The sequence below is a fragment of the Arvicola amphibius genome, chromosome 9 (genome assembly GCF_903992535.2).
Source record: "Arvicola amphibius chromosome 9, mArvAmp1.2, whole genome shotgun sequence".
Lineage (NCBI taxonomy): Eukaryota > Metazoa > Chordata > Mammalia > Rodentia > Cricetidae > Arvicola > Arvicola amphibius.
Window position 1 is genome coordinate 81,712,435 of NC_052055.2, and position 144,179 is coordinate 81,856,613.

General features: G+C 39.1%; 2 protein-coding genes across 5 annotated transcripts; both read right to left on the reverse strand.

Annotated features, from left to right (window-relative positions):
* Positions 1–8,006: 8,006 nt before the first annotated feature.
* Sdhaf4 (succinate dehydrogenase complex assembly factor 4) lies at positions 8,007–16,243 on the reverse strand. Its single transcript, XM_038344244.2, has 3 exons — positions 16,122–16,243; positions 14,057–14,206; positions 8,007–8,403 (listed from the first exon to the last, which is right to left on the reverse strand). Exons 1-3 carry the CDS (start codon positions 16,174–16,176, stop codon positions 8,294–8,296), a joined length of 315 nt encoding a protein of 104 aa, XP_038200172.1. The 5' UTR covers positions 16,177–16,243; the 3' UTR covers positions 8,007–8,293.
* A 6,757-nt stretch (positions 16,244–23,000) lies between these two features.
* Positions 23,001–107,501, reverse strand: Fam135a (family with sequence similarity 135 member A). 4 transcript variants are annotated; one of them, XM_038341564.1, is made up of 23 exons: positions 107,253–107,501; positions 105,764–105,852; positions 92,175–92,266; positions 90,915–91,030; positions 79,294–79,373; positions 64,770–64,909; positions 64,608–64,678; positions 63,161–63,334; positions 61,928–62,054; positions 61,089–61,242; positions 57,716–57,793; positions 54,668–54,717; positions 51,923–52,078; positions 46,329–46,402; positions 44,553–44,707; positions 41,971–43,747; positions 40,539–40,699; positions 38,422–38,513; positions 37,834–37,931; positions 35,548–35,699; positions 32,207–32,317; positions 26,987–27,100; positions 23,001–24,398 (listed from the first exon to the last, which is right to left on the reverse strand). In XM_038341564.1, the coding sequence occupies exons 4-23, from the start codon at positions 90,989–90,991 to the stop codon at positions 24,193–24,195; spliced, it is 4,047 nt and encodes a 1,348-aa protein (XP_038197492.1). In that variant the 5' UTR covers positions 90,992–91,030; positions 92,175–92,266; positions 105,764–105,852; positions 107,253–107,501; the 3' UTR covers positions 23,001–24,192. The 4 variants fall into 4 exon arrangements, with proteins under 4 accessions (XP_038197492.1, XP_038197490.1, XP_038197491.1 ...); XM_038341562.1 differs by having other exon boundaries at positions 41,971–44,335; XM_038341563.1 differs by lacking the exon at positions 105,764–105,852 and having other exon boundaries at positions 41,971–44,335.
* Between the last annotated feature and the right edge of the window lie 36,678 nt (positions 107,502–144,179).

The window sequence follows — 144,179 nt, forward strand, 5'->3', positions numbered from 1 at the left end:
GTTAGTTTCAGGCATACCAATATGTCACCTCCCTGACCCCTGAAGAGCTTTTGCCTTCCCTCATACAGGACATTAGCCTGGCCTGGCTCAGTCTTATCATCTTCATCTATCTCCCACATCTATTTCTTTGTTGGTTCATTTGATGCGGAGCCCTGTGATGTCATCCAACTCAGAGGCTCAAGAAATCCCGGGCCCTCCATCTCCTAAGCAGCCGGGACTGCAGGTGTACAGCTTGTGATTTGTTTGACCGTTAGTCACTTGCTACCTGTGACTCTAGGTAGCCGCTGCTCTTTCGTCTTCTTAGAAGATCCCAAGGCCGATGGGATGGTTTCGTAGATAATTGACATTGCAAGAAAGCCAGCCGGCCTGACTGGAGGAAGGACAGAAGACAGCCCTGAAGGTTGTCCTCTGGCCTCCACACATCTCACGGTACACATGCCTTTCCGAGCCCCTTTTCCAGAAATAAAGTAATAAAAATTCCAGAAAAGACTCTGAATCTTTTCATATTTTTGAAACACATCTATTGGACAAAAAAACCCATTTCATTAATAAATTTGCAAGAAGAATTAAGACAACACATACGTAGGGCAATTTAAAAATTTTAAATTACCAATAGTTCTAGATCAAAGTAAGGAGCAATATACATACCGCCAAAACGTTCTTTGAGTGATGGGATTATTTGGTATAACTGGCAGGTCCAGAGGATCAGCTCTAAGATACCAAGCTCAGGTCAGATTGTGGGGAGATGAAGGAAGTTCAGCCCAGTAGACTTATCATGGTGTACAAAACCATAATGTCAAGCAAATAGGCATTAGTTCATTGGCATGGAGGCTATATAGGGAAAGGATCCACTCTAAAGCAATAGGCAGTGGGACTCCATTTATTTAAAAACATGATGGCATGCGTCTGTCTATATTTCAGAGGGGATTTTGAACACACACACATACATCACACACACACACACACACACACACACACACAGAGTCAGATTACAAGGAAAATGCGGTGGGTGCTGGGTAGAGCACAAGCACTTAAAGCTAAACCAGACATTTATCTAGAGACTTGAGGTCAAGGCACCAGTGACAGCAACCTAAATTCTCTATTAGTTTTCATTGTTGCATAAGAAATTAGTAGCATGGAGTAATAAGAAATTATTATTTCCATTTTCCTTGAGTCAGGAGACTTGATACTAGTCAACTGAGCTGCTTCTCCTGGCCTCGCCAGGCTGAAAACTAAGTATTGGATGGGCCATGACCCCATCTGAGGCTTGAAGGCCTTCACAACCTTATACAGGGATGACAGGGATGGAAATACATCCCCAACCTGCCGCCTGCAGCATCCCGAGGTGTTCCTGTCATCTCTTAGGGTCCTGGACTCAGGTGAAGCCAGATTACAAAACCAACCAGTAATGAAGGAGAGTTGAAGTTTATTAAAGCTTTTTTTTTCTAGCACCAGGCTTGAAAGAAAGAGAGGCATGGGTGTGGTTTTCTCAGAGAACAGCCACAATTATGGTTGCCGTTACTGAGGTTTTGGTGGCTTCTGAAGTTACATCTTGAAGGGGTTCGAAGGAGCTCCAATAAGATCACAGGAGATTCCTATGCACTGGATAGAACTGCAGCCCCTAGGACACAGGGGATGCAAGGAAGTTGAGATGTTTTTGCTATCAACAGTTAGTCTTGTTTGCGAGATTCCCAGAAAATATCTGTGAAAGCGAAAAGGTCATAATGGGGAGGGACAGAAAGACAGGAGCCTGCATGGAAACATGGGAGGGAGAGCATTAGAAGAAAGGCCTGATGACTCCTGCCTGACCTGCTGCGGGAGCCAGGAATTCAAGGCACCGCTGATGAAATCGGTGTTGCCCCATGCAGACATATGGTCAAGGATAGTAGGTAAACTGCGCCCTCTTAAGGCCCAAATGGTGTACAACCTTGAGTCTCTAGCATCCCCTCTTCCTCATAGATCCACCTCACAATGTCTTTCCAGATAAGGATTCTTCAACTTTGTTGTCTTTGGTTTGTTTGTGTGTTGAGATCGGGTCTCACTATGTAGCCCTGACAGATGTTGAACTCAACTCTGTAGACCAGGCTGGCCTCGAACTCAGAGATCGACCTGCACCATCTCCCAAGTGCTGGCCTCGAACTCAGAGATCGACCTGCACCATCTCCCAAGTGCAGGATTCTTTAACTTTTAAGTTTGTTATAGCATGCATTTTGTAAAGCTATGCAAAAGGGGAGAGATTCCTCAGAAACCCGTAGTTTTCTTTTCGTGCCATTCTTTTCCTGCTCTTGGAAAATTCCACTCCTACTTACAAAATTATCATTCGAACTTTTCCTTTCTGTCACCGCCATGCCATCCTGACTGAGGACGACCCGGAAACTCCGGGGCCACGTGAGCCATGGCCATGGCCACATGGGTAAACATCGCAAGCTTCCAGGAGTTCCTTTATTGTACAGGATTGTTTTGGATATCCTGGGTAGTTTGCTTTTCCATATGAAGTTGAGTATTGTTCTTTTAGGGTCTGTGAAGAATTTTGCTGGAATTTTGATGGATATTGTGTTGAATCTGTAGATTGCTTTTGGTAAGATTGCCATTTTTACTATGTTAATTCTACATACCAAGAGCATGGGAGATCTTACCACTTTCTGGTGTCTTCTACAATTTTCTTCAAAGATTTAAAGTTCTTGTGATACAAGTCTTCCACTTGTTTGGTTAGTGTTACTCCAAGATATTTTATGTTATTTGTTGCTATCGTGAAGGGTGATTTTTCTCTGATTTTTTTTCTCAGCCCATTTATCATCTGTGTAAAGGAGGGCTACTGATTTTTTTTTTAGTTAATCTTGTATCCTACTACATTACTGAAGGTGTTTATGAGTTGTAAAAGTTCCTTAGTAGAGTTTTTGGGGTCTCTTATGTAAACTATCATATCATCAGCAAATAGTGAGAGTTTAACATCTTCTTTTGCGATTTGTATTCCCTTGATCTCCTTTTGTTCTTATTGCTCTAGCTAGGGCCTCAAGAACTATACTGAATAGCAATGGAGAGAGTGGACAACAACCTTGTCTTGTTCCTGATTTCAATGGGATCACTTTGAGTTTCTCTCCATTTAGTCTGATGTTAGCTGTTGGCTTGCTGTATATTGCCTTTATTATATTTAGGTATGTTCTTGTATCCCTGCTCTTTCCAAGACCTTAATCATGAAGGTATGTTGTATATTGTCAAAAGCTTTTTCAGCATCTAATGAGGTGATCATTTTTTTTTTAACAGTTTGTTTATACGGTGGATTACATTGACAGATTTTCCTATGTTGAATTACCCCTGCATTTCTGGGATTAAGCTGACTTGATCATGGTGAATGATTTTTCTGATGTGTTTTTGGATCTAGTTTGCCAGTACTTTATTGACTATTTTTGCTTCAATGTTCATGAGAGAGATTGGTCTGTAATTCTCTTTCTTAGAAATGTCTTTGTGTGGTTTAAGTATCAGGGTAATTGTAGCTTCCTGTAGAGGTCGCTGCCTGAGGCCTGGGCCGGAGAGGAAAAAGGATGAATGCCCATTCTGCTAGCTAGTTTTATGTCAACTTGACACGAGCTAGAGTCATCTGAAAGGAGGGAAGGAGCCTCAGTTAAGAAAATGCCTCCATAATAACTATAGGCAAGCCTGTAGGGCATTTTCTTATTTAGTGATTGATGGGGAAGGTCCAGCTCATTGTGGGTGAGGCCATCCCTGGACTCGTGCTCCTGGGTTCTACAAGAGAGCAGGTTGAGCAAGCCATGGGAAGCAAGCCAGTGAGCAATACTCCTCCTCTATGGCCTCTGCACCAGCTCCTGCCTCCAGGTCCTGCATTGTTTGAGTTCCTGTGTGGAAGCATGGGCTGAATAAACCCTTTCCTCCTCAAGTTTCTTTGGTCATGGTGTTTTGTCAGAGTAGCAAGATACCCATGCTCAGCCAGCTTTCTTTTTATGCAGTCAGGAACCAGCCCAGGTGATGGAGCGGCCCCTCTTTCAGAGTGAGTCTTCTACCTCAGTTGACCTGATCTAAGCCACCCCTAACAGGTGTGTCTAAGAGCATGTTTCCTAGGTGATCAGATCCCTGGATACTCATTCACTGGCTGGAAAGCAGGATTATAATGGTGGACCCCATGGAGTGGCGGAGGGGGTCTGTGTCAACTCTGCTTCCTGTCTGATATTGAGAGCTGTTATTTTCAGGGCTGCCACATCATTTTCAGCAAACCCAATAGTCTTTAAGTTTTCTCATTAATGTTTGGTGGATGTGAATACAAGTATCCATACCATCAATATTACCTTATAGCTGACATAGGCCACATTAGTTAAAACAAAAGCTTTTATAGCCATTTATTTTGTGGGTGCATATGGAGGTCAGAGGACAACTTGAGGGCTGGTTCTTTCCCTTCTCCATGGGGTCCAGGGTATTTGAACTAAGGTCATTAGACTTGGCAGCAAATGCCTTTACCAGCTGAGTCATTTCATTGGCCTGAAATACATTATTATTAGCAAAGGTCTTATTATTTTAAGATTTTATTCACCATATGTTTATGTATAGATACGTGTGTGTGTGTGTGTGTGTGTGTGTACTCATTACACAGACAAAGCCAGCTTCAAACTCTCAGAGACCCACCTCCCTCTGTCTCCCAAATCCTGGGATAAAAGGAAAAAACCTTACTTACTGTATATCTTATACTTGCTTTGGAAGCATATAAACTCTTTTCTTGTTCAGATATTGTGACAAATAGTATAGAGCGACATAATTTTGATTTTTTTATGGTCTTTTGCTAACACTTCAAAAATAATTTAGCATATTTTTCAGAAGGTTAATTTAGTAAATGATAACTAAATTTAGGAGGTTGACTAAAATACAGAGTATTTTCAAAATATTTTTACTTAGAAGAAACTACAAGAAAAAGAACAAATATTGTTGGTGGCTCACAACCACTTGTAACTCCAATTCCTGGGGATCTGACACCCTATTCTGATCTCCAAGGGCACCGCATGCACTTGGTGCACAAACAAATGCAGACAACTGTATGCACATAAAATAAAATAGCTTTTTTTTAAAAAAAAAAACTAATGTTAACTTATAGGTGACAACTGATACAAGGGCAAAGCAAATATAGCTTAACTAGCATACAAGTTAGTTGCTTGACCTAGTTTAAAGTGTTTAGCCACTGGCAGGAGAGTTGGCTCAGCACTGAAGAGCACTTGTTGATCTTGCAGAGGACCAGGGTTCAATTCCCAGGCCCTACCTGGCAGCTCACAAGCATCTGTAACTCCAGTTTCAGGGAATCCAATGTCCTGACCTCCTCAAGCAGCAAGCAAGCATATGGTGCACATATATACATCACACATGCAGCCAAAGCACTCATACACATCAACACATTTGTCCCCTCCGATGGTTTCTGCATATTTCTGTCATAGCGCACTTAGAGCTCACATCCCTAAATGGTTAGCCCTCGGCACGCTGCTGTCTCTCAGCTCTGCGAACACGTTCTTCTGGAGCAACTCGCGCAGCCAGGAGGGCCCAAGGCCCAAACTCTGCAGCAGAGGACAATGAGCAGAAGATGCTTCTGGCAAGCCCAGAGGACCTGACCCAGCTCTAGCCACGGGGTAGAGGCTGCTACCGACGTCAGCCGAGTAGACTCTTCCATCCTCTGCTTCTCTACACCCTAATGTTGTCTCACTGACTAATACGCATCTCATTCCACCCACCCATATTATCACTATTTTTAACTAATGAGTCTTTCACGTATTCACATAAAAAGTATTTTAACTCAAATGTTTCAAAGTTTGCTTTTCTTAATCATTCCCACAGGAAGCCCAGTGATTTGGAAAAACACATCCATGGTTAAAAATCGTGAACACAACAAACGACATGTGTCAGGATCTACAGAAAATGACACGCATGCTGAAATTGCCCTCGGACATCTACGAGGGTGCTTCTGGAAGAAATCATCTCTTCTTGCTGTTTTTTTTTTTGTTGTTGTTGTTCAAGTTTTTGTTTTCCCTCTTTAAGGTTGTTTAAAGAAACAGCTGCCCAGGCTGTTTTCAAACTCAGTCTTAGGGCTGGCAAGATGGTCTAGTGGCTAACAGCACTTGCTGCCAACTAAGCTTGATGACCCAAGAGCAATCCCAGGAATCTACATAGTGGAGAGAGGACCTGTTCCTGTACTAATTCCTTATAATCTCTTTCGTGCACACGGGCACACACATGAGCACATACTAACACACCCCTCCCCAATGGTTCTGTTTCTCTCGGGAATCCTGAGGCATAGTGTTGTGTGACATTTTGTTTGCTTCTGTCAAATAAGCTTGTCTGGAGATGAGAGGGTGGAGCTAGTCATTAGTCAACCACAGACGCCAGGCAGTGGTGGCACACACCTTCAATCCCCAAATCTGGGAGGAGGAAGTGGAAAGATCAGGAGTTCAAAGTCACCCTGGGCTCAGTGAGATTGAATCAGTCTGGGCGGTGGAGGCCCACACATTTAATCCCCGCACTAGGACACCGAGAGAGGAATAGAAGGCAGGAGGAGGCAGGAGCTCATGGCATTCAGTCCGAGGATTCGTAGAGGTGGGATCGCCCTTTTGGTCTGAGGTAGAGGTAAGACCTAGTGGCTGGCTGTTCTGCTTCTCTTATCCATCAGCTTCCACCCTGATATCTGACTCCTGGTTTTTACTATTAAGACCAATTAGAATTCACACTTCACACAGGAATTCATTAATTTAATCTACCCAGCTGTCCTGTCAGCCACTATTATCCCCAGTTTACACAAAGGGCTACAGAGTACAAGGACATTTAACCACAGATTCAGTTATAGTGACATCAAGAAGTGGGGCCAGGACTGAGTTGAAGTCATTTGCCTCCAAATTAAATATTCTGCATCATCACTATGGCCTTCATTGTTATTTCTTAACCCCCATTTTAACTGTTACCATTGGGCCAGTGAGGTGGCTTACTGGGTCAAAGGCCCACTGCACAAGCTTGATGACCTGACTTCTTGATTCCTGGACCCAGCTGGAGGGAGAAAATCCACTCCTCACATCTGCCCACTCTCTCTCTCTCTCTCTCTCTTTCTCTCTCTCTCTCTCTCTCTCACACACACACACACACACATACATACACACACATACACACACACAGAGATACACATACACACACACAAAAAAAACTTTTAAAGCTGCTATTCTAGTGTCCTTTGTTTCTGTTGCTTTAATAAAACACTGGCTACAAGCAACTCGGAGAGGAAAGAATTTGTTTCATCCTACTGTTTAAGAGTCCACCATGAAGGGAAAGCAGGGTAAGTACATCAGGAACTGAGCAGAGGAGAGCATGGCTTGTCCTCTATGGCTAGCTCAACTTGATTTTTCCTACAGTCCAGGCCCACCTTCCCAATGGCATTACTGCCCACGGTAACTGGGCCCGCCCACGTCAGTCATTAATCAAGAAAATGCTTCACAGACTTGCCCACAGGGTCAGTCTGATAGAAACATTTTCTCAACTGAGGTTCCTGCTTCCAAAATGACTCTGATTTATGTAAAGTTGACGAAAACTGACCTGCACACCTAGTCATAGCAACAGTCATGTAAAGGTTAGTTTCTTGGGGTGGGGAGATGGCTTTGTGGTTAGGAAAGGGTACCACTTTTCAGAGGACCTAAGTTTGGTTCCCAGTATCCAGGCCAGGTCAGCAGGCTCACAACAGCCTGAGACCAAAGCTCCAGACAACCTGACACCCTCTTCTGGCTTCTGTGGCAACTGCACTCACGTGCACACATACACAGACATACAGGTTTAAACATAGAGGTTTAGAGCACCGCAGGGTGCAAGCTCTTGCAGAGGACCTTGGGTTCAGTTTCCAGCACACACATGAGAGCTCAACCACCCCTAACTCCAGTTCCAGGGGGTCTGGTGCCCTCTTCTGGCCTTCATGAGCACCAAGCCCATAGTTACATGCAGGAAAAACACTCACATGTATAAAATAATCAATCTAAAGAAAATATTTTAAAATTATTTATTTCCATGTGCATTTTATAGGCAGCTGATTAAGTCACTAACGATCATGGCAAAGGCATGTAGCTCTCATGGCACTCCCACCCCGACAGGCTTCAGCTGACATGGGTGAACGGAAAAGGGTCTCCAACTTCCTAATCTACAGCAGCGTTTGTTCCGCAAGGCCGTCAGTCTTTTACGACACAGGACGAAAATGACATGACTTCAATGATAGTTCAAAGGAAAACAATGTGAAGTCATTAGAAAAAGGTTCTGCAGTTCAAGAATGTGCCACTTAGAAGTCGATACAGCGTCCTTTCCGTTCCCAGTCTCCGTATCGCGTAGGCTCTGGGCCCCTGGGTCCACCTTTTTCTTTGGTGACTGGGTTCACATCATCTGGAAACTCTAAGGAAGACAGGAGAGATGGACACGGCAGTCAGCAGAGATGGAAGAAAACAATGTGGGCAGCTTTGCGGACAGGACTGCACAAGCTGGTTGGGAGTGCCTGGCTTATCTGCAGTCTTTACAGGGGTCATATATATGGTTCTTCCCTTCTACCTCCGGAACCTGAGATATACATTTTTCATATCCAATCAACTTCACCACTAACACTCATGACTTCTAACTCTTGGAGCACTTTCAGGTCTAGAAACTACTAGAATACAGTTTCAAATGTGGTGCTGGACCCAACAGGAGGGAAGCAGTGAGGACAGGGTTTCTTCACTGAACTTGGAAGGCTTAGAAACAAGTTCAATGGCTCCATTTCCTTTCCAGTAAGACATGCGTGGTGTGTGCCTATCGGAGGTGGTGGTCATACTTACCTCACAGCACTGACTGAACAAGGTGATGTATGTAAAGCTTCTAGCACAGAGACAGGTATGTATAGGTGACTGGTTTTATTTGTGAGCGCTACTGCTCCGTAACAGAGGCTTTGGCTTCACAGATGGGTTTTATGAGCGTTAAGTGAAATCATCGACTTAACACTGTGTGTTCATGGTTGAGAACAGTGCTCAGTAGCAGAATGCTTGCTTTAGCACGAGTCAAGTTCAGTCTCCAGTAACAAACATATGCACGCATGCACGCGCGCACACACCCACACACACACAAATGTGCTACATTTTTTCCTGATAAGAGTCCTTGCTGTCAGTCAAGTCAAATTCTGACGATTTTAATTTTTAATTAATCGGTCAATTTGATGTTAGCTATCACTAATACTGCCTGGGTTGGTGTTAAATGCTGAGAGTCAGATGACCCTTCTGTTATAACCTGATATTGGGCTTTCAATTCTCAGCATTCTATACACCTTAACTCACTCAGTCCACATAATAACTCGGAGTCAGGAAACAACACTGCCCCCACGTTACAGGTATACAGAGTCATTGAGTGTCACACAGCGGGAGAACAGCAGGATGGAGCCTGAACTGAAACCCACAGGCTGCTCTGCCTTGTGTAGAGAAAGAACAGATGAGGAACCAGCTGTCAGAAAGAACCTCCGATCTTGAATGGTGTATTTTTGGAAAACTCAAAAGATCATTGCCCCAAATTTTGCAGCCCCTCTGCAGACTAATCAAAGAAGGTACATAATTCACCTTGAAACTTTCCAAATATTTCTTCAATCTTTATCTTTTCTGTATTGTGCCTAACTCTCCCCTATCCTGGTCATCATTCTGTTTTCTGGAGAAATTCTGGGCTACGGCCCCCCAAGCCTATAATGGAAGCTCCTCTGCTCCCCATTCCTGGGATTCTCTGGGTGTGATAGCAGGGGGTGCTGAGACAAAACACTCAGACTGTGTGGCTTATGCACTAGAAGTCTCAGTGGGGTGGAGGAGCTTGGCTGGGTTGGAATGAGGCCCTCTTCCTGAACTACAGACTACTGTCCCTTCTTTCTGAACTGTCACTTGGAAAAGAGGGAGGCAGTAAGGGTTCCAGTTTCTTTCTCATAAGGGTACTAGTCCCACCATGAGGTCCTCACCCATATGATCCCAACCTAATTATCTCCAAATACCCTCACATTTGGGGTCAGGGCTTGGACAGTACTGGCAAAAAAGAATATGCTGAGTTCATTTGAATGGTGTGATTGTAGTCCCAGCTATTCAGGAAATGAGTCCAGTAGTTCCGGGTTGGTCTAGAACACAAGACCCTCACCACACACACACACACACACACACACACACACACACACACACAGACACACACACACACACACACACAGACACTCTTACTACACGCACACATACACACACAGTGAGACCCTTAACACATACACACATGCATGCACATACAGGCACATGAATACACCATACACACATGTATGTGCATACACATACACACACAATTGTATGCACACATTGAGATGCCCCTTCTCAATGCTGCTGATCACATCAATGAATATCAGATTATAGTGTCATCTCCCACCACCCGTCCTCCATCATATCAACATCCACACCAAGGACCATCACACACGGAGACCAAAAAAGTCCCTAAACCTCCTTATAAGGAGGCTCATCTCACTTGGACTCCCACTGGACTTCCTTATCCCCTGAATGCTTCTTTTATTCTCACTCTTGAGCTCTCTCCTCTTTGACTACAACCTCCTGTTTTCCCTTCTCTCCTCTGTACTTGTCTGACTTTTGCGTCTGTTATACCCTGGAAGTTCCCTGATTCCTCCACCTCCTATTACCCCTGCCTTTACACACTCAGCGGCTCACTCTTAGCACTCCCGTGATCTGCTGTGCCATCTGTGTTCTGCCTCTTACATTTCCAGCCGCACGTGCACAGGCGCTAAAGCATCTTCCTAAAACAGACCTCTTCCACAGTAGACGGAGCGAAGGATGCCAGCCTACAGAGTCTGCCATTTACATAAAACCCTATAAAAAGCAAAACTACAGGGATTGAGAATGCATCAATGGTTGTAGGAAGAGGTGGGGATAGAGTTGATTTAAAAATAAGCAAAAGATAACTCTGTAAGGAATAAGAACATACACTTAATGTTGTTTATATGACTGCAAACATTTATGAAAACTCACAGATATATATATCTTTAAATCACACTTTAATAGAGCTGGCCAGACAATCTCCCGCCAAATACATTTTAAAAATTTAACCATATGTGATGGCACATGCCTTTTACCCCAGCTCTTGGGAGGCAGAGTAAGGAGTGAGTTGGAGGCCACCCTGGTCTACAAAGGGAATTTCAGGCCACCTAGCTAGGGCTGCAGAGTGAGATCTCTTCCCAAAAAATAAAACAAAAACCAAACCAAGACAAACACCTTGCCACAACATCTTTCCTTATTCCCTTCCTGAGATAGGACCTCATGTTGCCCAGGCTGCCTGCCTTCAATTTCTAACCCTCCTTCCATCCGTCTCCCTAGTGCTGGGATTACAGGCACGCACCACTATGTCAGACTTATGGGCTTAGCATGAGGCCAGGGTTCCACGCCTGCTAAACTGGCACTCTTCCAATGAGCTACCCCCTTTCCCTCACTGACCACACCCGGATTTAAACTTGTTTTGATGACACTGATTGCTGGTGTGCATGTGCATATGTGTGCTGTGTATGAGCTGTGATAGTGAGTGTGGAGGTGAGAGGACTGGTTATTCAGGAACCAGTCTTCTTCTACAGCCGAGTTCGGGACTGAACTCTAACTGGTAAGGTTTGGAAGCCATGCTGAAGCCCAGATGCCAGCACTTTACTTTTAGCACTTTCGCCTCCAGAGCTGTACTGCAAGCCAAAACGAACCTCTTTCCTGCTTGGGATTTGCCCATATTCCTGTAAGTAGCCTCACGTGACAGTTAATCTCAGCTGTCTTGTGGATAAGACAAAGTGACCCAGGAGATCTATCTGGGTGTTTCTATGAGGGAGCTTCCAGATCGACAGAGATCCACCCTGAACATTCACCCCATACCATGCCTGAGATCCTGGAAACCAGAATGCGAGCTGAGCACCAGCATTTGCCTCTGCCACCTGCCAACAGACACAATGTGGCTGTCATCTCATGTTCCTGCCACCATACCTGCCTGTCACGATAGGGCTGCGCCCCTCTCAAGCCGTGAGCCCCCACAGGCCGTCCTCTCCTTTAGCTGCTTCTGACAGGGACTGTATCAGTGCAATAAGAAAAAGCAGCCCACACATCCCTTTCCCATGCTCCTGCCGGGAATCCCAATAAACTTGCTGACTCACTGATTTGACAGAACCATTCCTTTGGCCTATTTGGAGCCCTCTCTGGGATAAATTGACCTTTTAAATGTCTCCCCATGAAAAGTCACCCGACACAATCAAAATAAGAACAGGCCTGGAGAACCAGAATTTGGTTCCTGGAGTTAGTGCAGGAGACTTCCAGATGTTCTAACTACAACTCCTGGGAATGCAGTAGCTCTGACTACATGCACAGACCCACACACAAAGAGACATACACATTCAGATATGCGTAATTAAAGTCATACCATTAAAGAAGGAAGAAAAACAATGATAGATTATGTTTAGTCTATTACACTCTGAAAGACAGGAAAAGTATTGGCTCAGGAGCCCAAGACCAAATTCTCAACACAAAGGAGATTTATTTGCCCCAGAGGGACAAAGGCCAGGGAATAAGAGACAAAGACAGGAGATAGAGGACCAAGGAAAGGGCAAAGGGAACCAGGGAAAGGGGACAGGGGTATCTGTCCTGGAGGGATAAAGGTCTGCCTCTGGACAGAGAGGAGACAGACATGACACATAGGAAAATAGTCGTTTATAAAGGCACAAGGAAAACCCTGCGTTAGGATGAGATGTTTAATTTTAACTGGCATGTTAATTAGGTGAGTCAAAGGGGTTTTGATCGCTAGAGCTCATACTTTGATATCTGGATCCTGGTAGTCAGCCTCAGGAGGAGGAAGTGGCCTTGGGGGTTTGCTTCAGGAATGCAATCCAATGATTTTGTTTTAGCAAGACAGGGGGAATGGGGGTGAAGGGGAAGGCCTGCCAGAGCCACATGTTGGAGTGGGCTAGTGTCCCTTCAGATGCTACTTTGTGCCCAGTGGACAGATAGAGGACAGGGACCATGAAGGAAGGTTATTAGAGCTAAGAGAATGAGCAATGTCTTCTCTCTAGTATGGAGTCCTGTGTTCCATTGTTTTCTAAGCCTGGCATCTTCACTGCACCTTGACGCCTTGGCTTTATTTGTACATCAATGATGAGCCACGGCAGTGGATTTTCTTAACAGCAGAACGTTATCAACAAATGCAGGTTTGTTTTTTGGATCACAGAAAATACTAACTTATATGTTTTACCTTTTGAATAGTGAAGGTTTAGTAAAAACAAATTAATAAGATAAAACAATCAAACCAGTAACTAAATAAGTACTAAAACGTAGAAACCCTTTCTTTGAGAACATCTGTGTTGCTCAGGCTAGCCTCACATTCCTGATTCTCTGGTGTCAGTTTACAGAGTGCTGGTATTCCAGACACGTGCCAAGATTTCTAGCTTTAGAAACACCTTTTTGGTGAGGGTTGCACGTGTGTATATGCTTATGTGTATGCATGTGTGATGTATGTGTGGCCTTGTGTGTGTGCATCCATGTACTTCCATGTACTTCTGTGTATGTGCATCCATGTACTTTGTATGTGTGCATGCAGAGGTCAGAGACTGACTTCAGGTGTCTCCCTTGATTGCTCTCCACCTTATATATTGAAGTAAGGTCTCTCATTTGAGCTCAGAGACTATCAATTCAGATAGTCTAGGGAGCTGACTCGCCCCAGAGACTCCTTGTGTCTTCTCGGTGCTGGAAATACACTGGCTATGTATTTACTCTATGGCTGTCAGCCCAAGAGTGCTGGAATCTAAGCTCTGGCTGACCCTCACGCATGTCCAGCAAGTATTTACGTACTAGGCATCTCACCACCCTGAAACCTTTCAAGAAGTAAGCACCACACCCACAGACAGTCCGTACGGGATTTTAACTCACTGACATAGCCTTTGGAAGTGTTACCAGCAAGCAAGAGCACACCTCAGTTCCTGCACTGTTCTATGAGCTATCATCTCTCTGCTGTGCTCAGCACAGACAGCGGTGACTCCACTCACTGTTCAGCGGCTCCCTCTCCGGGTGCGAGTCCTCCAGAGCATCGAAACGACCCAATGGCAACTTTGACTTCTTCAGAGGCTGCTTCACAAGTTCAGATTTTCCCTCTTGATAACTCACTTTCCTCAAAGAGTGACTCAGGAGGGAGGATCCTAACGGAGGAAAAAAAAATATTTTACTTAAAAAAAAAAACAAAACTAATTTTACCTTCTTGTGTTTTGACCATTTATCAAAAAGGACAAATGGCATACAGTGAAAATTCTTTCCTCCACACCTCAATTCTACACAGCTATTTCCCTTCCGTAGAGATAGATAAGCAGTGTTACAAGCTTGCAAGAGCAAGAAAGTAAGGAGACGGGTAAGTATATGGAATAGCTTAGTCACCTCATACTCCTCTGGTTTGGAATATGCACAAACATGGACACTGTCTTCTAATAGTGCACGTGGCAGCCTAACTTCCTTACCATACATACTGTGCACACACACTTCTCTCCAAGAGATGCACCTAGCAACATAAGCCCCACCTCCCCAGCACCGGGATGCACGCACAACCCTCTCTGATGCATGGGATATTTCTCCTTCATCAACAAGTAAGGTAAACTGAGCCCTAAAGGTGTTTCTTTTTTTTTAAAAAAAGGAAAATCTTCTATTTACCGTCTTATGTCTATTTTGGCAAGCGTATGATTGAAGCCAGAAGCATACTAAGAAGGAATATATACAGAAGATGATTATACTACCTAGTATACCAATCAAAATGAGAACCACCCCAGCTCCTTAGTAACCACACCCTCTTCCCTGTACACCCACTAACGAGGCCATAGCTGGCCCTTCTTCATTGTGACCTGAGGCTCTCTTGCAGTAGAAGAATTAAAAGTGTCATTTGCGACTTTGCAATCTGTGGCTTTAATTTCAATTCCTTGGATAAGGAAGCAGTTGGCTTGCCCCAACCCTGACAGGAGAATCAATAGACAGCATCCTCCCTTTAGGAGTTTACCATGCTGGGGCATGGAAAACACTCCAGAGGGTGTAGTACCCTATGCTAGTGTTTCTGGTATTGTCCAAGCGGCCGTAAGAATGGACAATGTATCGTACACAGGTAAAAGATACCAGCTCACATTTCTGTATGGAGTGATCTTGAAGTACGAGTAGCTGAAAAAAAAAATGGATACAAAATGCATCTAAACATTTCAATGGGAAAACGGGTTCATTAATGTTCCCTTTGCTTTATACTTTACATATGTACATGTCATGTGTATATATATATATAATTTCTGGTATCAAACATGACATAATTATTTAAAAACACTGGAATGCTGAATAAACACTAAAGAATTAAAGTTATCACCTAAGGGTTTGGAGCTAGCCTTTATTATCTATAATATTCAAGATTTTAACAACATTTTAACAACCAACAGGTATCAAGTATTTGAAGGAAAAAACTGGAAAGTTTATTAATAAAAAAAAATTCAGGCTACTTGTTAAGAGAGCAGTGTTTCTGTCTTCAGTTTCTGTAATTTCTCAGGAATGTCATCAATTAAACTTACATTCTGCATCTTTGGGATGCTAATGAGGAAAATACTGAGAAATAATGCAACAGTTTTGAAAACGTTAGTTTCTACAGAAAGCACGCAGGTATCTCTTCTAACAGGTCTTGGATTCATGTGCTTTTCGTTATATGTACTCATCTATCTGACTTGTTTACGGAACATTTGTACCGGGCTGACCTTGAACTCAGGGATACTCCTGCTTCTGCGTTCTTAATGCTGGACTAAAGGTATGCACCACCTGCCGGATACAAATTATTCTTGATGGAGGCAAACAATAAATAAATGACACTCATCCCCTAAGTGACTTTCTTTTCCATACTATCCCAACTGCATCCCAGTGCAAGACGCTCCTCGCAAACCACCCGCAAAGTCTGGGTCCCTCCGCCAAGCACACCGGAAAGGCTTAAACCCTGAGGTCACACTACATCGCGGCCGGGTCTCCGCGCCGGCGCATTTGCATGTCAGAAACCGGCTTTTCCGAGGGTCCCCGAGTCTCGGGACCCCGGGCGGATCGCCTTACTTGTTACTCTCCAGACGGAGGCCACCAGAGACCTCGTAAGGCCTGTCGAGACCATACTGCCTTCTCCCGCAGCGCCTGCGCACTGACAGCCAGGTGGGCGAGGCCACCGCGGAGCGCGACCGGGGATCCGCGCGGTCTGCGCATGCGTCAGCGACAGCAGAATTGGGCGGAGCTTCGCCTTGTCCGCCCGACTGACCGGGCCGGTTCAGGCCTCCAAGTACGGCCTCCAGTAATCCTGCATAGCCACGCCCCCAACCTCTATCGGACTCTGTCCCTGATAGTTGCTCCTATCCATTCCAATAGATTCAAAAGACAATAGCAAAAGCCTGCACGGAAGTTACAGGTTCTAGAGTTCACACCACCCTACTGTGTAGTGTGCTTGCCTATCTAGAGGAGGGAAGTTCAAAGTACAAGGAGACAGAAACAGGAATCAACTTAATCTGATTACGGTTTTAGATGTGCATTAATAACACACACACACACACACACACACACACACATACTCACTAGATACAAGTAATTTTTAAAAGTTTCATTACATACCACATGGATGTGTCAAAGTATTGCTCCATAAATCTGTGGTTAAAATACATAAAGATTTAATTATATTGAACCTTCCCATATTTTGAAAATAAAATTTCAGTAAGTTCAGCATATTCAGTCATGTGAATTGATTATTGAGACTGTTCTGTGTCAGAGATCTTTTAAAAATATTTAAAAATTTTGAGGGGCTGGAGAGATGGCTTCTGTTTCAGAGGACCTGCATTTAGTCCCAGCACCCACATGGAGACTCACAAGTTTGTAACTCCAGTTCCAGAGTGTCTGACACCCTCTTCTGGACTTTGTTGACAGTAGGCATGCACATGACATACATACATACGTACATACATACATGCATACTTACATACATACATGCCAGCAAAACACTCATAAAAAACCTTAAAATTTTTGATGTAAAAACCTATATATAAATGACAAATAATGAAAAGCCCCCTCCCTACACATTACTAGAAAACAAAACAAATCCATAGCTGGTTAGATGAACTACTGCACTAAATCCCTGACTTGGAGTCAAAAGAGTTGACCATCAAGAAGACCCACCATAGCAACTTTTCTTACCACAGCTGTGTTTGCTCTCTGGATCCACTAATGCACCCGCAAAGGTGTTAAGAACAAAGGCTTATGTGTACATTTAACTGTCTTGCCCCTCCCAGGACTAATTGGCTAGCACCACTACTTAGCAATGCCAATGACTGACTTGACCTGTACTATAGTATTAAGCAGTCCAAAAGATTAAGGGAATCAATCCAACTGTCATGAAGAAGGTAGCAATTTGCTTGTAAATAATTGTTTGGACTGTTTTCCCTGAATTGTCTTTCCTTTCATACATATCACTTCATTTGTGAAAACTTTGTATGTGGACTTTAAACAGTGTCCCATACGACATTGCTTATCAAAAGAACTTTCTACCTGTGAATGTAAATTCAATATCTGAAGGATCCACCAATCCTATCAAGTATTCTATCTTCCAGACTTTGGTCTTGTAGGATGATGGACAGTTCTACAGGTTTGGTTTTGGAGCCAGGTGATGAAATACTTTGGTATGCTGTCCCTAAAACATATCATATACAGTCAACAGTCTTGAGTTGAGTCTTGTGTTGACCGGAGTCCAGAGAGTAGAAGAGGGAGACCCCATTTACTTCTATATGATGCCTATGTTTGGCTTCCCACTTGAGAAGACATTCTACCATAAACTGTCACTGCCTATTATTTCCTAGTGTACCAGTGTTGCGGAGTGTTGTCCACTAAGAGAGCAGGTGATTACCTCAAGCACGAGACAGTTACTCTACAAAGCTGGGGCTGTTAGCTTTCCCTAGTTAGACTACCCTGAGATCCTAGCCACTCTCCCCTATGCCTCTTCCAGAAGCCTGTAATTCTGCCCCAGCTACACAAGGTCTTGGAAAAGGTTAAGAGAATACAAAAGCAGAATGAGAACTAGACAGAAGTCCATTAATGTAGTTATGGGAACATTGTCATCCATGCTGGTGTGGGGCTTTTCGGGTATGTAGCTGTTTGGGGGTTACCCATGCTCCTGGTTCACCAGTCTTGACAGGAGAGACATCATTCCTTTGGTCTCTCATTGGTGTGTGTGTGTGTGTGTGTGTGTGTGTGTATGTGTGTGTGTGTGAGATGCCTGACCAGAATTTGTATTTTTAATAGTTTCTTATCAAGGAAGATGGCAAAAACACTGTACTATATTTCCTTTTCCACTGGCTCATACATGTTTACTTATGTCATTTTCTGTCTTTTCACCATAGTATTTGTGGTGTTTAAATGAGAATGTGAGAATGCCCCTAGAGGCTCCTATATGCAAATGTCTAGTGACAAGTTGGTTGATTGTTTTGGGATTAGGAGATTGTTGGAGGTTGTCACTGGGAGTGGTTTCAAACTCTGAGGTTTCAAAAGCCCAAGCCAGGCTCAGTGCCACTCTCTGCCTGTGGATCAGGCTGTAAAGAGAAATAACAAAATGTATAGACAGTTTGAGGAGCAAAAGGGTACTGGGGAATGTCCTGTTGGAGCCAAGCCCTGTGCTCAAGTTTAAAGGACTGAGTCAAAATGGAATGAAGGGAACACCTGTCTCAGGGCAAGACTCCGCCCAGCTAAGTCTCCAACTGGTGAATAGTGTAAGCAAAGTTTAAGGAACAAAGAAAATGAACAATGTAAAGTTTATGCAAATATAATTCAAGGAGGGGCCAGGTAACAGCACCAGAAAACAGATTTTGGCATCTAGGGCCACATGGTTCTGGCATTAGTGTTCAGAAAGATACAGAAAAGGGATACGGAATCTCCTTCCAGTTAACAAGGCCATGCTTGTGGCAGGGGAGTCCCTGCATGGAGGCCTGGAGAGACCAGTCATTTCATGAAGCTGTGAAGGTGAAGCCTGGATTGTCTTGGAGACCCGAAGATGTTAGGAGATGCCAGAGCCGTGGGATACCTGCCAGGGAAAACTGTAACATCAATTGGAGATAGTAGATATTGCAGTCAGCAAAGATAAGGGAGGAAGAGTCATCTAAGTCTTTTTCCATAGGACACAAAGATACAGGATCTGGAGTTTGTTATGATGATGCTTCCTTTTGTCTGTCCCCTTGCTTCCCTTGAAGGATATCAATGCATATTCTGTGCCACTGTGTGCTGGAGTATGTGATTTACTTTTGATTTTACATGGGGTTACAGTTGAGTCTCAAGAGACATGGACTTTGGAAAGAGTATTGAGATTCAAAGACCATGGGAACTTTTGAAGCTGGACTACAAACTATTGATGGCAAGAGGCCGGGATGTGGTGGTGTGGATATGAATGACTCCCATAGGCTCATATATCTGAACGTTAGTCCCCAGCTGGTAGACTGTTTTGGAGAGGATTAAGAGGTGTCTTGTTGGACAGGTGTGTCAATGGGATGAGCTATGAGGCTGCCCATGCTAGATTCAGTGCAACCCTGAGGCCTGTGGGTCAGGATGTAAAGATCCCAACTACTCCTGTTTCCTGCCATCATGATCATGGACGAACTCTCTAAATCTGTAAAGCAAATCCCCAGATAAATGCTTTCTTTCCTAAGTGTTCATAGTGCCATAGTATCTCTTCAAAGCAAGAGAACAGCAACCAAGACTATTATATATAAAGTGATGGTTAGGGTCCTAATTTTATGAGATCCGATTTGTTGTTTTAGACTGATCATCAAACAAAGAAAGCCCATAGTGGAAGACAGAGATCCTGGGAGGAAGCACTTTAAATGTAAAATGGAGAACAGTGGATGTGAAAACAAAAAAGGGACCACAAACCGGACATTATTTTTAGTGATATTGGGGTCGAACCCAGGGCTTCACCCAAGTTTTTGAGATAGGATTTCAAGTACTTCAGGAAGGCCTGCCTGTCCTATCTCAGTCTCCCTTGCCACTAGGATTATAAGCATGTACAGTGTTTGGCTAATGTTTTTTAATTGGTGCTATTATGAAACTTTTTATATGGTTGGTGAATCCTTGATATTAATGGCCCCTTTTCAACTTTCTTAAATTATAAAAACAATTCAATGTTATTTCAATGTGACCAACATGAAATTATTAAAGTTTTGTTACTAAGCCTAGCAGAATCATTAGCACCTAAACCTGTGTACAAGTCTACATGCATTTCTTTAGAACAGTGGTTCTCAACCTATAGGTTGTGACCCCCACAGGCTACATATCAGATAATTTACATTCTGATTCATAACAGTAGCAAACTACAGTTATGAGGTAACAAAATAATTTTCTGATTGTGGGTCCCACAACATGAAGAACTGTATCAAACAGTCACAGCATTAAGAAGGTTGAGAACCACTGCTCTAGAATTAAAAATAATCTAACAGGATTTAGCATTAATATAAGGAAAAGGGAAACTAGTATATAATATGCAGAATTCTTATCAAGGTAATTTCAAATAAGCAAGTCTTGGAATTCTATCTATATGCACTGAATTATTTATTGGTTAGCTGTCAAATACATTATTTGTGCTTGAACTTTTCAGTTTGAGTCCAGACTGGGCTGAGCCCTGATGGACCACTCTTTTTTTGGGGGCTGCTTCTTGGGCAAGCTCCCTGTCTACTGGGCACTGTGGTTCTCTTCTCATGGCACCTAATCTTGCAGGTCAACATGGGATAGTCGCAGGCAATGGCAGAGATGGTGGGGAGCGTTACAAATAGTCAAGATCTTTTAAGACTAGGCCCATAGGGAGAGATGGCTCAGCAATTAAGGGCACTACTGCCTGCTCTCCTAGAGAACCCACGTTTGATTCTCAGTCCCCCCAAAAGTGATTCACAACCATCTGTAACTCCAATTCCTGGGACTCAGACACCCTCTTCTGGCTTGTGCAGGCACCCAAGTAGTATGCATGCAGGCAAAACACCAAGACACATAAATAATTTAAAAAAAAAAACAGAAAACTAGGCCAATAATTGGTACACTGTCATACTCAAGAGAATGTTGTTTAAAAAGTCAAGGTCTCATATATCCCAGGCTGGCTTCCACCTACTACTAGGGATGATCATCACCTTCTGATCCTGCTCCAGCTTCTAAAGGCTGAGATCAAACTGGCATGTGCCACCACGCCCATGTTAGGCAAGCACACTACCCACTGAGCTACACCCCCAGTACCCTACTCACATTTCCTATTCAGACCTCGTTGTTCTGGGACAAGGTAGCCCCAAGACTTAGGAAACTGATTCTGGCTCTCCCTGAGAGCAGTTGGCAAGGCTCATTGGCAAGGTCACATTTACAAGGGAAAGATAATTTGGGTTTTAGCCTGGTCATGGCGGTGCACGCCTTTAATCCCAGCACTTGGGAGCCTGAGGCAGGTGGATCTCTATGAGTTTGAAGTCAGCCGGGTCACAAAGTGAGTTTTAGAACAGTCAGAATGTTACACAGAGAAACCCTGCCTCAAAACCTACCCCCGCACCACCAAAATAAAATTCTGTTTTGTGCTCAATCAGTATCATTCTGTCTTTTCTCAGAGATGAGGTTTAAATAACTGTTTTAAATCAAAGAATTTGTCCAATGTACTCCAGCTAGAGAGATGTCAGTTTATGCTAGGGCTCTGGACCAAGTTATGTTTTGAAACTTAAACATCTTTACCGGACCACACTACTCAGGAAGTCCCTTTAAGTCTTCAAGGAGCTAAAGTGATAATTTGCAAAAAAAAAGCAGGATTATTGTTAGAACTGCCCTTTCCTACTTTGAAAACTCAGAGGGTCAGGTACATCTGCTGTCCTTCATGACCCTAGCGTTGGCACAAAACCTGGCTGTGGTCACCTGGTACTCCCACCAGACTGAATCTAGAGGGTGGAGTTGAAAGCCAGTCCTAACAGGCCCCCGGCAACAAGTATACACATCTTCCTTCACTCATCTCAGCGTGAGAGTTCAGATGGGAGTATGGACCTCACTTCCCTTTGGCCTGTCATCCAATCCTGTTCTCTAGTCTTTTCTTCAATTCTTTGAGGGACCTGCTACTCTTTCAATAAATTCTTTTATTCTGTGTTAAGTTACTCATAACCATTCACTCTTTGCAACCAAGAACTATTCTGGTACACACTGATAAGATTAATTCTGCGAGCCAACTGTACCGTGTCAGGTAATCATGGTCCTGCTCTTTCGGAATGTCACCTTATGGAAGTAAATGATACATGATGATTTTCCTGATAAATCAGAAATTAAACATTAGAATTTAAACTACAATCACCGAAATAATTACACTTAAAATAGTTTTGAAATGACCAAAATCCAGTGAACTATGATCCTGAGAGCAAGTTTCCTTTAAATATGATTAATATGATTATGAATGAGGCCTTTGTCAAGGCAGAAGGTATTTAAACTTAAGAAGATCCATACTTCAAACTGAAAACCAACCTATACAAACATGAACAATATATAGCAAAAATATGTGGCTGATAACGGATATATTTATATTTCCAGTTATAATAACTTTGGTATATTTAATGCTTAGTTCAACTCATAAAAAACTTGAAGAACTTTTAAAAAGTAAATAGTTATCAAATATGATCAATGAAATTCTTTTCAGTACTTGATGTATATGAAAGATTAGTATATCTACTTATGAATGAAAGCATAGGCAGCCATTTATCTTAATGATGACACATTCAGAGAAGGCATCGGGGTGCTGCGCAATATCAGGGTATGCTATATAAACCGAGCTGGTATTAGCCTATGACACACGGAGGATGGATGGATATGCCATTGTATAACTCATCCACTGTCCAAAGAGTATCCACTCTGCACAGGCCACTGCTGCACCTCCAAGGATTCTAAGAGTAAGCAACACGTCACAAATGTTACTACTATTCCTCCAGAAAGGCATTTTCTCATTTATTAACATCAGAGGCAATTGACATACTAAAAATAAACATGCACCAATTATACATAATACAGACTTAACAAAAACCGTTGCCCACTACAAGTGGTGAATGTAAACAGACCTTCCATCCACCTGTAGCACATTATTATTTTCACAAGTAAAACAGGAGGGGGTAGTGAATTGAATGCTGTTCAGCACCGTTTGTAAAGTCAAAAGACTCAACATCTCCATATATCAAAAACATCTGCATCGGTATCACCAAACATGTAAAGTTTATCATCTCTCAATTTTAACTCTATTTACATGACTCTTAGCTTGATACATTTTAACAGTATTTAAAAATTATCTAAATTCATAAAAGTATTTCATAAATTTCAACATTTAATTATTACACAGAAGGAACTCTATGAAAAGGGTTAAAGGACTGCTGTGAGAAATTCAAGCAACATTACTAAATTTAACAAAATTCCAGCCAAATCAAGGCAGAGGGCATTCAAAAATCTTTATGCTCCTAATGAACAAGAAAAGTCCAGGAATAAAAGTCAGTATGAGAAATAATGTTGAAATGACCAGTAAAAATATATTTTAATAAGCATGACACGTTTAATAGCAACAATAATGACTTTATAGAAAACCTTTAAAACATTGGCATGTATGAACCACCTGGTTTGAGCAAATGTAAAGTTAGTATTTTAGGATTAAAGAGGTTGATTTCAAAAATACATTTTAGCAGCCATTTTATTTCCAGTTAAAACAGAATAAAGTGTTAAAAGTAAAATTTATTGTCCACTAAAAGCCCCAAATTAGAAAATTTAAAATCCTATACTATCCTAACAGCCTTTACCGTGATGTGATGTAGTCTGAATAATGATCGTGGAAGCCAATAATAAATGATCAGACATACATATGGGCTCAAAGTTTCACTGAAATACTTAGGTAGCAAAACATATGAAAAATAGAAAAGTAAAAAGATAAAATTAAAAAAATATTGCACAGCCACATTACCTAGAAAGTAAAGTTGATGTTTAAAAGGCTCTACACATGGATGATATAAATTATCTTCCATAAAAAAGGTATAAATATGTCTTAGAACTTAACATCTACACACTATAATACATTATTTAAATCGTTGCTGAATGAGGTAATTGGTAAGTCTCTAATAATGCTTCTGTCCTACTGGAAATATTTGAGGGCAGCAACCAGGAAAAACTTCTCTAAAAATATTTCCGAATCGAGAACAGCTATGTGTGCAGCTCTCCCGATGAGCGAATCAGCCGTGTTGGGCAAGGCATTAATGACATTGTATCGAACCAAATTACAGCCTTTGCTTTGCAGAACTGGGCGAAGTAAGTTGTGGATCATTTCTGAATAGATTTGTCCTATAAAGCAGACAAAAAGGAAAATTATTTGCATAACTGAAAGTCTGTCAACTTCCCTCTAATTTATAAAATTTACATTATTTTTACATAAAGCAGAAAAGTATCATTATTTTCTTTTCTTCAGCTATTATTTTGAGATTATTTTATAGGAAATATTAGTAATCATAATACCTTACCTGGCCAATTCAAATTTATTATAAACTATATTTGTCCATTTTTAACTCAGAACAATGCATATAAAGCAGTTTTCTTTAACTTTAGTCACTAATAATTTGCTAAGCAAAAAAAAATAAGCTGATGACAAAATATTTTGATATGGTAAAATAAAATACTTTATATACTGTAGCAAGTACTTTAAAAATAATTGTATGGCAGATAACATTTCTACAATATTTTGACAAAGAACAGCAACTTCCTCTTGTCAGAACAATTTCAGTGGGCTTGAAGAGTGTGTTTTTGTAGTCGAAGTGGATATTTAGCATTTTTTTAATGCTCTACACCATACTTTTAAGTTTAAAGTGAGTCCTCCACTTTTCTTGCCCTCTATCTTATATTTTAATGCGAAGTTTGACCCCTCATATGAGAAGAAAGCATGCTGTTTTCTTTTTGAACCTGTCTTATTTTATTTAACATGGGGATCTCAGATTTATCCATTTCATACGGATGCCATTCATTTTTATAGCTGAATATGCGCCACATTTTCTTAATCTTGTTTTAAGAAAGGGAACTATGAGAGGTGAGAGGAGGTCAGACAGGAAGGGGAGAGAATGAGAATAACGGAATATGTGCTTCATAGAAAGAGAAGAGGGGAGGAAGGGGACCAGAAAGAGGGGTAGAGGCAGGGTGGGCGAGGGCATATGGGCATAGATAAGAAATAAAGGTACAAAAATGTCAAAATAAAACACACTTCTTTATATGCAAAACAGACAAAACCCTGAATCAGCTTTAATTCAAAGCTGGACTCCTATTCTCCCTTCCTTCTTTTGTTAATTCTTAGAATGGATTTAGCAGGTCATGTTAAGTAAAAAAGACAAAGACGAGATATATCATATTTGTACATATATAAGTATACAAACTAGTATAAGGTACAAAATATTGCTTATAATACTTCTATACTCCTTATAAGTAGCTAAAGTTCTCAGGGAAGCAGGTAATTTAAGCACAGTAGATTTCATGTTTCAGAAATAGGATGTAGTACTGAGGAATGACAGGAAGGAAACAACATATAGAAGAATAAAGACATAGAAACAGGCATTTAAAAGAAGACTAATAACACATAAGTTAACCAAAGAAAAAGCACAAAGCAAAGAAACTACAATCAAATCTTTTCATAACCTTCCTTCCTCTTAAGTTTTACTGGGAGTCAAACTGGTTTTTTGAGTCCCTGCTGGTTTTCAAAGTATGTTTAAAAAAGAAGACTTTTGGCACAGAATCTCATAGTTAAAAGACTTTTATTTCATTTTGGCTATCCATCTGAATAGTTTTGTATTTTTCCCTTATGTAGGCTCAACTTATTCTGATGGCACAGTAAGGGCGACACAGAGTACCATGTTAGGCTCTGCCAATATACATGCAAATTAAAAGCCCCTACTTTAAGGAGCTGGCTGCAGTCACAGTGTACAACAAGAAAAGGCTCAAGTGTCTAAAAAAGGAGCTAAAACAATGCTGGGAGGTAGAAGATCCAGATACTTACTTTAAGCCTGTATTTGTCAGCAGTGACTTTGCATAAACCATGAAGTATCTTTGAGCTTTAGTAACTAAATGAGCAAACAAGACTGAGGTTGCCTAGCAGCTTCAACTACCTTTGATGCCACAAGCAGCAAAGGAACCAAGAGTACTCAGTGGTATTATACAGGGTCATCCTTGCTGCCATTGTCACCTAAGTGGTGACAGAAAAACATTAAGCACAAGCACTACCATAACAACCAAGCCCAACAACAGAGGGGGATCCAAAGTTCACGTTACTTTCTAGATAGCAGAGTGCAGAAACTTTAATTACACAAAAGACAGCAGAAGAGGAAAATATGCAAAACACAGGAGAAGACTAGCCTTAGATAAGAGGAGGAGAAGAAAGGGAAAGACATGAATTGGTGATAAATTTTGGCTCTGGGCTCTGATTGTTCTTCATGGACGGGCTCTGTGGGAGCCTTCTCAGCTTGGTCGATCACCTTCCTGGACCTGGGGGGAGGTGGGAGGACCTTGGTCTTAGCATAGAGTGGGGAACCCTGATGGCTCCTTGGCCTTGAGAGGGAGGGAGGGGAGGTATGGGTGGAGGGGAGGGGAGGGAAGGGGGAGAAGGAGGGGAGAGAAGGGGGAGAAGGAGGGGAGGGAGGGGGGAGGAGGAGGGAAGGAGATGGAAATTTTTAAATATAAAAAAAAAATAAAAAAAATAAAAAAAAATAAAAAAAAATGAAAAAAAAAACAGAAAAAAAAAAAGAAAGTATGAATAAATGAATTGGTGTCTAATCCAGCAAAATGTAAATTAAAGGACTAGTTGCAGCCATGAAAGGCCCTTGAAAAAAAAAAAAAAATTTTGGAAAAACTTCATTCATACACAACACTCACTGAAGTATCTGTTTACTCATTACCTGACTGCTTGTCTTTTAAAGCTGTTTTACACATTTCAATGCGGGCAGAATGGTAAGGAACATAGCGATCCTGTAGAGATCCTACCAGCACAACGTTCTTGAAATAATGAAGTCCTAAAGGTAGAAAATAAAGAATTAGAATGCAAAACTTAACCAGATGTAAATTTACTAGTATCATAATAAATAAAAATTAAATTTCCTCAGCAGTAGTATATTTATGACTTTTAGATACATCATGATTCTATCCTTCAAATTTCTAGCTGCTCTCAGAAAAGTCACTTCAGTGTATGCAATTGCTATGTTCAAGGAGAACCAATGCTCGTCTGCACTTAATGACAGCACAACGACTCTGGCATGGTGGCATGGGGAGACTGAGAAATTAGATGTGGGCATCCGGGGCTCTAAAGTCTATGATGGCCTTGCCTTCCAGAAGGCAATATTTATGGATAATCTGAAGAAACAAAATCATATTCTTCCATAAAAAAACCAGATCACTATTTAAAATCATTTAAACATTTTTCTTAAGTTTTTCCTTTTAACACCTGTCTATCACCACTCATATAGTCTGCTTATTTGACTTGGGGAAGAGAACACATGCTTTGATTCTCTCTCTCTCTCTCTCTCTCTCTCTCTCTCTCTCTCTCTCTCTCTCTCTCCCTCCCTCTCTCCCTCCCTCCCTCCCTTCCTCCCTCCTTCCCACTCCCTCCCTCCCTTTCTTTCGATTTTTTTGAGACAGGACAGCCTTGGCTGTCCCTGAATTCAAAGAGATCTCTGCCTCCCAAGTGCTAGGATTAAAGATGTGCGCCACTACTGCCAGCTGCTTTGATCTTCTTAGGGACAATAATAATGGATACTGTGATCCAGTCACAATTTGTCACCCTCCCACACACTTTTTCTTTATAAAGAAGGCGAGTTCAGGTTAAGTCCATGGGTTACTTTTGTGACTGAACTCAAAAAGTATTCAACTTCTTAACATCATCATATTCAAACTTGCTATTTGGCTTATTAATAAATAAAAATTTATGTGATTATCAAATAAAATGATGGTAATATATCACAACTGGAGTATGCAGACATGGTGTTTTGTTCTATACTATTTCACAGTAAAATTTTGAGATTTTATGCTAAGTCAGAGTCTTAGGATAAGCTAATTGTGAAGATGACTTTTGACTAAATGCAAGACTTTGGAGACATCTCTTTTTCTCTTGGAACTCAAGGAGCATGACTCTGAAAAGGTTGGGCCTATATAAAGACCAGCAACACTCATTGTAGATAATCATGTTTACAAAAAGTAAGGCCATTCTTCCCCTTTCCTCATGAAATGTTATCACATGTTTTGAGTGACAGGTTGAAAAAAACCAGAATACTCAAGCTGTAATGTAAACAACCAACTATCTATAAGGGAATTAATCAACTGCACACATACATACACATATATTTCATAAATGAAGTTCCCTTCTTCATTGCCATATTTGATGAATCAAATTTGTTCCACTTTTGGCATCATCAGATAGGAAAATACCCCGATGCCCAGGTCTGCAGACCGGCTACAGTCACTCCCTGGATAACCTGTCTCCGTAAGCAGATGGGCATGCGGAGGGTGATGAACACTCATGTCCAGATCGCAGCCTTTTCTATGAATAATTTGCTCTTTTCTCACTTAAAAAAAGGGGGGGGGGATTTACTTGTACTTGCTGTGTGTAACTATTTCACTACATGCATTTATGCTATAACACATCCATGCCTGGCATTTCCAGGGGTCAGAAGAGAGTATCAGATTCCCTGGAGCCAGAGTTACAAATGTTTGAAGTTATCATTCTGGTGCTGGGAACTGAACCGGAGCAGCAAGTACCCTTAACCAGAGAGGCACCTCTCTCTCCAGTCCTATCATGTTCATTTCCTACTCTGTAAGGGCAAGATATTTCATCAGTTTTAGATTTTTTGCTTTTATTTTTTGTTTATTTTCTGAGACAAGGTTTTGCTATATAGCCCTGGCTGTCCTAGAACTACCTCTGTAGACTAGGCCAGCCTTGAACTCACAGAGATCCACCTGTTTCCTGCTTCTGTCTCTGAAGTGTTGGGATTAAAGACATGTGCTACCACTGTCCAGCTCAGTTTTAGATCTAACTACTATGGACAACTCTAGGGCATAAGTTTCTGGAGATTCCAGTACAACGTAAAATTTTTCTTATCAAAATTAAATTAGATTTGACTCTCACAATAAAAAATGGCTTCGCAAATTGATTTTTTTGGGGGGGCACATTTTTCATAAATTGAATGAGTGCTAGACCTGTAACTCCAACAGACTAGGTGGAGACATATTTTTATTAATACATAGATAAGGCAACATATAGAAAACATATACTTCTAGAAAAAAATTAGGTGTTAGTCTACAACTATACAGGAGCATATTGACTTCCAATTCTTTTTAAAAAGAGGTAAACGAAAATATGAAAATTATTATCTTAAATTTATCACTCATGTGTACAAGCAGTTCTAGAGACCATACATTCTGAATATAAAATAACATTACTGAAAAGTTACCCCAAGCTACAAAGACACTGTCATGTAACAATTCACTTTGTTAACTTATCTAAAAGCTTTTCCACCAAGGACTACAAACAGTGTATAAGTACGAGGATGCTTTTATGTTGTAATCCACAGGGAAACAATTCTTGGAGCTGTGTATTACATAGCTCTGGCAGGCTCATTCAACAATGTTCATTTCTGTACTTTGCCTCAATGGCTATTATATTATGAAGGAAAAGAAGAAGTCAAAGTATCTTTATCTGCAGATGATACTATTTTCTATAAAAAAAAAAAGCCTCTAAAAACACCATCAGAAAACTTCTACAGGTGACAAACACTTTCAGCAAAGTTTGAGTATAAAATTAGCACACACATATACAAATCAATATACAAATGACAGACTGATAAAGAAATTGGGGAAACAATACCTTCCACAATAGCATAAAAAACAAATTCTTGGGATTACTAACTAAACAAAACTAAGAATTATATAATAAAAACTTTAAGACACTGAGGAAGAATCTAAAGAAAACACCAGAAGAAGGAATATCTCCCATGTTCATGGATCAAAAGGATTAACATAGTAAAGATGGCCAGCCATCCTACCTAAAGCAATCTACAGATCCAATGTAATCCCCATTAAAGTTCCAACACAATTATTCAGAGAAATTGAGAAGATTTTCAACTTCATACAAAAATACAAAACCAGGATAGCTAAAACAATTTTAAAAATAATAAAAGAATTGTTGGAGGTACCACAATCGCTGATTTTAAGGTATACTATAGAGCTATAGTAACAACAACAACAATAAAAATAAACATAGGATTAGCATAGAAAGACACACTGATCAATGGAATTGAACTAAAGACCTAGACAGAAGTTCACACACCTATGGAACCTTGATTTATGAGAAAGTAGTCAGAAAAACACAGTAGAGAGGCCAGTATCTTTCTCAAATGGTGGGGGCCAAACTGGATGGCTGTACCTAAAAGAATGCAAATAGATCCCTATTTAACACCCTCCACAAAACTCAACTCTGAAAGGACCGCAGCATGAGAGCAGATATCCTGAATCTAACAGAAATTGTAGAATAGGCTTGAACTCATTGGCACAGGAGAGGACATTTTGAACAGAACACTGACAGCACAGCCACTAAGACCAACAATTAATAAATGGGATCTCATGAAACTGAAAAGCTGCTGTATGGCAAAGAACACCATCATTTGGACAAAGGAACAGACTATGGAAGAGGAAAAGATTTTTACTAATACATGTCTGTAAGAGGGCTATTATCTAAAATGTATAAAGAACTAAAAAACAAACATCATGAAGAAAAGTAACCCAATTAAAAATGGGGTCCAGAACTAAATATAGAGTTCTCAAAAGAAGAACACAAATGCTGAGAAAGAAAGAAATGTTCAACATCCTTAGTCATAAGAGAAATGTAAGTCAAAACTACTTTTGAGATTTCATCTTTCCCAGTTAGAATGGCCATAATCAATAAAACAAATGTCAGCACGTTTGTGGGGATGTGGAGAAAGCAGGGCATGCATTCATTCCTGGTGAGAGTGCAAAGTTACGCAGCCACTGTGGAAATCAGTGCAGCAGTTCCTCAGGAAGCTGGGAATAGAGCTACATCAAGATCTAGCTATACTACTCCTGGGTATATATCCAAAGGATACTTCATCCTGCTACAGAGACACTTGCTTAACCATGTTCACTGATACTCTATTTATAACAGTCGGAAAAATTTAAACAGTCTAGATATCCATCAACTAATGAATGGATAAATAATATAAGGTGGTACATTTACATGATAGGAGTATTATTTAGTTCTTAAGAAAAATTAGCAGGTAAATGGATGGAGCTATGAAAAAAAAAATCTCAAGTGAAGTAACCCAGTCCCCCAAAGACAAATATTGTATGTTTTTTTCTTATATGTGAATGTTCACTTTTAAGCTTTCAATGTATGCTGTAATCCATATAAACCCAGAGGTCAGGTACTTAGTAAAGAGGATCTTCCAAGAAAATAGAATATACTGTCATGGAGAGACAAAGTAAAAACTAGAATGGAAGATTAAACAGGAAGGGGGTTAGAAGAGAAGGGCAAAGAATGGAATACTGAGAGGAATAATACACACTAAAAGACCATTAAATAACCATCTGGAAACCTACTACTGAAGAAGCTTTGTAAAATATACACACATATAAAAGGGATTCAAACAATACCCCACTAGGTATCTTTTTCTACCGAGTAAAACCTGCAGTGCCAGGAAGAGGTTAAATACTGTTGGGTCACTGACCAAAGGAGACCCATGGAACCCCTACACATCACAGACTATTTCCAAGGGTATTGGATGCGCTCCATAACCTGATGGTAAGGCCTATTGTTGAAAACAACACTTACATATGTCATCAAACACAGAGAGGTTGAGCTGGTGCCTACCTAGAGCCTTCACTTCCACTGACTAGTGTTCATGGTACTAGAAGGTACTCTGCACACTGCCAGAGAGAACAGTGATTATCAATATCTCCTGATAAGAAATTAAAAACTAATCTAATAGCTTAGCATTAGATTCTGCTATTTCTTTCCAAAATTATAGGTGAATGATTTATTTTCATCACTAGAAAGACCTGATAATCTGCTAGCTTATAAGCGCCTGCCTTCTAAACTGTTCCTAAATACTTACCTGCTTTATTACTAAGCTTATATAAAAATGTTTGGCGAGGGTCTGAATGATCTCGGCATGTCAGTTGTAAAAGAGAGCCTGATTTCTTCCATTTCTGCATAAACCAGAGACCTAGAAAGTTGAATATGATATGTGAAAATATGAAAGAGAATAATATATGCTAAAGTCATTAATGCTCATATCTACTCATTTAAAGACATCACATCATACATTAACATTTTGTTGGCTAACAAAAGTTTATTTGCAAAGTATTTCTACTCTCTGATATTTACAAGCACTTCTTAACATATTTGCAAGTACACATTAACCACAGCTTAATGGTAGCTCATTCTGCTAGTAACAAAATACAGAATAATATACAAAGAACAAACTTGGGGACATTATATCATTTGATAAGGAAGCAAAGGGTGGAAAGCCTCAACCACAGCAGATCCAATGCCTACGAACTGAGTTTTTAGTCTATCAGTCGTTACAGGGAAGGTATGGTAGGCTAATTAAAACAGCACTTGGAATGAACAACTTGTCAACATTTTCTAATAACAATTCAATTTTATTTAAATCCTGTATTTAATTGTATTTTATGTTACAAATAAGACATAGTTATACATTTTGAAAGATTTATCTTTATTTAATGTGTATGAGTATTTGCCAGCATGAATGTATGTGTATCACATGTGTGCTTGGTACATAAGCCAGAAGAAGGCATCAGATCCCTGACACTGGGAGTGACAGAGTTGTGAACTGCCATGTTGGTGTTGGGAACAGAACTTAGGTCCTCCATAGGAGAGCAACCCTTTCTCTTTAACTACCAAGACATTCCTCCTGTCCCAGTACCCCATATTTAAAGGAATCTTCATCACAATACAAATTAAACAAAATCTTAATCACTTCAAGTTTGAGTTATTCACTTCTAAATTTTTTGTTTCCTGTTTTATACAAGGAACAGTGAAAAAAATGAAGGAAAAAAATTTCTGATTAAATTTGATTGACTAAGGAAGCTGGGACAAAGTAGAGAGAAGAAAGAAATCCAACAAACCACATCCTGTTCATGTGGAGCTGTCCCTAGTGTTATTTAAGAATTTCGTTACTTCCCTTTCTCCTTCTTCTCCAGGATAGTATCTTACTAGGAAGGCCAGGTAGGCTATCTTCAAACTCATGATCTTCCTGCTTCAGCTTCTTAAGTGCTGGGATTACAGGCACAAACTACCTTGCTTGGCTTCATAGTTATGCATTTATTTCAAAAATATTTTATTTTTGTGTTTTGTGTATGTCAGGGTGTATACATGTGTCTAAAAACATATGCATATTTATACATATAAGTGCCCATGGAGTCCAGGAAAGTGCATTAGAGCCCCAGGAGTTGAAGTTGGATGTGGCTGTGAGTTGCTGGATGCAGGTGCTAGGAACTGACCTTTGGTTTCTCTGCAAGAGCAAGCTACATAGTATTAAATGTTGAGTCACCTGCAGCCTTCCTCATAATTTTTTGTAAAACTATAAATAAAGAATTGGCTGTTCTTTGAAATTACTGGTTTGAAGTGGGATACAAAAGAAACTGGAATGATTTATTAATTCCATTTATTAATGGAAGACACAGATTAGATTTTGCAGTGGGAATCTGATTAAACTATCACATTAAAAAACAACAATAAAACAAAACAAAACTAAGGGACGAATACCAACCAGTAGGCAAACATCTCAATAAAATGTTTATATGGGTTGGGCACTGTGGCACATAACCTTTAATCCTACTGCTAAGAATGCAGAGGTAGTCAAGGCCAGCTCAGTCTACATAGCAAGTTCTAGACTAGACGCAGCTACACAATGGCGTCTTGTTTCAAAGAAAACAAAAAATTTCTTTATCATTTATTTTAACATCTTTAGAAAATTTGGATTAATTTCTTACAAATAGTTTCCTCTTAAACATTATCAAACCAAAACCAATCAGTTAACAGTCTACAGAAAGTTATTTAATAACTATAATATATTAAACATATTTATTTATCTTTTCAACTAATAGAATGAATAGAACAATTAATGTATACGATAAAGAGGTAATGAAAACAGAGTTTAATGGAGGAAACTTCTGGAGGCTGACAAGCACCGCCTTGACTAATTTCTGAAATAAATTTTTTATTTGAGGTTTGAAGACTATTTTATTAGAATTTGAGAGAAAAATAACAGGGTAGGTAAGCTATAAATCTCAGCAGCTTCTTGAAACAAAAGGGAGAAAGCTGTGTCTTTTGGGTGAGGATCTGTGACAGTTTTGACTGACAACTTGACACACCATATAACTGCCAGGGAAAGGAGTATAAACAAGGGACTGTCTAGAATAGGTTGACCTGGGGTATTATTTATTTAATTCTTTATTACATTTGTGTGTCTGTGCATGCCATGCTGTGTATGGGGGGGAATCAAAATACAGTTTGAGGGAGCAGGCTTTCTCCTCCCACTATGTAGCCTTATCTCTGGTCTGCTCTTCTCTTGATTGGGTCAAACTAGGTGGAAAGACCATCCTGAATGTGGGCAGTGTCATTTGAGGAGCCAGGCCTTGGACTGAGTGAAAGGGAGGGAGCAGAGCACAGGCATGCTGCATGAACTGGCCATGGACATCACTGCCCAGCTGATCCCACCAGTGATGGACTACAGCCTGGAACTATGAGCCAATTACACCCTCCTTCCTTAAGCTCCTTCTGTCAGGGTATCTGATTGCAGCAATAGGAAATGGGACTAAAACAGGCCCAAGAGAGCAGGCATACTCAGCAATGGAGGTCTGCATGCAGCTTGTACACAGGGTGGGTGGACAGTGGCAAGACAAGAGTATCAGTGCAAGCATACTTGGGGTTCTGACTGCAATCCAAAGATCCAGAATGGGGAAGAGGTAGCATTATGCTTTTAAATTTTTTTTTTAAAAAATGCACTTAATTTCATGAGTATGAACGCTTGCCTGCATGCAGATATATGGACCATATGCAGGCCTGTTGGAGCCTCGGGACCTGGGTGAGAAACCACGTGGTGCTGAGAACCAACCCTGGGTCCTCTGCAAGAGCAAAGAGCGCCCTTAACTTGCTGAGCCATTTCTCCACTCCCCAAGTTAAGCTTGAATAAGAACTCAGAAAAATGGCCAGGCTAGCACACAGGGAAGAGCTGTGAGCAAACATTGAAATTTTTTATTAACTTATTTAATATACACAACAAAGTAGACTAGGTTTATCTTCTATTTTATGAGACTTCAAGTGTGGGAAAATTGGCTCTAAAAATAAACAGCAAAAAATTCTAAAACTATATTTAAAATATCTGCCCATGTCATATGTTTTTTTTTATAGAGAACAAAAAGCTTTTACCTGTATTAACGAGAGCACTGCTGTTGTAGAGTGTGCCAAGGTGAGGCCCAGAAAGAGAGAGAAAAGTATGAAGTTTGCTGAGGTAATATTTAAACCTTGGCCTTGTAAGTACTGAACGGATTATTAAGTTGCCCAATGAATGTCCAATAAAGCTGTAAGAAAGAAACAGAAACAATAATTTCTCTCTTATTTGTTTTAAAAGAAACAAACCAGTAACAACAACAAAACGCAAAAGAAACCTTCCAAACCTGACACACCAGAGATTATTTTGAAATACTAAAAATTTGGAATATTCTGTTTTTAAATAATAGTTTAATAATTAAAACACTAGCTTACAAAGAAAAAATAAGAATGTGGATCTCAATCATTATAATTTAAATAGTAATTAGTATCGGTTTAGAAATAAATATATTTAAAACTATTTGTAGGAGATGAATAAATGATATATGGCTCAGCAGTTAGGAGTACTTGCTGCTCTTACAGAGGATCCTGGTTCAGACCCCACCAACTTCATGGCTGCTCACAACTGTCTGTAACTCCAGTTCTTAGGAATCTGACGACCTTTTCCAGCTTCCATGGTTATAGGCATATACATGACTCACACACATTCATGGAGAAAAAATATTTGTCTACACGATACAAAGTCAAACAATGACTAGGTCATAATTTTGCCTCTTGAAATACACATCCAAATTACTTCCTTGTTAAACCCCAGATATAACAATGAAATTATACATATAAAAGACAAGAGAACACTTGTGAAATTATCTATTTGCTCCTCTTATACCATTGACAGTTTAAAAGGGAAGGAGCACAGCTGCTAAAGTGCTTGCCTAGGAAGCATGAGGCCCTGAGTTCAATTATCAAAGCCTATGGTAAAAAGAAAAAGAAAAAAAGAAGTTGGGGCCCACAGGGTAATTAACTTGTAAAGGCAACCTTGGTTTAATCTTGGAGCCTACATGATGGAAGGGGAGAACAGACTCAGGCTGTCTTCCAACCACATGTATGCTGTGCTATAGCACACACACATACACACACAAAACAAACATTATTTAAAAAAAAGGATGGGGGAGTGCTTATTTGCAATCTCAGTGCTGGACAGGTAAAGACAGGTGAATTTCTAGGTGCTTGCTAGCTAACCAGCCACTCTGGTCTACTTGGTAAGGACAAGAGAGCCCGTCTCAAAAACAAGGCAGACAGTGCCTGAGGACTGATAACTGCACCTGTCCTATGGTTTCCTTATGTGTGAATACACATGCATGTGTACCTATATGTACATATACACCCCCAAAACACTTAAGAAAAACTAATTTAAAAATGTTAACTAACACGTATTATTTATATGTATCTGTGGGTTGAAATGTGGCAGTCCAAAACATACATACACACACACACACACACACACACACACACACACACACACAAAATGTATCATCATCAAATCAAGGTAACTAGCATTTGCATCTCTTCAAATATCATTTCAATCTGTTGGAAACTTGTGACTCTTGTAGCTACTGTATATGAAACTAGACTATTTAAGAAAGGCACAGGTATAGTATCTGCTACCACTAATCTATTTCCTGTTTCTAAAGCTTATTCAGAACACTTTCTATAATAAGACAATACAATATGTCCTTAGTGGTGAATGCATGTATACATGCTTGTATGCATGTACATACAGGTACATATATATGTGTGCATACATATATAAAGACCAGAGATTGACATCAACTATCTTCTTTTATTGTTCTCTACTTTATTTCTTGAGACAGGATCTCTCAGTGAACCCAGAACTCACAAACTGGCTAGGCTGACTGTCAAGCAAGTTCCAGAGTTCACTTACTTGTCTCTGGTTCCCCAGTACCAGGTTGACAGAGGTACAACACCACACCTGGCTTTTACCTGGTGTTGGGAATTTCAACTTAGAACCTCATTCTTATATAGCAAGCACTTTACCTTGAGCCAATCTGCCTGGCTCTAATATATTCCGCCTTCCTTTCCTTTAGTGTTATAGTTCCCCATATTTTATTAAAATAAATTCTTTTGTGTGGATATATATGTATGCATGTGTGCCATGGTGTCCATGGGGATGTCAGTTCTCTCTTGGAACCATGTGGGTCCTACAGCTTGAATACATGCTGTCCCACTTGGTTGCAGGCACTGCTACCAGCTGAGTTGTCTCTCCAGCCCCAGTTCCTATACTTCAGATTAGGTGAACAATACTACAGACTGTTTAGCTCTGTAAGTCACAGAAATAGAAGAATAGACTGTGTAATAACATGTTACCTTATTTTTGAGACTGTTAAACTATATATCTGAATATACTGTATGATCTCATCCAAAAGGCGATCAGTCATGCAGTCAAAATCAGCAAAAGTATCATTCTAAATAAAAGGAAAACATATTATATACTAAAACATGTACCATAACATGAAAAACAGAATATAATTATATTATATTTTATTTAGGTCTTATCAATATAGTTAAATTCATTTTTGGGAAGTTAGTGACTGTAGCATTCACTATATTAGAAAGAGCAGAGTTTCTAGGGAAAGGCACCTCAGTATCCAATAACAGAACTTGCTTCATTTAGTTATGCCTTAGGCCAGCAGTATTAAATTATTAAAGTTGGGCCTCTAAGAATGGCTTAATTAATAAAATTTTTGTATAGAAATGTGAACTCTGAATGTTTCATACACAAAAGAGAACTCGTAAGTCAAAGGTATATCCTTTGTATGTCCTCAACATAAAAGTTGGTGGCAAACTTCACAAAAGTCAGAAAAGTATTTTCAAGACTACAGGCATTTTACAGCAAGCAAAATGTAGGATCCGGCACAAGAATATTTGCTGCCACTAAAAATACTGACTATTTACCTGGTTTCTCTCAGACATAAGAAAATCAACTCGTCCCCCAGGCAGTCCAAGTTCAATGTATGTTTTTACTAGTCGGAGATCGGCACTGTTTCCTGAAAAATGAAAAATGGTGTTTAAAGGGTGAGGTAAGGAAAAGGTGCCATGCACACTATCATGCATTTGTACAGTGTTTGGAAACAGGAAGTTCATGTCTTAATCCACTTGCTGATAAACAATTTATTGTGTAAAAGAGTTCCCAGACGATGTCTTTTCAAGTTTATTGAAGTTTATTTTATTTATCAATTTTATTTCTTAAGGCGTTTTGTTTCATTTATCTACCTAAGGGCACACCACTTTAGGGACGACGTGGATAAAGCATCTGTAAATGACTGACCTAATTTCTGTCGCTGCCCTAGCTGACCATGGAACAAATCTTGATGTAGTTTAGATTTAGTCTGTTGAATTTTCTCTGGTGGCTAGGATAATTTAACAACTGTTAACTAAAAATACATTGTAGACATATAAGTCAGATATAAAACAACAAATAGGTATAAAATATAGACCATCTTTAAAAAAACTAGTGGATTGTTCTGATTTCTTTGGTTTATCAGCAATATAGACACTATTATCAAATGTTCAATTTTATTTTACTCTTTTAATATTTATCATTTAGATATTTCCTAATTAAAATATTTTAATTTTTATTCCAAATTTTAAGGTTAATACCTCTTACTTTCATTATTAAGTATAAGTTTTATATGGCTTAAAATATAATTGATTAATCACATTTATGGGTTACAGAGTAGTTCTACTTAATAACTCATAATCATTGGTGCATACTCATTCACTAGAAATGGCTATTGCATCTCATCAATTATTCTTACTAATTTACTTGCGTAGTACATTTTAAAGAAATTTCTTTACATTTATTTTTGTATTCTGGAAATTTAAATTTTGTTATAATAATTCAATATATTGATGCTGCTAGCTAGAGTTTTATTTATTATGTCAAGTAGTCTGTTTAGGGGAGTGTTGGTATGTTGTTGCCACCGGATTTAGTACCACAGTTGAGGTAACCAAAGAATGGGCTGCATGGCATCTCTTTCCTATTGTTCTGAACCAATTGATGTGATGCACAGACAATCTGTATTTGAAGGAAATCTTCCAGGAATTCAACTGTGAAGAAGGCTTCTTTAGGAGATAATTTTTCCCATCTCAGTATTTGAGGATAGAATGAAAAAGTTGGTATTGAAGGTAGTTTATTTCTTGAAAGGTCTTTTTTTAAAAAAAAGTAATATACTGTGGGACAATGGTTTTACCCTGTAAAGATTTGTTTCTTATATTTATTTAATAAAATGCTGATTGGCCAGTAGCCAGGCAGGAAGTATAGGCGGGGCAATGAGAACAGGAGAATTCTGGGACGAGGAAAGGCCAGTCTGCAGTCATCACCCAGATGCAGAGGACGCAGGATGTGACTGCCTTGCAGAAAAAGGTACCAAGCCACGTGGCTAACACAGACAAGAATTATGGGCTAATATAAGTTATAAGAGTTAATAAGATGTCTGAGCTAATAAGTCTGATTATTTGTAATTAATGTAGACCTCTGTATGATTCTTTGGGACTTATGGCTGCAGGATCAGGCGGGACAGAAACCTCTGTTATGCTGATCTAGAAACTGTTGGTTTTTTTCTACGCTTATCAACCCAAAAAGACAAAGCTCCTAAGTAGCCAGGGCCGCTGTCACTGTCACAAAACTACAGAATGAAGTTAGTGAGGTCTTAGATTAGTAAGGGTAACATTTTTTTCCAGTCTGAAATGTTAAGAAGGCAAAAAGAGGATAGAAAACTATTAAAGGAGCAGTGCTGAGGTTATAGTTGATAAAGTCATCCAGACTACTGAAAAACTAAAACATTACATGAGTGTCAGATCCATGGCAAATTTCCTTAAAACCAACAACAAAAAAGAAAATCTAGTATTATATTTAGTAAAGATAAGCATATTTTTGTTTCATAATGTAATAATATACATTAATCTTAGCAACTCACCATTTTTCAAGTTCAAAAGCTTACAGGTAACTAAATGTCCTATTAGGAAAAGTTATTGAGTTGCCATAGGGTACATCAATGGCTGACACGTACCATCTAAACCATGGACACAGACTATGAGATGCACGCCGTCCTCAGAACCATCCTCTTCTTCCACACTAAAGTAAGGCGCTGAGGGTGCCAGCAGAGGAACGTCACTGTACATGAACCCGGGCAGCTTAAGTTGCTTCAATTCTTCTTTTGCCTGAAGGAAGCTGAAGTGAAATATTACAGAAAATATTCACTACTAAAGATCAATCACTCTGTTTTAAGAAACACAAAGAGAACATAATGAATTTAGAGAAGTGCAGAAAAAGTAAGTTCAGCAATATTTGTAAAAATTATGAAACCACATGGGATCATCTAAACGACTTTATCAAAGGGCAACCTTTTGCTACTCTTAATACATACTCTAACTAGAAAAAATGAACACTTTAAGCCTGAAGTCACTTTAAAATAGTCTGTTAACCTTGGACTGGCTATGAAAATGTCAGAAGTGGTTTACGCTTTATGTGTAACTTAATACTGCATGCACACAGTAGCTAAAAGTACTGGAAAATGGCAATCTGCTATCATGTAATCACATTTTTTTTTTCTTCTTTGCTCTCTTATAATTTAAAAGACGCCATCCTGGAAAGCACAACAGTGAGTATGGTACTCAAGCAGGGTGGATTACTTCCTAAAAATACCAATAAGGAGCAGCACCAAGAGAGGCACAAGGCTGTAACGGGCAGCATATAGTATCTGGCATAACAAACTGAGCTTGAAGACTAAACATCAGCACTGCTATTTAGCATGACCCCCATCTGGCTGAGGAAAGTGGGTGAAGACACATAGACTTTGCTTTCTCATGCCTCAGAAAAAGGGAGAAGAACCCAAAAGGTGGCAGCAACTTTAGTTTGTTCTTGAGACAGGGTCTGAAGACCCTGTTACCACATTCTAGCTTTAAGTTTTATACATCTCAAGTTTATACACGAACCAGAGTGATCTGTGAGCTTTAAAAACCTACTGTATACAATGTTCCGACTTCTCAAATCACAGATCATGATTTGGTCTAGGCTGAAGTAGATTTTAGGAAACAGTGCAGACTGGAAACAACTGACTTAAAGCAAGGCAACTAGGGTTGGGTAGGTTTAAGAGTTTCTACAAATATGTCATTCATTTACTCAATATCACCCTATTTATCACATGTACTCATAAAGCCCAACTCTTTCCCGAGGTCATGGGGAGAAACGATCAACTAACAAATACAGATTTGTTAGATTTAGTGATTGCGCACTTCTGACAGAAAGCTGCTGAAAGTATCTAACCTACACAACAGGCGATATGGAAGCGGTCTGCCCATACTGTACCCATTTCATCATCTTAACAATTAACAAAAAGGAGCATGTTTTGTTAGAAGGAACAAAATGATTCTATCTTTTGGCACTATATCTGATTGTTCTAGATACACACTTAGCACACAATATTGAGTTTCATTACTTACGCATGTATTTGAGGTTTTGGTGAATTTTCATACCAGGAAGTTGAAGAAGTGAAGTTGCAAGAAATGCTGCTTGGCTGCTTTGTAATGGCATCGAATTTACTTCTAGGAGGATATTTACCACCACAAGGAGACTCTCGTGGAGCAGATGGGAAAGACAAACAACCGGAAGTACAAACAGCAGGAACAGGTACAGCAGCCCTCAGATAGTCACTGCTCACTCTCTCGCACTGCGTGTGTCTCTCTTCTCCTAGCGCATCTCCACTTGCATAGTGAACACTTCCTGTTCCTTCTGCAGCTGAGAAATCTGCTTCTTCATGATACCCATTTTGAATCATTTGTTGATCCTGCTCCTCTTCCTCCTCTTCTTCTTTGCCTTGTTCCTGCTGAAGATCACTAATTCCTTTTTCACAGGTTTCCTTCTGAGAGCTAACTGAGCTGTGGTAGCTAACAGCACATGTGTCAGAAATATCAGGATTGCTCTGAGATCCAAAATAATTTTCCACAAGCCCTTGTTTTACCACATCAGTACTACTGGAAATAGAGTCATCTGGACTCAGATGAGGGTCATTTTCAATAACAGGGGTTTCTGTGTGTATTTCCTTGTGATTTAACGGCTCACTACATTTTTTTCCCACAGCCCTATCTTCACTAAGCTCCGCGTTAGTAGAAACGGAGCCTGAAACAACACAAGGAGTACCTAAGCAAATCAGCTTTGAGCTTAGTGTTGTTGCTGTTTCTGCAGAGTTGTTATCAGATGTATCATGGCTCGGGGAGCCTTTAAGCACAGTATCCAAATTAGGTTTGGAGTCACAACTACTTTTCACATCACTGGCAGTATCTCCACCTGAGAAAACAAGTTGTAAAGGGTCTTTACTACTTGGATTTAAGGAAGGCATTGCTAAAGTTTCACTGTCCAAATGCTCTGAAAATACAACACATTGCTGCTGCAAAAGAATACTTGACTTTTTAGAATCATCACACTTTGGCAGATCCATAGTTTCTAGATTTAATACAGTTTTACTATCACTTAGATGACACTCAGGTACAGCAGATTTCTTACAGTTATCATCAGGTGACAATTCATCATCAGAAGGTAGGGAGTTTATCGATGTCAAAGATGACTGTATTTCACTTAAAGCACTTGTGCTCTCAGTGCAGTGACTTCCTAGTGAAAATTTTACATTGTGATCAGGCTTCATCAAAAGCTGAGGAAATAATCTTTCATTATTATAAGGACCTGGCCCTTGGAGAGTTTCAAAGGGTATTTCTGGATTTGGATGTGTTGCAAAAGAACTTGGTTCACTTTCCACACCTGAGTCTGAAAATCTAGAGGAAGCGTATGTGGCATTAGTGTCTGGTAACTTAATTGTGTCACCACTTACTACAACATGATATTCTTTTGTAGAAGGAGCAGGTAGATGACTTCTCAATTTGGTTAATGATTCTTCAGCAGAGTGAGACTTCATTTCCTGTAAAGCATCCTTTCCAAGGGTTATTTCTATAGACTTGGATTTACCATTAGATTCTGAGGACTCACAACTGTGTAGTAAATTATCCACAAATAGTTCATCTTCTCGAAACTCTGCCCAAGCTCCTATTTTAACAGTTATTTTCTCTCCACTGAAAGGCTCTTTACTGCTGGGCTTGACTTCAAGTGTTCTAACTCCTGAAGATGGAGTTGTTCGATAGTCATGGCAATCACCTGATGAACTTCTAAATGCCAGATTGTGCTCCACATGTGAGATATCACTATCGTCTTGGGAGATACCAAGATTACCTGAAATGGACAAATTTGCACAAAGATTTAGGCTGCCAGAGTTCAGAAGATCGAACTGGTCTGGTTGCATACTTTCAGTATCTGGAGACTTGTGTTCAGTTCTGTCTGTATTAGCTGGCAAAGAGCTAGCTTCCTTTTGACTTGTCTGTCTGATGTAGGTATTTGGGTCAAAATTATATCCACATATTGTGGGATCCAGACCTTCTTCCTGACTATGTGAAGGATTGCCTTCAAAGCATTTAGTGAGATCACTTGATGTTGTATTTTTCAAACATTTGTAGCTTACTAAAACCACAGAATCTTTAGAGTTCTGTTTTATTAACTTTTTTGTGTTTTCTGGTTTCATTGTTTTCATGAGCTTAGTGACCTTAACCTTGGATTTATTTGCTTCTTCATTCTTTCCTTTTAGAGATTTTGTTAGCTGCTTTTCACCTTCTGTATAGCAAATACTGGAGGCAACAGCAGGTCTGACCTTCACCTCTGGGCTACAAAGTCCTGCTACAGAGCTCTCTTCAGTCTCATGTTTATCCACTCTACTGGACTCTGTTATCTGAAGACTCTGAATTCCCATCCAGGGCGCATCTAAGTCTTTCATCCAAAGAAAAAAAGATTCAAGTTTACAACAAGTGTGAGAGTTCAAGGGATCGAGACTACTTTTTCTAACTACAACTTTCTAATTTCCTCAAAAGTAAATGAAACTAGAGGGGGAACTGATTTAATATTAGGGAATGGTTTTATGTATATCTGGAAGAATATGCTGAAATCGACATACATAGCTTATGTATTTTAGTTAGATTATACTTACCTTCAATAACTGAATCTAAATACCTATCTTCAAAGATTATAGGTAATGAATTGAGATCTCCATCTAATTCACTACATTCAATAGGTAGGGGTGGAAGAGAACTGCAGAAGGAAGTATTTTTGATAGCGGTGCACATCTGTAGATGACTCTGAGCACTGAAAAATATTCTTAAGTCAGATTGTAGTGAAAAAATAATTACACCCACCTCCACTTTAAAATCTACCCTGTTCTCTTCCCCCACCACTCTTAACCCCTTTCCTCAAGATACAGTGTCCTTGGGAAAAGTTTCTTGGTCAGAGATTAAAAATTGGCAAAATGAAAATTATGCTTTACTAATAATAAATTATTGTCATAAAATTACAGTTTGCTGACAAGCTAATTCCTATTCTATTGTATGAACGTAGTATCAAAAGTTCAATGCTAATTACTTACTAATTACTTAATGAGAACACGGGAAAAGTGTGTTTCACAAGGCTGCTTTACCAATACATATTGATAAATACATTGAACATCTATTTAAAACAAGATACACAAAGCCTAATATAAAATAGTGATCAGGTATATTTTCTAGGGCTTGGACATAAGGCTCGGTGGTTAAAAGCATTTAGTGCTCCGGTAAAAGACCCACTTTGATTCCCAGCACCCACATGGGGGCTTGCAACCATGTAACTGTAACTAATGTACTATAGTTCCAGGAGGTCTGACTCCTTTCTCTGATCTACAATAGGACCAGGCCCACACATGGTGAGCATACATACATTCGGAAAAAAACATTCTCACACACACACACACACACACACACACACACACACACACACACACACACACAAAACCAAAAAAAAAACCCCAAAATTGAAAAAAATTTTCTAATAAAAATTTCAAAAGAATCAAAATAGAGTAGTTAACTGCATTTACTTATATCACCCAGTGTGAACAGCTAACACCTGCCCCATTTTTATGCTTCAACTCTACCTCTTATGTCCATAACTACTGTTTATAAGTGTTTTTAGTAGGTAAAATATCTATGAACTGAAATATATCCTACATGATTTGACAAAAAAATACACAACAGAATAAATACTTCCATCTACTCACACTTTTTTCTAATTTCCCAGCCCTGTCAACCCCAGGAGAACCACTGTTTGGACTTTCTTCACCCGAGTTTTGCTTCTTCAAAATTTCATATATAAAAACGGATACAGTATTCACTTGTCTGTTTTATTTTCCTCAGGGAAATGACTTCAAGCAACTCTTTAAAGCCCGAAAACAAAACCTAACCACATTCAGTAGGAATGATGGAAGGCAAACAAAGTTTCGGAGGTTTTGTTTTGTTTTTAGAGTTGTTCTGGAACTTGTTCTGTAGACCAGGCTGGCCTCAAACAGGGAGATCCATCTGCCTATGGCTCTCGGGTGCTAGGATTAAAGGCATGCGCTACTACTGCCCAGCTACTTGGACATTTGAACTGTGTATCATTTATGTGATGGAAGGCAGTGCGAATCACACATGATATGAAAACAATGAATGTGAGCTATTCTGACCTGAGGAAGCAAAGACGGAAGACAACGGCATGTGAAGAGCAGAGCTACACAGTGCTATCTACATCAGTGCAAGGCCATTATACCTTTCTTGAACAGAAAGGGACTTTCAAAAAAATTCCTAAATTAAACCTTTTCTTCTGCCTTAAATACTATAAAGTCTGTCATCAATAATTCTGTGATAAGACATCTTAAGTATAAGAAAAAACAATTATCTGCATTTGGATTTGTGCTACTTACTGAAGCTCTTGGTATGCAATGGCAGCTTCTCTTGGATGTTCAAAACAAAAGAATGCCTCCGAAAATCTGCGAACCTAAATAATTTCAAAAAGGAACATTGATAATCAGGTATGTTCCATTAGTCAATTTGGTACAGACTAGCAAGCAGGGATGCTGATTCCACTAGGCATTCAAAAACCACTCCCATGAGAATTACACTTCTTTTCTTCAGTGTTCCTAAATCACTGTATTTCTATATGGTATGGAATAAAGAAAAAACAGAACTGAGAAACTTAGACTTACATTCTGATATCATTTTTCCTCCTTAAATTAAGGTAGGGATAGTACTTATACCATTTGCTTTGTCTACAGCATCCAGAATAGTGCCCAACACATGGGAAATGATGGAGGGAAATCCCGGGTGGCCAACTTCATGTACATTATTTGTCAGACATTCAAGTATATAACCATGAACTGAGTGATGTATTAGCATTGTGACTTTGGGCATTTGACTCAGAGTTTCAGGTGATGCACTTTCAAACTGCACTCAATTCTTGTGCAACGGCACAAGGGGTATGATTTGTGTATAGTTCTCCTAAGGCAGAATGCAGTGACCATTAGAACAGCAGTTACAAAAGCGTGTGTTTATATCTATCCATACTAGAAACTTCTGTTGCATGTATACTATGTTGTTCACATATGTTGTGGTGTCTAACGCAGACATGGAGAGAGACAGTGGGGAGGCACTGATGAGAGTGTGTACTGCGGTCTTTACTTTCAAATGTGCTCTAATCATCTACTTAGCTCCTGTTTCTCTCAGCACTAAAGAAAGGATGAAGGAAAATATCTGCCTGTTTGTCTAGAGTTTGTTTTCCCTGGTGACTATAAAGTGTAAGCATTTATTTTATTATATTGAGAACACAAAGAAAGAGGTTTTATTATAACATCTCCATACTGTATTTTCACAATATCCAGCCTTTTCCTTCCCCTCTCTCCCTTCTTTGCCTTCTCCTCAGAAACTCCTCTTTTATTTCTTACAACCTTCCTTCTCTTTAGCTCCCACTAGATTTCCAGAGTCGGCGAGTGGCTCCCCTTCTCTCCTTCACCATCCTGATTCCTATAGTAAGTAGTATTTCTTGCTAGTATCTTACTTAGGAGGCTCTGTGCTAAGGCCCTGATTTAAACCTTAAAAGGGCTATGGAGGAGATATCTTCATTTAGTCAGTGAGGAGGCTATAGCAAGAGGAACCAAGGAGACACAGGCAGTAAGTAAGTGATAAACCCATTTCAAGTACAGATTTGGGAAAAACTAAATCTTACACTCTAGTTCTTATCTTTTTGTCTTTCTACATCAAGATTCTGCAGTTAGAAATCTTTCCATGCCTCTATGTACTCATATGAGGTTCCTTTTTTCATTCTCTTACAATTACACACAGGGATGCTATGCCATGAATGAGTCTATTCACTGTACTGTGTCACCATAACTAATGTATGAGTGCCACCTGATGGCAACACATAATATTAAAATGTGTTAGGTTTCCAAATTTAAATTTAGGGGATACAAGAAATATATATTACTACTTTGTTATAGCTGCTTACAAAAGTGAGTTTGTAAAAGTTTGTAATATACTCTAATTTAAAATTCATTTACTTGGCACTATCACAACTATTGAAATTTTAGCAATAGAAAAAAGATGAACTTTCAATGGTTAGATAATATTAATGCTTTAAAGAGGTAAATATTCTTTCCTGGGCTTACTTGAATATGTGGTTTAAACTGTTAAGAGAATTTGTTCTAGTATTTTTATATGTGTTCATGTACAGCAGAGTCTGATGCTGAGCACAGGCTTTCGATCTGATAGATTATGGTTATATTACCCTGAAAAATGTAGCACTTTACAAATGTTTATTTGAATATATTTTCTTTGCTCTTTGTGTTAAAGAAGGATACAATAAAGCTTTATTATACAAAAACTGATTCACATTTAATATCAGATACAATTGTAGCTCATTTCTTGATATGATATGCATCTCTTCTAAAAGCAAATTAACAAAGAGAAAAACTTTTTCGGACATGTGACAGACATTTTATTTTATTATTTTACTTTATTAAGGTTTAGTAAGCCCTCCTGTTCTCCCTGGACACACACGTGAGGTCGCGCTACATCCCGCGCTCACCATTTTTCTAGTTCTCTGGAGGTGTATGAGTTATGGCATCACACATTTAGAGTACAATTTCATGAATTCTGATGTGAAAGCATCACCATGCTAACAACATGAACACACCCATCAAAAAGAACATGAAAATTTGCAGAGACAATTGCACATAACAGTCAGGAGACTGTAAGAAGCAGAGCTGGCTTGCTTTGTTTATAATTTGGAGTCAGGGTGTTACTCAGTAGCCTTGGTACTCACTATGTGGTTCACTTTGATGGCAAACTCACAGCCAGCCTGTCTCTGTCATCCCAGTGCTGGGATTATAAGCATAAACTACCAGGCCCAGTTATAACTACTTGATATAAAAAAACCTACTGCAGGCATGGTGACACATGCCTTTAATCCCAGCACTTGAAAGGCAGAGGCAGGCAGATCTCTTTGAGTTTCAGGACAGTGAGTGCTACACAGTAAGACACTGTTGCAAAAAACAAAATAAAATAAATAAAAAGGTAAAGTACACCATAAAAAACAACACCTCTTCAAAAATCCCCGTAAGTAAGGAATAAAAAAGAAATAAAATACAACTTGGGACCTTTCAATATCAAATCTAATTAATATTCTAAGAATTTTAGTAGAATAGGATGCCCACATATTCAGGTTGACTATATTATCTAAACTTTGCAATAATGAACTATTTGGAAAGAAAGTTCTCAAAAGAAATATATGCAGTCAATAAACACTTGAAACAAGTGTCCCACACCCTTCGTCACTAGGAGAGTGAAATGTCAACTGCTTTTCTAGTTCATCACATTCCAGTGAGAATGGCTATGGAGAAAACAATGCCAACAGATGCACTGACTGCTCTGAGGCACCCAAGCCCTCACCGAAGTCCTAATTTCCAAAGAGCACCGAGGAAAAGGCAGTTCAGCAGTGTGAGCACACCACGAGAACTGGTTATATTTCTACTAAAATTCATCCCTGTTCAAAATCATGGTGGTAAAAAATGTTAATGAAAATTGTCTGAAAGATACACATTGCATTTATTGAGCTATTCATTTTAAATTACTATACAAAGCTAAAGAAAATCATTAGTAACATGGATACTGTAATTATGCTATTTTATCCACTTCAGAATCTCATATTAGGCCTTTTAGAGAAGCAACTAATCTTTATTAAAGGATTTCTAAGGAAGAACCCTAAAATATTAGTTTTCAATATGATAACCCTACCTACTGAAATATAATAATAAAACAGAAAACACATCAAAGAGAGAAGTAAAAACATGAAAAAATAGTTCATTAAAATGCTAATAAAATGAGTGACTTTCTTTAAGACCATTCCCTAAAAAGATAAGGGCATAAAAATATAGTAATAAAGGTGGAAAACACTACGGATCTGTCAGATATTTTTTAAAAATTAAGTATTCGGTTATGTGATAATAATAAATTTAAAAGTGCAGGCAAAATAGAAAAACTCCTTAGAAAAATGTCATCTACCAAATTGTTGGAAAAAGAAATGATCTACAACATCCCTACTTACATTGTGCCATTCTACTCTACTACTAGGAAGGATAGAGCAAACTGAGGGTGTTCTATCAGCCACTGGACAAGGAGACGTAAGATTATTAGATGAAGTTACAGGGCCATGAAAAGAGAATGCGATGTGTGAATCTAATCTGATCCTGCAAATGTGGACTGGGGTGGGGTTGTCAAATAGCACACAACAACTGTTAAACTTTAAATACAGGCCACACTGTGGTTTGACTGTAGCTCATGTGTTTGAACACATGGTCACTAGACGGCTGACACTGTTGGATGATCATGGACCTTTTAGGATCTGAAGTTTTGCTGGAGGAACTATGTCACTCAGGGCAAGTCTTGAGGGTTTATAGTCTGCCCTCACTATCTTGGCTTTTAGACGGCTGATGCCACAAGACTGACAGGCTGCACGTTCCTGACGCCATGCCTTCCAAGCCACGCGGGCTGTGGCCTCTCTGGAACCTTAAGCCAAAGTGGCCTCTATCAGGGTATCTGATCACACCAAGAAAAGATTTAATTAAGACAGGCCAGACGGGGGCTGGAGAGATGGCTCAGAGGTTAAGAGCATTGCCTGCTCTTCCAAAGGTCCTGAGTTCAATTCCCAGCAACCACATGGTGGCTCACAACCATCTGTAATGAGGTCTGGTGCCCTCTTCTGGCCAGCAGGAATACACACTGACAGAATATTGTATACATAATAAATAAATAAATATTTAAAAAAAAAAAAAAAAAAGACAGGCCAGACTACACATCATTATTATATCAGTATAAAAATTTCTAAGGTTGACTACTATAATGGATAAGTGTTCCTGATCTTGAGAAATACATACTGAAGTATTAAGGATAAATGGTCCTCTTCAGAGAAACTATTCTTGGTTTGCAATAGTTACAAACTCAGGAAGAATCTAGATGTCTATCAACAAAATAAATTGTGTATAAACTCAAATGGTACATAACATATGAGAAAATCAACAAGTGGCAGAAATTTTAAAAAGTAGCATATAAAAGGACATACACAGTACATGATCTAACTTACACAGAATTCAGTAACTAGTACATGCTATATAATGAAATAGTTTAACTTTCTGTATAAGAGCCACTATAGGTCTATATTCAACTTGCAAAATTCCTAATATATATTCTCATGAGAGAGAGGTTATGGAATAAAATGAAAAACCAAAACAAAGATAAAAGAAGGAGAGACTATCAGAGATGCCTAGTTGGTTAATTATTTCTAATTCCTGCTTTTGGGTTCTAGGCACTATCTCCTATCATATATATTCATGTTTTATTTACCTTCAGGTAGTTTTCTATTAGCAGAGGTTGGCACTGAGATATAACGTTTGCTGAACTGTCTTACTTTACTATTAGCTTTAGAATCAAACAACGACATGAGGATGCCTCTTTTCTACATTTATCTACATAATTAAGAATATTTTTACTTGTAAGAAATTTTGGGAGGACCCTGATCTTAGCATAGAGTGGGGAACCCTGATGGCTCCTTGGCCTTGAGAGGGAGGGAGGGGAGGTTTGGGTGGAGGGGAGGGGAGGGAAGGGGGAGAAGGAGGGGAGGGAAGGGGGAGGAGGAGGGAAGGAGATGGAAATTTTTTAAATATAAAAAAAAAATAAACCATGGGGGGGAAAAAAAAAAAGAAAAAGGCAATACCATCATTAAAAAAGATAGGAACACATTCTAATGCTGCAATCTTCATCTGTATCAAGATATTCGTTGTATTTCCACACTGGCGGATTGTAGATGGTGGATTTCGCCCTACTTAAGATACTGTTGTACACGCAGGGAAACATGGTGTTAATAAACCTGTGCGAATGTATACATCGTGCAGTTCCAAGCTAAAAAAAAAAAAAAAAAGAAATTCCTAAAGATATATAATATTCAATAAAAGGGCATTTTTTAACTTACCCTCAAGGTATGGTGTTCCTGTGCTAATAGTACTCTTAATTCTTCATGCAGTGTTATGACTTCCAGAAACTGTCCCCATAAAGCCATGAGAAGTGAGCAAAGTTGTGCAAGGTTCATGTTGATCAGTTCTGCCAGTTCATCAGGGTTTTCTACTTTCTAGAACAACAAGGACAACAACTTTACTGCTCCCTGGAATGCTGGCATCAGACCTCATGACAGCACTACGAAGAACATCAGCCATGAAGGCCTGTGTGAACATGCGCGCTGAGGGAGAGACACCAGCTGCTGAATAATGCTTTTATATTTAACTGACGGGTATGGAGGCAATTTCAGCAAGCTAGCTAGGATATCATACACATGAAGTAAAACAATAAAATCTTAAAGAGAAAACTAAGAATGTTCGCCATGGAAATGGAGGCTGATGAGTTGGAACAGATGGGGAGTGGAGGAGGTTCACCAGCAGCTAACTCTGACATGAACTCTGGCATGAATCACAAACAGCGGCTTAAAACACAAGCTGACCTGCTGTAGTAAAAGAGTATCATTTTAAAAAAACTGCTATGCAGGAGAGCCAGTAAGAGTACAGAAATGAAGGGCAACAGTAGGGCAGGGTAGAGGGAGTGGTGAATGAGAACCAAGTATGATACTTGTAAAAGACTGGCACTAGGAAACCTTTGCGCACTAACCAAAAATGTTAACAGATAAAAAAGTATTGTACAAAACTAGACAAGTGTTTTAAAAACCTCTCCAGTTATTCATTAAATAAAAATCACAGAAGAAAGTGTATATATTTGCAGTTAATTGTTCTTTATGTGCAAAAACAATACATTTTTCAAAGGATATGTTAGCTTTATATTGAGGTTAGATGCCTTTGCCCATCAAATCTGTGGTTCTACCATGATTGGCCAATTTGCCTTTGCAGTTTAAAAAAAAAGATAAACAATTGAATTTTCTTGGACAAAATATTTAGAATAAAAAATAGAATTAACATAGTTAAAATGACAATCTTACCAAAAGCAATCTACAGATTCAATGCAATGCCCATCAAAATCCCAGCAAAATTCTTCAAAGACCTCGAAAGAATGGTACTCAACTTCGTATGGAAAAGCAAAAAACCCAGGATAGCCAAAACAATCCTGTACAATAAAAGAACTTCTGGAGGCATCACAATCCCTGACTTCAAACTCTACTACAGCACTACAGTATTACTGAAGGTTGCCTGGCACTGGCATAAGAACAGACAGGAGGACCAATGAAACCAAATAGAAGACACGGATATCAATCCACACATCTTCAAATACTTGATATTTGATAAAGAAGCAAAAAAAAATATCAAATGGAAAAAAGAAAGCATATTTAACAAGTGGTGCTGGCATAACTGGATATCAACATGTAGAAGAATGAAAACAGATCCATATCTATCACCATGCACAAAACTCAAGTCCAAATGGATCAAAGACCTCAATATAAAGCCAGCCACACTGAACCTTATAGAAGAGAAAGTGGAAAGTACACTTGAACTCATTGGCACAGGAGACCACTTTCTAAATATAACCCCAGACACTGAGAGAAACAGTTAATAAATGGAACCTCCTGAAACTGAAAAGCTTCTGTAAAGCAAAGGACACGGTCAACAAGACAAAATGACAGCCTACAGAATGGGAAAAGATCTTCACTAACCCCACATCAGACAGAGGTCTGATCTCCAAAATATACAAAGAACTCAAGAAATTAGTTATCAAAAGATCACATTTGGAGTACAGAGAATTCTCAATAGAGGAATCTAAAATGGCTGAAAGATATATAAGGAAATGTTCAACATCCTTAGTCATCAGAGAAATGCAAATCAAAACAACTCTGAGATTCCATCTTACACCTGTAAGAATGGCCAAGATCAAAAACACTGATGACAACTTATGCTGGAGAGGTTGTGGGGAAAACGGAACACTTCTGCATTGCTGGTGGGAATGCAAGCTGGTACAGCCCCTTTGGATGTCAGAGTGGCGATTTCTCAGAAAATTAGGAAACAACTTTCCTCAAGACCCAGTAATACCACTTTTGGGTATATATCCAAAGGATGCTCAATTGTGCCACAAGGGCATGTGCTCAACTATGTTCATAGCAGCATTGTTTGTCATAGCCAGAACCTGGAAACAACCTAAATGTCCCTTGAGAGAAGAATGGATAAGGAAAATGTGGTACATTTACACAATGGAGTACTACACAGCAGAAAAAAATAACGACAGTTGAATTTTGCAGGAAATGGATGGAGCTAGAAAACATTATTTTGAATGAGGTAACCCAGACACAGAAAGACAATAATCACATGTACTCACTCATAGGCAGTTTTGTTTTTTTTTTTTTTTTTGGTTTTCAAGACAGGGTTTCTCTGCAGCTTCATAGGCAGTTTTTAAACATAAAGAAAGAAAGCCAGCCTACAGATCACAATCCCAGAGAACTTAGACAACAATGAGGACACTAAGAGAGACTTACACCGATCTAATCTACATAGGAAGTAGAAAGTAGAAAAAGACAAGAGCTCCTGAGTAACTTGGGAGCATGGGGACCTTGGAGAGGGTTGAAGGGGGAAGGGAAAGGCAGGGAGGGGGACAGAGAAAAATGTAGAGCTCAATAAATATTAATAAAAAAGAAAAGTCAATAAAAGTTCAGATTTATCCATCAAAAAAAGAAAAAAGAAGATAGAAATCACTCAAATAATAAGAATTAGAAAGAAATTTCAAGTACCTTAACTTCTTCACACAGTTCAGTAAGACGAGCTTCTACATCCATTTCCTCTGAAAGGGGGTAAAAACTAATTAGAGGAAAGATTTCAGTGTTAGATCTGAAACTACCTTTAATATTATATGAAGGACAAAATCTTTTGCAATAAAAAGTTAATCCCCGATTTAAGATATTATGTATTGTTAAAAGTATTTTTTGTTATATAATTCTGATTTACTTAGGTATGCTCTAAGCATCTAGTAAGAAATTTATAATTAAAATGGCAAGATCAAAAGAAAAACACTGAAACAAGTAACATAAAGATTAGTTATTTTTAAAGGAAGAGAATTACATCAAGGTCTCAAATATAAATTTTAAACTAGGAAAATAAGTATAACTAAATGAGCTCATTGAAAAAGTCATCCTCACACAAATGCAAAGATGCATCCTATGACATGTTGCAACTGATTTCACAAAAAATTCAGTCAGAAACATCAGTATCTTCTAATGTTAAGTTAAAAACAAAAACCCAACAGAAAATGCTGCATAAATTCCATATAGTAAATCTAATTTCATTGTTCATCATCTTTTCCTATCATGTAAGAAAATCATTAAAATTTCAGAAAACAAACTTTAAAATTCTGATACATTTTTCTAATGTACAGTTAGTGACTACTTCACGAAAACATTCTTTGTATAAGACAAAGGTCAGAGCCACATTATTCTGCGAGACAGATTCTCCCACTGAACCAGAACTCACTGTTTTAGCTAGTCTGGCTAGCCAGCAAACTCCAGAAATTCTTCAGTCTCTGCACCCCACTGCTGGGGCTGCAGTTACAAGCAGTTGCACCTGGATTTGACTTCAGTGCTGGGGATCCTAATTCAGGTCCTCACGCTTGTGCAACAGGCACTTACCCTCTGGCTGATGGCCTCAGCCAAAAAATCTTCAAGAAGGAGTAAAAGCTAAATTTAACTGCTGAACTAATGGAGAATGATTTCAAAACCACTTACAGATTTTTGTCTCACTTTAAATAATTATATTTTTCTTTTCAAATAATACTTTATTATTATATAACAATGAATAAAAATGTAAAATTAGTGCCACTATTTTATTCAAGTTATCTTGAGGACACTTTCCCACCTACGGTTCAAGGCTACAGTCTAGACTATATCCTTCTATGACGCACATGAGTTTTCACAGTGTGACTCTCCTCTACGTTTTCTGACACTTGCATTGTTTTCTCGGCACTGTTCTGGGGAAATCTACTCGCTAGGGAAGCACTTTCAATAAATGCTGTGTCGTTCTTTTATGTAGGTACCCCAAAATTTTCCCTATTCTAGTCTTTGTCAAAATATTGGTCACTATTTTTTTTTCTGTTTTGCTAACTGAGAGAAATAATGCAATAAACTTACTTGTAGTACATGTCTCTTTAAGAACATTATTTTTGAAAGCAGTAATCAGAGCTTAGGTTACAAGATGAAGAGGTATACTCAGGTAAGCATTACGTTATTTACAACTAACTTTTGCAGATTTTATGGTTTTGTTGTTGTTGTTGTTTTGAGAAAGGGTTTCTCTGTGTAGCTCTAGCTGTCCTGGAACCTGCTTTGTAGATCATGCTAGCCTCAAACTCAGAGTATCTGCCTGCTTGCCTCTGCCTCCTCAGAGCTGGGTGGCATATGCCACCACCATACGGCTTATGTTTTAAACCAAGCCTTTTCTCTAACAAATCAAAATCTACTCCCCTCTTAAGACAAGTCTTAATTATATTAAGCAGTATTTTATGAATGCAGAATGCTTACAAGCTAAGCAGACAGGCTGGCAGTACACTAAAACTAGAAGCAGATTTTAATTACTATAATGAATACTAAAGCATGCCACAAATGGTCACAATTTCATACTATGAATTTTGTTAATTTTACAATCACTTCATATGAGAATGAAACACTATGCATAACATTTCAACCTTAATTTTTTCTAGTGATAAATGAATTTTAAGAATAGTTTTGGTAAAAATTAAGCAGCTCAAATCTTTCTCAGCCAGTATTCATCTGAAATATTATGAAATACTAACTTCTTTGTTTCAGTTTGTTCGTTCACCTGACAACTGAGAACACAATTTTATTTCATTTGAAAATTTCAACAGCTACCAACAATTTAAAAAAAGTAACCATTATTCAAGGCCAAGTAAAAACTTCCAGAAAGTTAACAAACTAGTTACTACTGCTATGCAAGAACAAAAGTCTAAAATATAATATGGAGGCTGGTTGTGGGGGCTCATGCCTTTAACCCCAGCACTTGGGAAGTAGAGGCAGTCGGATCTCTGTGATTCGACCAAAAACTATATATAAATAACATGAAAGTGCACAAAGTCAGATAAATGGACCTCTTCATTTAATATACGTAACATTTAGATAATAGATATTTAGTATTATTTTTAAAAGTCTAGAATGATGAAAACATATGCAAATTAACTAAAACCATGAAACCAATCTGGGGTGTCCCTCCCTCTTCTTTATCCTTCCAACGCATAAAACCAGCTTCAGCTTTTTAAGCACATTTCATTAAGGATTAGTTCTTTTTTTTTATTTTATTTATTTATTATGTATACAACATTCCTTCCATGTATGCTTGCATGCCAGAAGAGGGCACCAGATCTCATTAAAGATGGCTGTGAGCCACCATGTGGTTGCTGGGAATTGAACTCAGGACCTCTGGAAGAACAGTCAGTGCTCTTAACCTCTGAGCCATCTCTCCAGCCCCAAGGATTAGTTCTATCCAAAGTTGCAATTACTTAAAGAACACTAACAGTAATTATTGTTCAATCAGCAGTTTTGCTGACATAGATGGTTTTTTAAAAAGTGGTCATTATAAAAACTAGAATATGTGAATGGTCAGAGAGATCTTCACGCTATCACTTTTACTTCTAAATAAAAACTTCAACATTACAAATCAATTAAATTAACCCAATTTATGTGCAAACCAAACTGATTATATATATGAACCCTTAAATAAAAAAGCTGGGAATATACTACATTGTTTACAAAGTTTAATTAACCTATTTATAAACATACCTACATGCGTGTCGTTCTGGGCTCTTGGCTGTGCTCTTCTGAGGAGTCGCTCATAGAGGACCTGCATGCTGGCCTTGGCTAGTTATAAGGGTTGCACACAGCACTAGTTACTACACTCCTTTTACAACAAAACTTACTTGAATTTTCCAACTTTTTAGTTAAGTGTTGATAGGGCAATTGGTTAATTAGCTTATTAGAATTACAAATGATGTACATTCAAGTGTAAATTATTTTCTTTTTAGTATTTGAATTATGCTGCTCAATATTTCTTATTCCATTATTATTTTGATGTTTTAGTTTCATAAATTGAGAATTTTAGTGTTGGCAAGAGTCTCAGAAACCAGCTAGCTCAGTTTCCCGCTTTCCCAAGTGCAGGTGTAAGGCTCAGACTCCAGAACTGACTCTTGTTTTATGAGCTTCCTTACAGTGGAGCTCTTTGAATCCAACCAATGTTTAATGATATGTCCTCAAAACACAATGTACATCATTTATCCAGAAAAAAAGAAGATGGCAAAAGAACAGAAAGGAACTGAAAGTATTATTTTAAAAGAGGGAAGAGTTTAGTTTTTTCATAGCATAGTGCTTAAGAATTTTAACTTTATGCTTATTTGAAACGTTAGGAAAATACTAAATGATAGAAAAAAAATACATAGTATCTAATCAGGAGCTACTTTATGTTCCCTTATTAAAACTAGTGATCACAATAATGCCTAACAAGTAGTACATTAAATAACATGGAAATATATGAGTGTCCACAATTCAATTTTACTAGAACAAAAATATTATTGATAATCTCAGAATGTGAAACATTTTAAACAATTAATAGTATTTTTAGATATTCATCTACAATAAAAAGAAAATATACATAGTAAGGTTTAAGGACACATAGTATTACTAATATTTATTTAAGATGAGTCCAGATTTTAAAAACGTCCCTAGGAAACTATCATAAGCTGCTCTGATGGGCTATACTTTTCAAGTATCGCAATTAAAAAAAACAAAAACAAAAAACATACAGTGCTATTTTACCAATTAATTCATTCAATAAATATATTCTCAGTAAGTATATATAGTATACTAATAATTTTTTCTTTCTTTTTAAAATTTTTCTTTTTCTTTTTTTTTTTTTGGTTTTTCGAGACAGGGTTTCCCTGTAGTTTCTAGAGCCTGTCCTGGAGCTAGCTCTTGTAGACCAGGCTGGCCTCAAACTCAGAGATCCGCCTGCCTCTGCCTCCCGAGTGCTGGGATTAAAGGCATGCGCCACCACCGCCCGGCCTCTTTTTAAAATTTTTCAAGACAGCCCTGGCTATCCTGGAATTTGCTCTGCTGACCAGACTGGCCTCAAACTCATAGAGATTCATCTTCCTCTGCCTTCCAAGTGCTGGGATTAAGGATGTGCACCATCATAGCTCAGCAATATATTAATAATCTTATTCTCTAAGTTTTTTATTTCTAAATTTGAAGTGTGGGCTTACTTTAGAATTTGTTTTCTAATATTTTAAAGTAAGTAATTGGGAATAATGTTCATACTCATTTAATAACTAACTCCTAAATTTAAATAAGGGCTTTTTTTAAATGTGCAATTTTATAAACTATACCTATAAGCCCAAAGTTATACAACATAAGAAATTTGAGATTATAACACAATGAATTATTAAGCTGAAGTTAATAAATAAAAATAGTGCTAGCACTGTCTAATCTATTTGACAAGAAATTTTTTTTTTTTTGTTATGTCAGACATTTTGCCAACAAACATGATTCCTGGTTTTTGAGAAACTTTTTCCTCTCTTAAAATGTGACTCGTGTACTTTCACCTGTAAAGATTGTATGTTAAATCTACATGAATACTGTATACTGTCAGACATCCTCACACTGATCCTTTAAGGGCCCAGGCCATCTATCAAAACCAAAGACACTGAGCACTGCTGTGTGGATTTCTCCTGTTCACCCTAGCAACAAGTTGGTTTGTTGTCACTGTTGCTGGGAGGAGAGGGAGAGAACAGGAGTCAGGGGGGTTACTTACAATGGAGCTCTGTCCTTTCATCTGTACCTAGCACTGTGTCGAAGTCTAAGAAATCACCGTTGCTGATGCAACTGTCCACCTCTGGCTTTCGAGAGATCTGACCCTTAGTTTCTGACCTGTCATACACACACTTATGTCCTTCCATCTCCTTACCTGGAGAATCCACATGGTGGATGCTGGGAAGTGAACCTGGATTCTTAGGAGAAAAAGCCAGTGCTCTTAATCACTGAGCTGTCTCTCCAGCCCACCTTGCAATGTTTTATAACCTCAAACACACAACTTAAAAAAACAAAACAAAATCCGTCACCTAGTCTCAAATCCAAAACTATTTAAGATAATAGCTATCATTTTAGAGAATGTATTGGTATTGTTAAATACTTAAACCCTTGAGGTACAAAGAATTATAACAAGAATAGTGACTAAATAAAATTTCAAAAATTCCTAATTTATTGAAATAATGATAAAAACATCTCAACTCTGCCAAGATAATTAGAGATTTTTTTTAATGAGCTAATATTTGAAAACTGAGGTTTATAAAGCCAGGCAGTGCTGGAGCACACCTTTAATCCCAGCATTTGGAAGGCAGAGGCAGGGGATCTCTGTGGACTCACGGTCAGCCTGGTCTACAGAGAGAGTTCAGGACAACGAGGGCTACACAGAGAAGCCCTGGCTTGAAAAAGTAATAAAAACAAACAAGTGATAAATACCGCCCATGAAACATCTGAGAAAAACTGACACTTGATTTAAGTAGTTTTAAAATGTTAAAATACTCAACAATGTTGTTTCTTAGAAAGAGAGCCCTGGAATAACTTACAGCCTCATGGAGATGCACAAAAACAGTCTAAGTGCTATACCTGCTTAGGCTCTTGAAGTGTGGACTCCACTTGCCTTCCCAAGACTCTGCTTTCTAGCATACTCTTAAATTAAACTTTAAGAGAAACAGAATACTGACATGACATGTTATTTTAAAAATCTACTTAAAGATTCACTTCAGCCGGGCGGTGGTGGCGCACGCCTTTAATCCCAGCACTCGGGAGGCAGAGGCAGGCGGATCTCTGTGAGTTCGAGACCAGCCTGGTCTACAAGGGCTAGCTCCAGGACAGGCTCTAAAACTGCAGAGAAACCCTGTCTCGAAAAAACTAAAAAGATTCACTTCAATCTTAGCACAAAAAAGTTATTTCTCCACATTCTAAGAAAGTGTTCAACTTCACAAAGTGATTATCAAGGGGAGAAAAGACAGACTTGAGAGAGAAAAGTGAAGCACACAGGTCAGGAAAGCTATGCAAAGCTGCTCCCTAGCGAGAGTAGTGGAGAGAGTGACTAGGAGAGGTCTGGCCACTTTTAACATACCCAGTTCTAGTTTCTGACAAGAGGGAATCTCTTCTGTTACCGTAATGAAGTAGCTGTGCAATCCCTTGAAGGCTAGCAGCAAAGTGGCACAAAGTGTATAATGAAAGTGATAGGCATGATGTAGGAAGGGTTCTGCAATGAGGAAGCTACAACCCTGGAAAGAACACATTTGGAAGACAAAATGTTAGTAAACAAAAATCTAATGTATCACATTTGATACCTTGAAAAAAATCCAACCAACCAACCCATTGCCAGGAAGTTATTCTAAAACATGTAAGAAATTCATCAGCATTTTGATGCTCATTTAAGTGATTTAAATATAAAGCGTAACCATAGCAATTTCAGTCATGGATTTGTATAGCACACTGATGAAACTGTGACTTTTTGTTATGATGAGGTTCCTATGACAACTGTTTTGGAGACACTACTTTCACAGTCATTACATGTATCTCTTCTTTCCTAAGAATGGCCACGATCATGCTACTCTGAGCCTACTCTTAAGTCTGCTATTCTTCTTAAAAGGCTTCTCTGGATATTCTTAGCAGTTTTGCTAAAGGAACAATTGGTGACAATAACAGGTTTACAATGGTCAGTCACTGTCAATGGCTGTCAAAGATCTCTTCACTAAACCTGGTAACGTTTTAAAGTAAGAGGCTGATGTTCATAACACATAATTAAACTAACCTATTGGTTCTGACTCTGCTTATCTTTAAGTTGTTGAACTCAAATAATTCATCAAAGAAACTATATTCACTTACAGATAAAATACTAAAAACATTTCTTTTAAAATAGGGGAAAAATAAAATATGAAACAGGTTATACACATATTCAATGCTTACATCTGGCGACAACTGTTTTGTATAGTTAACACCAAAGACTACACTTTCCAGAGTAGGAATCGCTGAGTCTTTGTTTTGTGCTGGTGCATTTCTATTCAACCAAGTAGTTTTCACAGGGCGAGGAAAGCTGGAGGAACAGGAGGCACACTATTACTGTCTGAACAATTATTTTCATGTAGGATATTCACAGAAGAAAAATCGCAAAAATGAAAAGTTTCTGCAGCATTCTAAGTTCTATAGTATTCTTAAATTATCTTTTAATAATTAAAATCTATGAAAAAGTACAATGAATATTAAGGACTCTAAGGCTAGATCTTGAGGTTATTTCTCTCTCTTTTTGAGAAACTAGGAACTGAAGCAAGGACCTTACAAATGCCAGGCAAGTGTTTAGTACGCCAGGCCCCACCAAATTCTGAGGGCAATTCTATAACTCACCTTCTTAGTTGATAAGTCAGATTATGTGTATGTATTTGTCACACATACACACACATGCACTCACTGCTTAAGTGTCACCCATAACAGCTATTACAATCAGATTTGTGTTAGAAATTGTAGACAGTTCAGAAATCAAATCTATAGGGGTATTTTTAGATTTGAGAGTTCTACCTACTGCCTATATCACCAAAAATTTTTATTTAATGAACTACAGAGCATGATTACATTATGAAACATAATTTTTCTCCCCATGGAAGTGGTTAGAAAAAATATTAATAAATGTGTTTCCTAAAATATTACATATTGTCTGAAGATGTATTTTCATTTTTTTAATTATGTGGAGCAGGTATGTGCACATGCATGCAGCTACTCCCAGAGGTGACAGATTCCCCCTGGAGCTGGAGTTACAGGTTATATGACAGTTAATAAGTAGAAATAGAGGATCTAGGAAAGAGATAAAGAACACTAAGAGTACATTCACATTCTCTTACACAGAACAAGTTAACAGTACAGCACACCACAAACCAAAATAAATTAAAAATTAAACCAGGTAGAGACTAAACAATGTTGCATGATTATTTCTGTATTGTTTCTCTTATTTTGTCAATTAACTAAATTATAAAAATCACTCCATTTATTCCATACTTATGTAATAATGTTATTGATACTAATGGTCCCATGCTCTTGAGTTATGTTATATTTACTGACATAAAATGAAAATGTATCAATAGTTATATACTTAAAATTCTTTATCACTTCAGTTTGTCATTTGTTGGAGCATGTTTTCAATAAATTTACCTTATTAGTGGCTGGTGTAGTGCAACCAAGGATGCATGTACTGTAACGGACACAACGGAGAGGTGGAAATAATCAAACATGACATTCACATGATGATGCAGTCCTCTAGACAGGCTATAGTGCAGCTTCAATGTTCGACTACTTATTAGTTGTAAGGCGTTCAGATCATCTGCCCTACAAAAAAAGCAGTACATTTTCAAGGAACTAGGGAGTATTTAGTAAAGGCTAATATTTTATAAATCATTTAAACCTTTTTTTAAAGGCTTAATTATTTCAGTTTACAATGGGAGTGATTTACAAGCACCAGACTGATGAGGCAGCCATATAAAAACAGCCAGATTCTATTCACAGCTTTTAACAGCGCATGACTGAGCTATGTTTTCACTAACATACCTATAAAAACAAGTTCTTTTTGATAGCTCAATAATTAATATCCATCTTAAATTTTACTTCAGGGAGAATTCTATTTCTTACAAGGTCAAACCTTACTATAATAAATCCCACAAAGTATGTCAAATTATTTTTACTGCATGAAATTTTAAGTGTTGCTTAGAGACCGTGAACATTTATTAAATGTGTAGTGAGATCTGATCTCATAAACAAACCACTTTCTAGTCAGTAAAAGTACTTTTATTATAGTCTGTCACATTTACACATGCAAAAACACTGAAAAAAAGTCATAAAAATTATATTCAGATCACCATTAAAAAATCCATGCATAGCATATAACTACCTATAGCTACTGAATTACCTACTAACTGAAGCTTCTTCTACTCAAGAAATTTTTATGACTTGGTTTTAAAAAGTATAAAAAGGAGCAGCAGTAACTATATAAAAGTATTATCATGCCATGATAATAAAGAGGACACTTAGACTTAATTTGACTGCTTTATATTATATAGTCAAGAAGTATTTGTTATACTTGCTTAAAATGAAGGAAAAGCTCTCAGAAATATCATCCTTGTTTTAAATGAATAAAAGCACATGTATGATTGTATGTCTAGGTGTGTGGGGAAGTTCAGGGTAACTGGTATCTCAGGAACTTTGAGGTTTAGAATTGAGGAATTAGAAGCACCCATCACGAGTGTCACCAGTCTTGATCATTTTGAGTATCAATGCAGACCCACCTAGAGAAGCTACAACTCATGCCAAGAAAATTTCATCCAAGACCAATAGAAGAGAAGTCAGTTACGGGCCTATTACTATAGCAACTGTAAATTTTTAGAGTCTAGGAAAGAAGTTTATAATTTTTCATCTTGTTTGATTTCACTATCTGGTGCATAGGCATGGAAGTGTGGTCCCAACCTTCTCAATAGACTTTATCAGAAAAAATACAACCACTTTAAAATAGGCAACAATGAAGAAGAGATTCCAAAAATGAAACGGTATCAAATAAAGCCACAAGTATCTAAAGATGTTTAGTTCTCTGAACAGCCAGCCTACTTACGAATAATCTCCATCTGTAAAATGTAGATCCAAGGATAACAGAAAATTTATTTCTTCGAGGGTTTCTTCAATCTAAAGAGAAATTTATAAGATGCCTAATATTTATAAATGTCACAAATATCGATTGAAGTCTTACAGTAAGTAGAAATGAAGAGATATTTACCTTTCTTTCATCCAACAACATTTTAACTTTGAAGATCATGACATCATTTAAAACAACTTCTTCATTTTTATATAGGATCTGAAATGTTTTACTGCAAACCATAGCATCATGAACTGAAGCTGGAAAGGCTAATGTCATACCTAAAAGAGATGAGATATACAACTGAGAGGTAAAAGACAAACAGTCCAAGTAATTAAATCCCATGTCAAAGTACTATACTTTGCTTTAACCCATTGTCATTACCCATTTTATACAGAAGTGTTAAAACATTTCTGAAAACTTAAGTAATTTCTGATTTAAAAAACTGAGTAAAAAGTACACCATAATCATTATGAAACTTCCTGTTTAGACTTTTTGACTTTTCTCTACTTGAAAGGCAAGTGAGGAAATCATAGTTTACTGATCACTGTTAAACACAGAAAGGGGGCAACTTAGATTTCCACAGCTGACGTAAAAAGAAACAAGGCTGGCTTTTTTGTCTTTGTCATTGGGGCAGAAGCCTCCAAATCTCTGCGATCTCAGATTTCTTTGCTAAGAGAGGTGACCCAGGTTGGGGCTGCCACACAACAATGAAGACAAACCATGGGATTAGAGAACTAGCTTTCAGTCACATGAAGTAAGGTTACTATATAGGCAGAGAAAAGTACTGGAGATTTGAAATTATGTTGGGGGATAATTCAATCAATTCTGTATACCTAATACACATCAATAAAAACTCTTGATATAGAACTTTGTGCTTCCCTGACTTGTAATACTGCAAATTCTTATCTACACAAATTGGGCATGTGAGCGGTGGTAATGTATCTTAACTTTATGGAAAGAAAACAGTGGAGGCTTACATATAGGACTTTATATATTCAGTCCTACATATTTCTCAAAAAATTTAAAGTTATTTATTGATTGATTTGCTTATTTATTTAACCTGTCTGTATGTTTACCCTTGTGTGTGCATGTGCCACAGTGTATGTGTGGCTGTCAGAGGACAACTTAAGGGAGCTGTTTCTCTCTTCCCATGATGTGGGTTCCAGGGATTAAACAAGTTACTAAATTTGATGGCAAGATCCTTTAACCGCTGAGGCATCTTGCTGGCATAAATTTCTTTTTTTGATTACTAAAAATGCACTTTCTTGAATTAAGTGGATTCTTCTAGCAAATTATAAAAATTAGCAAACAGGCCGGGCGGTGGTGGCGCACGCCTTTAATCCCAGCACTCGGGAGGCAGAGGCAGGCGGATCTCTGTGAGTTCGAGACCAGCCTGGTCTACAAGAGCTAGTTCCAGGACAGGCTCCAAAGCTACAGAGAAACCCTGTCTCGAAAAACAAAAAAAAACAAAAAAAACAAAAACAAAAAAAAAATTAGCAAACAGTTGAAGCTCCAAATTTGAACTCAGTTGGTTAAAAGTAAAGGCTGCTGCTGGCCATTCAACTTATGACTGGTTTCCGAAGGAGGGCTGTCTTTTTAACCTATGAAACCCCGTTTACCTCCAGAAATATTAATACATGAGAGAAACAGTGCAGAGTCCAGATGACTCACAAAAGATTTCCATATGGGCAATATGATAGAAAGAGTCGACGGCAGCTTTGCACTCTACTTTGGTCAAAGGAGGGTAGGAGCATTCTGAAATGACATAGTCTGTAGCAAGGTGAGAGGGACTGAGATGTTCACATTAGGAGAATAACTTGACATAAAGGGAAACCCAGCAGGACAAAGAATGCATTCAGGGACAAGAAAGCAGAGTAACAGTTTGGGACATGTGAAGGGGTGATCACAAGAGAAAATAAGCAATGAAGATTCCTGCAAGAGAACTTATATGCACACCCTGACAAGTTCTTCACATTCATAGGTTGACAAAGCAGTAATACTACATAAGAAATGATCATAGGCTGGCAAGATGGTTCAATGGGTCAAAGCTCGTGCCATACAAGTCTGACAACTTGAGTTCCATCCATGGAGCCCAAGGTGGAAGGAGAGAATCAACTCCTGCAAGTTGTCCCTCTGGCCAACACACATGGGCTGTTTTTTTTAAAGTGGGTTTTAAAATGTATTTACAATTTTCTGTAAGTTTGAGATATTTCAGAATATACATTTAAAGAAAAACAACAGCTCAAAAATTCCATTCTGAATGTTTTAGAGAAGAACCGAGATGGAGAAGAAATTTTCAATACAATCTAGATTCTATGAAAAGCCCTCAGATAATGTTAATTATAATTTTTTTGTCACAAGAGCAAAGGCCTATTGCTCTTCCTGTGTATTCTGATTTTCCAGTGGGCTACTTCCTCTCTTATATGTTCCTCTGTACGTGTGTATTTGTTGTGAACGTGTGTGGGGGGGAAGAATTGGGAGTGTGTATGAAGACTAAAGCTTGCTCTTAGGTGTCTTTCTCCCTCACTTCACACCTTAGTTTTTGGAGACAAGGTCTCTCACTGAACTTAGGGCTCACAAATTCAGTTACACTGGCTTACCAGTGAGCTCCAGGAATTCTCTGCTCTTTCTCCCTTGTGCTAGGATTACAGGCTGCCATGCCCACCCTTATATATGAATGCTGGGATCCAAATGTTAGCCTTCATGCTCGCATGGTATGTACTTTACAAACTGAACCATCTCTCCAGCCCCTTCCTACACTTTGCACCAGGAATGGGGCATCCTTCTTCCTTACTGATGCTGTCAGCTACTGTCTCCCGTTAAAAACATCATGTCATTAGACCATAGACCACTGTAAGCCAGTGACCACCCCACTCACTCTTGCATCACAAGAATTTAATTTCTTAAAGATTTTGCTTCTTAATTCAGAATTATTCCCTCCAAAACTACCTTATATATTATTCCTCATGAATAGTCAGACAGGTAAACCCTGCACTTCCAACTTTCTAGGTGCTTTTCCTCTTTGTGTGTTCCTGCCCACAGCCTTCCTTAGCTCCTCTTTCCTATGGTCATTTCCTAGAATTTTACATTACTTTTGACTGCAATTCTTCTGCAATATATATCTGAATCAACTTCCTGTTACAACTACACCTAGCTTCCCAGCTTACTTCCTCAGATAACAAGGTCTAACAATCCTTCGGGACATTTAGGAGTTATTCTATGACTCCTAGGCTTCTTCTGGTATCAGCAATTACCTCCAAATGTCCACTTTCTTTCTTATCACATTTTAAATTGTTTCATTATTATTACAGCTTTTTACATACCCTATTAAGAGATCCAGGAACAGTAACATGTGCCAAGAACCCCAGAGACTCTCAAAGCTGAAGAAAAAGGACTGACAATTCTAGTGTAGCTTTGAGACAGTCTCAAACCACAAAACCAACCATCAAACATCCTATTTTAATACATACACATACATACATATGAATAATGTGTATGCGTGGCTATATTATTCTTGCTTTAATATACTGGTTTGAATATCTCAATTTTGTTAAATCCAGCTCTTTGCTTAATCCATACTAATACCCGCAAGCCGTATGTGCCTGGGGAACAGTACACAACTATTGGGCTTGCTATGCTTTACATTCATGACCACTTATCTCAAGTCATGTTGACTTCTGACCCTGCTTGTTGCTCACATTTCTAGGTGACTACCTCACAGTTTATTTTTTTCTCCCAACCCTAGCCTTTAGTTTCTAATAATTTTCGTTCTTATTTCATGACGTAATAACAACAATAATAACATATCAGAGAATTTCTATACACTCCACTACCATATCTACCTGCAGATGATCCTAGACAAACTTACTTTTTCCTCTACTTCCTTTTTTAGCAAACAGCTCAAGTTCTTGGCATTTAGTATATTTATTTAATTCATATCTTCCCCTTATTTTCTATTCAGTCTATTTTGTTATAGCCAGAATTTTAGATGGCCCACTGATTCTTACATCCTGGTGTCCATATCCTTGTATAAATCCTTACTACAAAGTTACCAGGATTAATGTTTGTGAATACAGCAAAAGTAATGGTATAATTTGTGTAAAGCAGAAGTAATGGACTTTACTTCATGAGAATCTGAACCAGAGGCATGGAGCTAACTCCTAATAAAAAGAAACTGTGAGAATGGGGTGTTTAAAACTAAGCTGGGTAGTAAATTTTTACACAGCAAAAATTAATTCACATTCTAGCTAGTCTCTGACCCATGCAACTGTGCATCAAGACTAATGAATTTTGCACTATTAAATTCAATGAAAAAATTCTCAAATCCCACTTACTTGTCAGCATCTGTCATAGTAACAATTTGTCTCAGTTTTGAGCATTTTTAATTTGCCTTTCTGGACAACACACTCTCGTGTTCTCCTGAGAAATTATTCCACTCATAAGGTGGCTAACTAGCTAATCTGCTATAGCTTTACAGATTATAGAAGACACAAGTGAAAAGATTTTATAATTCCCCGCAGACAGCAGCTGTACATCACTTATCTTACTTTCTCAAGTTCCATGGAAGTGATGGGGAGACTAGCCAAATGAATATCACATATGCCATGAGTTTTTGGTTGCTTCGATCTTTATCAGCAGATATATGTAAATCTGTCTAACCTCTGCATCAGCAGGAGGCATTCTCATCAGACTAGATAGTACAAAAGTTTATCCCATGCTTCAAACTAAGACTTAATAGCTTCTAAAGTTGTCAGTGAGTATTTGTTTAAGTCTGTAATAGGTCTTGTAACTATTTCTGCTCACAAGATGGACAGAAACACAAGGAAGTACATAAAAAAGAATTTTTAACAATGCAGAAGGTCAAATATTAAGATTCTTCACAATTCTTGACATCAGGACTCTGAATAAACCAATAAACTAGATCTCCAGGAAATTGGGAAGCCAGCTCATGGGCAAAGTGCTTGCTATGCAAGCATGAGGACTTGATTTGGATTCTCTACCATGCACATAAAAACCAGGCATGGTGGTAGTCACCTACAAGACAGCTCTGGTGGGGGACAGAGATAGGACAAGACCCAGAAGTTGCTGGTTAGTGAGCTTCTGGTTCAATGAGAGATGATACTTCAAAAAAAGAAAATGGTGGGGGAGAGAATGAGGAAGACCCAATGTCAATCCCTCTCCCACAGCAAGCACATAACAGCTACAAATACTATCAAGAATTCCTTAACAATCTAAAATGAATAGCAAAGAGGGATGTCCCAAGTTCTTACCCTGTCTAATTACTCTATTCCCCCTCCTTCATTCAGCCATGATTAGAGAACTGAGACCTAGCAGAAATCTAGGAAGCTTTTAAGCACGTGAACTAGAAACCAAACACTCTATTTGCATTGTTCTTATAAAAAAAAAATGGGAGCTGGGCGGCGGTGGCGCACGCCTTTAATCCCAGCACTCGGGAGGCAGAGGCAGGCGGATCTCTGTGAGTTCGAGGCCAGCCTGGTCTACAAGTGCTAGGTCCAGGACAGGCTCTAAAAAAAAGCTGCAGAGAAACCCTGTCTTGAAAAACCAAAAAAAAAAGAAAAAAGAAAAAAAAGAATCACAGTCCTGCCGGGCGGTGGTGGCGCACGCCTTTAATCCCAGCACTCGGGAGGCAGAGGCAGGCGGATCTCTGTGAGTTCGAGGCCAGCCTGGTCTACAAGAGCTAGTTCCAGGACAGGCTCTAAAAAAGCTGCAGAGAAACCCTGTCTCGAAAAACCAAAAAGAATCACAGTCCTTTAGTTTTGGATTGAGCACTGCTATCTTAAACATAATAAACATTTCATGAGTATATTTGAATAAATTACCATCTAACTTCTTAATTTAGTGGCCTATTTTCTTGCTCAAGTGACTATTTGCATTGTGCTGATCAGTTATTTACTAAAACACCCAAGATTCTACTTTTAGACACTTTTCAGATGTGGAAGCTTAATACTTAAAATAATCTACACTTTAGTACTATCACTAACTAGTATCACTAACTAGCTATATTTTCACTACTTCAGCTAAACAAGTAGCTTTGATATCTTTCTATGCTTTGTGAACAAGTGAGCTTTTCTTTTTCTGTAAATTCAACCTCACCTTACTAGTAAAAGACAGTAGGATAAGCAAGCACCATAGACTGTCTTCTGAGTTCACGACACAGTTTGGACACAAATATTCAGGCAAGTAATTTCAATCTTTCCTTGAAAGAATGAAGCTGTTCAAATGGGAGCAAGCAAAACAGAAGCTTGAAATGCCAAATGAATTATGAATAGTCCAAAAAATCTGATAAATTTTCTACTCATGGATGTTGAGATTAGTCAGTTACCGGTTACAGTAAATAATTAGCCATGATATGAATTGACTCTAGTTACTTATTTCCTTACATTATTTTTAAAGTGCTGCTCTTATAGTGTTTGATATAGGGTTATTATAATAGAATTTTATTTCTGAGGTTAAAAAAAGTGAGTTTTTCCAGGGGGCATAAACTGGTCTCTGCATTCTAATAATACCTACATTTGATGTAGGAGGGTCATCTGTCTATGTGTTACTTTTATTGGTTAATAAAGAAACTGCCTTGACCCTTTGATAGGACAGAAAATTAGGTAGGCGGAGTAAACAGAACAGAATACTGGGAAGAAGGGAAGTGAGTCAGTTGCCATGATTCTCCGACTTGAGACAGACACAGGTTAGGCTCTTTCCTGGTAAGCCACCACCTCGTGGTGCTACACAGATTATTAGAAATGGGTTAATCAAGATATGAGAGTTAGCCAATAGAGGCTAGAAGTATTTAAAAGAATACAGTTTCCGTGTAATTATTTTGGGTAAAGCTAGCCGGTGGCCAGGAGCCAGGCCGCAAGAAGTGGCCTGCAGCTCTTTCCACAGAATGATGCCTAACAATTTGCATCTTGTTATTTGCGGGGCTAACCTAGCCATGCGGGAACCGGGTGGAACAAAAAGCAGGCCTGCTCCCACTCCTTCTACAATTGGCGACGTGATGGATTAAATCCACTTAAAAACCTGAGAGGGCTTAGAAAAGAGAGAGAGAGAGAGTTTAACACAGCTTTTTGCTGTTTGCTAGAGTGTGCTGCAGAGAAATTTTCCTGTCTCAGACTCAGCAGGAAAAGCTGCACCATTTTCAAACGCAGCTTTCTGGGCTGCACCGCCAGTGCAAACTCCGGCCTTAAAGCATTTCAATGGCTTTTATGAGACTGGATGTTTGTGTGCCAGCTCGGGATAAGGAAGAAAGTACTCTGAGACTATGCCAATGGCTCGGCACTCCCTGCCTGGGCAGACTATGGGATCAGGCTTAGGAGAGCAGGAGAGCAGGGCGGATTTCTGCCGCCATACAGAGAGAGGTTTCCAGGCTGTGCAGTGCTTGGCGTGGCAGATTTGGATGTAACTCAGATTAAAAGCTCATTCTCAGAGTTAAACTGCTACGGCTTGCTTGATGGCAATGTGGACTTGCTGTGTGCCTGGAACTGCACAGCTCAGGGGCACCAAATGGCTCTGAGGCAGGAGCGGCTCTGCCATACTGAACTGTGCTGAACTCAGGCAGGATCTAACATAATTATCATAATAACAGCGCAGTTAAGGTTTAGACTGGGCAGGAAATAGGCGGTACCGTATTACCTCTACATAGCACAACTTAAGTTTTTAAGAAGTGCTTAACATTTTAAGAAATGTTTCTGGATAGTAAAAAATTACAGATTCACAATAGGACAGATTCAGACATAAAAGACCTTTAAATGGGTCACAATGTTGGATGAGTGTACGTAGGCTTGGGAGAGCGAAGAAAAAGAATATAGAGAATAAAGTTAATGCCTTAAAAAAGGGTAAAGTCTTTAAAGAGAGAGTACAGATAGTTATAGATTAAAAGAAGTAAAGAAAAATAAAAATGGAAAATTCATAGAGTCTGGATTCTGTGTATTATTGTGTTTTCTTTGAATTTTTTGACTGTAAAGAAGCTAAGTACAGAGAGACATTTCATTATATGGGCTACCAAGCTAGACCAGAATGGATATCATAAGGGTATGACTTCAGAATTTGGATCTAAGAACATGATGCTTTGGAAAAGAGGGTCTTCTTTGGTTTTCACAAAGGATGAGACCCTGTGGATTGCTTCTATCCCAATATGGTATGATAGACCACACCCTCCTGAAAGGTTGCTGTGAACACCCTCAAAATTTACTTCACTCAACTGCCGACTGAGATGAACCTGGCACACAGGTTACACCATGAAAGATCTGATTAACAGTGCCCCCACTCAGTACGAAGCAGTTTGGAGAGAAATAACTGCACCCATATTCCCAAATATTGTTAATAAATGTTCTTTTACATTTAAAGAGGGATATGATATAGATATGAATAATTTGCATTGGTATGGATTTTAAGGTCAATTTTATATGTATATATATTTCTGATCTTGATTAAGGTATTGTGATTGTGTAGTTCATTTAAAAATGTAATGTATAATTAGGAAATATGGGTTGTTAATGGATAATTATCGATAATAGTCAATCTTGTAGTCATGTTAGTTAGATTTCCTAGATATTTAGAGATATATTTCAGTTAGATAGGCATTGTTCATATCTTTCAAAGACTACAGAATATGGCATTTTAAATGGCTTAATAATTTAGGGCTTTTCATGACAATGAGACACATCTGCTCCTGACAGCATCAATCTACTTCAAGAGGAAGATGGGCATCAAAGAGGCTCCTGATGGAGTTGGTTAGCTATTTGGGCAAGAAATTGCTCTTGCCTGGACTGATGCAAAAACTGGACACAAAGAACCCGCAGAGGACTGCTGAACTTGCCTAAAGGTGAAATGGTCTTTCGGGGTTCCTGACTCATGAAAGAGTCTATGAGACATTCTGCAGGACACAGAAAAAAGTGACTGAACTGTCTTGGAATTTCCTGCTTCATGGAAATGTCTGCTGGATATTATGGGCCTGTAGGCTGAAAATGGATGCCCCAATGGTACAAAAGAACTTTGGGTGACTGTCCAGGTGGCGAGATGTCTCTGCCATTTCTAGAGTTTGGAAGTTGCTTATTTCTTGTTTGCTTAGGTAATATTATATCCTTCTGGAGTCTCTGATGGAGTTGAAGAATAGATAAATAGTTATAGCTATTTTATATTATTTTCCATTGTTATGATAAAAGATAAAGTAGATATAAATATTATAACTGTAATTCTTGCTTGATAACTGTTTTGTTATATGTAATTTTACTATGTTAAAGTTAAAGCCTTTCTTTTTTGTTTAAACAGAAAAAAGGGGAAATGATGTAGGAGGGACATCTGTCTATGTGTTACTTTCATTGGTTAATAAAAAAACTGCCTTGGCCCTTTGACAGGACAGAAAATTAGGTAGGCGGAGTAAACAGAACAGAATACTGGGAAGAAGGGAAGTGAATCAGTCGCCATGATTCTCCGACTCAATACAGACACAGGTTAGGATCTTTCCTGATAAGCTACCACCTCGTGGTGCTACACTGATTATTAGAAATGGGTTAATCAAGATATGAGAGTTAGCCAATAAGAGGCTAGAACTAATGGGCCAAGCAGTATTTAAAAGAATACAGTTTCCGTGTAATTATTTTGGGTAAAGCTAGCCGGTGGCTGGGAGGCAGGCCACGGGAAGCGGCCTGCAGCTCCTTCTACATACATTGTTAACTATTTGCGAGTGGCATGTCTAAATCAATAGTTAAACCATATCCACATCTGCCTGTCTACCTATCTACCCACTTGACTAAATCAATACTCAAATAACTAGACCTCCCTAAATTTTCTTCTAGAAACTTAAGCTTCTTTTCCATGCTTGATACTCATCTCAGTTTAATAACTCTCAATCCTCTTATGCTATAACAAAAACCACAAATGCTGCCGACAGGTTTTCAACCTATAAATTCAACCACAAGAACATTTACCTATGATCATATGAACCAGGAAGAAGGTAGCAGAAAAAGCTGAAAAACAGGTAGAAATGTATTTTTGAACTAAGTGATCTTTTAGCTATTTGCCTGTATTTGGACAAAAACGTCTATCAGAGGGGCTGGAGAAATTGCTCAGCACTTGAAAGCTCACTTTCTTATTGCCATGAAATGTAGCTTCTGCTCCCATTTTCAGGACTTAAATTGCTCTCACAGGTTCAGAGGGGTTGAATGGTACACCAGTTATGTCATACCAACTACTGGATCACAAAACCCCTAACAAGATTTATAATTTTGATTTACTGTCAATTAAGATGATGCCATGGCTATTTTTGACTAGGGACAGAAAAGGGTACTCTTGGCAGGAATACATATAACAGAATATAATACAAACAGCAGTCAGCGAGTCACTTAAGGTCTACTAGAGTAGAAAAAGTAATGGTGATCCTATTGCTAAATCTTTTTTGGCAGTTTATTTCTCATGCTCTTCCTAGATCCTAACTTACCTGCCAACAAGTAGAAGTAGAAAAATGTTCTATAAAGTTTAGGTCAAGATGACATATAGAAAAAGAAGTTATGAGCCGGGTGGTGGTGGCGCATGCCTTTAATCCTAGCACTCCGGAAGCAGAGGTAGGCAAATGGCTGTGAGTTTGAGGCCAGCCTGGTCTACAAGAGCTAGTTCCAGGACAGGCTCCAAAACAAAGAGAAACCCTGTCTCAAAAAACAAAAACACAAAAACAAAACAAGAAAAAAAGAAAAGGAAATTATAGCAATCATAATGCAATTTTCACATCAACCATATACAATACTTTGACATTTAATTCTATCATCCAGATCAATCTAAATACATAAGATTTTGCGTCAAATACTAGATGTCTATTTTTCATTAACTCTATTGTGTATTAATTTTGGCATTCATAATCTTCCTTAGAATCACTCTATTATACAAACCAGGATTAGAATTTCTACTCCTTCCAGGGATTTGTTTAGAACCTAAGAAAAATTAGGTAGAAGTAATCCTTTTAATTACTAAAAAATGTTTTAATTGTAACAAATTTTAATCTCTTAAATATGAAATTTATTTCTCCTCCAAACAAACTACACCTAACATGAAAAAGAGCAATTTCTGCTCAATACAGTAGCACTATATAATAAACATACTTGATTTGTTCTTTCTAGCACATTCCATTCTGGCCTTTCACACAGTAATCTGCTAGGAAACTACAACTTATCTAGTTTTGTATATATTTGTTAGGCCAAAATTATCTCAGGGCCTGTACCTTGAGGCCTGTAGGACAGAGAAAAGCCTAGCTCGAGTTTGGATAGTCTCAAAGCTACCAAGTGGGGATGAGAGGGCAAAATCTAGAAATCTAGGTAGACGCCCCTCCAGCCAGAGGGAGGGCTTGGCTGTCTCTCATTGGCTGGAAGTACCCACACATCTCATGGGTCACTTAACCTATATAAGCTGACACTCACAGTAATAAACTGAGTTCCTGCTTTGATTTGACTCCCTATCGCATCTGATTGTACTGTTTCATGGGGCTGCAGAAATGGCAGATGCTGCACTCAACCTTTCCTTGGGGAATAAGGCTAAGGAGGCCTGGCATATATTCTACTATTTCCTCATCTCTTTCAGGAATTGTTGTCTTTTCCTTACCCTCAATTAGAAATTTCTAGATTAACTACACTTAATCTTGATCTTACACTCAAACATACTATATATAAAAATGCTACTATTTACATCTGTATATTAATATATAGTACATTACTATTTACATCTATTAACATTACATTTAGATTTTTACATTATATTAGTTTTTGAAACAATAAGCACTACAATTATATGATTTCTATCCCATACTCTACCCTCAATTCATTCTGTGTGCCCCAACTCTCTCTCAATTTCATAATCTCTTCAATTATTATTCCACATCTTCCCCACACAAATAGAAATATAAAATTTTGCCTTAGATTTCTCCAAATTTCATTATAATAAAGTAACTGACTCTATGTGACAAATTCAATCCTTAAAAGCAATTTGCTTTAGATGACCTTTTTGAATTTACATAAACTATACTGCTATCTGGAAAGTATTTCACAAACTCAAGTCTGAGGGTTTTGCAATGCAACCTCAAGAGATAACACAGAGCAAGACATGCTACCTGTTAGGCTTAAGGAAGTCAAAGATGAGCACCAGTCTGTTTGGAAATTGCTGCTGCTTTACTATCTGTTTCTTGATGTTTGGTTGTGAACCTTAATGGCTGAACAGTCTCTCCAGCCACCTGTTTCTTAAAGAAGATTTTATTATGATAATGAGCATATATATAATACATTCTAGGCCAAGAAGAAAACACTTTGTTTTTCTTAAACAAAGCTTGTTTTTCTTAAAAAGAGCTATTTTTCTTTTGTGATCATAACAGGCTCCCTGACTATTTTGATAGTGCTCTGAAAGATAAACTCTTATTAAGCACAATTTCAGCCCTAGGAATTGGAACCCAAACTGGCGGGAGAAGCACTAGCGCTCCCAGCTCCAGCTGCCCTCATCAGTCAGCTCTGTGGCTCCATCACCCTGAGGTGTGGCCGAACATGGACAAGTACAAGCTCTTTGAGAAGTTGGAGCTGGTCAAGGGCCAGAAGCAGAAGATGAAGGACCGGGTAAGGGCCTACATACATGACCTATGCTCTGGACCCCATGGACAAGCTGCTGGTGCTGGACCCTGCCCCAGAGGATTGACAGCAATGATGCCTTCAACCATGACTTATTCTGATCAGATCCCACGCCCTCAGACCTAGAGGGCCGAGCTCTCTACCCACCTGATGTCTACATTTGAACACCTGACACCTCCACGACAAAAAGGGCAGCCGGATCACCCAGCAGTCTGAAACCAAAGCCGAAATCCAGCCACTACCAACCAGACAGAATTTGAGCGTGTCTTCTGAGGCAGGTGCTAGGGCTCTTAGGTTGGTGGTGGATTGCTTCCTTTGCTACCTGACTTGCATGGGACCATGTAACATGATGAGACATTTGAGATTTTTCTCCTCCAGTATTTGTTCCCTACCCTGGGCACTGGGAACAGCTGCTTGAGTGGACTGAAGGGGAGCATTAGCTGTGAGACCTGGAGGGTGCCAGAGCCAACCTGCCTGCATCTCTTTCTGGAGGGTCTCGGCTGGGACAGGAAGTGAGGTAGGAGAGGCTTACCCACTGTGACTTTCTAAGAACTCCTTGCACGAAGGGAGTAGGGCACAGGCCCCTCACCATTCTTAGCCCTGTCTGGTGATGAAAACTTTGAGGGACAGAGACACCTCAGAAACGGGCTAGTTTTAGTACAGTCCTCAGGAGCATCAGGCTGTGAAGATGGCTCAGCACTTCTCTTCCTGACCTAAGTTCAGTTCCCAAGCAACCTGACTCCAGGAAGGCCCAGGCCTGGCCAGCTCAGTCAGTAGAACACGAGACTCTTAATCTCAGGGTAGTGGGTTTGAACCCCATGTTGGGCACCAAATTAAGCATGATTAATAAAAACTCAGAAACAGATTTTGGGGTTCAGCCTGAAAACCAGAAAAGCAAAATAGCCAGCCACTGGCTCTTAACCTGACCTCAGTCCGAAAATGATGATCTTGCCTCCAGGAAATCTCAGAATGAGACTGAGAGCTGTCTCCTCCCATCTTAGATTCTTCTCTAGTGCTGGGATTAAGAGCATGTACCACTACACACCTGGTTTCTAGTGTGGCTACTGGAATTAAAGGTGTGTGTTACTACTGCCTGGCCTGTAAGGCTGGCCAGTGTGGCTGTTTTACTTCTCAAATTTTCAGGCAAGCTTTATTTATTATAATGCAAATCAAATGCCACTATACACAATAATATAATTCATTAAATTTAATACAAACTAGCATGTTAATATCTTCAGTATGATAAAAAGATAACTAACAATTCTAATTTCCAGTAAATTTCTCTAAATATCAAAAGGACTGTATTGTGCTCAGCATAACTTGAGGCTTGGCATATTGTTTTTATAATGCTTTGAAAACTACAATATCAGGTTTCCATGGCAATTCTTTTTTTACTAACCATTTCACTTCCTAACATTTCACTTCCTAACATCATGGAATAAAAACACATAACGCACTGAGTATTTCTTATCCAGAATGCTTGGAATTGAAAGTTTAAGGTTTTTAACTCTTTCAGGTTGTGGAAAATATCTGGATATAAATAACGTGCCATGAATGAGACTCAAGTCTAAAGGCAAAAAGTTCATATGTAGCTTATATGTGAAGGATGGAGATAATTTAATATAGCATTTTTAGTGTATCTCTATAGCTGGGTATGGTGATATACAGTTAAAATACCAGTATTCGAGAAGCTGAATCACTAGAATGCAGAATTCAAAAGCATATTGTAAAATTCTATTATATATAATAGTTCAGAAATTTTAAATCAAGTATGTATGTACTTTCATTGTATATCCTTTTAAACCACAACTTACACAACTAATACCACACATATCTAGGTTTATTCTCTTGGGATTTTAATAAACATTTTCTTATGTGTTCATTTGTAAGAAACCAAATTAAGCTTGTTTTACTAATTTATTAAGAGGGAAAGCAGAACAATCATCATGCTAACAGATGAAAAAAGTAAAAGTATTTACAAAATACTATCATTGACTAATATGTTACTTCAAGTTCTTATTTTTAAATTTGAAATATTTTTTACTTACCTGTTGCATGTAACAAGCTGGCTTCTACTCTGTGGGGAATTCTCAGTGGGATTTTCATCAATGCACGAATTTGATAAAAACTAAAAGCAAAATAAATAAGAATATTATTTAAAACAAATGTTCCTATCTCCACAGTTTGGATGTATTAAAAAATCTACCAGCTTCTACAGTTCAACAAGTTCCCTATAACATTTTGCTATTTAATTACAAAATATTAGCATAGATTAAAACCAAGAGAAACTTAGCATATATAAAGATGAACAATAACCAGATATCAATCTATATACCTAAGAACACCTGATTTTCGACAAAAAGGCAAAAAATATAAAATGGAAAAGAGAAAGCATATTCAACAAATGGTGCTGGCACCACTTGATATCAACATGTAAAAGAATGAAAATAGATCCATATCTACAGCCATGCACAAAACTCAAGTCCAAATGGATCAAAGACCTCAACATAAAGCCAGTCACACTGAACCTCACAGAGGAGAAAGTGGGACATACACTTGAACTCATTGGCAGAGGAGATCACTTCCTAAATATAACTCTAGTAGCACAGAAATTGAGAGAAACAATTAATAAATGGGGCCTCCTGAAACTGAAAAGGTTCTGTAAAGCAAAGGACACATCAAGAAGACAAAACGACAGCCTATAGAATGGGAAAAGATCTTCACCAACCCCACATCAGAAAGAGGGCTGATCTCCAAAACAAACAAAGAACTCAAGAAATTGGTCATCAAAAGAACAAATAATCCAATAGTAATAATAAAAAATGGAGTACAGACCTAAATAGAGAACTCTCAACAGAAGAATCTAAAATGACTGAAAGACACTAAGGAAATGCTCAATATACTTAGCCAACAGAGAAATGCAAATCAAAACAACTCTGAGATTCCATCTTACACCTATAAGAATGGCCAAGATCAAAAACACTATTGACAACTTATGATGGAGAGGATGTGGGGTAAAGCGAACACTCCTCCATTGCTGGTGGGAATGCAAACTGGTATAGGCCCTTTGGATATAAGTATGGGGATTTCTCAGAGAATTAGGAAGCAACCTTCTTCAAGTCCCAGCAACACCACTTTTGGGTATATGCCCAAAGGATGCTCAATTGTACCACAAGGGCATGTGTTCAATTATGTCCATAGCAGCATTGTTTGTCATAGTCAGAACCTGAAAACAACAGAAATGCCCCTCTACCAAAGAATGGAAAAAAAAGTGGCACATTTACGCAATGGAGTATTACACAGCAGAAAAAAATAATGACATCTTGAAATTTGGGGGGAAATGAATGGATCTAGAAAACATCATATTGAGTAAGGAAACCCAGACCCAGAAAGACAAATATCATATGTACTCACTCATAAGTGGCTTTTAGACATAAAGCAAAGTAAAACCAGCCTACAATACATAATCCAGAGAACCTAGACAACAAAGAGGACCCTAACAGAGATATATATGGCTCTAAACTACATGGGACATAGAAAAAGACAAGATCTCCTGAAGAAATGGGGAGCATGGGGACCATGGGAGAGGGTAGAAGGGGAGGGGAAAGGAAGGGAAGGGAGTGGAGAAAAATATATAGTTCTGTTGTAAAACACTGCTCGTTCTTTTCCCAGCTTCCCAGCCTCCTGAAATAATCACACAGAAACTGTATTAATTAAATCATTGCTTTATCTTCTTATTGGCTAGCTCTTACATCTTAATTTAACCCATTTCTATTAATCTGTGCATTGTCACATGGCTGTGGCAAGGTGGGCAAGGTTCCAGCTGGCATCTGTCTCTGGTGGGGCTACATGGCTTCTTCTGATTCTGCCTTCTTTCTCCCAGCATTCACTTTAGTATCCCTGCCTAGCTCTACTCTACCCTATCACAGGTCAAGGCAGATTCTTTATTCATTAACTAATAAAAGCAACACATATTCAGAAGGACTTCCCACACCATCTCTCCTTTTCTGTCTAAATAAAAAGGAAGGTTTTAACTTTCACATAGTAAAAGTATACATAACAAAACAGGTATCAAGCAAGAATTACAGTTATTTATATCTACTTTATCTTTTATCATAACTAAGGAAAACTATAACTATCTCTTCTTCAACTCCATCAAAGACTCCAGAAGGATATTATAATATTACCTAAGTTAAAAAAAAGTACATTGCAATATTATTGTGTTTTCTTTGAATTTTTTGACTGTGAAGGAGCTAAGTACAGAGAGACATTTTATTGTATAGGCTGTTAAGCTAAGCCAGAAAATGTATTTTAAAGATATTTTGATTTCAGAATTTGGCTCTAAGAATACGTTACTTTGGAAAAGAGGTTCTTCTGTTTCCACAGAGGATGAGAACCTGTGCAATCCTTCCAGACTAATGTGATTTGATGGTGATGGAGGACTCTCATTGGTTAATAAAGAAACTGCCTTGGCTTTTTGATAGGGCAGGATTTAGGTGGGTGGAGCAGACAGAACAGGATGCTGGGAGTGAGGCAGATGCCTCGAGCAATTGCCATGCCTCTCCTCTCTGAGTCAGATGTGATGAAGCTCCGGCCCAAGATAGACATCTGCTAGAATCTTCCCGGTAAGCCACCACCTCGTGGTGCTACATAGATTATTAGATATGGGTTAAAGCAAGATATGTGAGAATTAGCTAATAAGAGGCTGAAACTAATGAGCCAGGAAGTGTTTAAATGAATACAGTTTGTGTGTTGTTATTTCCGGGGCTAAGCTAGCTCTGCTGGAGCCGGACAGGATGAAAAGCAGGCCTGCCCACAGCTCACTACATGATGGACCAAGACCACCTGAAAGGTCTCTTTGAAAGCCCCCCCCCCCCCCCAAAATACTTCACCCATCAAAAAGCAGGAAGCAGTTTGGAGAGAATTACACCCAAATTCCCTAAGTGATTGTTTATAAATGTTTGTTTACATTTAAAGGGGAATATGCTATAAAGATTTGCATCAGTATGGATCTTGGTTTACTGATCCAAATTTAAGGTTAATTTTTTATACTGTGTATATGCATTTCTGCTCTTGATTAAGGCATTGTGTTTGTCTAGTTTATTTAAATATGTAATGTATAATTAAGAAATATAGGTTAATAGATAGCTATCTATAATAGTCAAACTTGTAGTCATGTTAATTAGGTTTTCTAGATGTGCAGATGTATTTCAGATGGATAGGTATTCTTCAGATCTTTCAAAGACTACAGAATATGGCATTTAAAATGTTTTAAGAAATTAGCACTTTTCATGACAAGGAGATATATCTACTTCCAGAGGAAGATGGGCATTGAACAGTCTCCTTATGGTGTTGTTTAGCCATTTGGGTAAGAATCTGTTCTTGCCTGAACTGCTTGATGCTATGGACATACAGAACCCACAGAGAAAGGAGTGCTGAACTTGCCTAAAGGTGAGACAATCCTTCTGGATTTCTGCTTCATGAAAGAGTCTGCAAGACTTTCTGCAGGACACAGAAGAAAGTGACTGTCAAATTGCCAACATAGGCGGAACTGTCTTTGAAATTTCCTGCTTCATGGAAAAGTCTGCTGGATAATATCTATGGGCCTGTAAACTGAAAATGGATGCTCCAACAATACAGAAGAACTTTGAGTGACTGTCCAGGCAGCGAGATGTCTCTGTGAATTCTAGAGTTTTGGAAGTTGTTTACAATGTACTTCCTGTTTACTTAGGTAATGTTATATCCTTCTGGAGTCCTTAATGGAGTTGAAGAAGAGATAGTTATAGTTTTCCTTAGTTATGATAAAAGACAAAGTAGATATAAATAACTGTAATTCTTGCTTGATACCTGTTTTGTTATATGTAATTTTACTATGTTAAATTTAAAAGCTTCCTTTTTATTTAGACAGAAAAGGGGAGATGATGTGGGAAGTCTTTCTGAATATGTGTTGCCTTTATTGGTTAATGAATAAAGAATCTGTTTTGGCCAGTGGCTTAGCAGAAATATAACTAGATAGGAAAACTAAACTGAATCATGGGAAAAAGAAGGTGGAGTCAGAAAGCTGCCATAGAACCACCAGAGAAGAATGATGCAAGCTGCCAGCCAGAACCTTGCCAGTAGACCAAGAGACTCATGGTAAAATATAAAATAATACAAATGGATTAATTTAAGAGATAAGAATGAGCTAGAAATATGCATAAGCTATTGGCCAAACAGTATTGCAAATAATATAGTTTCTGAGGGATTATTTCAGGGCTGAGTAGCCAGGAACAAACAAGAGGGAGAAGTAAATATATATATATACATGGTAGCTTCTACTTTACAGCAGTGAATGTGATAGTAACCTACAGGGTTAGAAATGCACCTAATAAAACTGGGTTGGCAAGAGGGCCAGCAGCAAAAGGAACTTGCTCCTACTCCTAATCTGATTGATAACTTAAGTTCAATGCTTACAACCTTCATGGCAGAAGAGAACTGACTCCCAAAGGCTGTCTTTTGACTTTCACATGCAAGTAAGTGTAGTAAAATGTTCTTAATTGTGGCTTTGAGAAAGACATTAGATTAATTTTAAATAGATTTTCAAAATGTCTTGACACAGGTCTGAAATTCTAGTATACAAGAATCAGGAAGCTGGGGCAGAAAAACTGTAACTCTGAAGCCAGTCTTCACTTTGAAAGGCCGTTTTCTCAGAAAAATAACAACAAAACTCCTCTTATTATAAACTAGAAGGTGCAATGCATACTACTGGGGGAGAAAAGAAATTACTAGTCTGACCAGCTTGAGCCCTGTAAGTTATAATGATGATGACTTGCACAATATCAGCTAACTAGAATCCCAGCATAAACGGGGAGGCACACATGAAGTCCCACCTACAGCTAAACAGTTATTGATGACTAATGCTTGTTGGGAGAGGGAGAGTATCAATTTTCACTGGGATGAAACCTGATAGGTTGTTTGTTTTCTAATGAGACAGAAGCGAACTTCAAATCACACAGCTAAGTTTTCTAGGAGCTTTTCAATCTCCCATGTGAAGAATATGGTTAAATATTAAGTGAAATATTGTAATTTTTAAACATAAGTGTGTAACACAAAAGCTTATTAAGACTAAACAAATATTAGGCGATATTTCAATTAAACTTCTGGAGCAGTACTATTTATTAAGTGTCCAACTATAATCGTATATTTAACAATTTACACAAAGGTAGGCATTCAATATATGCTCGCTGGGAAAAACTCATAAAGTCTAAATAAAATTCATAATTATTCATCACAGAATCACAAATATCAAAAGGAACAAGGATTGGTAAGGCTATGGAACAAAGCGAACCTCTCTGTAAATGGTTGGTGGGCATAAAAATTATCACAGCCATCAAGGAGAACAATACAGTAGTTACCCAGAAAAGCTACAAATAGTATAATCATATGATCAGCAATTGAAATTCCTATGTGCACTCACAACAATTAAGTAGGCAAGCTGTTTATCCATGGACGATATAAGAAAATGGAGTGCACACCATAAAATAGCTCTTAAAGGAAACTGTCATTTGCAGTAACACGAATGAATCTGAAAGGTATTTTGCTTTGTTAAATAATCCAGGCACAACAACTTCTACGTCAACTTAGTTATCTGTGAAATCTAACAAAGCTGAACCTGTGAAAGCGGCATGTGGGATGCTAGTAGAGGACAGAGGTGGGAAGGGTGAGTGGTGGGGTGGGAGGCCTGGAGGGTGAAGTGTGTTCATCAAAGGATACAACATTTCTGTTACAAAGGAAATTAAGACTCTGTGAGATTGTATAGTATGGTGATCACATTCAATAATACTGTACTACATACTTCAAAATTTCAAAAGAACTTTAACTATTTTTACCACATACTAATAGATATGCAGGTGAGGCAATAGCCAAGCTCACTAACTTGAATAGCTTCAAAATTTTCTATATCAAAACATAACATTATATCCTATAATACACCATGACTATATTTTTTTCTAAATATGAAAACGTACCAAGTTAGAATACATTAGGGAAAACCTATTGGATAGTTAATAAAAGATAGGACACTAAACATTCTGCATCAAAGACCAATGAACACAAGGGTTCAGTAATACGCATTCCCTTAATGGTGAGCCATGCACCCTGTTGTGACTACTCTTCCCTGTGCTTAGGAAAAGCAACTATGGATGCAGTGAACCAACAGATAGGTCTGGATCTGGCCCATGACTAGTTTTCCACTCTGTTTATGTATTCCCATAATTAGCACCATCACACACTGTCATAGTATTTTGCCTAGTATTATATAAAATGTTAGCTTAATTAGCAAATATGGACATAATTTTGTTTCATACTTAGATTTTTTTGGTAATAACTATAACTATCACCAGTAAAGCAGAGATTAATGTGAGAGAAAAAACACCAAAAAAAAAAAAAGAATGAAAAGAAAAGAAAATACTGTTAGAAAAGCCAATTCCGACTGTATCCTATGATCACTGGTTCAGAACACAGTGATTAGATACTATAAAAGAGAAAAATGAGACATTACACAAAACAAAACCCTGAATATAACTAAATAAAAGAAACAAAACCTTATGCTTTTTCTGTACAGGCTGCACTTCAGAGTAACCAAAAAGTTAATGAAGCCATGTTTCTCTTTCTAGAATCCCGGGTAATAATGACAAAAGGAGTAAGAATTAGAATGCACTGTTTGGAAACGCCTAGTAAAATAATCACTCTGGGCAAAGACATTCAAAGGACACTATCTATTAGAGTACAGAAACGTTCGTAAGAGTCGGCCAGTTGATAGCACTGGAACGAATCTTGTTACAAAAAGAAACAGCCAGACACTGTATGTTCTGTAATGTATCCAAAAAGGGCACAGCACCACTTGAGCATTGTTCTTAAAAACTGTACTGGAATTTTAGCATTTTAATTAAGTCAATGATTATAGCCTTTAAAAAAATCTAAGAGATAATCAAATGCAACCTGTAAATGTAAATTTTAATAGAATAAGAATGCATTTCTATAATACACTTTTCTTGGAACTCTTATAACTGTATGAGGTCAAAAGTGTTTAAAACAAGGTAGTAGGTGGTAATGATGGCTCAGTAGATGTAGGCTGCTTGCTACCAGTCTGGTGGTTTGAGATTGGTATCTGGAAACCACAGGAGAAAACAAAGAACTGATTCCTGCAGGCTGTCCTCTGATCTCCACACATGTGCTGTGCCACATGAGTGCCCACATGCAGTTAGACACACACACACACACACACACACACACACACACACACACACACACACGTATATATAGCATTAAATTTTTTTTATTTCATTTACTCATCTATTTGTATGTGTGTATATAGGTATGTACATGCTACAGTGTGCCTCTGGAAAATTCTGTTAAGAGGTCTCTCTGAATGGTTTCTTTCTCTCTTTGGATCCTTGCCTACTCCATGACAAGATGTAGGATGAAAAACTAAAAGAAAGCTGTGTCTGCCAAGCTGAGGTCACTCTGCATCAGCTAGTACTCACTCAACCTGTCGCTGACTGGATTGATGAGTGAACCCAGCAAAGAGCCAAACCAGCTTAGCAAAACTATTGGGCCACAGCTTTAGGAGTAGAAACACATGTCTGATGCAATGCTACTCTAAGTTCTGTGCTTGTTATTAGCTGTTTATAGCTGCAGTACCACAGTAATAAATAAAAAATATAGAAACCAATAACTAGGATTGTTACTTAACGAAAATTTAAAGCACAATGACTTCATGAACAATCTAAATTATAAGAGGCAGAACAATAAAGAAGAAACTACAGAAAATGAGAAAATGGTAACTCATAGCGTGAAATGATAAAATATGCTATCTATAATAACTTAAAATGAAATGCCTTCAGAAACTTTTGGACATGAAAAAGCAATTGTGAACAGCTGCTACTAGCTGAGCTCTATAGGACGGAACAGGAGAGGAAAGGCTGAAGAAAGAATCAGTCACGCTACATCAGGCTTTCAGAACGACAGAGGGACGAGGACTTGGGAGTTGGAAAATAAAAAATGTCTTTGCTTCTGGTCTCTTAAAATAAGATGAATCAAAGATTATATCAAGAATGTTGATAAACGTTTTTCTTCAAAATTAACCAAAAGGATTAAGGTAGTCTGTAAAGTAGGCATCCTTTGATTGACAAAATGCTTTTTAGGAAGTTTATAGGCATGAGCTCACAGAACTTTGATTCCCAAGTGGTGGTAGTGATTATATCTAGATCACAAACATGTTTCAAAAACAATTACAGGTATGGACTTTTAAAGTATGGATTAGTCAGCCCAATGCCATATCAGGCATACAGAATGCCCATAAAATATGAGTCCAAAAAGCCAGCAGCTAAGTTCTGTAACTTTCTAAACCAACAGACTGCAATGGAATAAACACTATGCAAATTCAAGGGGCTTGTAGCTTTTATATTTATATATATATATATATATATATATACACACACATACATATATATGTATATATATGTTTTGACTTCTGCTGTGAGAACTAAATCAGGCTAACCTACTGATGAATGAGAACAGGGTGGAGCAGAGAAAAGCATAGCAGGTTATTTTCATCTTTTTAGTAAGATGGTAAAAACAAGCTAAATCCTCTCAAAAACAAACTCTTTAAAGCTAGGACATCTCTTCCTGTACTTATGTAGTTATTGATCACCTGCCACCATGAGAACTGCCTAGCCCAAGACATGGGCTAAATTCTACAGAAAGATACTTAGTCATGAACCACTTCCCACTACTCCGCCACCCTGCTCCACCCCTCCCTTTTCCCTTGCCCAAGTTGTCATTAGGAAGCAGGTTGAACTTAGCAAGCAGGCTGAGCTTGAAGCACATCTCCAAAAAAAGATACAAAAGACTTCCTGCCCTACATCTGCCAAAAGAAGGGACATAAGGACAAATAACTCTATGTCTCTGAAAAGGTGGGGATCTTAAACCTACATTCCATAAAACCTAACAGCTTCTCAAAAAAAAAAAAAAACAAAAAAAAAAAAAAAAAAACGAGGGACCTTTAAGAACATTAAACCACTATCCCCTAGGGCCTCAATAAAAAATGGACTCCTAACAGACAATGAAGGAACCAGAAATCTGCAGCCCAGTGGCCTTCTCCTTAGGAAAAGGATCTGTTAGTCAAATTGTCTTACAATTGATCTACATATCTTCTGAACTCTGTCTCATGTCTTTCTATGAATCGTTAGACTGCCATAGGAACAGTGGAATTAGTTTTTTTTTCTCTTCTTGTTTGGCTAGACTAGAAATAGATCCAGTTACTTTTACCAGGCTTTGCTACCTTGTTTCTTCTGGAATATGGGGAACTGAGTCAGCAGGCTGTGGACGCGAGCACTGGACAGCACAGCATGCTGTACAGCCTTCTGAGTTACAGCTGAGAGCTACTGCAGATGCCTCGCTGTGCTAATCCCTTTTTGTCTTTGAAAAGTGTTTCCATACCTGAAACATTCATATAATCCAGGCTAGCCTAACACTAATTTTTCTTTTGGCCTCTTTCCCAAGTGCTAGAACTTATACACACGAACCACCATAGATAGTACACTGCAACCATGAATTCTGCTATGTGTGGTGGTTTGAATGAGGATGGCCTCCATAGGTCTGTATGCTTGAAATCTTAGTCCCCAGTTGGTGGAACTGTTTAGAAAGGGTTAGGAGATGAGGGCTTGGTGGAAGAGGTATATCACTGGAGAGGGCGCTGAGGTTTCAAAAGACTGGGACCAGTTCCCAGAATGTGTGTTCTCACTCTCTTTGCCTCCAACCTGAGGATCAAGATATTAAACGCTCGGCTGTTCCTGCTGCCATGCCCCTACTCCATCACCACAGACTCTACACGGCCCATATTAAATGGTTTCTTTTATAAGTAGCCTTAGCAATGGTGTCTTATCACAGCAATAGAAAAAATAACTAAGATGCCACATTAACAAAGTACTTGTAGCAGTAGTGATAATATTTCTTCTCTCACTTGGAAATGACTCACCCTAAGTCCATAGTATCAACTCATCTCCAGACACTATAGCTTTGTCTTTCCTGATGACCTTCTCTTCTAGAACTCTAGAAAACATCCAATTTCCTAAATACCCTTAAAGAAATGACATATTTCTTGGTGGTACATACCCATAATAATCCTAGCACTTGGAAGACATAGGAACAAGAATTGTCATGAGTTTAAGGCAGCCAGGGCTACTTAGCAAGATATAATAATAATAATAATAATGATGATGATGATGATGATGATGATGATGTTCATACTTCCAAGACTTAGCTTAAGTTGCTTTCCTATTAAAAGAATCTTTCACTTTATCCTCTGCCTATTTAAGTCTTACCTGAATTTTAGTCCTATCTCTCTGAGGTAAGACAGACAGATGAAAAAAGGGACACCAAGGGAAGAAGAAGTCCCTAACCTTATGCTCTAGTTTGCTGCTGAAAAGTTAAGAAACTTCAGTATAAAGCCAAAATTGCCTACAGATAATGACTGTTTTTCTAAAGACCATTCAAACAAGGATCTGCTAAACACAAATGGGCAGGAGACATGGCTCAGTGGTTAAGAGTGGATAGTGCTCTTGCAGAGGACCCAAGTTCAGTTCCCAGCTCTCCTGTCAGGTGACCCACAACCAACTGTATCTTGAGCTCCAGGGGATCCGATGCCCTCTTCTGGCCTCTGTAGGCCATGAATATGCATATACACACTTCTAGGATTATTTAGGCTTAGGGTCTTTGTAACCTTGATGTTCACTATATTAGTACTTCTTTCTCGCTACTAAACCTAAACAACCTCAGAAACCACCTTAAATTTTCATTTAAAAAAAAAAATTCTTTAAGGTAACAAAAAGTAAACCAGCCCATATAGTCTTCTTTAATTTTTAACTTAAATTTTAAGATGTGCTTAATCTTTAAAACTTATTGTCAATTACATACTTTGCACATACCACGGAGATAGAGAATCATATAGACAAGATCGCACTGACACTGAAATGAGACTTTTCTAGAGAAGCTCACATCCATGTCTTGGGTATGAACTGCGATTTTCCTAAACAATTCTTTCTTTGTTCCTCTTAAATGCTGACTCTTGAGAGCACATTATCCTTTGTCTTGGTAAGCTAACTGCTTTACCCTGGCTCACTGTGAAATACTTTTCCTTAGAGCATCAAAGATACAGCTTTCTCTGAATGGAGATCACTAAATGGGGAAGGAAATGCCTCAGGCTGTACAACAGTGTTGGGCTATGTTTTCCTATTGCAGCTAATATCACTGTAATGACTTTACTAATAAACAAATCAGAAAAATATCCTGCTTGATTTCTACACTTCCTTATACCTTCCGAAGCTTCATTATGCATGCTTTGCATATCTACTTAGCTGTTTCTTTGTAATAAGCTTTCCTCCATATATGATTTTAAACAGTAAAAATGAGACAGGACATTTTCATTAAAGCACCCCCTCAATGATCAATATAAATTCACAAATACATATTAAACATATTCAGCATTATCACTAAATCCATGAGCATAATCCCCAAATATCTACTTAAATGAAATTATTTAGACTATAATAACCCGAATACAGCTCATTTTTAAAAAATATATACTTAAATAAAATCTGTAATTAAATTCTTACTATAAAATGCATACCCTCTTTGGAATAAATCCACGTTGTAGAACTTGTTTAGCTCCACGGAGAATTCTACCATTGCTTGAACTTCAGTCATGTTTAATTTATACCCAGAGGACAAATCTGGCAACAGCACCTTTGTTAAAAAGGGGAGGGGTCATGAGAAACACAACAGAAATGCCAATTTATAAGCCTAACTAAGCTTAATCCAACTAAATAGTACCAGAGTCCAAAGACTGCCAAAGAGCAGTACTATTTTTACCATGTAAGACTTGTTGATTATGAAGCTTTTTCAACATTTGTTTCCCTGATGGCATGCATGTGATAATCTATGAATGGATTTTTTTGTTAAGAAAATATTGCTTAAAGAACAAAGTACTTTTGAATTTAAAGAAATTTCCCCTTCATTATAAAAGCCTAAAAGCATTCATTTTTCACGTGTTAAAACAAAAGGTACACAAGTGAGTGAAAATGAGAACATTCACATATCCACTGAGATATATACCCGTGAGTGCATTACTCCAACTTTTATAAAACTGGTGTCAGCAGCATGCATATTTTCTAATCTGCTCATTTCACATAATTTTCTGATGAACATTTAAGCCAATAAGTGCATAAGTAACATTACTTTAATGTGACTATGATACCGTGAGCGTGTCAACAGTCTAAACAGCCATCTCGTGCTGGTGCTCCAGTGGCTTCCATTTTCACTATCAGAAAATGACAGACACCCTTACCAAGAGCACAGGCCTTCAAAAGCAGTTTAGAGAAAAGTAGTGCTGGAAGATAACTCTCCACTGATTCCTGGTGTCTCTGCACCTGGTCCCAGCAGAGACACTACAGTCTTTCCTCTAGGCTCTGTATTCTGGGACATTTGCATACAGTTCTAAACATCAGAGACAGGGTCTCACTTTAGAAAACAGCCGATCTGCAGACTATTCTACACAGTAAAGTCTTCCAAAACAGAAAACAGGTAGGCCCACTGTCCACTATCAACGTTTCCAGACCGTCTAGCTCAGGGTTCCTCTTTCATAATTTATCCCTGTGTAGCTGTCACCTGGCACACTAGCTCAAACGCTCTGAGTACAAACCATTTTTCTCTCTGACTGGTGAGTCTAGTGTCTTCTCTCAACCTTATGGCACCATGGCAAGCAACACATTAGCATGCAAGCATAGTAAAATCTCCAACTTTCACAGCTCTTGAAAACGTACTTCCTTGAAATTCTGCAAATATTCTAACTTATAATGAATTACAAACAAAAGAAATGCCATATGCTTACCTCTGCTGATCAAATCTTCATTTTACATTATTAAATAACCAATCTTGTATTTCCAGTTACTGATTCTTGTTGTTAAAAATATATTGTTCCCCCTAGGAGGAAGAAGCAATAAAATCTCAAATAAAATTAGAGACACAAAATCTATTTTAAAGATACCTATGTATCTTTATGTATTACTTAACATTCACAATTTACACACAGGATCTGCATCATCCTCAAGGCTTGGGAATACATTATAACTTCATCACTATTATGTGCTTCTATTAAGGATTCACATACATAGACTGCACAGTGCAATATGGGTACTTTCTTAGTTCAGTGGTTCAGAAACACTTCTCAATGAACATCTGAAACACTGGAAGCTTATCAATAATTTTTAAGATGTAGAATTTCTCATTTATAATAATAAAGTAGTGATTTTTGAAATTTCACGCATATGCATGCATGTATCTCATACTGACACATATGCATAAACCATAGTATTTAAAATAATGACAAAAGGTTGCCAGACTATGCTGTAGTTTTCCTTACATTTCAAATATTTAGATGAAAAAAAGTCTGCCTTTAACATAATTGTGTTCCAAAAACATTAAAATGATCATGTTCATTCTTCACTTTTTCTTTTGTCATGAGGGTGTAGAATGTGCCAAGTACTAAGGCTGCTACTTTGGTAATCTCATCAACAATAATAAAGATTAATATACATCAAATCAATGTATCTTTAGATAAGAGGCTCCCCATGTCACAGAAATAAGTATAGGTCAGTTCTGGATCCCGATGGGCTCAGTAATCACAAGAAAAGGTGTAAGCGCATACAGTATAGTAGAAAGGTAACGATAAGGTTTTGAGATTTCAGGCCCCAGATGTTGCCTCCCTCAGATTTTCATCCGCTTAAAGGTACACAGCATCCATCTCACATAAACCAGTAGTAGCCCATTACATGGGCAAGAGATAAACTTAGATCTCTTCTAAGCTTCTTTCATTTTGGGATCTCTGCTACAATAATTGGGCTTTTCTTATACATAGAATTTAATATGAGAAGCAGGGTACAGCTATAATAGAACCCTAAAATATATGAATCAATAATTACCAGAGGTAGGGTACAGTTGCAACAAAATCCTAAGATACCTGGTTTTAGCTCAGTAATTACAGGCAACAAGGAAACATACTACTAAAATCCTGATGAGCTCCCTTATATACAGCAAAATCAACTTGTAAAAATATCTACAATTACCTCCAAGACCAGGTGTCCATCTATGTCCAGAGCCCCAGAAAAGTAGCTGAACCACACTTGTTGTGTATGGGTGGTTCTTTGCTGTTTACTTTGGTTGATTTGTGAGTCAAGGTGGAAGGAAATAAAGAGGCAGAAACTGGGGCCTTGCAGCCAAATATTCCAATATCCTAAAACAGGATGAGTACCTTTCTCAAAGGAATTCTAAAAACTATTGACATAACAAGTTAAAATTGGGTTAAAGGTGTTGCCGACAAGTGTCTGTTATTACTAATAGTTTAAAGACAATGGACACTAAAATGAGAGACAAAGATAAAGATAAAGATACAAATAAGGCTATTAAAATAAAGTAGGTATACAAAGAGAGAAAGGGCAAGCATATGAACCACATCCACAAAAGAAGTTTAGTGAGTTGCTTTCACAGAAAATAGAAGAGGAAAAATTATGAAAGTCCTTTTATGGTATTGGAGGTCCTTCTGTCTGTGTTGCTTTCACTGGTTAATAAAGAAACTGCTTTGGGCCTGTTGATAGGGCAGAACTTAGGAAGGCGGGGAAAATTAAATGGCATGCTGGGAGAGAGGAGGCAGAGTCAGAGAGAGACATCATGGATCCACCAGAGATAGACGCTGGAAATTTTACCTGGTGAGCCACTGCCACGTTGCAATACACAGATTAATAGAAATGGGTTACATTAAGATGTAAGGATTAGCCAATAAGAAACTAGAGCTAATGGGTCAAGCAGTGTTTTAAGTAATACAGTTTCTGTGTGGTTATTTTGGGGATAAGCCAGCCGGGTAGCCAGGACGAACAAGTGGGCCCTCTCCTTGCAACACTTTTATTTTATTTTTTATTTTTTTACAGAACAGTATTTGTCAAAGAAATAACGTGCAAAAGCCTGTGACTAGACATAGAATTTGCAATAGCAGGAAGCTATGAAAGGAAGGCTATGACAATTGAGCATGAGCTTTAATGTAGCTGTATGGAGGTTAACACAAGGAAGAATCCAGACAGCAGCAATCAGAGGGCTCCTAATGCAGTGAACGCAGGTGTTCTTCTACTGCAGGGCAGAGTATCTTCATCATTCCAGTCCAGCATTGCTCTCAGTTACAAAGTCTTTCCTACTGTTTGTTTTTTCTCAAATGGGAGACTTTTTACTATTCTGTTTTTGATTTTATCATAAAATACTGGCACATGTAGGAGGGATGGGGTGGAACAGCCTGGTGTTTTATTTCTAGGTAACTGGACTTGCAGATCTCTCAGTGACCTAGGATTAATGAAACACACAGTGGGTTCATTTAGTTTTTTAGTTTTGTTTTGATTTAGGAAGGGATGTCACGTGTTTCTGACAGGTTACACATGGAATATCTGGATGGCTAGAGTAGCAGACTGGTGCACTGTGTGCCACTTCTTTCCTCTTTTCCAAGCCAAATGGTTAGCCAGTCCGAGACTGAGAACAATCTCTTTTGATGCCAAATTATTCTGCCCATGGAATGTGGCCAACCTGACCCTACTCATGGAATATAAACTGAAGTTACGCATGTCACCTCTGCCTTACTTGTTTATAAACAAAGGAAAATCTTTGCTTTGAACTTCACTTTCTTCGTTGTGTCTAGGATGGAATCATTTTTTGATCACACAGATTAGGACTGGCAAAGAAGGAAAGGACTACGGACTCCAGTGTCTGAGCTGCTCAGACTTTTCAGTTTTACAGTCTTGAGTCCTCTGACAGTGAATGCACGTATCCATACCTGGTCTATGCATCCTTTCCTAACTTCTCTGACCTCAACTCCTAGCAGGCTGCCCTCTCCAGCCATACCTAACTCCTTTCTATTCCTTAAGCATGCTAGATGGCCCCAAAGTTTTTGTATCCACTTTTCTTGGGAGCTCTCATCCCTCCAAGTATGTACATAAGTCACTCCTTAACCTTCTCTGGGGCTAGACTCAAATACCAGCTTCTCAATAGGCCTGCCCTGGCCACATCATTCTGCCACACCCTACTGGTTTCCTAAGTTCTTATGTCTCTTTAAAATATTAAAGACTTTACTATAGTAAGCTTTTTCATTGGCCATCTGCTTGCAAACTAACAGAGACTTATTATTAATTATGAAAGTTTGGCCTTTAGCTTAGACTTGTTCTACTAGCTATAACTCAACCCATTGATATTGATCATTGTTTTTACTTCATAGTTTTTTTTTAACCTTTCTTTCATTCTGTATGTCCGATCTCCTCCATGTCTCACTGGAGTCTCTCTGGAGTAATTCACACACCTAGATTCCTTCTCCTTTTCCTCTCTCCCTGGAAATTCTGCCTACCTCTCCTGCCTAGCTACTGGCCATTCAGCTGTTTATTAATCTAATCACAACAATAAATCTTCACACAGTATACAAATAGCCTACAACACTTTACCTACTACTTTTAAAACAGGGTGTCGCTACATAGCCCAGGCTGGTCCTGAATTTCCAATCTGTCTACTTCTTCTAAATAACTTAATTGTAAGTAAATGGTACCAAATCCAGTCTTATTACTCTTTTATACCTAAAATATAAACCTCTATAAAAATGAGAAATTCTGGTTACTGTTTATTGAGCCATACCTATGCCCAGACACATGGAAGGTTCTCAAATTTAATTTAGGAAATATTTAAGATACTATTATTAAAGATTCCATGAACAGAAATGATCATTTTTCTCCTATCTAAAATAAGCCAATTTGGAGAAAGGACTTATGATATGGATATATTGAAAACAGGCACCAATAAATAGGCGCCTTTATTGTGTATATTTAGAAGTTCCCTCTACTCCAGTTCCTATATCCTGCTGTGCTTTTTGTTATGTTGCTGCTATCGGCTTTCCTTACATCCTTCCCTTTTTACTTTAAAAAGAAACATATAAATGTACAAATATGCAGATGAGGCTTATAAATCACTGTGACTGACACTGTTACCCTCTAAAGCACAAGCGGTTGTATTTTAATGAATTGCGAAGAGGAATAAAATTTTTAAAAAAGGTAAAGGTGTAACAGGAAAACGAAAAATTTGGAGCTCTCAGGGTCATTAAACATGTTTGTGATTCTCTTGTCACAAACTAGTTTTTTTCCACCTATGAAACGCTAAGCAAATGCTGCGTGGCTCCTTCAGTTCTTTCTGGCTCTCTGCAAGAGGAACCAAACATTTTCTGTGACCCTCAGTCCATCCTTGGTGGAAATTATTGGTGATATAAAATTTTCAAGAGGAAGCGGAAAGCCATTTTTCCCCCTCAAGGTAAAATCTTACTTTTTAAAGTTGTCAACTAATTTAGAAATAAGGACAAAAACTGTGCACTACAAGCCAAATTCAAAAAGTGCAAATTCATTCTATGGATCAACAAATCGATCTCTAATTTATACTGATTTTTATGACACTCACAAAAAAAAAAAAAAAAAAAAAAAAAAAAAAGTCCTGGTCTGTCCTTTCTCAAGAACTAAAGCAGCGCTAGAAAAGCCTTCTTTCTTTTGCTTGAGTTATGCTTAGGGCATTCTCCAATGCAAGGACCTTTCTGCAACCTCCACAAGCCATGAGCATCACAGCCTCTTGAACAGGCCAGGGCTGGCTCAGAGCCCAAAAATTTAACCCTGGCCTCTGAAGCTATTAAAATCAGCTGACTTATATGAGACTAAATGGCTTACTCTTCTAGCCCTGGCAAAACAGAATGTAGAATTCAATAATCTGGAGGCCAATCAAACAATCTGTTCTGTACGATTTCCTAAATCACCAACAGATAATTCAGTTGAACAAGCCACAAACCCTGATCCAGACAAGGAGATGACTCTAGTACTCAGTGAGAAATTTATGCCAAAAAGCCCTTATGGAGAAAAGGATTTTGCCACTCCTGCCTAGCAAATCTGATATGCAGGGAGGAAAAAAATTACCTTGTAATACCTCAGGAAAAGTTAGTTCAAGAAAAAAAAATTCAGTGATGATCTGAAAGTCATTTTTGTTCTTTCTGAAACTCTCTGTCCAACATGGAGAACACATCAAAGAGGTGTCTAGTATGACTGAAGAACTGATTTCTTAATTTAATTTTAATCTAACATGAAGCCAAGTTAGATTTCTCTGCTGTGGTGGTTTGAATACAAATGGCCCCCATGGACTTATATTTGAATGCTTGGCCTATAGAGAGTGCCACTATTAGGAGGTGTGGCCTTGTTGGAGGAGGTACATATTATGGGGGCAAGCTTTGGGGTCCCACACGCTCAAGCTACACCCAGTGTGGGTCACAGTTCACTTCCTGTGGCCTTCAGATTAAGATGTAGAACTCTCAGCTCCTTCTCCAGCCCCATGTCTACCTGCTTGCTGCCATGCTTTTCACTGTGATGATAATGGACTAAACCTCTGAAACTGTAAGTCAGCCCCAATTATATATTTTCCTTTATAATACCTGCCATAGTCATGGTTTCTCTTCACAGCAATAGAAACCTGAAATAAGATACCTACTAAACATAGCTTTATTGTGCTGGTATTACTTTAAGCATTATATGTAGAGAATTAAAAATATTAAGGCCAGACATGACATTACACACTTTTAATCCTAGCACTCAGGAGGCAGGGCAGGAGACCTACGTCAGTTTGGGGCCAGCCTGGTGTACATGGCTAGTTCCAGGCCAGTCAGGTTATTCAGTGAGTGCTAGCTCTAAAAACAAAACAGAAAAGGCAGGGTGGATTAAAATACGCTGATATATATATATATATATAGATAGATAGATAGATGATAGATAGATAGATAGATGATAGATATAGATAGATAGATATAGATATACATATAGTGAATTTTGAAGATTTAGTACAAAAATCATGTAAATATTTCATTTTTTATATTGACAAGTATCTTAGTTAAGGGTTCTATAACCCCCCCCCCCCAAAAGCAAGATTGGGAGGAAAAGATTTTTCTGGTTTATACCTCCACATTACTATTCATTATTGAAAGAAACTAGGACAGAAACTCAGGGCAAGACCTGGAACTGATACAGATCCATGGAGGGTGCTGCTTACGAGTTTGCTCTCCATGGCTTACTCAGCCTGCTTTCTATAGAGCCCTGGACTACCAGCCACATAGAGCCCATGTGGGCCCTTCCCTATCAATCACTAATTAAGAAATATCCTAGAGCCAGATCTTATGGAGGCATTTTCTCAGTTGAGGATGCACCTTTCAGATAACTCTAGCTTGTGTCAAGTTGACAGGACTATCCTCCACAACATGTCTTTCAAAAATATTTAAAAACCTTTTACGTGTATGTATGGGTACTTGTGTACATGGCCCTCAGGGGCCAGATTCCCTAGTAGCTATGAGTTGCCTGACATGGGTCCTGGCAACCAAACTCGAGTCCTGTGTAAGAGTAGCAAGTATTGTTAACCACCAAGCCATGTCTTCAGAACTTCATTTACTGACTGACATATCTCAAAGCAGTATTTTAGATATAATATCCTTCAGTCAGTAGCTAAAAAATATTATATTTTTAGATATAATATTCTGTATATAATATCTGAAGGATACTGTATCTAAAATGCATATTTTAGGTACAATATATAATATATATAAATGTATATATATATATGTATTTTAGATACAATATCCTTCAGATACTTCAGATACTGACATATCTAAAGGCAGTATTTTAGTTAGAATACCCAAAGTTATTATTAAAATTAATTGCACCTGTTTCCTCATTTTTCAGCATTTTTATGCATTTAACATGCAGGGGCACACAATGTCTGCATGCATGAGGAAGTCAAAAGTATATCTTGCAGGAACAGATTCTTTCCTTCCACTGTGTGGGGTCCATATCATCAGACTGGGAGCAAGTACCTTGATCTACTGAGACAGCTCACCAGCCCCTCAAAACTAATTTCATTAGTGTTTAAAATGTGTGGTCACTAGAAAATTGCAAATCTCATGCACTCACAAACTTCTACTGTAAACCAGCCTATTCATACTAAGCTGTCTTGTTAACTGGCTAGTGTGTATACACTAATTGCCCCACAAATAGTTCTAAAATACATAGTACTGCCATGCACAACTTTTAAGAGCCAACTTCCCATCAGAGCAGATGAGACAGCTATTAGTACCAAATAACTGCCAATGGATAGACTTTAAGAAATTGCAAGAAATGCTCCTACATCACCCACACTAATCCTAAAACACTTCCTCAACTTATAAGTCATTAGTGTTTTAGAACACTATGGATGGGGAAGCACCTGCAATTAAGAGGCAAAGCTCAGAAGTTCCTTAAGATGGACTGGACACCACAGAAATTAATTGCTATCACAGAAATCAAGAAGCAGCCTTAACTCTTCAGCTATGGGATCACAGACACCCGTGGGATATTCTGTTTGCTAAGGCAGATGGAAAAGGAGCTGAACAAATTAGAAATGCCATACTTGTCAGTCCAAGGAATATAAGGACCACCCTTCCAGCAATGGTGGAGGCAACAGCTAGTTTCTGAATTTTGCCTGTAATTTAGGGTCTATAAGATAAATGGAATCAGAACCTGTAATAATGACAGTCCAAACAATACCCAAATGATACCAACTACAGAAAAAAAAAATGTTCCCTGAAAGGCTCCTTGTTAGCATTTAATATATCATTTTCTCGTAAGACATGAAATACTTTTTCCTTTAGTACTGTGAACACGTTCATTTTTTCCAAATAAATGCTATCTAACATAGTTTAGTACTGTGAACACGTTCACTTTTTTTTTCTTTTTTTTTTTTGGTTTTTCGAGACAGGGTTTCTCTGTGGCTTTGGAGCCTGTCCTGGAACTAGCTCTTGTAGACCAGGCTGGTCTCGAACTCACAGAGATCCGCCTGCCTCTGCCTCCCGAGTGCTGTGATTAAAGGCGTGCGCCACCACCGCCTGGCAAAGTTTTTTTTTTTTTTTTTTTTTGGTTTTTCGAGACAGAGTTTCTCTGTGGCTTTTTTGGAGCCGGTCCTGGAACTAGCTCTTGTAGTCCAGGCTGGCCTTGAACTCACAGAGATCCGTCTGCCTCTGCCTCCCAAGTGCTGGGATAACACGTTCACTTTTTCCAGATAAATGCTATCTAACATAGCTTAGTACTGTGAATATGTTCACTTTTTCCAGATAATTGCTATCTAACATAGTTTAGTACTGTGAACACGTTCATTTTTCCAGATAAATACTATCTAACATAGTTTAGTACTGTGAACACATTCATTTTTTCCAGATAAATGCTATCTAACATAGTTTAGCTTGCACTTAAGGAGCCATACAACTCACACTATGACAGACATGGAAACTGATTGCAAATGAAGGAACAGCAGATTCCCTGACAACAGGAAGAATATCTAAGATGCAAATTTAATTTTACTTAAATTTAAGTATGCTAATTAGAAATATGATAGAGAAATGTTCTAATGAGGTTAAAATGGGGTTACCTCAATGCATCTAATAGCAATGAATATAAAGTCCGTGTCAGTTTCCTTGGGTTTCTCTCAAGAAATAATTAGGAGGTCTTAAATAAGAGGAACCTAGAAGTCTTAAGAAAGCTGTTTTCTTTTGAGTCACAAAAGTTCTTATAACAATCCTGATTGTAGCCCACCAAGTAGCAGGAAGCTGAGCCTCCTGATGAAAGGAATGCTTAGCTTTCCTGAGTTTCAGACTAAATTTAGAACTCTAAATTTACATAGCTACTTTAATCTTGACCAAGTCATAAACCACAGCATATATACTGAAAACAATCAGCTGATGACATCTGGATTTGCAGTTTTTGAATCAAGTCTGCTATCGTCTGTAAATTCTGGTTCTGTGATTAAGTGTTCACTGACTGGCTGATTCTGAAAATCTGAGCAAATCTTATTCTTAGGTTTATATTCTTTTCTGGGTGGCTGAGGCCATGACACCCTATCCATCTTTGCAAGCTTCTTGCAGAAGCTCACTACGCTCAGTACTGGATCATACCTTGCCCTATATGGCCCAGCCAACCTGGCATGCAGCACCCTCTAAAGATCATCACCACTCAGATAACTTTTAACCTTCTATCTACTCAGAATCACTTGTGCATGTACATATGCTCAGCAGTAAAGCCAGCCACTCATTTAAAAGGGTGACTTGCAGCAAAACTGAACTCATGAGTGTTGTTACAGTAAAGAGGACACATTAAGTAAGGAAAATCATATATCTAGACATTTTTGCTGGTATTCCTCATTTATCAAAAGTGAACTCTGAACTTAGCATTTTACCAGCCATTTGCATACTACGTGAATACAGAAAATTTAAAACTACGGAACTAGATTCTCTTCTTTGGGGAGGGGAGAGGACAGACCTTCCAGAGGAAAGGAAAGAGTAGCTTGACAGACATGCTTCTGAGCAGCTTTATTCTCCACTGATGATATCAAATATAGACCAAAGAGCAAAGTAAAATAAAAGCGAATACAGGCACTTACAACTTGGCACAGCAACTCTTGCACTGGTAGCATTAATTATGCTATTTGATTTATTTCTCCTAGAAGTCTAGAAATTAAGGTTCAGAATGTTTGTTTCAAAGTCACATAGAAAAGAAACTATTTCAAAGTCACTTAGAAAGGAAATAACGAAAAGGACAAAGAATTAAAATGTGTTCAACCCCACTGCCTATATTTGTACTTACAATACTCTAAAGTCCATACCAGCACTGCTACAAAAAATAGTTAATGATCATGAAGCCATAGATGAATGTGTCCACTAGAGGAAAAATTAGAACATAACACTAATGGGAAAAAATTACCTTACTGAATTAACTATATTCAGTCTCCCATGCAATCAACAGTATTTCCAATGAAATTCTAAAGTTCTCATACCCACAGCCACACAAACTAAAGTATACATTGAAGAGATCATCTATTCTGGTTTCTTTAAAGTTTGTTTCTAAACTGCTGACTACTAGAAAAGAAATGCTTTATTACCAATATTAGAACTGACATTAATTAGGTACTCTAAGATAAACAACAAAAAGAACACTGGTGATATTAGAAAACTATGTCAACGGCATAAAAAGGGCAGCAAATTTTAAGAAGGACAATAGGAAGCATTAGCCACCTGACAGTTTGTCTGTTTCCTTCTGTAACGAAACGAGTGAACAAAGAGCTTTTCCTGTGGCAATGGACAAACCCTACCTCCATTATTATTCAGACAAAAGGAGTATTCAATTTATTATAAGCAGTTCATATAGACTTTTAAAGCATGCATTAATGTAAACACAATTCTCCCAGCACCATAGGCTAAAATGTTTTTGAATATGCCACGCTATTATAAACCGTTAAGACTTCAGACGAGTCAAAGAAACAAAAGCCTAGTGAAGCACCATGATCATGTGATGTCTAGTTCAAGGGTATGTTCAACAGTGCTTGAAATATTTCTTTGGTTATTTCAAGAGAAAACAAGACTCAGAGTAAAAAGAATCAAAACTTTCTAAAAAAATATTGTAGGAAACAAAGTTTTCTTGATATCCTACGCTTTCTTGGAGTTGTTATTCTACTAGCAACTTTGATACCAGACCTGAACTCCAATTCAGACTTAAATCTGTTTTCTCAAATGGAGAAATTGTATAATCTCTAGCGGAAAATTAATGTTTAAAAGATAATATACATAAAGCACTAAACATGGTATTTGGCACATGATGATCAATAAATGCTGATCTTGTGACTTTTATCTTAATTTTTAAATATTCTATTCAGGGAAATATCTATTCAAAATAATACAGATCAAGTAAAACTAGTTATATTGGCACATGATGATCAATAAATGCTGATCTTGTGACTTTTATCTTAATTTTTAAATATTCTATTCAGGGAAATATCTATTCAGAATAATACAGATCAAGTAAAACTAGTTATATTGGCACATGATGATCAATAAATGCTGATCTTGTGACTTTTATCTTAATTTTTAAATATTCTATTCAGGGAAATATCTATTCAAAATAATACAGATCAAGTAAAACTAGTTATATTGGCACATGATGATCAATAAATGCTGATCTTGTGACTTTTATCTTAATTTTTAAATATTCTATTCAGGGAAATATCTATTCAAAATAATACAGATCAAGAAAAACTAGTTATAATTATATTTTTCAAGTGTATCACTTGAAAATATCTTCATTTATAGGACCGGGGACTTTAAATGGAGAATGATTAGCTCCAACTAAAATTCAATGAATCTATTTGCAAAGGCTGGGAGAAAACTCTACTAAAGATTAGATTCTCAATTTACTGACTTCACTCTTAACATTTCCCTGGCTCACCTATATGAGGACTATTTCGAAACTCCTCGACAAGCATTACATTATTATGTGGTGGGAAAGTCGTTATGAATTTTACATAAAGGAGCTGGAGAAAACCTGCATTCTAGCCTTGTTTACCTGAATAGGGGCCTACTTTTAAGTCTTAAAACTGAGTAAGGATAAAGCAGTCCGAAAATCTGGAGCTCTCAATTGCAAAAGACAGAAGTGATGGTTGGTGCAGGCTTCCATGGAAGTGATAGCTGGGGGTACACAGGCTTCCGTGGTCCCACACTGAGATGATAATCCCTGATGGTGTTACTTAACGCCTAAGGGGGGGAGCAGCATATCCAAGTCTAACTTACTGGCAACTTGAACACCATGTGACTGTCACCACTGTTCTAAAAACAATTATGAATACTGCACTTGCATTCTATGGGGAAACCTCAAGGGATTCAATAAAGGAATACCAATTCTAGGTCAGACTAAATTAACTGTAGCTAAATGCAGCAACAGTAATGTTCTAGATGCCTATTGAGAACCCACTACGTTTGGTCAGACCCATATTTCTATATTCACAAGATACTTTAGAAATAATTTCTGTATTACGACTGGTCTAACAAAACTCCTTAAAAGGAAATATACACTATAATTTTCTCAGAATGGTTTCTTGGTTGAAAGATAATTCACAAAGTTGGCTTCATAATAACAAGAACTATGTAAAAAGTATTCTAAGTAGGAGATATCCTTTAATAGCACAGTATACCTGGCACCTTTGTATATCTATTAAAGAAGCCAATTTTTATGTTTAGCATATATAACTTGATAGCTAAACATGTAGGTACGTGTTAAAAACTTCAAATCTTTAAAATATGCAACCACTGTGGCGGTGCCTCGCTAAATTCCTGAAAACGTGTGCCTATGACATGTGCATGTTACTTTTCTGAAAGCCTCTGGATCCAGAAGAATGCTCTCGGTATCACGACTCTGCATCTGGTTCCTATTCATTCCTCAGCCTTCTTCCTGACACTCAGGACAAGCTAACCCCACTCACTTTAAATATCCATGCTTTATCTCCACTCGCTCACTGAAATAAACACAAGCATGGATCACACAGTTCTCCAAGTAGTGTTTTCCTCAATATCTCAATTCAAAGCAAAGGAAATCCTTGCCTTTTATATCTCCTTAACAATCTCTCGCAACCCAGAAGTCTCCAGGGACTATAGTTTACAGAAATTAAAGTGAACATAAAAGACAATAGCAAAAAAACTAGAGTTACTAAAGATAGAATTCTTGTAGTTCCTTTGAGCACCAACTCCTAGCAAATAAAGCATTTATCTGCTTTATATACTGAGTGATCCAATGTCTGCTCATTGTGTCTGAACATTAACTAATCTAAGCCGGTCCATAGTTCACTAGTATTCTACTAGATATTACAGAGAAATCTGAAAAAAAATTAAATTGTTTAGCTTGATCTTAAGAGATTTAAGTAGTCAATTTAATTGTTACAAATAGAAAATTAAACAAACATAAATGACTTATTTACACGGTAATTTCTGTTTGTGGTGGCCCCAAGCATGTTTAAATGGCGAGGGCTGACTACAGATAGATTACTGGGTTGCCAGCAGTATTACGACACTCTACAGGTGGAGACACTGAAGTTAGAAGTTAAGTGGTTTCTACAAACTACTATTGAGTTATACTATGGGTTCAAATCTCTTGACATTTTGTCCTGTGCCTGCTATACAACAGGGACCCCTTATTTAATTTCAAAGAAAATAAAAGTAGTTCACTACAATGAGAATGTGTAGATGGTGACTTTCTAATGGATAATTCCCTACAGATAAAAAGATCTGCTTTTCGAGGAAAACAAGCTTCTTTGAGAAACAACAATGATTTTATTTGCATTGGAAAAGCATTTAAAATGTTAAATGTAGGACGAATTCGTCATCATACATGCGGAATGCTAGCTTTTCTAAGAGAAATGTGGCTTAACAACACCAGATCCTTCTGCTTTCTATGAGTAAGCCACCTTGAACAAGGAGCAAAACTGTTTTTTTGCCTTGGTATTTCCCTTCTTAAAACATAAATAGAAAAATTTAATTCCTACCTGGCATAGGTAGCATAAGGAAGAATTTATTGTTTGTGGGCTGCTTTGAGATTCCAGATTGAAATACATAATCCGGTTGGTCTTCAACCCTAGAATAAAGGCAAACTTTACTGAAAATAATTGCCTTGGCAGATGCCTCCAGAATACGACACTACACCATTATCAACAGAAACAGAAGTTTTACTTTAATTAGATCTGGCTCGAAGTGAAGGGAAGAAAGACTCCCAATTTTTTTTTCATTAAATTCTTTTGCCCAATTCAAAAGATTAATACTTCTATTCTCCTTTGTTCCTCCTCAGTGAGCAGTTACCCTATTCCTGTTAGCAGAGACCGCAGATATTTATTAAAGAGAACAGACTCAAAATGATGCAACCAGGCGTGATAGTGAGTGAAAACACCAAGTCAATAAATTTGATATAGTAAATTTTGGTTAAATTTCATTTCAGATTTGTTTTCTGGACAACTAGAGTTACTGGAGCATTAACCGTTGCCAAATCTTAACTCTTTATAAATGGCCAGACTGTTTCTCATAAAATGAACTGGTATACGTGTCTTAAAGATTCAATAACATGTACTGCCATTCTTCAGACGCTATTTTCAGAAGAAAGATGAAATCGACTTCTCAGGAAGTAGCACTAGGGGTACTGGGCATATCCCCAGCTTACGTCGAAAGCAGAAGAGATAAGGGCGTGTTACAACTTTTTAGGGATGTAATAAAAAGTAAGACAAATGGACTGAATAAAAAGGCTCCATCCATACAAACAAGAAAAAGTTTTATGATGAGAAACCAAAAACCACCCAAGATGAGAGAACAGAAATCGGTTCAGCATGGAGGTTTTGGGGGCCACTGGACAGAAAGCAATGAAGCAGGGCATCTAAAGAGGTAAGAGAGTGAGGCCCTCTGAAGGCAAGGTGGAACACAGAGAGAACACTAGCGCAAAAAGATGCTTAGGCACAACAACAAAACAAGCAAAAAGGCCCCCCACAACCCTACCCTCCCACAAGCTAATAACTAATAAAAGCGCTAGGATGAAGTACCAAAGAAGGAAAACAGTGTCAACACTCAGAAAACTGGTCAGCGATGGCCGAGAGGTATCGACTGGGGATGCACAGTCCAGAGGAGCAAATCGCGCAAAGCAGGACCGACACCGAGGGACCACCGGGGCCAAAGGACACGCAGGGGCGGGGGGAAAGTGGACGAGGGTCGCAGGGACAGGCGGCGAAGACGGAGGGACGAAGGCGGGCTGGACAGCGAGCGCGAGGTGCGGGAAGGGCCGGCTGGGAGCACCCAGCTGCGTGCCGCGCCCCTCGCGTCCCCGCCGACCTTCAGCGGGCCCAGGACCGGGCTCCGACCGCCGGCCACAGCCGGCTGAGGCCAAGGCAGGGGAGTCGGACCAGACGACGAGGCCGCTTCCTGTCCGGCCCCGGGGCAGAGGGACCCAAACCGGGTCGCGGGGTCGGAAGTCGCGCGGGGCAGTGAGGGGCTCACCTCTCAAGCCGCGCGGCCTCGGCTCGCGCCTGTGCGGTGGAGGAGTTCTGCGTCCGGCTGGAAGGCGTCCTTCCCCAGGTCAGCACCATCCCGCCCGGGGCCCACTCACATCGCCATCGCAGCCACCGCAACCACCGCAAGCCTGGAAGTCGGTTCGTCACGGGCGCTCGGCTCCCGGCCCAGCGCCGCCGGCGAGCATGCGCAGTCTCCTCGGTCCCGAGGGAGCGCGGCCAGCGAACGATACCTGCGTTCAACAGGTCCCGGCCCGCGGCCCCGCCCCTGGCGCTCTCCCCTCCCCCTCGCGCTACGTCCCGCCCCCTCAGGAACGAGGCCCCGCCCCCTTTGGGCTCCACGTCCCGCCCCCTTGGAGCGGCAGCCGCTGAGGCCGCCGGCGCCAACAGAGATTTCAAGATTTGGGCTCCTTTCCCGGCTCGCGCTCCCGAGTTCCCGCGAGAACGGGAGGCTTGCGTCAATAAAAAGCGCGAGCCCGGTTTAAGTGCGAGTTTGAGGGACAGTGTGGAATTCTGGTAAAGAATTAGAGGAGCCAGAAAAGGCCAGAAAGGTCAATTTAAGACTATGGAGATTGCTCTTGGAATCATTCTTTCTCCTTCCCGTCTTCTCTCCTTGCAGCCCAGGCTGAGCCGGCCCCTGCACCTCTGTTAGGGCAATAGGCAAGGAAGCTGCTGAGGGTCCGTGCTGCCCCTTCGGGGCTCCTATATGGCTGTGGCGATGCGGGGATGCTGATCCATTGGCTTCTTGATTGATGGCATCTAAATAGAATCTTTCAGATCTTAAACTCCATTAACAGAACCTCATGTGAAATAGTCCCTCATTGATTAACTTCATCCTCCCTTTCCCCCTGTCCCAGCAGAACATTGTACAGCGCGTTAAAGCTTCTGTGTGTGACGAAAGCAGGGTTGCAGCAAAAGTCCTCAACAGCTTTTGATAAAAAATGAAGGGGGAGGACGGATAGTGGCAGTGGTTATGTATAATGAGAGTGGCCGTGATGCCACTGATCTAAAAATGGTTAAAAATGGCAAGTTTTCTGTATATTTTTGCTACAATAATAATGAACGAAACCTTTCTGTTCACTTGGCAGTGGTGATGTTGCCTTGTACCTTAGGCCCTTTGAAATCAACTGTTAAATATGATTTACCCCTTGGCTTTCCTTTATTTTTGAACAGATTTTAAACAGGATTGAAATGCCTCAGTTGCCCTGTGATAACCAACCAGTCTGTTAATATTTGCATAAATGGCTTCTATAGACAGAGTCGAAGATACTAAGCTGGGTGCCCACAGTATGCAATGGTAGGTAAGTATATTTCTGTAACAACTATGAGACTGAAACTGAGGAAAGCGAAGTTTAAGTATAGCACTTCCGTTATGGGTACAACAGCTACAAGTCCAAAGAGTAAATATATCACTTCATCATGTGGTGTTATTTCATGACTTGATGGACATGGTCTTGTGGGAAAAGCATGATATAAAAGTAAGCATGCCAATCCTCCAGTTAAAAAGAAAGCGTCTGACAATGTTTCGTGGCTCTCACATGTAATCATTCTGTTTGACAGGCTGAGGCCAACCTGGGCTGCAAAGTGCTACCCTGTCTCAATAAATGAATGAATGAATTTCCTCCTCTTCCTCCTCCTCCTCCTCCTCCTTCTCCTCCTCCTTCTTTTTCTTTTTCTTCTTCTTTTTTGAAGCTGATAATGTTACTTGCATATGATTGTAATAGAAGGCTTTACTACTTGATCTAAGTGAATGTATTAAAGGAGAAGATTGGAATCTATGAAAAAGAAATGCAGGTTTATAATGCATGTGCCATAGTCTTTAATATATTACCAAGGAAACCCTGATTCTGCCTAACTTATTAAACTGTAAAGTAGTTTTTACTATACAGTGCGAAAAGGTGCAAACAGTTACTTCTGGGTTGCAACTCAGGTTATTTGGGGTTTCAAGTGACGAAGCATTAGCTCAGAACCTGTCAGACAGGAGGTATTCCTCCCAGCACCACACCTCTGAATCACCCCTGAAAAGTGTAATTATCTAGTATCAAGTGACAGCAATGGCAGGGCTTCATGAATTGTGCTCGTCTTTCTATGCCTAATGCTTACCTTGTTTTTTAATAATGTGATATTTATGCTAATTATCCCTAGCTTTATGATAGCAAACACATCAGGGCAGCTATCTCATTCTCCTAATGACTCGTGCCTCACCTCAAGATCTTTTAGCCAGTTCCAGCTGCATATCTCTGGGTCCTGTCAGACTGCTTTTCTCAGGTAGCCTGATGCATCTTCTTGTTCACTGTAGCTCAGACTGAACTCTGACCACTTCCCTTTTCCCTTTGTGTAGAGACCTGCCGCTCACAATCTTGTAGTTTCTGGCAGTGTGTCAGATTCGCTTACCAAGCCTAGAACCTTCCAGTCATATTGGATTCTTTTCTGTGTCTCCCGTCTATTGCATTTCCAAATCTTGTTTCAGTTTCCAAAACTTCTCTATTTCAAAATGGTTTTCAACTCCAAGGGAAAGTCTGACTTGGAAAAAAAGGAAAATCACTTCTAGTGAGATCAGAGAAAGGGATTTAAAGCATAGTATTAATGGAAATGAAAGAGATTTGTCAACTTTATTTATTGCAAGACAAGATTTTTTGATAAGATTGTTTAAAATAATCAGTCATGCAATCAGTATTTTTATTGAGCTCTACATTTTTTTCTGCTACTCTCCCTCCCCTTCCCCTCCTCCCTTCAATCCTCCCCCAAGGTCCCCATGCTCCCAGTGTACTCAAGAGATCTTGTCTTTTTCTACTTTCTACTTCCCATGTAGGTTAGATCTATGTAAGTCTCTCTTAGTGTCCGCATTGTTGTCTAGGTTCTCTGGGATTGTGGTTTATAGGCTGGCTTTCTTTGCTTTATGTTTAAAAACCACTTATGAGTGAGTATATAAAATAATTGTCTTTCTGGGTCTGGGTTACCTCACTCAAAATGATGTTTTCTAGCTCCATCCGTTTGCCTGCAAAATTCAAGACGTCATTATTTTTTCTGTTGTGTAGTACTTCATTGTGTAAATGTACCACATTTTCCTTTTCCATTCTTCGATCGAGGGGCATTTAGGTTGTTTCCAGTTTCTGTCTATGAACATAGTTGAGCACATGTCCTTGTGGCATGATTGAGCATCCTTTGGATATATACCCCAAAGTGGTATTACTGGGTCTTGAGGCATGCAATCAATATTTAAAGTTATTCTTTAAACATTAATTTACTATGATTAAAGTCTGCATAACAGAAAACTGTATCAAAAAAACTTTGTTTTTATGTGTACCAATTTTCATATTTGCTTAACATAGAAATCAGTGTTCTTGCCTTTTTCAGTTACAGAAAATTTTAAAGCTGTGTACTTATTTTCAGTTCATGAATTCATGACGTAATTTAAAATTTTAAATGTCTTCTGAAGAGCTGTGACTTTATACAATTTGTACAACTTTCTGGTCTGTAAGCTGAGTGTCATCACAGGCTACTTCATGGGTTTATTGAAAAAATTATTCTTAAAAAAGACATTTCTACAAAAGAAAAGGTCCATGCTTTTGAATAGTTCTGTCCCTAAATAGATCAATTAAATTTCTAGGCACTATCTGTAATTAATACTGGACATCCCTTAAAAATGCATACAACTCTAAACTCCAATATCCACACAGAATGCAAAAGTAAACATTTAAAAATTCTTTTCAATAGTAAGGTTCTTCTTTACAGTCCTAGGTTTGCATCGGAACCATCACTATAAACACAGTCAGAAAAGCTACGACAATAAAATGACATTTTTCTACTCCAGCTATCATTAGGCTTAATTTACTTTACTGTCAACTACAAATTTGTTTATCCTTTTGTTTCCTATTTTTGAAATTATTTTTAGTTGCTGAATTTATCTAGTGTGCAGAGAAAGAAAAATATACAGTATCCTGAAAAATGAGAATCTAGTTCTTGAATTTTTTTTAGCCAGATACTAAGCAGGCCCAGACTCTGCTTAGCTTCCAAGATCAAATGAGGTTGGTCAAGTTCAGTATGGCATGGCTGTTGACTAAAACTTCTTGAAAAGTTATTTAAATAACTTATCTAATTCAAAAAATTTAATTTAAACTTACCTAGGTCAGTAGCCAATTGTCATAGGTTACTCTATTTATAAGAACACCTTGAACAAACTTGCTGCATGCTTGCTTCTGCAGCTTAAGGGAAAATAGTCTTGGTGACGGATCTTCTTTTTGGTACCATCATCAGAGAATATAAGACTACTTAGCAATGTGTGTGTGTGTGTGTGTGTGTTATAACATTCATCTTTAATCCCAGTAGTTGGGAGTCAGATGCAGGCAGACCTTTGTGAGTTTAGGGCCAGTCTGGTCTATTTGGAGGATTCCAGATCAACTGAAGTACTAGAGACTTTACTTTACATAGAAAATTTACAGGTGTCGTATACCAATGTTTGTCCATTTTCCTTTTACTGAGTGAGCCCTGGAGCTCTAATTTGCCATTGTGACTACAAGTGATGATATTTTCTATGCTTGAACTTTGGTGACATTGCATCTTCAGTATTTTCATCGCATACAAATTTGTGAGATGTTGGTTAACTTAGCTGTAATGACTTCACCATATTTTAGAATATCACTTTGTACACCTTTAATATGTATGTGACATTTATATGTCAATTATACCCAAATAAAATACATTACCTTTTGTCTTCTTGCTTTTATCCTCCTTCCCCACTCTGTGCCCATTCCCTTCTTTTCCTTGTATTTACTGTCTACTGGTATCAGGTATATACCAACTTCGTTAAATAAATTTGGAAATACTTTTTAGTTATATCACATATTATTTAAGATAATTATTTCTTTACCAATATAACCTTAATCTTTTTTTATTTTCTCATGCTACCCACCTCTTAGTTTTTCTTCTTATATCTCAAAATATCTGTTAAGACATAAAGCATATGTTTGTAAAGAGTATAGTCAAAAAGCATAGGGATTATGGCAAAAAGTTCTACATAGGTAGTAATCTGTGTTTTAATGAATATATTCTATATAAAAATCTCACGTTTATATTTATATATATACATAACCCATCCAATATAGCTGGAGGTTTCTTTCCCACCCACCAGTTCCCAAATAAACACTCAGAGGCTTATATTAATTATAAAAGTTTGGCTGATGGCTCAGGCTTATTACTAGCTATATCTTACAACTTAAATTAACCCACTTCTATTATTTTATATTTTACTATGAGGCTTGTAGCTTGTTTCCTCATCTTACTTCCCCAGGGGCTGCTGGCATCTCCTAGACTCCGCCTTCTTTTTCCCTGTATCTTTGCTTGGATTTCCCACCTGGCTCTATCTGCCTGGCTGTTGGCCAAATCAGCTTCTTTATTAACCAATGGTAATAAGACATATTCACAGCACACAAAAGGGCATCCCACATCAATCCAACCCATCTTTGTCCAATCTGAAAACATTAATTTTGCTCTTTATGGCTTTCAGCAACATCACTCACTGCTTTGCCACTAAATCTTAATACTGCTTATATTATAAATTTTAGGTACGTTTTGGTGGAATTCTCTATTTCTCACTGTTTTGAAAATTTTGTATCATTTTCTTTCAAGAATGGTAAACAACTATGCCAAAACAAGCTTTGACATCTGTATCTTTTATTTTTTTTTCTGTATATCTTTTATATATGTACAGCCACATCAGTCATAGCTTGCTGTGTGAGGTGCATGCTAGTAGTACTAAATTTATTTTAAAAACAATACACAGGAGGCTGGAGAGATGGCTCAGGGGTTAAGAGCATTTGTTGCTCTTGGAGAGGAGGGGCTTCAGTTCCCAGCACCTACGTGGGTTCCCAGCACCACAACCATCCATCATCCCATCTGCAGGGGATCTACTGCTTCTGGCCTCTAAAGGCAGCAAGCATGTGCTTGATTCACATACATGCATGCAGGCAAATACCCATACCAATAAAGTTAATAAGTCTTAAGAGAATTACTGTGTATACAGTATGTACAATATACATATCTTCCAGGCAAGCATACTGTAATTTTAATAGTTCTTCAGAACAAATGACTCCACCTGAGTTTGATTCACCTGTGCAGCTCTGGGAAAATCATAATCTTTAAAGCTCGACTGTAAAATTATGGAATGTTGGGAATGTTGTGAGCATCATCATGCACAAAAGCACACAGTTGTCTTTGGCTTAGCACTTATCACATGGAAAGAATTCAATAGGAAATTAACTATCATTTGGTTTTAGGAGGATTTTTTTTCCTAAAATAAATTTCCTATGTCTTAACCTTTGGAAATTTATCTGTGTTTGTGTTTTTACAAATTAGCAGGGTTCTTACCTTTTAAGTAGATGGGACTCTGTTATGCTTACGCCTGTTAAAAAAAAGCGGGGCGGGGGGGGGGCGCGGTAGGAGGTGAGGGAAGGCTACCCAACATGCTGTCTCTCCCCAGCCTCCGATTCTTCTCTATATGCATGTTTGGTAGGAGAAGAGTGATGGAAATTCTGTCAGTTGGCATCCTTGCAACACCAGCTGCCAGAAAGAAAACAAGCCAGTGAGACAAGCAGTTCTGACAGAGAGGCACATGGTCATGACTTCGACACCAGCAGAGGCAGAGCAGCTCATTTTTCAGTCCTGTTTCATTACAAACTGTCACTTTGGCTTTCTCACTGTATACTCTCGAAGTTAGAAGGCAGCTTTGAGCTTGATGGCAAGCCTTCATAGCTTCATCTTGATCAAGGCAGGCAAACGTGACCTTTTATAACAAACAGCAATGCCATACAAAAGAGAAACACAAAACACGATTGTGTTAAAGTAAACAATGCACCTTTCTGGTATTGGACACTTGGCCTTTGAAGTATTGGAAACCTAAAGACAGATTTTCCAGGACATTCCGCCTTTAGCTGCAGCACCCAAGGCAGATTACTGGTTGCTAAAATATGAATATAAAAACACCTGACTCACTAAATTATTTCCTAGAATAGTTAGCTGGGTGGAGGCTCAGCAAGTTAATAACTAAACCCAACCCTCAAGTCTGTTGGCAAAGGGCATATTTAAGCTTAATGATGCTGTATCCACCCAGAAAGATAAACGAGCCTTTGAGATCCTACTCTGTCGAGTGGGGAGAGGAAAATGACTCATGAGCCACCTGGGACATAGAATGAGTGGCCTGTATTGAAGACAGTTTGAAAGGTGAGTCGATGTGCTGAACCTGTGTTCCAGAGAGGGCTCTGAGTGAAGCCTGCGGCAGATGATGATTCAAGAGATGAGACTGTAAAAAATTGTGCAAGAGAATCATGGAATTGAGCAAGTTAACCTTTCTTTTCTTTTTCTTTCTTTCTTTCTTTCTTTCTTTCTTTCTTTCTTTCCTTTTCTTTCTTTCCTTCTTCTTCTTCTTCTTCTTCTTCTTCTTCTTCTTCTTCTTCTTCTTCTTCTTCTTCTTCTTCTTCCTCCTCCTCCTCCTCCCCCTCCTCCTCCTTCTTTCTTCTTCTTTTTGTCTTCTGGGACAGGGTTTCTCTGTGTTGCTTTGGATCCTGTCCTGGAACTAGCTCTTGTAGACCAGGTTGGCCTCGAACTCACAGAGATCCGCCTGCCTCTGCCTCCTGAGTGCTGGGACTAAAGGTGTGCACCACCACCACCCAGCCTGCAAAGTAACCTTTCTATTATGAATATGCAAACCAAGTGTTATGCTGGCTTAGAAAAAGAAAAACTAGTCAAACATGTCTACAGCCCTGAAAGGTTTCTATCTGAATGTTATTATGTTGAGTCACCTAAAGCATGTGAAGTGTCAGCCTCAACGTCTAGCCAGCACACACCACACATTTATCCCTGTCTCTTATCTTTGCCTATTATTTTGCCCATTCTTCAGTACACTAAGATGGTGTTTTGATAGAATTTCACGTGAGTTCATAGTTCTGAGAGATCATTGTGTCACATCTAACTCTCTGTTGGTTTTTACTATCAATAATTAACAAGCATGACAGCAAGTTTAGCCATCTGTATCAAATTTCTGCCATATGGTTCAGAATTATTTGAGGCATGGAGCACTTTAGAGTAAATAGTCTTAGCTCATTTTGACATAGTCACTATAATTTTTCTAGAGAAACAACCTATCTGTATATAGCCAGAATATAAGTTTTTAAGATATTACTGGTAATTCTATGTAGCTATAATATATATATTATATGTATATAATATATATATAATATTAAAGTACCAGTGAGTCAAGTATCAAAAATATCAAAATTGGTATTTTAAATTTGGAGCAAAAGTTGGGCATGGTGGCATATGCCTGTAATCTCACCTAGTACTTGTAGCAGAAGCATCAGGAATTCAAAGTCTTCTTTGGTTACATGGTAAGTTTGAGTCTAGTTTGGTATACATGACATTCTATTTAAAAAAAAATTAGGCAGACTCTCCCTGGTCCTATTACTGAGAAAAAAAAGATACATTGATGTTAGTAAACTGAAATGTTTTTTGTTATAAATGGTTACCCAGTACAGAAGTAATAAGACCATAAGTATTATCAAAAATAATTCTTTCTGAATCAGGGTAGCATATACTCTAATACATAACATATGTATAACAAATGATCTATCTAGCATATTTGGGTGTCTCTTTTCCAGCTCCACCTAGTCATGTATTTCATGTTTACTCAAGCTATGCATGAAATCATTCAGAACTTCATTAGACTCGTGCACGAGATAACCAAACATCCCATCAGCAGCATTTGCTCCTGAACCCCTCACTTCATTTTTACCGAAGTAAAGATTTTCATTTCTAGAATAAGCTAGAATCTTGTAGGTCAAAATAAGGTTAAAACCTCTGAGGTTTTATAAGACTTGAGTGTGCATGCCATTCTGATAAGCTACATTCTTAAACTTCTGAGCATCTAGTTTCCTATTTCACACACCACTGTGCTGTCCCTCTCCTCTGACAAACGCCCCTTTGGGCGAGTTTAATTACAACAGATATAACCCAGTAGTTAGGCCAGTCCAGTTACAGACAGGCTGTAACTCATAAGAAGTTCTGTTGTGTTAGACAGATTGTTTGCCAGCTGGAGTGTGCGTCTGCCTCTTTGCTTGGTTTCACTATGCATGCCTGCAGTAGGTCACTGTAACGAAGGCCCTCCAGAAGCTGTGACGGACCTAGGCTCTTTATAAGAAAGAGATGCAGTGCACCCAGCAAGGTATAGAGTATAGGATAACGTAAGGTGAAGGGATGCTTCCAATAGAGAGGAAAAGGATAGTTCAAGAATTTAAAGGCTTAGGCACTGTATTCTGCAGGCCCAGTGTGCTTGTGTGTGGGTGCGTGTGTGAATGTCTACACAGGAAGGAACTGCATTGTGAAATAACCCCAGAAGCTGCTGTCATTCTGTGAAAGACAACAGCTCAAAAAAAAAAAACTACGTTAAATAATTTCATAACAGGAAGCAACACAATAGAAACTAGAGGATTATGATGTGGAAAAAATTCTAAGAACTTAGAACAAAAGAGGCTAAAAATTATTAAAAACATATGTAACTGAAATTAAGAATAAATACAAAGAGTTTTAGGCATTATGGTAATAAAAGAATCAACCACTTGCCAGATTTTCAAGTGTCTTTAGATTTATAGAATTCTCATCTATGTATTTTTTGAGATTTTCTTTTTTATTGATTTTTATTGAGCTCTACATTTTTCTCTGCTCCCCTCCCTGCCTCTCCCTTCCCCTTCAACCCTCTCCCAAGGTCCCCATGCTCCCAATTTACTTTCTTTTTCTACTACCCATGTAGATTAGATCTATGTATGTCTCTCTTAGGGATGCCCCTAGACTGAGGAATAGATAAGGAAAATGTGATAAATTTACACAATGGAGTACTACACAGCAGAAAAAAAATGACATCTTGAATTTTGCAGGCAAATGGATGGAGCTAGAAATTATCATTTTGAGTGGCGTACCCAGACCCAGAAAGACGATTACCACATGTACTCACTCATAACTGGTTTTTAAACATAAAGCAAAGAAAACCAACCCGCAAATCTCATCTATATATTTTTATATTGCAACTTTTTTGCGTTTTTGTTTTTTGCTTGTTTGTTTGTTTTGTTTTGAGACATGATCTCTCTATGTAACCTTGGCTGTCTTGGAATTCACTATGTAGACTAGGCTGGCCTCGGATTCTTAGAAATCCATCAACCTCTGCCCCCTGAGTGCAGGGATTAAAGGCATGCACCACCCCACGCCAAGCTGTATTGAAACTTTCTGAAAGTCAAATAATAGCAGCAAAGAGCTGAAAATTTTTTTCCATGGTTTATTTTTTTATTTTTAAAGATTTCCATCTCTTCCCCTCCTCCTTCCTCTTCCCTCCCCTCCCCTCCACCCATACCCCCCACTCCAGGCCAAGGAGCCATCAGGGTTCCCTAGTCTATGTTAAGACCAAGGTCCTCCCAACTCCCCCCAGGTCTAGGAAGGTGATCAACCAAGCTGAGAAGGCTCCCACAGAGCCCGTCCATGCAGAAGAATCAAAGCCCAGCGCCATTGTCCTTGGCTTCTCAGTCAGCCTCCACCGTCGGCCACATTCAGAGAGTCCGGTTTGGTCGCATGTTCCATCAGACCCATTCCAACTGGAGTTGGTGATCTCCTGTTAGTTCTGTCCTACTGTCTCCATGGGTGAACGCACCCCTCAACAGGTCCTGACTTTCTTTCTCATGTTCTCCCTCCTTCTGCTCCTCATCAGGATCTTGGGAGCTCAGTCTGGTGCTCCAATGTGGGGCTCAGTCATTTTCTTCCTCTATCGCCAGGTGGAGGTTCTATGGTGATATGCAAGAAATTCATCAGTATGGCTATAGGAACTGGCCTTTTCGGGCTCCCTCTCCTCAGCTGCCCAAGGAACTAGCTGGGGACATCTCCCTGGAAACCCGGGAACCCCTCTAGAGTCAAGTCTCTTGACAACCCTCAGATGGCTGCCTTAATTAAGATATATGCTTCCCTGCTCCCATATCCACCCTTCCAGTATCCCAAGCATCCCATTCCTCCGAGCTCCCACCATTCTCCCATTCACGCTTTTCTCTCCCCATCTTCCCTTGGCCCCTTCTCGCCCCACCCTCAAGTTCCCAATTTTTGCCTGGCGATCGTGTCTACTTCCAATATCCAGGAGGATTACTATATGTTTTTCTTTGGGTTCACCTTCATATTATCTTCTCAAGGATCCCGAATTATAGGCTCGATGTCCTTTTATTATGGCTAGAAGCTGATTATGAGTGAGTACATCCCATGTTCCTCTTTTTGGGTCTGGGTTACCTCACTCAGAATAGTGTTTTCTATTTCCATCCATTTGCATGCAAAATTCAAGATGTCATTGTTTTTTACTGCTGAGTAGTATCCTAACATGTATATATTCCACAGTTTCTTCATCCATTCTTCCACTGAAGGACATCTAGGTTGTTTCCAGGATCTGGCTATAAGAGCTAAAAATTTTGATGGGACAGGTTTAAAACGCAGAAGGAGTGCAGCGGATTGTACTACAGGATAAAGGATGTGTGTGCCGTGCTTTACCTTGGGCACATTAGAAAAAGGCTTTACTACTATTGAGAAGTAGAAATGCCATGTCTGTGATGAGGTGTCAGAGAGCTATTAATTTATTGTGGTATAATATCCAGTAAGAACACTTCTGAAAATCATCTGTACTCATGTCTAAACAGGTGAATACAGGAAGAGGCTACTGAAGTCAGAACTCATAACACCACGTGAGCCATCATGGAAAGTGTAAAGGAATAAGATTCTTTGCCATGGTGTCTAATTTATTACAACAATTTCCCATGACCTGTGTGGACTGCATTTGCCCTTTTACCTTTAGGCACAAAATACCTCTGTTGTCTTATAAGCTCTTCTCTTCCTTCCTTCCTCCTTCCCTCCCTCCCTCTCTCCCTCCCTCCCTCCCTCCCTCCCTCCCTTCCTTCCTTTGTCCCTCCCTCCGTTCCTCCATCCCTCTGTCTTTCTCTCTTTCTTTCTTCCTTTCTTTCCTCCTTTCTTTCTTCTTTTCTCCCTCTCTTTTTCTCTTTCTTCCTTTCTTCCTTCCCCCCTCTCCCTCCCTTCCTTTTTTCCTTTTTTCTCTTTCTTTTGTCTGTTTTCCTTTTCAGCAGTTGAAGAAAGGCATTTACTGGAGCTAGGAAACACTCATATGCAGCAGCCGCACAGAGAAAAAGACCCCACTGCAAACCAGAGGTGGGGGACTGGAAGGCAAGGACTCCAGTTTCCTCATGCGGACTGGGGTTTTTCAGTCTCTGGTCTGTTAGAAGACAGATAAGATGGTTGATTAGCCCAGAACTGTTGAGTAATATGCCCTGATCAGGTCTTCGATTAGCAGGGGGCCGGCTGGTGGGAGACAAGTCCATAAAGCCTTCCTTTCAAGCTGCCACGTTTTTTTCCCCTCAAGTCAGGAGGTTGAGGAAGATGCCAACCATCTTGGAAATTAGCCCCTTTTATGACCTACCCATGGCCTCTCTCCCTATCTTTCTGCCTACCAGGGAGTATTAGATTATTAGAGAGGCAACTGAAGAGAGATAGAAAGAGAGGCTCAGTCTGACCGTAGGTGGGACCATGTCTGATCGTGGGCATCTTGTCACCCATCCGTCTTGATGGCCAAAATGCCTACAGAGGAAGATGGGATACTGCCTCTTATAGGGATAGAAATAGGTGGCAAATGATGTCCTTAGTTCCTTAGTTATAGGGAAGCTGGGAAGTGTAATCCTTCAGCAGAAAATTAGCAGAGAGTCTGCCTAACCTAGTCTCTCATTTCTCCCCTTTCTGAGGTCACCGCAACTGCTGTATGGTACTTGAGAATGACAACTGCTCTTATCTGCTTCAGGCTGACAATGGTCAATGACGAAGGTGCATCAGTCAGAGTTCCTCAAATGAGGGTCTCCCTAAGGGGCCATACTTAGTTGATGGTAATGTTCCGGAGCATAAGACAACCATTTGGTGATGGTGTGTACCTTTGGAGTTTGTCATATGAGTGGGGTAGCATCACATAAAACGTGAGATGTTTAGTAACCCTATAATCCTTGCTGTAGACATAGTTATAAAAAATAGTCGGGAAAAGATTTTTGTCCCTATTAGAGGAAGAGAATGGGCAAGAAAATCAAAAACTCTTTGCATGTTTTGTCATAGGCATAAATGAGATTGACAATTTTACCGTTGTCTACCATAAGATGTACACCACAGAGGATGCCATTTGTCTGGTTCAAGAGTTCAAGGAGCCTTTTATCCATCAGTTTAAGTTGAGAAGTCGGCCACTGAAAATTTTTTTTTCCTGTAACCTCATGGGAACATTACAAGATGAGGTTGATGAGGAACATTCCTCAATATCATGGTTAACATTTGCTTTGATATTTGTTGAAGTCACTACTAGACTTCAGCATTTGTAAGTCTGTCAACACAGTTTCTGGCATCCTTGTTGAACCAGGAAAGCATGATGGTTAGGACACATAATAGAGAATCCGTAGTGGGAAACAGTGTCCAAATAGCATCTCATATAGTTAAGTATAACATCTGAGGACTTTATAAAGAGATGCACAAATTGGTCATTTTAATCCTGGTTATACATTCCTTCTCGGTATTTAACTGGGTCAAGGCCAGCCAACTCTCTGTTCCTGAGGGCTTACGGGTGCTTGGGAAGAACCTTGGCTCTTCTAGTTCCTCTTTTGCCAGTTAATCCACCTGTGTGCTGGTAAGTCAAAGGCCTTGCTGGACCACTGCTTTGTTTGGAAGTGTTGGAGGTGTTTTTTTTTCTCTGTGCTGTCCCTCTTCTTTGTGGACTGGAAACTAGTTAAAGAGTCAAACCAGTGTCATCTCCACAGCCTCCTTGAGCAAGAGAGCAGGTGATGTTCCACAGCTGCAGGACTTTTAGAGACACCCTACCACTTCCTGGGACTAGATGACCTTGGATGATAAGGGGGAAGGCTTTTTCCCTATTCGTTCCTCTGTCCACAGCAGTTTAGGCCTCCAAATACAGTGACTGAACACTCAGGGGATCAGTGTCAGCATTTTATTATTTTTAATTAACCTGTAACGTTTAGGTGAAGCTTGAGCAGAAACTAAGCACTTTTAAAAGAAACCTCAATTAGACATATGAAGCCTACTTGGTGGGTCCACCCTGAAGTATGCTACCCAAGGGGATTTTAGGGGACTGTCTTCCTCATTCACAGAACACCTCTAAGTGTAGGATGGCATTATAATTCAAGGGTTCTCCTGGGGGTCACTTTTTATTATATCCTAGGGGTTATAATAAATATTTAGACTATGTATAGATTGAGAAAAAGACTGAATTTTTTTTTTTTTTTTTTTTTTTTTTTTTTTTTTTTTTTTTTTTTTGGTTTTTCGAGACAGGGTTTCTCTGCAGCTTTTTTAGAGCCTGTCTTGGAACTAGCTCATGTAGACCTGGCTGGCCTCGAACTCACAGTGATCCGCCTGCCTCTGCCTCCCGAGTGCTGGGATTAAAGGCGTGCGCCACCACCGCCTGGCTTAAGACTGAATGTTATCATTTATGATGGGGGAACCTGGGGCCCATCCCACAAGGGGCGGGTGACCTGAGGCCATGCAGGTCCCCTGGTGGGTGGAAGACAAATGCAGCATGCAGAGAGAGATTGGGTATAGAATTTATTTGGTGGGTATTGGGAACAGGGTAAAGAGTAAGGAGTTATGGAGGTGGGGAGAAGGGAAGAGGGAAGAGTGGGATAGAAGAGAAGAAAGAGGAAGAAAAGGAAGGGAGTGAGGCAGAAGCTGCCTCTTCAGAAGAGGGAGAGAGAGAGAGACAGAGACAGAGAGAGAAAGAGAGAGACACACACACACACAGAGAGAGAGAGAGAGAGAGAGAGAGAGAGAGAGAGAGAGAGACAGACAGACAGACAGAGACAGACAGAGAGAGAGAAAGAAACAGAGAGAGCAAGCATGTGCACAGGCTGGAGAGGAGGCAGGAGATCCACTTGCTGGGGGTGGGGAGGAGAAGATTGAGAGTGGGCAGGGCTTGTCTCTTAAAGGGATAAGGTACCCAGGTGACAGGCCAGGCCAGCAGATTTACACTGACTCCCTTCCTATGCACCTAAGGGTCTAACTTGTTCCAGTTATCTATGTGGCAAACTGATAGAGAACTTGAAGGATTGGTGGAGGGTTCTGTCCCCCATCTGTCAAGTGAAAACAAGGTTAGGAGAGACCAATAGAAGTTCTATTAATCCCAAAGATGGGAGGAGAAAGACCACAGACCCAGATCATCATGGCCAAATTAATTAATGCCAGCAGTTAATTAAAACAAGCTTTTTTATTCATGTACATGGGCTGCCTCCCACTAAGGTGGGTTTTGAGAGGTCAGCATTGGGTGTGAGGACAAAGCTTTAGGGTTAGGGGGTTTCCAAATGGGGGACTTGGCAGGCAAAATTGGCTGGGTTGTAGGAGTGGAACATAAGCATAACAAGCTAATTCTACATGGGCTCCTGAAACACAGACGACATAGTGACAAGGTAGTCATCGGTGGTCCTATAACCCTTTGAAACAAAGATAGGGTTCAAGTTGGCTATCAACAACCTTTTGAAACAAAAATAAGCTTACCATTCCTGGAACAGGCAGTACAGAACCATTTGTATTTAAGGTTATAGGTAGGTGACATTGCTCGTGTCTGGTTGGAAGTGTCACCTCAGCCCCTGGCACCCCAATATCCAAGGAGTCTGGAATGTTTGGGTGGAACTTTTCATCCCAGGCCCTTCCCCTGGATGTTGCCTCAGTCCAGACTCCATCTCTGAGAAAGCATGCCAAACATGACCCCTCAGCAGGGAGCCTTGAGGCCACTCCCACAGGCTATTTAAACTGTTCCTCACCGAACACTTGGCTTTTGCCTCTCCATGGTTTCCTTCCTGTCTCCATCCCTGGGGGGGGGGGGGGGGGGAGGCCTGGAAGGCCACCCAGGAGTGCTGGCATCCATTAAACCTGGCTTTTTCTAATTTGGCTTGATTTGGATCATTGTGTTGGTGGAGAGGTTTGTTGGGCTGTGAAAAAACTTTTCAGCCCAATCCTTGAGAAACAAAAATTGATTCATGAACAGGGATGAGCCTAATTTGTCCTTACTGTAAGATGGGTTTTACTCCTAAGATGGAGGCAGGCTGGTTCTTCAGTTCTTCTAACCCTTCTTGAGTCTCTCCCTCCAGCATCGGGAGAGAGTGACTCCTACTCAAGCAAAAGGTGGTTAGAGTGGCTAGCCTGTTTCCCAGGTGTTGTTTGGCCGGCTCAGCAGAGAGGAAAGAACCACAGAGCTAAACAACCCCACGTAGAAGTTTATTAGGAAGTTTAGGAAGTTAGGGGTTAGAGGGGGCTAGAGAAGGAAGTGGAGGGCTGAATAGGTGGGCGGAGCTTACTTAAAGGGAACCATTGCTGCATACTTAGGAGCCATACAGCCACACAATGCTCTTGCAACAGGTGATGGGGGCCCCTGGGCTGGTTAGGTATTTGCTGAATGCCCCTAGGCTGCGGGCTGACTAAGTGTGTGTGGGGGGGTGGGGGGAATGGAGGGTGGTGGGAGGTGTGGGATGGGGGAGTGGAGGGGTGGGGTCAGTAGAATGCTGGAATCCTAACCCAGTTTGGGCCTGGTTCTAGTTCACCACACCTACAGCTTCGGTCCTCATCAGTTTTCACTTCTGCGCTAGGTGTCATTGTTAGGAGGAACAGACCAGCTCCCTTCAAACTTCCCCTGCAGGAGGCACTGAGGTGGAGAGCGTGCTAGTTGAACCTTCCCTGTTAGGACTGATCAAGGTTAGGGATAAGGTGGACTCACAGACAGAGCCTTTTGTTCCATTTCTGGTATCTACATAATGGCCTGGGTTTTTTTTTTGTTTTTGTTTTTGTTTTTTTTTTTTTTTTGTAGTACAGACGTAAGCAACCTCTAACTCCTGCAGAGTGGACTTGAAGCTTTCTTGTATCTCAAATAGTAGCCTAAACAGAAAGGAACAGTTGTGGCCTTGGGATCCCCTTGATCTCCTGTTTGTCCTTTCTCTTAACTACTTTTTGAATACTATTTAAATCAGGAGAGATATGTGAATTGGGTTTAAGTCCCTGTAATCTAGGATAGTAAACAGAAAACAAAGCAGAACAAAACATTAAAAAAGAGCTTAGGTGATGATCATGCTAGGTTTTGTTGTCATTGTTTGAACTCTGCACCTGTAAGGCTCATAACTAAAACTTTAATAAAAAGAAAAAAGAAAAAAAGGCAAGAGGAGGACTTGACTGCTCCTAGGTAAGGTGGAGGAGAACGTTTATTATAGATAAGTGGGAGAGCATAGCCAGAGGCAGAGACATCTGAGAAAGTCCACCCAGGACCTGGACATGACTCTGACTGAGCTGAGACGTGGGGGAGAAGCAGAGGAGAAAGGAGAGGGGAGAGAATGGGACCAGGTGTAGTAGCTAATAAGCACTCAGGCAATTTACATAGCCACCCAGGGTCCTCAAGCCCTATGTGACCTATGTGCAGCATGGTCACGTCACATACACATGGTGCAGCTACATAAGCCCTTGTGCGCATGTGTGAACTCCCGTGTGCATGTACTAGGCAACCTTTAAAAGCTGGACATACCGGCTCTACTCTCTCTCCTTCAGTCCCTCTTTTGAAGAGGTAACCACTGCCTCCCTCCCTCCCTCCCTCTCTCCCTCCTTCCCTCCCTCCCTCCTTCCTTCCCTTTCTCCCTCCCTCTTTCCCTTTCTCTCTCCCTCTCTCTTTCTCCCAGCACCAACTTCCTCAAGCCTAAGCACGTGTCTTTCTCTCTTTTAATAAACTCTTAAAGTGAGTTTTGTGTCTTGTGATCTGTTCTTGCTCACGCCCAGTAATTTCAGTAGCCAAGAGGACAAAGATACAGAAAAGGGCAGATAGCCCAAATAATCTGGATTATAGAGTGAAGAGCCTCTGGGGAAGGGCAGCCCAGCCCCAGGACTGAAGAGTTCTGGGTAGAGGGAGGAGTATGCCAGTTCCATACTGTAACAGGTAGGGACCTTTGGTTGCTGGCAGAACCATGAGGCCAGGTCCACTTTGATATGTTGACTAGGCACCTCAGCTGCCATCTGTCCTGGATTTGAAAATTAACAAAACCCAAGCAGAACATTAGGGAGATAAAAATAAAACAAAGCATCTTAGAGACCTGGTGGCGTCTCATTAGTCTAATAAATAGGAAACGAGACAATAACCTAAGGGCTCAGTATGCCATGGAAGTTATAGGGGTGTTGCAGTACTTGGTTTGTTATTTGGTTACATTAACCAAGATGGTGGTAAAGCCACATGACTGCTTCCACATTGATGGAAGTCACCAGGTCCCTGAGTGATGAGTCCTGAGACCATGGCAGGCCATGAAGGCAGCCTGGTCCCAGGCAGGAAGCTGCATGGTGGGTGAGAGACCAAAATGGATAGGCACACCATGCAGAATGATGTTGGATATTTATTTAGTGGGTTATGGAAGGAAAGGGGAGAAGGGGAAAGAGCAGAGAAAGAGAGACAGAGAGGGGGGAGGGGGAGGGAAGAAGTGGGAGAGAAGGGAGAGACAGAAAGGAAGGGACTCAGGCTAGAAGCTGAAGATCAGCTTGCGGGGGGGTGGGGGGGTGGGCATGGCTTGTCTCTTAAAAGGGACAGGACAGACCATTACAGTGAACCCATCTCCCATCAGGCCCAAGTAGTCCCAGTGATATCCACATATCTCACAGATTAAATGTGTACCTACCTGGTAAGTATTTTTGAATCCCCAGTAGTGGGTTTCTCTGCCAATGTAATAAATCAAATCAAGTCAAATTAATAAAGCCAGGTTTAATCTAAGCAAAACAAAGCCCTCACAGGTGACTCTCAGAAAAGGGAGGAAGAGAAATCATGTGGCACATCTATTGACCATAGTTTAAATACTTTGCAGGTGTAGTCTTGAGATGTGGGGGAGAAGCTGCCACTCCTTGGTAGGCTTTCTGAGGGGCAGGATTTGGAGAGGGAGGAAGGGGGTTGAGACCGAGCTTCTAAGGAAACAGTACCTTTACAGCCTCTTTTGAAAACAGAACCTTTAGTTTTTAGGATAAAAGAGGAAGTAGTTTCTATGACCCCAGTAGGTAGGCCCCAATTGGCAAAAATAGAGAAACAGGGGAATGAATTTCATAGTCTCAGCTTAAATTAGCTGTAATCGGTTTGCCATCTCTCAGAGAGCTTCTAGTGAGGGAGAGAGAAGAATCTTAACCATCGTCTAATTTTAATTTAAAACAGTTGCTGGCCTAAGTGTTGCTGGAGAGACAGATGCAGGAGCTCTGAAAAGTCCAAATATACCGGCACCATTTGCCTCTAGGTAGAGGGTAATGTTCTAAATTTCCCTAAAGATATTGCTCCTTTAGGTACCCTCATCTGAGTTCACCCTAACTACTGAGGTAACATAACCAGGCCTTAGGTTAACCATGCAATTTTAGTACTCGTTTATATATCTCTAGTTACCAAACATGTCACACACTGGCCTTTTAGGGTACACAACCATGAGAATTAGGAGGTCTGAGTGGATCCTTGTTTGAGAGAAGAGAATAAAATATTCAGTCCCATTCCAGGATGAGGGATAGGTACCTGCCGTTTATGGGGCACACTTTCCTGTCCTGATTTCTTACCTTGAAGAGTTGGTGATCTTCAAAAGAAATCCCAAGTTGGGGTCCTCAAAAATTACTATCTTCAGAAGAAATCTGGAGATGATACAATCTAGGTGTCTGGGATGGGTTTATTTTCTCTGCCAGTTATAGAATTAAAAGGCAGGAGAAATCTGAAGCCCAACAGGGAGTGGCACAGAAATCTGAATCACCACAGACAGAATCTGCAGTTGAAGAGGGCACTTATTGGGGGTGAGGAAACACACACATATGAAACAGACTCAGAGAAAAAGATTCAGGCAGTGGAAAAAATCCCCATGAACTCTTTCCTAAGTGATATTTGACTTTTTTTTTTTTTAAAAGTTTTTACAGCCTTCGACTGCCTTTTCTGTTAGTAGTGACACGTGTAAGCGCTTCAGGCCACAGTCCTGTACAAGAGAAAGCCTCGCAGGCTTGTGTGCTACGTGCGGAAAGCTCAGGCGTTAGACTGATGTTTCTTGGATTCAGCCTGGTACTTTGGATAGCTTGTTATGTAACTGGTTATCTAATCTTTCAGAGTAGCCAACAGAAAGGTTGTTATAACAATGATCTTTTGACCTTGCTTTCTTTTTCCAATAACAAACTTACAGGTTAATCAGCATATCCAAGGCTTCCTTCTCATTAATTGTTTTTAAATTCTAGGAAATGTCACTCAGTGGGTGCTGGGTGAGATTTTATTTTAGGATTGAACTCTTTCTTTTCCTCCTACTGATACTTGTCTTATTAAAGATGTTTTTTGAGGGTGTCTTACCTGAAATCTGTATTTACATTTTCCCACATTTTGCTCTCCTCCCTCCCTAATTCTCTCTTAAAATCATGGTCTTGTTTTTAGCCATTGTTATGTATGTGTGTGTGTGTGTGTATGATGAATACATACACACACACACACATGTACATACACACACACATCCTGCTGTGTTCATTTGGTTGCCATTATGTGTGTATTTAGAGCTGGTTGGGACTGGGTATTTTGTAGGGCGTTTATCCCTAGAGGAGACTGATTGTTCTTCTCTCAGCAACTATTAATTGGATAGTTCTAGGGTAGGAACTTGGAAGATTTCTGCCATCTACAGTGGCATGTCTACTGGTGCTGTGATTGTGTGGGTCTTACTTAAGCAACCATATTTTTGAGATTTCATAGGTGCAGCTTGCCTGTCATAGAAGATGCTATTTTGTTGGAGATGTCCTGGTTTTTTGTCTCCTTCGGTATTTCTGCTCCCTCTTAATCAATAGCTTCTGAGTTGTAGAGGTAGGAGTTGTGTTGTAGAGGTATTGGAGTTGTGCAGACCATAGCCGGTGGTTCCCTGCAGTTGGACCAGCTGTGGTCTCTACTACAAAAGGGAACTGCAGGAACTGAAAGAAACACTTACCTGTGGATATAGGGATAATTATTTAGAATGCAGCTAGAAATTATACTGTTTTAGGAAAATGGGGATACTAGGTACTAATGTAGGTCTGTGATATTAGCCAGGTTAGTAGTTAGCTAATTAGTAGTTAGTTAGGCTTATAGCATTGGGAATGAATTCCCTTCCACTGAGTGGCCCTTCATCCAATTGGATAGCTATTGGTGACCCCTAAGATATGAATGCCACTATTGCATCCTTAGGGATACACCATGCTATTCATCAGCTGAGTGGTTCCATCCCTGGGCTGGTGGTCCTTAGTTCTGTAACAAAGCAGGCTGAGCAAGCCATGGGAAGCAAGTCAGTAAGCGTCACCCCCACGTGGCCTCTGTAACAGCTCTTGCATCCAGGATTCTGCTCTGTTTGAGCTCCTGTCCTGACTTCCTGCAGTGATGAAGTGAACCGTGGAAGTGTAAGCTGAACAAACCAGTTCCTCCCCAACTTGCTTTTTGGTTATGACCTTTCATCACAGCAATAGAAATGCTAAGTCCTCATTCTGTTTCATGGTTCTACAAATCTGTTTTTGTAGCAGTTTCATGCTGTTTTTATGAATGTGATTCTGTAATATACCTTGAAATCATGTATGGTGGTACCTCCAGTATTGCTCTTTTGGCTTAGGAGTCTTATGACTATACCATCAATTAGGTTCCTTTGCTGCTTTCCCATTTATTGATTTGTTGATTAACTGATTGATTAATGAGATCTTTCTCTGAACCTAGAGCTCAGCAATTGTAGAGAGGCTAGATGACCAGCAAACTCCAGAGATTGCCCCTCCTCACCTCCTCTCTTTTCCAGTGCTACACTACTGGAAAATGCCACCAAAAAAGGCTATACAGACTTTTCTCTGCTTCCACATGAACTTTAGGACTGTGTTTTTGTGAAGAATGGTGTTAGAATTTTGATGAGAATTGTTCAATCTGCATATTGCTTTCAGTAGCTGCATTAGTCAGGGTTCTGTAGAGGTACAGAATCAGACATGCACACAAGACATTAAAGGAAAGGATTTGTGAAATTAACTTATGCAATATAGTTGATATAGTTCAACAACACCTGTCTCATATCTGAGAAGAAAAGAAAATCTATGCTCAGTCTAGAAGGCTGGAGAGAAGGCTCAGCAGTTAGGAGTACTGACTACTTTTTCAGAGGACCTGGGTTCAATTCCTAGCACCCACGTGAAGTTCACAATTGCCTATAACTCCATCTCCAGGGGATCAGACACCTTCATACAAACATACATAAAGGCAAAACACCATCAGTGCTCATGAATGAAATAAATAAGTTATACTTAAAAAAAATAAAAGCTTGATGGTGGTGGCAAGCGCCTTTAATCCCAGCACTTGGGAGGCACAGGCAGGCAGATCTCTGTGAGTACAAGGCCAGCCCGGTCTACAAAATGAGTTCCAGCACAGTAAGGACCATTAAACCCTGTCTCAAAATAGCAAAATTAAAAAACAAACCCTTTAGGTTTATGATTGTTCTGTAACTTTAGTGTTGTTACACATACATGCCCATCATTCAAGACAGCTTCTCTTGGTGTCCATGAAGCACTAGTCAGTTCCAGTAATGAATGATAAACCATAATTGTTTTCATGTTCAGTATCTTGGTTAACATTTTAATTTGGTTCCTAGGTTAAACACAAATAATCAAAGATTGAGACATATTTTCTCCCCGTGACAAAAATGGCAATCTATACCCCGGTGAAAATCAGAAGCTCACTTCTCTTTCTCTTTAGGAAGTGTGTTATTTCTCTATTTGTGGCTAGGAAACTATAGAAACCGTATCTGAAAACATTGCTGAAACAAGAAAACTTAACTCTTTTCAGACTGATGATTTGACACGACCAGTGCTGAACCTGTCACTCATCTGGAACTAGGTTGATGGTATATTTAGTGTCGAATGGATCTTGGCAACGTCTGATCAAATGTTTCCCAATTAGACTTCAAACAGCCTTGGGGTGTGAGTCCTCTGAGCTAGGATATGGATAAATATTTACAAAGACGTGATGCACAGCTGCACTCTTGTTAATTTACTAGGCCATGTGGAGAGACCATGCTCATGTCTAAAATAGGGATGCCTGTTAATAATATCTTTGGATTTAATATACTATATTTACCTTTAAGAACACTTTAAAGATTTATGTTTTTTTAAAAAAATATGTGTTTGTGTATGCATTTGTGTGTGGATTTGTGCACATTATTCCTGTGCTCACAGAGGCTCAAGTATCAGATTCCCTGGAGATGGAACTATAGGCAGTTGTGAGCTCCCTGGTGTAGGTGTTTGATCCAGTTCAGATCTCTGGAGGAGCAGTTTGTGTGGTTACTGAGCTATCTCTAGAGCTCTTAATACACATAAAATCTTCCAAACTTAACCTTTGTGCAGACCCAGGGTCACAATGTGACCAACACCCTAGTGGGAGCCACATTCCCAAGAAAGGCAGTGTACTGTTTCCTCCCTTCCCTATTTCAGTCCTCTTCTTGCTTCTCCTCCTCTGACTTTTCTTCCTCCATCTTTTCTTCTTCTTAATCCAGTACCGGGGATTGTACCTATAACTTTCAGATGCTGGACAGATATACAGCCAATGAACTGATCCTCAGCCCTTACTTACTTATTTATTTTGATCCATCAGGGCCAAGAGTGTAAACACAGAACAGAGAGACTGCACCAGTTCTACCCGACTGTCAGCATTTAGCTGTGTGGATTGGGCAAGCCATTTATCCTCTCTGAGGCTAAGTTCTATGGCGTGTACGTAAGGTACTAATTGGTAATTTTCAACCTGAAGTTCAAGGACCATCTTAACTTCCTATTTTAAGTGTAGGTCCCTGAGCCTTGTTGAACCCACCGAGCCTTGGAACTTGCACGTTTATTAAACTCTCATGCATGAAAACCATGAGGTAGGTGATGACTTAAGTCCTCTTTGAGTGGAAAATGATGAGATAGAATTGGAATTTTGAGAACTTTGTATCTTATTTCAGAGTTCTATGGTTTTATGAATAAAAGTAAATGTATGGTCATTCTAATACAAGATACTAAATATACATCGGTTACCCTTGTTAGGAGTAAGCTGTAACATAGATCTAAGGTGCCAATTATCAACATAGCTTGAGATTATTCAGTGCGCAGACGCAGAATTAAAAATATCGTCTCAGTGAAATTGTACCCACATCATTAAAACCTTTTAATACAGGAAAATAGTGAAAAACAGGCAAGCTTTTCTCCGGGACCCAGTGTTGTTAGTGTGGTAACAGCTGGCAGATGGTAAGGGGAGTGCTACACAGTCTTATTAGGAAAACTAAGTAGTTGTTGCTCATGCTCTCAAAACAACTTTATCACACAGCTCATTTAATTATAAAATACACTGAATATAGCACCCAACAGATTGGAGATGGCCTACTGCCTGGTTCGTTTTTACTTTGATTCCGCATTCCTTCTATGTTTTCTGAACTCTTTTGTGACTAGTAAGAGGGTGAACGTAACTCCCTATAAGGTTCAGCACCTTCCTAGGGAAGTTAATGTGTTCCAGATAAAAGGAATTAATAGGACATAAATTGGTTCCTGTATGTTTGTACTTGTCAACTGCCACAATCACATGAGCTGGTCAAGGATCACTGGACAGTTTAGCAGGCTAAGAAGCAGAGATGAGCCTCCTCAGCTTTAGATTGATTGCAGATAGGAATCTGTGCACTTCCTCTGTGCACTGTTCAGCCTGTTCTCAGAAGATCTTCAGCTCATAAGCTGACACCATCTCTGTAGAAGACAGCCTGATTAACTCTAAGCCTACTGCAAGGTCTAAGCCTTAAGTCATTATAACTTAAAAATACCTTCCAAGAAACCTATAGGTTGATCTTTGACTGAATACTGGGTATTGTGTTATATAGTTTATCAATATGTTAGCCATTGAAGTTCCTCCCGCATGCTTAGTCCGACTCTTCCATTCACCTACTGAAAGATGTCCATGTTGCTAGTTTGTGTTGAGCACTGTTAGTTGCTTTTATTTTATTTTATTTTAGAATCAGCACATGCAGGAACTAGTGACTAACCTCCTATCACTTGTGAACTTTTTCCTTTTATAATGTAATCATTTATTGCTAATAGGTTATTATAGTTTCTATAGCAACTAATTTCTAACTTGCAGGATTTTGTATACTGATTTTTCCAAAAAATAATGACTTAAGGCTTAGATCTTGCAGTAGGCTTAGAGTCAATCAGGCTGTCTTCTACAGAGATGGTAAGTGTCAGCTTATGAGCTGAAGATCTTCTGAGAACAGGCTGAACAGTGCACAGAGGAAGTGCACAGATTCCTATCTGCAATCAATCTAAAGCTGAGGAGGCTCTTCTCTGCTTCTTAGCCTGCTAAACTGTCCTTTTCAATTTACCTTTCAAAAGACTTTTAAATACTCCTACAGATTTTTTTTATTTAAAAGAACTTTCAAATGCATCCTACCAACAACTATTGGAAATTTAAAACAACAATTACAATTACTTTGAATGTGATTCAAGAATCGGCATCTAATGTCTATTTTATTATTTTCTGTCTAAGTTTCCAATAATTTATATTTACTTTTCAAATCATTGTTATTCTTCAATTGCACCTTTATTTGCGCAAGTATCGGTTGAGTCTTAAACTCTGCTCTTGCAGTTTAGCAGAGGCCAAGGTCATGTGTTCAGTTCACATACAGTTCAATTAACTCCACTTGCCTAGGGGCCTGCAGCACCGCTTCTGTCTCCGGCCATTGTGCAAATGGATGTTATTGGACCCCTGAGGCATAGTCTGAAAGAATGGATGGATGTGTGCACATCTGTAGTTATTAATGGAAAATCAATCAGAAGTCCATTCACTCTACGTGCAGTCACTCAGGAATGTATACAAAAGCGCACTGGAAAACAGAGCGCTCGCGTTTTAAATTGACACCTTTAATTATTTATTTGTGCTTTATCTTTAAAGACAGAAGAAATGAGAATTACGTGGGGAACTTCCCTTTTCATCTTTCCTTGTAGGTAATCTGGAGATTTTTCTAGTAATTCATGTGATTCTCAGAAGGATTGACCTTTTGTTTTATCACCACAAGGGTGCCACAAATCTTGCCTCTGGTTCCCTGCTTGTCCTACTTGACAGATAACCACATCCTCTCATTTGGTGCTGACTTTGACTCAGACATGATGACAAAGGCCAGATTTGACTATATTTAGCATCTGGTCACCAAGGGTGCTTTTAACTCTGGCAAAGTTGACTTGTCAAAATCAATGACACTTTTTTTTTTTTTTTTTTAAATTTCAGCTACGTTGTCTATGTGTTCCAGTGTGATTCAGTTCAAGGACATTTCAATGATACTGTGAAGGCTGAGAATGGAAATTTTGTCGTGAAAGGAAAGTCCGACTCCATCTTCCGGGAGCAAGGTCCCATCGGGGTCAAGTAGGGTAATGCTGGTGCTATACACACTAAGGGGTCCAATGGGATCTTCTTCACCATGGAGAAATCTAGGGATCATTTGCAGCCACAAAAGTCATCTTTGCTCCTTCTGCCAATGCCTCCACATTTTTGAAGTGTGAAAGAAATATAATAACTTCTTCCAGGTCATCTATAATGTCTTCAGTACCCCTAGCCACATAGCTCTTCTATCCAGGGTCGCTCACGATGACAAAGTAGGCACTGTAGAGGGATTCATGACCTCAATATATGATATCATTGTCACCCTGAAGACTGTGGATAGGCTGCTCTTGGAAAATGTAGCACAGTAGCTAAAATGTTACTAAAAAATTATCTGTGTATCTGTTGGTGTTACTAAGGCTGGTGGGCCAGACCATTCTTGAGCTATGTGGGAAACTCAGTGACTTGGCTTTTTGTGTATCCATCCTTAGTGCATCAGTGGTTGAGTCTTGTTACATGGGAGAAAGGTGCTAAACATCATGACCTCAAGAGGTAGTGAGGCAGGCTTTGGAGGGGCACTAAAGAACATCTTGGATGTTAATGATGACCGGGAAGCCTCCTGTGACTTTGAGAATAGAATCCACACTTTCATATTTAGTGCCAGAACTTGAATCATCCCCAATGGCCACTTTACCAACTTTTATTTCCTGATATGACAGTGAGTACGTGTCCTTCATAGCCCACATGGCCTCCCAAGAATAAGACCACCTTGGACTGGTGGCCCCCACAAGAACACAAGAAGAGAGGCTCTCATGCTGGAGAGTTTCTTGTTCTAGGTCAATCTCCTAACATACTGAGATTCTCCTCTTTGGTTTCTGTCTCAGACTCTGTAGAGAGGAGGAAGGGTTTGAGTCCTAGCATGACCAACACCATCAGGAAATTCTGTTGCCCTCAGCATGTACCCTATCCCCCCTCCCCACTAGGCTACTTTTCACTGGGTTTCTGTAGGGCACATGGAAACAAATGTAATCTTATCTCGTACTTTTAGAACATTTTAGATTAGGTCATGATTTGGAAAGCTTTTGGAGAGACTTGGCACATAAACAAATGACTTTCTCATTATTCTTTTTCCACCCTTGTCTTACCTTAAAAATGTTCAAAAGTGTGATTAGTGCTCAGAAAGATGGTTGGAAAAGTTTGGCGTGGCGATGGGCCTTTCAGTTAGTGAGGTATATATAGTTCAGGGTTAGGGTTAGACAGAACTGGAAGTAAGGTTAGGGATAGGGCTGGAGTGGAGCAATTAAGAAATGACAAGATGGAAGATATTTGAAAGATTTGTTTCTTAAAATTGTGTGTATATCTTTGTGTGTGAACACATATATGACTCTCTCTCTCTCTCTCTCTCTCTCTCTCTCTCTCTCTGTGTGTGTGTGTGTGTGTGTGTGTGTGTGTGTCCGTCCGTGTCCATGAGTGCAATGTCTGTGGAGGTCAGAAGACACATCCCTGGAGCTGGAATTGCAGGTAGTTGTGAGCCATCTGATGAGGGTCCTGGGACCCAGGTAATAGGAACTGAACTTGAGTCTTCTGGAAGAACAGCATTGGCTTTTAGCCATGGATCCATCTCTTTAGCCTAAAATGGCATTTGATATTTTAATTTTAGGCCACCTGTCATTTTGTTGTTCCATGCTGTTCACAGATAGTTTATTTCATGTGAGGCACCCCAGAACTTCAGTCCTTACACAAGAATCCACATCAATATATTTGTCAGTTTCCTCCCTCTCTAACTTTCAGACAGAGACATCCTTTCAGGATTTATTAAATTGGAGGGAAAGTTTAGAGTTCTTTTTTTTTTCCTCTGAGAAATTGAGCTTCAAAGAAATCTACAACTGACTATTACAGTGTTTCCACGTGACATCACTTAGGCAACTCTTATGCCTTCTCATCTTAGTGAACCGCTGATATCAGGACCTTGCAAAAGCATTATGTCAGAACTTGGTAGTATGAATTTGCAAGCCTTAAGCTATTCCGTCCATACTTCATAAGCTGGCTAACTGTATCCTTGTTTTTTATACATTGTTGTACTTTCCAGTTTTTATTAATAGTTTTCTAAATAATTAAAAAGTATATTTAGTTAAGTCTTTTTCTACTTCTGTGTTTATTACTGTATATGATAAACTGGGTAATTTATCATAACGTGGAGGTGGGTATTACATGATGGTACAGAGCAGGGAAGAGAGAATAAACTGGATCTTATAAGATAGCCACTCCCAGGATAGCTCATTAAGCCATGAATGCCTTAGCCCCTTCCTGAGGGATTTGCCTTGATGATGTAATCACTTCTCAAAGGTCTGAGCTCGCAAATATCATTGACTTTGATAATTAAGTTTTTAATGCATGACTTGAGGAATACTTTCAAACAATAGCAGTCGTGTAACTCATTCATGAATATATTCTTGCCATTAAAAAAAATCAGCCATTTTAAATGAAGCCCGAGTTCTCTCTGACCACCTGCATTGTCTAGCAGCTTTTCTGGAAGCATGCAGTTTCTAGTAACATGTACTTTTACAACCCTTTATTTGTGCATGCATATGGATGTATGTATGTGGCATACACATGTTACCATAGAATGTGGGAATAAGCTGTTTAACATGTATAGTAATACCCTTATTTATATTTTAGCTATTTTCTCACTCAGAATATCTATTAGTTGAATTTGCTCCATTTGGTTAAATTTATCTGTGGACTTGGTCATGCTCCAGATTTCTTTTCTTTAGCAGGGCCTGACTCAGTTCTGGTCGTAGCCCCTCGTGTCTCCTTTTTATTTTGAACCCACAGTTTGACACGATGTGTTAACACACTTAGAACCCCCGTTTTTTTTTTTTTAGTTGATGAACATATTCTAATCTCAGCTAGGAAACTGGTGACAAGTCAAATAAAATTGGCCACAGAGATTGTCTTTTCTTATGATTTTCATTCTCACTTTGATGACTATCTTAGAGTTCCAAGTGTCAAAGCTTATTTTTTAAGTATAAGTTGTAATATTTTTTACCTTCTTTCCTTTTATTGTTTTTTTATTTTAAAAAGATGTATTTGCTATTTTTACTTATGTATATTCCTAGCCCTTTTAGCTACTGAGACATCTACCCAGGCCTTTTCTTAAAGTTACAGAGTACTAAAAAAAAAAAAAAAAAAAAAAGAGAGAGCGAGAACATGGAAGATTTTGGATTCAGTGTTAGTTTCTTTTATATGACACCCGAAGAAAAAGTGACAAAACAAAGAATAGCAAACTGGAAATTAAAAGATTTATTTTAATCACTCTCTCTCTCTCTCTCTCTCACACACACACACACACACACATACACACACACACACATTGAGACAGAGTCTCACTATATAGCCTCAGCTTGTTTTGAACTTGCTCTGTAGACTTGGCTGGCCTTGACCTCAAACAGATTTACCTACTTTTGCCTTGAGGGCATGTACCACCATACCTGGCTAATTAACATATTTGTGTGTGTGTCTGTGTGTGTGTGTGTGTGTACTTGTATTAATGTATGTGCACGTGTAGCCTGGGTATATGCACCTGTGCACCTGTGGAGGCCAGAAAAGGGTGGGTGTCAGATCCATCGGAGCTGGAGTCCCAGGCTTTTGTAGCACACCCGGCTTGTCATGTGGATGCTGGGGGCAGAACTCCAGTCCTCATGATTGCTCTGGGAGCAGAACCCTCCCCCTCATGATTGCACAGCAAATGCTCTTAGCTTCCCACCCAGTCACCTTTCCTGTCCCCAGAAACAAAACAAAATACTCTTCCGGTGTCTGTCTACAGAGTATGCCACTATGAAGTGAAAAGATAGCCAGGCATCTTTATAGTCAGGCACGTGGCTTTATTCCCAGCACTTGGGAGGCTGAGGCAGGTGGAACTGAGTTCCTGGCCAGCTTGGTCTGAAAGCGAGTTCCAAGACAACCAGGGCTACATAGAAAAATCCTGTCTTGAAAAACAAAGACAATCAATAAACCAAAGGAAGCGAAAAAGATATGCCATGGAACAAGAAAGACATTTGCAAATTACGTACTGGTTAGAGACATATAAAACTATATAGAGGACTTCATACTAAAAAGACAATGCAACAGTAAGTTAGCAAAGGCTTCAAATAGGCATTTGTTTATAGAAAACAGACAGTCCATATGAAAATATGATTAGCATCATCAGGTGTTGTTAGGGATATGCAGATTAAAGGCTTAGTGTCACATTGTCATGCATCAGTCACCAACAGGTAGGATGAGGAGAAACTTGTTATTAGCTGATTTTGTTGTGCAAACATCACCGTGTGTTTATATAAACATAGATGGTAGGGTCAGCTGCCCCACATGGCTTCTTGATGCAATCGAGAGACTCAGGAAATGAGACTGGCATGGGCTGCTGCTATTATTATATAGCACATTGTTTGTTTTTCAGTGACTTAAATAGAAGGCACACACTCTGCAGTAATACAGAAAGCAGAGCATACTGAACACATAAACCAGTGATAAAGGTGTTTGTTTTCATTATCAGGTATCATATACTGTGCGTGATCGTATATGCTGCAGTTTTACAGGACTGGCCAGTGCAGTGGGTTCCTGCAGGCATCCGTGTAATGCATTGCCCCAAGCTGTTACAATGGCTAAAACACTACTGGAGGACAAAGAATTTTCAGCTTCTTGATAATTTAATGGTGCCACCAATGCATGGGGTGAATACTGTTAGCCTAATTGCCGCTCCACAGTGCGTGGCTCCATTTCACACCTTGTAGGTTGATCATAAGAAATAGACACACATTGAATGCAGTAGAACACTTAATCCTAGCACTCAGGAGGTAGATCCTGGTTGACCTGTGAGTTCGAGGCCATCTTGGTCTACAGAGTAAGTTCCCGGTCAACTAGCACTACTCAGCGAGATTCTTTCTCAAAACAAACAAATGAACAACCAAGCAATCACAACTCTCCCTCCAAAATGCCAGAAACAGACAAATCATACTCCGCCCCAGAAAACTGATGTTGGCAAGCAGAAGGTAGAAGGTTTGTACACCTCTGGCGCGACCGTGGCATGGTGGAGGGCCTATGAAGACCTGTTTGTTAGTTCCTTAAAACTTCAGTATAGAATGAACAAGAATCCATGGATTCTACTCGTAGGCATATATTCCAAAACTGGGAACAGAGACCTAAATAAATAACTGAATGCTAATGCTCATGGCAGCATTATTCACGAAAGCAAAAAGAGGTGGAAACAAGCTAAATGCCCACCAACTGCTGAATGCATAGAAAAGGCATTATAGCCGGGCGGTGGTGGCGCACGCCTTTAATCCCAGCACTCGGGAGGCAGAGGCAGGCGGATCTCTGAGTTCGAGGCCAGCCTGGTCTACAAGAGCTAGTTCCAGGACAGGCTGTAGAAACTACAGGGAAACCCTGTCTCGAAAAAAAAAAAAAACCGAACCCCTCCCCCCCCAAAAAAGAAAAGGCATTATAGAATGTTTTCAGCTGTGAAGAATAGTAGTGAGGTCGTCACATGCAACGTAGACAAACCTTGAAAACATGCTAAGCGGAATGAAGCCAGTCACAAAAGACCATGCATTGTATGATTTCGCTTATGTGAGAGTTCCATAGGATAAAAACCCATAGATGTACAAAGTAGGTCAATGGTTGGTGCAAGGGTGTGCGTGCGGGGAGAGGCATGAAAGCCATTTTAAGGAGTTAGAAATATTCTAAAATTAAAATGTTTCACGGTCTTACAGCCTGCTCTATGTATGAAAGCTTTGCATTGTGCAATTTCAGTGGCTGAATAATATGGTTTTTCCCCTCAATAAAACGGATCCTTTGATGGTAGTGGAAATTAGCATGGTGATTTATAATTAGCTAACTCAATTGAAAGACATTTTAATTGTTTAATTGTCCACATGTTTTCTTTTTTCTGGATAGAGGAATAGTCCTATAATACCAAATAACACCGTGCAATAGCCTAGGGAAGAGGTGACTGTGGAGGGAAGATGGCTGAGCTTTCTTTCCCTAGCCTGCCTGGACCCAAACAGCAGATCACCAGCAACTTGGGAGTCTCTCAGTGAAGAGGAGGTGGAGGGCCTGGAAACCAAGGCTTGAATCTTAAAGAGAGGATGGCAAACAAGGAGAGGCCTGGTAGTGAGAGGGGTATTAAGGGCTGGGGCTCCATAGTGGAGTTCTTCATCAGTGGACATGCCCTTGGTAGTGCGCAGGATGGAGTCTTTTCTGAATCATTGGGATGCTCCTTGGATGGGATCTACAGATGGGCTGGAATTGAGTACTGGTGGGTACCAAAGGCAAGGAGAACCCTCTCTGCCATGTACCATGCAATGTCGATGAGAATGATGCCAAAGTCATCCCGGTTTGGAAAACGCCTAAAATGTTTTTGGTTTCTTCGAACTGGAAATGATAGTGGTGTTTCTTGAGTTCTTGTTAATCTTCCCTGTGCCACCCAGCAGGAAACCAGTCCTGTGTCCCTGCCATTGTCTCCAATCATTGAGATTAATTTACTCCTGCCTGCCACTCCATAGGCCTTGCACCTCGTTTATGTGTCTTCACTTTATATCTAACTAACTTGCAGGCGTGTGCTCCTGATGGTTTATTGTATGTAATTTATACATACCTATGTAGAATTCAAAAGGGGACCCGTGGGTTTTAGTTTCTATAGTTCTTCCTATTACTATTCTGTTGTGGTATTTATTATAGCAAAAATAGATAAATTTAATGGAAAAGATTTTATTTTTACCACTAATTTTCTTCCTTATTCCCACATATGCTAATTTATAAAATTCTACTATCCTAAATTTTCATGTGAGAAAGCTAACTCTGGTATGAGAAAAAAAAAACCTTACTAATTCTTCTATTTTTTTCTTTGACTCAAGGTATTATAAATTTTTTGATGTACACTGTACCCACAGGATTTTGTGTCTTATTTAACATTACTTTTTACAATTTTTCTTTCCTGTGTTAATTTTAATAAAATTGCGTGTTTCCCCCTTCCCTTGCCTCCCTTCAAATCTTCCTATATAACTTTTCAAATTTGTGGTATCTTTGTTAATTAATTGTTGTTACATACATGTATAATAATATGCACATAGATCCCTACATACGTAAATACAACTTGCTCGATCTATATAATGTTCCTTGCACATGTTTTTCAGGGTTGACTGTTTGGTACTGGATAACCAATCAGGTGCTTTTTCCCTGGGGGTGTTTATTTTTGTCACTTTCAAATGTTCCTTAGTTGCCTGCAGTTCTTGGTGTAGGATGAAGGTCTCCTGGGCTTTAAGATTTAACATGCTTTTAGGGGATGAGTCTTTAAGCCCATGCCATCTAGTGGTAACATTGGAGAATTCCTGGTCCCTTAAGGAGAGTTAATGCACAAATGTCTAAGAAATTTTAAGAATCACCAATAAATTAACGATTAAACTTTGTTTATTCTTTAATTCAAAGCACAGAACTATGTGCTTAAATAAAAGTTTTATGAATTTCTCTGTCATTTTTTTATGTTGACTGCTTGAAATACAAATGGGGGAATTCAGGACACATTGATTTATTACTAGTTCCAGAAAGCTTATAATTGAGACAGTTTGATTTTTAAAAAATATTCATGTTTCTAATATAGACATATAACAATTCAAGAATCTTTTATTTTTTTCAGCAATAATACCAACAGTCAATTTTAAGTTGGTACATACACATGTAAAATGGTGGTTACAGTCACTGTTTTTTGTTGTTGTTGTTGTTTGTTTGATTGTTTGAGTATAGCTTTGGAGCCTGTCCTGGAACTCACTCTGTAGACCAGTCTGGCCTTGAACTCACAGAGATCTAATTGACTCTGCCTCCCAAGTGATGGAATTAAAGGCATGTGCCACCACCACCCGTTCATAGTCACTGCTTTAAATTAAACTTGAATGAATTTGTCATAAGTCACATTTTGGGGTGACTTCTATCGTGGTCTAGCCATGATGGGTTTGTACATTTCAGGGTAGGAGTGTGTGAATTAGCAGTGTTAGGTAGGAGGAACAAAAATATGAAAGAAATACAGAGACACAGGATACTACCAAGAGGGCGATTCAATGTATACTAAATATTGAATTTGCCTACGTTTAATTTATGCTTTTATACCCCAAAACAAAAGGGGACAAAGAAGACAAAAACCTGCTTTAACATGACACAAAGGACAGCCAGGACAGTTACTTGTATAGTACTATTAATAAAAACTCAGAGACAGATATTGGAGTTCAACCTGAAGACCAGAAAAGCAAGCAGCCAGCCACAGGCTCTTACCTCTACCTCAGTCCAAAAATGACAGTCTTGCCTCCAGGAATTCTCAGAATGAGACTGACTGAGAGCTGTCTCCTCCCATTTTATATTCCTTTCTAGTGCTGGGATTAAAGGCGTGCACCACTACTGCCCTGTTTCTATGGCTAACTAGTGTGACTACTGGGATTAAAGGTGTGTGTCACCACTGCCTGGTCTGTAAGGCTAACCAGGGTGGCTGTTTTACTCTCTGATTTTCAGACAAGCTTTATTTATTAAAATACAAATGAAGTATCATTATATACTTGCTTCAATACTTGAGACATCAAGCCCTTATTTCCTGAGTAAAGCATTTGATGTTTTGGGCAGCATATGCAGTGAACACACCCTAGACCTAGTATCCTGTGGGCAGCCACTCTCTGGGTCAAACCTTCTATTTTAAAATGAAGGAGCAAGAATAGGCTTGAATTCTCTGACCTTTGGTCAGGGTGAAGTTGATACACCTCTATGGGTCATCCTAATGTCCAAAACACCAAGTAGCTACACCCTAGGTTAGGGTTTCTAGTTTGTAGCCACACCTGTTGCCAACAGCTTTGATAGAGCAAAATAAGCTCAAACTCTTTGACCTCCAGTCAAGGTGGAACAGGCTTACATCTGTGGGCCCTCACATGAATTGAAGACAGTTTTGAGTCGGGATGGGTCTCTGTATCATGTTTTTGTTTATAAGATTAATGAATTTCTGACTGTCACATTGAAAGTCAAAAATAGCCTGTCTCCTTTCTTAGGATATGTAAAACCCAATGGTAGTAATGTCTTTATGTACTGGCAACATTCTAATGGTGCTATTTTAAAATTGTGTTATATTTCATAGCAAGCTACACTTACTTCAGAATAGTCTACTTTGATAAAATTGGCAACATAAAATTTACTACAATGAGTTGGTTTAATTCAGTGGCAGAAAAATTATGCTTTATTAAAATTAGAAAATTAATATAATTTACAGTGTCTCCTTTCCCTCCTGTTGGTAACACTGATATAGATGCTAATGTAAGAAACAAATCACTGTGTGGTATCAAAGTTTGCGTTCCTTGGACTCACCAGCTCCTGAGACATCCAGATTTTTGCCTTTGGGCTTTTCTCTATATTTTATATGGCAAACACGATGGGAAATTCCCTGATCTTTTTTTTTGTTTTGTTTTGTTTTGTTTTTCGAGACAGGGTTTCCCTGTAGTTTCTAGAGCCTGTCCTGGAACTAGCTCTTGTAGACCAGGCTGGCCTCGAACTCACAGAGATCCGCCTGCCTCTGCCTCCCGAGTGCTGGGATTAAAGGCCTGCGCCACCACCGCCTGGCTTCCCTGATCTTTTTGACCCTGGCTTCAGACCTTCACTTACACCCTCCATGTCCTTTCTGTTGGTTTATTAATAGACTAAAATGATATTAAAAAGTTATAAAGGTCCATTTCTACTCTAACATGTAAGCCAAACTAAGGGCTTGCAGACCTATGGAAGAGTGATGAGAACCGTTTAATATTGAGGAATGAACTTTAAGATAAAAGTGGAATATCATTTCCAAAAAAAAGTGGAAAATGTCCAAGGTTAATTTAAAGTGTAAAATATGATGCAATTGTTTAAAGGAGAGAGATGAGAGGATTTTATTCTTTTAATTGTGAACTCATTTTATTTAGCTCACTTCTCAGTAAAAGTTAATTTATGTTTTGAAAAGTCATGTTAGAGATATAGGTAGCCTCTTTGGTCATAACTCAGGTAAGGATCCTAACAAATCTGCTTCCAGATACTTAGTTGTTGAATTTATATTCAAGCGAACCAAAATGTTATTATTGTGGATGAGTTTAGAATGCATAAACTTAGAAATTAGCCCTGTGCACCTTGTGTGCTTGAGAAATGATGAAGAATCTCTCCGTCCCTGTAGAAAATAGACTGAGGGCTGTGTGTTTATAAGCTTTTCAGTTGCTTATAGTTAGCAGGGCTGTATGGTGATGTTGGATGAACACAGGATCGAATTCTACCATGTTTAGCAAAAAAAGTCAATGGGTTTGTCCCCTCTGCTTCTGGGATGATGGCATTCCAAAGAAAATATCTGCATTTTTGTTTGTTTGCTTGTTTTGTTTTCTTAGCAGGTTTCAATTCATGATCATAGGATCTAGGGTGGAGGCTACTGTA

What these genes read in the sequence shown, in the direction of transcription:
- Sdhaf4 (XM_038344244.2), bottom strand. Translation starts at nt 16,176, where the DNA reads ATGGTCTCGACAGGCCTTACGAGGTCTCTGGTGGCCTCCGTCTGGAGA. An exon ending in CTCCGTCTGGAGAGTAACAA is followed by an intron (nt 14,207 to 16,121) that starts GTAAGGCGATCC and finishes TTCCTCCGTTAG; the next exon opens with GATCCTCCCTCCTGAGTCAC. An exon ending in GGAGAGGGAGCCGCTGAACA is followed by an intron (nt 8,404 to 14,056) that starts GTGAGTGGAGTC and finishes TGTCTTCCTTAG; the next exon opens with AGTTTCCAGATGATGTGAAC.
- Fam135a (XM_038341563.1), bottom strand. Translation starts at nt 90,991, where the DNA reads ATGACTGAAGTTCAAGCAATGGTAGAATTCTCCGTGGAGCTAAACAAG. An exon ending in GTGGATTTATTCCAAAGAGG is followed by an intron (nt 79,374 to 90,914) that starts GTATGCATTTTA and finishes TTTTGCTTTTAG; the next exon opens with TTTTTATCAAATTCGTGCAT. An exon ending in AGGAACACCATACCTTGAGG is followed by an intron (nt 46,403 to 51,922) that starts GTAAGTTAAAAA and finishes GAAATTATTTAG; the next exon opens with GTTCGCAGATTTTCGGAGGC.